Source organism: Mesocricetus auratus, unplaced genomic scaffold (assembly GCF_017639785.1).
Source record: "Mesocricetus auratus isolate SY011 unplaced genomic scaffold, BCM_Maur_2.0 Super-Scaffold_100003, whole genome shotgun sequence".
Lineage (NCBI taxonomy): Eukaryota > Metazoa > Chordata > Mammalia > Rodentia > Cricetidae > Mesocricetus > Mesocricetus auratus.
Window position 1 is genome coordinate 8,028,557 of NW_024429188.1, and position 144,179 is coordinate 8,172,735.

Consider the following 144,179-nt stretch of genomic DNA (forward strand, 5'->3'; position numbering starts at 1 on the left):
GGCTAAGGAAAAGAACAGGCCAGTGCCATCCTTTCCAGGTTCTTTTAGGTTGCATTATTTTCTGGGTTCCTTTAAGTTACAGGTACTTAATCCAAGACTGCCTGTGGTAAGTTATAATGTAGCTTTTCATATCCACGTTGCCTGACTGGTAGACCTCTTTTTTTTTTCGAGACAGGGTTTCTCTGTAGCTTTGGAGGCTGTCCTGGAACTCACTTTGTAGACCAGGCTGGTCACAGAGATCCACCTGCCTCTGCCTCCCAAGTGCTGGGATTAAAGGCTTGTGCCACCAACGCCCGGCCTGGTGGACCTCTTTAAAAAAGGGAAATGCACAATCTGGGCATGGGGGTGTATGCCTTTAAATTCAACACTCTAGAGTCAGAAGCAGGCAGATCTCTGTGAGTTTGAGGCCAGCTGGTCTACAAAGTGAGTTCCAGAACAGCCTCAAAAAAGAAAAAAGGAAATTCACTCTGCTATCATGCTTGCCTCCCTATCTAGAGTGAGAAATGTAATATGTACTGACAGATTATAAATTTGAGAAAAGTGGCCAAAGGGGATGTTTAAAGGGGAATACTGAAAGTTCAACCCACAAAAGAACCAAGATTTTCTTGCCTCATATAATCATTATATTATCCTACAACTTGATCCCTTTTAGGAGGGAAAGTACTTAATAAGTTTTTCTTGTCGTCTACCTCCATTAGCAGGCACACCCAAAATAATTTTGGGTACATGCTTCCAAGCAGTTGATTATCCCAAGTCTATCTTTGGAGGGTCGCAGATTGTTAAAGGCAAACTCCTCGGTCATCTTGATATTCCTTGACCTTGGGTGCAGACTGCCACTCATCCATGACCTTATAAAGTTTAAAAGTATCAAGGGGTGACCCTTCAACATCAAATGTTTTGTCTCACATAGGACTCTAATTATGTATGTATGTGTGTTCTCTCTCTTATTAATCTCACTTTCCCGTGCATGACCCAACAGATGATAAGACAAATCTATAGAGTTTGTAATAAAGATAGGTGCTTTGAGTCCACCAGTTATCAAAGGACTCAGCTGCAAGCCTTCTATCCAGTGTAAACCAATGGGTTTCAGGTTTATAAAGGGACAATACCTTTTTTTGTACACCAACATTTATCTCATAATAGAAAGATGTGTATGATTTTAAAAAGACAGCTAATGCAGTGCTTGTGCATGGAGAGGGTAGAAAGGACCCTCTGTCTAACAATTTCTCAATAGTGACTTCAGCATCATAGCTTTGGCAGAGATTTCTTGGTTGAGTCTCTTTTTTTTTGAGACAGGGTTTCAAACAACTCACTCTGTAGATCAGGCTGGCCTTGATCTCACAGAGATTCACCTGCCTCTGCCTCCCAAGCTCTGGAACTAAAGGCATGCGCCACCACCGCCCAGCCTTAGTTGAGACTTGATGAATGCTGTAAACAATTATACTTTGCTATAGCTTTGCTGCTTCTGTGTGTCTGTTACATACTCTCATCAAAAACCAACAGAAGCAGGTGGATCTCTGAGATCAAGGCCAGCATGGTCCACATAGTGAAATCCAAAATAGCCAGGGTTATATAGAGAGAGACCCTGTCTCAACAATTATAAGACAAAAAGCATAGTTATAGTATATGATTCTATGAACTGTATAAAGAGTTTTTTTATTTCTCTAAGGTTTACAAAGACTTATAGTTCAATAGTATATACACAAGTAATATTAATTTATTACATTAGCCTATGTATGTGGTTTGGATTTAACTTCTCATATTAAGCCTATTTGCTAAACAATTTCGATCTTCATAAGATCAGCTGCGGCTTGTTGATTGCAAATGTTCATTCATAGAAGAAGAGGGTAAGGAGGACCATTGGATTTTCACTTGAGTATAAGCCTTCTCCTCTAAGCCACACACACAGCCTCATGGTTTGGGGTAGGAGCCAGAGGATACAGACTGGGAAAAAGTAGAAAGAGGGCAGCTCTGCCTATGTGGCTATGGGGAAATCATCGTACATACTGGATGAAGACTTTCCAGTGTGGCTGCTTTTAGGTCATCCTTGCTCCTGTCAGGGGCCCCTGCCCATGTTCTGTAAGGGTCTCACATGGAGAGGATAGACGTGTCTTAGTTCCCTCCACAGGGAGAAAATTCCCACAAGAAATGATAAATTTATCTGTTAATGTTTTTATGCCTCATGGTAATAAATAAGAAAGAAACCCAGTAAATAAAGAAAATGTTAGCAGGATGCAAAACTGTAAGCAGTTTTTGTCAAGAATGTGGGTACAAAGATTAAGATGTCTGGATGTTTCCAGAATGGAAAAAGAAAAGTAGAGAGTTATAAAGGTCTGAGTAAGTTATTTAAGGTATGTAAAGGACGAGACTTAGAGATGATGCTTATGACTATGCTCGTCCCTGTAGGGAGAGACTACCTGCAGCTTTAGCCACGGTGTGGCCACAGGTACGTGAGGGACAGGGGAATAAACAGAGAGAAAGGCCGCCTGGCTCTCTCTCTTGGATCCTGGCCACACCTCTGGAGGGGTACTCCCAAACTACCACACCCAATGCCCCAAATTCAACTGGAAGAAGCCAGATCAGTCACCACTCCAATCCTATAATGTCAGTAAGGGTTACCTCTTCAGAGGCGGGACATGGAAAATTGACTAGGGTGTTTAGGGTAAAAGTACCCCAAAGAAAACCAACCAATTTCTTTCTTGAATAAAAGCCAAAAATGTCCTTGGTACTGTTAGCATCCCCATCTTGCCAGAAGCCAAAGATGCCAAAATTGTTTTGAGGACTCCGATTATTAATCTGGTTCGTAAACTCCTATGGGTTACTTTTTCAGAAGGAAAAATAGTAAAATGGTAGTAAAGGCCTGTTAAGACAAAACTCCTTCTGGTCAAGAGAATAGAATTTCTGGCCAGGATAAAAACCTCACATTTCAGTTGAGCAATATCAATGGCTTGGTTAAGGGACCACATTAAGCCAGGTTTAAGCTATCCTTTATCACAACAATAATTTACTGTTACTAGAGACTTCAAACAATCAACATATGCTAGCAATATGTTATATTAAAGAGGGGAACAAGCCAGGCGGTGGTGGCGCACGCCTTTAATCCCAGTACTTGGGAGGCAGAGGCAGGTGGATCTCTGTGAGTTCAAGGCCAGCCTGGTCTACAAAGTGAGTTCCAGGACAGCCTCCAAAGCCACAGAGAACCCCTGTCTCGAACCCCTCCCCACAAAAAAAGAGAGGAATAGTGAGAAACACTTCTTTAAAAAGAATCAAAGGTACTTAGCCTGGCAAGGACTCATATTTCTCGAGCCTTCTCCTTTCTCTTTGTGCCAATTAGCCAGTCACATCAGTTTGTGAAGTCAAAAACCCACCAATGGGATCTGATGCAGTTACCAGCTACTTGAGGGAGAAAACACAGGAGCCCTGTTGGCCCGTGCGTTGGTAGCCCCATTTGGATTTAGGCTCACTCTTTTTTTTTAAAAGATTTATTTATTTATTACATACACAGTGTTCTGCCTACCTGCCAGAATAGGGCACCAGATTGAATTGTAGATGGTTGTGAGCCACCATGTGGTTGCTGAGAATTGAACTCAGGACCCCTGGAAGAGCAATCACTCAGTGCTCTTAACCTCTGAGCCATCGCTCCAGCTCCCAAGGCTCACTCTTTTTGAAAAGAGAATTGCCTTACAAAAGTCATTTCGCTTTGTGTGCCCCTTTGTGCAGCACTGAGACAATTCGTTGTTTATGAGAATACAAATCCAAATGCGTGTAGAACAGTGTGCATGAGAGCCGGTCGGCCAAAAGGGTAGATTACCATCTGCCAGTCTCCCCACTCCCCAACTCCCCTCCCCCGCCCCCATTCCCGGTTGTCAAATTCTACTCTGTGAAAATGGATCTGGTTCTTTAAAGTATTTTTCGCTTTGTCAGGTGGCACTGAAGCCTTACCAGTAGAGGGCAGCAGAGAGAAAGGTGAGGAAGGAGTTTGCTTTTGTGTGTGTGCCCTTTTAGCAGATGCCTGCAGCGCGGCTTCTCCAGTGTCCGGCTAAACCGGGAAGCTTCACATTGCCAGTATAGAAACGAGTGCACCAACCGTCGTGAGCTCAGTGCAGGAGGGGAAGGAGGCTAGGAGGGAGGGAAGAAACAGGGTATTATCACCTCCCCACCCACAAAAAAAGGCTGTGGGCAGGGGTAATTTCACATTGCACGTTTAGAAGCTAGACTGAGTTTAGGCGCTAACCCTCCTGAGTTCAAGTGAGGACAGGAGGGAGGGGAGGAGGGAGAGGGAAGGGGAAGGAGTGGGGTGGTACTTTCACCAAAAGGGGGCTAAGCGGTCTGCAGAGATGGCTCAAAAGTTGAGAGCACTTGCTACTCTTGCAGAAGACCTGAGTTCTGTTCCAAGCACACAACCGTGCATAACTCCAGTTCTAGGGGGATCCAAAACCCTCTTCTGAACTCCATGTGTACCTGGTGCACATACATACATGCGAACAAAACATTCATACACAGAAACAAACAAATCTAAAAGTAGCTTTTATAAGAAAAGGCTGGAGATGTTATCTCAGTGCTAGAGTATGTGCAAAGAATGCCATGGTCCCAACCCCAGCACTGGAAAGAAGGGAAAGGAGAGTGGAGGAAGAGAGGGAAGAAAAAGAAACTGACTAGGGTCCCAGCATCCCTGTGCACCCCTTTCTGATGCATGGTTACCAACAGCACCTAGTAGCCAACTGCATGCGATTTGTCTCTGGATCAGAGCGTGCACAGCCTCTCCGTTTCCCAGCGCTCGCACTGCATGGCTAACAGCACCAGTTGCCAGCAACTTTCCCTGGCACAGCAGTGTTGAGGCAGAAAGCCTCCAGTTAGACTCCTTCTGCTATGGTTTGAATGTCTTCCAAAAATTCACATGTTGGGGACTTGGTCCCCACCCAGGGTACTGGTGGTATTGTGAGGTTGTGGGATATTCCACAGGGAGCCAATTCATATAGTAGAATATGCCTATTGAGAGCCTGTGGTTCAGCACACTGGCTTCTCTTCCAGAGGACCCTGGTTCAATCCCCAACACGAACGTGGTAGCTTACAACTGTAATTCCGGTACCAAGAGATCCAACCCCCTTTTCTGGTCTCCTTGGGTACCAGGCATCCACAATGGTACACAGACACACATTCAGGCAAAATATCCATACACAGAAAGAAAAATAAGATGTGGACTTTTTAGTCCAGCACTCTGCAGGCAAAGGCCTTCAGAACTTTATCTACTCAAGGCCAGTCTGCCCTACATAATGAGTTCCAGGACTGCTAGGGCTACACTGTGAGAACCTGTCTCAAAAACAAAACAAACAAAAAGAGGTGGGTAGGAAACCCTAAGGTTAATTGATGGGGTACCATTGGAAGGGCTTGGGGAAGCTTAGTCTCTTTCTTCCTTCTTATGTAGCAATATATTGGCTTGCTACCACGTAGACTTGCCATAGGTCAGGATCACCGTGAGTGACAAGCTAAAGAGGAGTCCTCACTGGAGTCTGTCTTATGCTGTTTAGACTGTCACCTTCAAAAATGTGAGCTAAATAAGCCTTTAGAAAATGTTTATTTACTCTCTCTCTCTCTCTCTCTCTCTCTGTGTGTGTGTGTGTGTGTGTGTGTGTGTGTGTGTGTGTGTGTGCCTGTATGTATGTGTACCACACGTGTGCAGGTGCCTTTGGAGCCAGAAGGTGTCAGTTCCTGTAGAACTGGAGTCACAAGCTGCCTGGTGTGGTTGCTAGAAACAGAACCTATATCCTCTGCATGAGCAGAAGGTACTCAGGACTGCTGAGACCTGTGTTAGCCTCCCTCAGGTAGTTCATTAGAGTAGCAAAACAACTGACTAATAAACCTCCCATGAATTGCTTTCTTTAACATCCTAGAGAGTGGCTTTCTGGCAAGTTTCAAAAAGCAGATTTCCAACAAGTTCTACCATTTGATGAATCATAGCCATGTTGTCTCCAACAAAGACTGGGTCTCAGTCATAAGTAGAAGCGGCAAAAGTCTGTGTGGAAGTTTCCCTTGAGTGTTGTTATTTCAACTGTGTTTGTACTTTTCAGTGCTTTCCAGAATATATGTCATATATTTTCAAACAGGGTCTCACTATGTAGCCCATGATGGCTTGGAATTCAGTATGTAGCCCAAGCTGGTCTTGAACTCAGAGATCTGTCTGTTTCTGCTTCATGAGTGCTGGAATTAAAGGTAACTGCCAGCACTCCCGGCTATGACATTTAGCAATAATAGTGCAACGTCCTTTTCTTCCTATTCTGTCTTCTGGATCATTTTCCTGTGTTTTCCCCTATTGGTGGTTTTATTTTTCTGCTTCTTTGCTTGTCTGACAATTTTCATTTGCATTATAGTTTATCTTTTATAATTACTAATAATTATTTGTTTTGCTGAAAATGGAACCTATGAACTTTTAAATTTTTTTATTACAAATAGTTATTTACCTGCGTGTGTGCATGCATGAATTCACGTGTGTCTGCCAAGTCTCTCTTCCCCGCCATGTAGGTCCCAGAGATCAAACTTGAGTCATCGGGATTGGCCAGGCACCGTATCTGCTGAGCCACCTCACCAGCCTGGGCATACTAGGCAAATCCTCTGCTGCTGAACCTCGTCCCGAGCCACGTGTCTATAACTGTTGTTGGATGGAATCTACCTTTTTAGTGGCGAATTTGTCATATTTAAATTTTTGCCTTTTTTTCTGGGACCCTGATTCACACATTGGGAGCTTGATTTCAACCAGGCTAATGAAGATTATTCTTCTTGAGTTTGACACCTAGTCCTTGTGAGATTTCCTCACATGTGAGTGCTCACCAAAATCCAACTGGAGACGTGAAAGTCACCCACCCACTGGAAGTCTCCATGGCTTTCTTTGTCTGTGTAAAAGTTAGCTCTGTGTTAGTCTGCATTGCCCTGTGAGTACTACCTGCCATTATCTCCAAATCCAAACTGTGTCTTCTAAACTCAGGGGGACAGCCAAGTACCAATTCATTTTGAGTATTAGTCAGAAATCTCCTAAGGAACAGAACTAGGAGGGAGCGAGGAGAGAGGAAGAGAGAGGAAGAGGGAGAGAGGGGGGGAGGAGGGAGAGAGGGAGAGAGAGAGGAGAGTATGATCCATTATCTACACAATTACTCAATCCTAAAAGGGAACTTATTAGATTGTCTGGCATGATCTAATGGACAGTCCCATATTGTCAATCTCAGAGTGGAAAAAACTCAGTAGCTACTCAGTCCAGGAAACTGGAAGCCTTAGAACGAGTGGGACCAATGATGCAGTTTGAGTCTTAAAGCTGAGGGCTTACTGGGTACCCGGGTGGTGGCGCACGCCTTTAATCCCAGCACTGGGGAGCCAGAGGCAGGAGGATCTCTGTGAGTTCAAGATCAGCCTGGTCTACAAGAGCTAGATCCAGGACAGCCTCCAAAGATGTAGAGAAACCCTGCCTCAAAAAAAAAAAGAAGCCAAATTAAAAAAAAAAGCTGACGGCTTGCCACCCCACTCTCCCCCCACCCCACCCCCGCAGGGTTCGCTACTGCCAATTCTTCTTTTCAAGGCTGAGCCATCTGAGCCTGCTGTCTATGGGAGGAGGGATGGAAGCAGCAGCAAAAATAAAATGGTCCCATTCAAGCAAGGTCAAGGGCATGTATGTGCATGCTTCCCCTCGTACTTTTTCAAAAAGTTTCCTTTTGTTCTTTGACAGTATCTGAAATGTATACAGTGCATTCTGATTACTCTCACTCTCCACTTTCTCATCTCCTGCCTACCATTGCCAACCCCCCTCAGTGAGTTCCCTTTCTGACATTCATTTCTCTCTTTAAAAGGATTGTGACCTGAGCCGGGCGTTGGTGGCACATGCCTTTAATCCCAGCACTCGGGAGGCAGAGGCAGGCGGATCTCTGTGAGTTCGAGACCAGCCTGGACTACCAAGCGAGTTCCAGGACAGCCTCCAAAGCCACAGAGAAACCCTGTCTCGAAAAAAGAAAAAAAAAAAAAAAGGATTGTGACCTGTTTAGTATAACTGGGGTCGTCTGTGGGACCACGGGTGTGGAACTATGTCCGTTGGAGTCTGGTGGTCTTTCCAGTAGGTACACAACAGAAGACAATGACAACCCCCTGCAAGAAACTGTCAGCTGTGACCTCAGGCCTCGCTATAGATCAGCTGACCTCCAACTTAGAGCAATCCTCCTGCCTCCACCTTCTCAGTACTAGGATTACAGGGTGTGCCGCTATGCCTGCCTCCTTTCCACTATGCTTTGGATGGTGCTGTCCACATTTAGGGCAGGTCTTCCTGACTGCATGACAATTACTTCTCGGGAGACACCCAGAAGGATACTTTACCAATTTTCAAGGTGTCTCTCACTGCAGTAAGGTTGACAGCCAGGATTAATCATCGCAGCCTCCCTGCAGCACTTGTGGGAACTCTCTAGACAATTATGATTCATCCACTTAGTTTTCTTCTCGGAGGTAGCATGATAGCACCCTTCCTGCGGCTCCACATCTGGAAGCGTTTGTTTCACAGATATCACCTGTTTGTTTTTTTTTCTTATTAAGGCAATAGAATAATATGATCTCTGTTACTTCATCATGCACGGAAACGAAATTTCCCCTTCTAATCTGCATCCTGAGCTCCTGTCTTCTGGAACACAATATTCACATAAAGCCCCTGTGTCACAACATCTCTGAAGGTAGGGGTCACTTTGCTGTTCCGATGGAAACATAGGTGGCTCTTTTTTGACAATACTGCAGCTCCCTCAAACCATGACCATTTTTCTCTCCCATCAGTGATTCTAAAGACACAAGTCCTTCTGGCACTTCATGGATGACCCCCTCCCAAGACCATGCTCTCTCCCTCCTAGGGAAATCCCACAGCTCTGACTCTTCTTTTTTATCATTTTTTATTTTAATTTTAAATAGCTTGTTTTACATGTCAATCCCAGTTCCCTCTCCCTCCCCTCTTCCCGCACTCCCCTTCCCCCCCCAGCCTCCCACCCTATTGCCAAATCCTTCCACATAGGGGATATCTAGAGTCTGTCATTTTACTCTGGGTAGGGTCCAGGCACTCCCCTAAGAGTCCAGGCTGAGAGAGCATCTCTCTTTGTGCTATGGGCACACGATGACTGTTTGTATTCCAGGGATAAACACTGATCCACAGCTCAGGGCCCCATAGGTTGCCCAGACCTTCTCACTGACACTCACATTTGGGGGGTCCAGATCAGTCCCATGCTGGCCTCCCCACTGTCGGTCTGGGGTCCAAGAGCTCTCCCCTGTTCAGATCAGCTGTCTCTGCTGGTTTTGCCAGCCCATTCTTTGCCAATTTGCTCATCACTCCTCTCTCTCTGTCACTGGGTTCCTTGGGTTCAGTTCAGTGATTAATTGTGTGTTTGCCTCTGCTTCCATCAGTCACAGGATGAAGGCTCCCGGATGGTTATAGACATCAAGTTCTGACTCTTCTTTATTACTCCCGCCCTCCAGGCTCCTTCTCATTCCCCTTCAGTTTTTGAGGACTTTATTCATGAGTCACTACCACACTATGCCTCACTTGTCCAGGCTTTTTGTTTTATACACGTGTGCGTGTGTGGACATGTTTTTGTGGATACATGTGCATGTGTGTGGTACATGTGCACATACGCACACATGGAAAAAAAAACCAGAGGTTAATATCAGGTGTTTTCCTTGATTACTCTCTATCTCCGCTCCCACCCCCAAGACAGGGTTTCTCTGTGCATCTCTAGCTGTCCTAGAACTTGCTCTGTAGACCAGGCTGGCCTTGAGCTCACAGAGATCCACCAGCCTCTGCTTCCCAGGTGCATGGATTAAAGTGCGCACCACCAGGCTCGGCTCCATCTTAATTTTTGAGATAGGATCTCTCACTGGAACTGGAACTCACTGATCGACTATGCTGACTGACCAATCAACCCCACAGATCCTCCTATTGGTATCTCTCAACCCCCAGCACTGGGCTCTTGGAGGCCCTGCTCAGTTTTGTTTTGGGGTTTTTGTTTTGTTTTGAGACCAGGTTTCTCTGTGTGACAGCCCTGGCTGTCCTGCTCAGTTTTTCTGTGAGTGCTGGGGATCCAAACTCAGGCCCTTACGCTTCTGCAGGAGGTACTTTACCAAGGGCCATCATGCTCAGGGTTTGATTATGGACTCAAAATCCACTTTCTAATCGTCTGGCCTCTCTGCTTATATTGTATTACTCTACATCTGCCACCAACTACCTCTGTTATATTGTAGGCTTTGTGGTTAACAATATTGTCAATCCCTCAATTTAATTCATTGACAGTTACACCTCCACTCCGCCTAGCTTAGCTCACCTTTCTTTTATTAATGATAGTTCTTGAGACAAATAGAAGGAATACATGCATGTAAATACAGACAGATGCCTCTTAACATATAGTGAGATTGCATTCTAGTAAACTCAGAATCAGTTGAAAATATCATAGATGAAGAGGCATTTAATATACTTCAGCTACTAAATGACACAGCTTAGTATAATAGTGTGCTTAGAGCATTGGCTATTTCCCCTCATGACTGGAAGCTACAGTTAACTGGCTGATAATACCGAGCATGAGAAAGATCATACTGCATATTGCTAACCCAGAAAAAGGCCAAAATTTAAAATCCCAAATAAAGTTCAAGTGAGTGTGTATTACTTTCACACCATAGTAAAGTAGAAAAATAGTAAATTAGACCTTCATAATTTTGACACACACACATACACATAAAGAGAGAGAGAATGGGAGAAAGAGTATAAGGAATTGGCTACCATAATTAATGGGGAGAAAGCTCCGAGATCTACAGATGGAGTCAACAAGCTGGAAACTTAAGTTTGAAGGCCTATGACCCAAGAGAATCACTGATGTAAGGCCCAGACACAGAATGGCAGGCTCGAGTTCTAGGAAGAGCTAATGTTTCAGTGTGAGTGCAAAGGCAGGGGGAAATCAATACCCCAATTCAAGAGCAGTCATGTACGTGTTCTGTACTTTGGAAGAGTCAGTCTGTTTATTCTAGTAGGGCCTTCAACTCGCTGATCAAATGAGGCCCACCTACTAGGAATAGCGACCTCCTTCATTTAGACTACTCATTTAACTGTTAGTCTCATCTCAACATTCTATCATCATAACACTAAAAAGAATGTTTGACCAAATATTTGGGCATCCTATGGCCCAATCCAGTTAACACAGAAAATTCATCATCACACACCTGTCCATTAGCAACTCAACAGCCATACACATCCTTAAACCATATGTAATCTTCAAATGAAGATAATAAGAATTGGGTGTGGCTCCACCTCATCCCCCCCAAAGGTAACAGCTTAGACAGAAAGCCATTAAGAGAACTCTTAAAAACTGTGACAAGGATGCTGATGTGTAGCTCTCCATAATTGATGGCTTCTGGAATGGGTGCAGGTGTGGAAGGACTCAGTTACATTTAAGGGGCTGGTCACTGGGAATTTGACCATGGGCAACACAAATTGGATTGTTTTCCTTTTTTTCTCTTTTCTGGAATGGGGGAAGTTTCAAAGGGGAGAATACCTGGGAGGATTGGGAAGTGAGTGTGCTTGGGGGCATGATGTGACACTCCCAAATAATCAATAAAATATTATGGAATAAAGAACTGGGTGTGGTTGCACACACCTGTAAAAATACCACTGGGGGACCAAAGAAGAATGAATAGTTTGAAATCAGTCTGTGCTGCATAATAAGGCCATAAGCCCTACCCTCCAAAATAAAGAGGACAAAAAAGGACAAGGACACTAACAACCTAACCACCTGCAATGGCTAACATTGGTTATCAACTTGACACACCTGTGCAAAGGGACCCTCTATCACATTGGCCTGTGGGTATGCCTGTGGGCATTCTCTTGCTTGCTAATGATGTAGGAGGCCCTAGGTCACTGTGGGCAATGCCATCCCTAGACAGGGCTGTATAAGAACGGTAGCTGAAGCCGGGCGTTGGTGGCGCACGCCTTTAATCCCAGCACTCAGGAGGCAGAGGCAGGCGGATCTCTGTGAGTTTGAGGCCGGGTTGGACCGATAGCCTCCAAAACAATACAGAGAAACCCTGTCTTGTAACCCCCCCCCAAAAAAGAACAGTAGCTGAATGTGAGTAAAGGAGCAAGTCATAAACAGGGCTCCTCCACAGCCTCCCCTTCAGTCCTTTCCTCCGGGTTCCTGCTTGAACTCTTGCCTTGGCTTCTGTTCCCTCGCCGTGCTGCTTTTGGTCAGTGTTTGCTCGTGTAACTGTTCTATTACAAACACTTGCCCTCTCCCTAGAAGAAAAGGAAAAGTTCTCAAATGGTTCCTCTTCTTTTTAACAAAAAATAGTTTTATTACATTTTATGTGCATGAATGTTTTGCATGCATGCATACATGTCTGTGCACCGTGTGTCCGATGAAGTCATGGGAGGGTGTCAGATCTCCTGGAACTGGAGTTACAGACAGTTATGAACTACCATGTGGGCACTGGGAATTGACCCTGGGTCCCCTGGAAGAGCAACCTGTTCTCTTAATTTCTGAGCCATCTCTCCAGTCCCTGTTTCCTCTTCTTAATATCCTATAACAAGTACTGACATAAAATGAAATCAGATAATGGCAAGGAAAGAAAACAAAGATACCCGATTCATAGATATACTCTTTTTTTTAAGATTTTATTTATTTATTACATATACACCAGATTGAATTGTAGATGGTTGTCAGCCACCATGTGGTTGCTGGGAATTGAACTCAAGACCTCTGGAACAGCAGTCAGTGCTCTTAACCTCTGAGCCATCTCTCCAGCCCCCATAACACAATGAAGGGGAAATATGATTAAAAGCCTTGTTTCTGTAACTAAACTCCTAGTTATATGTAGTGTTGTAGAATATTAGTTTAACATGTGTTACTTTCATTTATTCTGTGGAATATTTATTTAATGATGCAAAGTTGTGTTGCATTCTTTTATATTGCACTTGTTTAACTCTGGAAAGCTGTGTTACTTTGCATGTTTAAAACACCTGATTGATTAATTGGTCTAATAAAGAGCTGATGGCCAATAGCGAGGCAGGAAAAAAGAATAGGAGGAGAAATCTAGGCTTGAGAAAAGGAGAGGAGGAGGACGCCAGTCTCACAGTTACGGAGTAAGAAGGAAACAAAGATACATAGAATAAAAAAAGATAAAAAGCCCAGAGGCAAAATGTAGTTAAAGAGAAACACGGTAATTTAAGTTAAAAAAAAAAACTGGCTAGAAACAAGCCAAGCTAAGGCTAGGCAAACATAAGTAAGAATAAGTCTCAGTGTATTTATTTGGGAGCTGGGTGACGGGCCCCCAAAGAGTAAACACACACACACACACACACACACACACACACACACACACACACACACACACACAAAAACTACAATGCAGTACTTACTCATAACTATCATCTTTCTTCTACTCATTCTTTCAACTGTTCCCAGTTCTTTACCTAGAGCCATTCAAACCTTCATTTCTGAAGCATGTGGGCCATGGGTAGTCCTGTCTGGATTAAGCTGTCATAGTTTTCCATTGACCTTAGTCACAAGTCATGTAAATACTTACAGATGCTCTAAGCCTTAGAGTCAAAGGGATCCCCTGTGTTTCAGAATACTCTTCCTTACCTCCCTTTAGTGGTCAGGACCAACCACTCCAGCCCACACTATAATTTCTTTCCTTGTCTATTGGCTCAGGCACAAGGAGCCCTAAGTGACTGGGTGCCGTTCTTCACTGCTAGGGCAAAGGAATCACCATTCTGTCTCTAGAATTCATTCCTCTAAAAGAAAGACTTCTAGGCAGCAAGAATGGGAAGCACCTTATGACTCAGGCAAGCCAACAGGTGGAATTAGCCATTTATACCTGGAAATTTATATTAGAACTGACTGGTTTTGTGTGCTTGTTTAGCTTTTGATATTTTCGTATGTACTTATGATGCACTCTGATTATGTTCTCTCAGTCCTCTCTTATCTTCCTCCCATTCCTATTATTCCCCTCCCCATCTCTACCAGTCCCTTTCCCAGATTCATGTCTTTGGGTTTTGTTTAACGACTCCTTTAGTTTAACCAGGGCCATTTGTGTGGCCATTGGATGGAAACTATCTATTAGAGCCTGATGGGATCACCAAGGGGTAAACAGCTGAATGTAATGCCCACCCCTGCCACTGAATCTATCAGCATATAGATCAGCAGTGGGAGGTAAGATTCCCCAGAGCCTCTCCTCCACCCATGCCTGCAGTCATGTGCAGTTGCTGTCAGACTGTGATTGCAATAGCTGGGGCCTGCCCAGAACACGCCATTTCATAGCACTTCTCCACATCTTCTGGAACTCACTTTGTAGCCCAGACTGGCCTTGAACTCACAGAGATCCACTTACCTCTGCCTCCTGAGTGCTGGGATTAAAGACGTGCACTGCCATCCCCCACCCCCTGACGAGTAGTACACATTCTTAACCATTGAGCCAGGCATGGATTTCTGCCTATGGATTGAATTTCAAGTCCAATTCATAGCAGTAGTGCCACTATTGCTCATGTCAGAGTACCTTGCCTGGCAGGTTGATATTGGTGTGTATGACTCATAGCTGGGCAAGACTATTTTGCTACCTTGTCTCCCCCGACAACTTGCATAGCACTTTATGGCACTATGAAAGCCAACTGGTAATGAGGAAGCTTCCAGATTAGTGGAACCAACTATTTTGAAGATGTTTTAGGACTTTAGTGATCTTTTTAAAATAAATTTTTATTTAAATTAGAAACAATCTTATTTTACATATCAATCCCAGTTCCCTCTCCCTCCCATCCTCCCATATGCCCTCACCTAATTCCCCATTCCATCCCCCATCTACTCCCCAGGGAGGGTGAGGCCTTCCATGGGGTAATCATCAAAGTTGTGACATCATTTGAGGAAGGGCTTAGGCCCTCCCCATGTGTCTAGGCTGAGAGAGTATCCCTCCATAGGGAATGGGCTCCTAAAGTTCCTTCATACACTAGGGATAAATACTGGTTCCACTGCCAGAGGCCCCATAGACTGCCCAGACCTCCTAACGTTCAGGGGGCCTGATTTGGTCGTATGCTGGTTCCCCAGCTGTCAGTCTGGAGTCCAGGAGCTCCCACTTGCTCAGGTCAGCTGTTTTTGTGGGTTTCTCCAGTATGGTCTTGACCCCTTTATACAACTGAATTCCAGGAGTTCAGCTCAGTGTTTAGCTGTGGGTGTCTGCTCCTGCTTCCATCAGCTACTGGATGAAGACTCTAGGATGGCATATAAGACAGTCATCAATCTCATTATCAGGGAAGGGAGTTTAAAGTAGCCCCACCACTATTGCTTAGAGTCTTAGTTGGAGTCATCCTTGTGGATCTCTGGACATTTCCCTAGTGTCAGGTTTCTCTTTAAACCTATAATGACTCCCTCTATTAAGGTATCTCTTTTCTTGCTCTCCTCTATTCTTCCCCGACTCAATCTTCCTGATCTCTCATGTTCTCTTGAACATAAGATACTAACAACAGAAAAACAATAGAAAAGATGTTTGTTTACTCTTATACTTTTGAGAGGGGATTTCACATAGATCAGGTTGGCCTCAAACTTTCTATGTAGCTGAGGCTGACCTCGAACTCCTAATCCTCCTGTCTTCACCTCCCAACTGCTGGAATTACAGATGTGTGCAACCACACCTGACCTCTTCAACAAAAATCTAAGCACTACAAGAAAAATAGTTAAGGCTGGTTAGAGAATTCTCAGAAGAAACACAAAAGACCAATAGTTTTTGGGGTACTCAGAATCCTTAGCCATCAGCCGGGCGTTGGTGGCGCACGCCTTTAATCCCAGCACTCAGGAGGCAGAGGCAGGTGGATCTCTGTGAGTTCGAGGCCAGCCTGGTCTACAGAGCGAGTTCTAGGACAGCCTCCAAAGCTACAGAGAAACCCTGTCTTGAAAAACCAAAAAAAAAAAAAAAAAAAGAATCCTTAGCCATCAGAAAAATGCAAATTAAAACTACTTTGAGATTGTGTCTCGCCCCCATCAGAATGGCTGTCATCAAGAAAACAAATACTAGTGAGGATATAGGGATAGAAGACCCCACAAATACACCGTTGGCTGGCAAACTGGTCCAGCTATCATGGAAACCAGCATGGAAGCCTCGCAAAAAGCTAAAAATAGAAATTCTGTATGACCCAGCTATAGCACTTCTGGGCTTGTACCCGAAGGCTTTATATTCTACAGAAATGCTTGCATGCCCATGTCTACCACTACTCTTTTCATGGTATGTATACACAATGGACTTTTTTGAGGCAGGGTATCTTGTAGCTCAGATTGGCCAGAAACTTACTATGTCGATATGTAGCTAAGGATGACCATGAACTTTTGATCCATCCACCTCTATCTCTCAAGTTCTGGGCTTACAGGCATGTGTCATCACTCCTGGTTTCATGTGGTGGTGGGGTTCAAACCCAGAGCTTCATGCATGATAGGTAAGAACTTTATCAACTGAGTCCACAAGAGAATTTTATTGAACCATAAAGAAAAATGAAATTTGGAGGAAAACAGATGGGAAAGATTATATTAAGTGAGGTAATTCAGGCTCAGAAAGACAAACACCACATGTTCTCTCTTATATGTAGATCCTAGCTTCTGGCTTTTATATGCGCATTTATGTAGGAGTGGGTGTGAATAGATCCCAGAAAACTATAAAGGAGCCCATGGGAGGAGAAAATATTCTTTTAGAGGGAGTAGTGGAACACATGTGCTATGATCGTGGAAAGGAGGATACTGGTACTGGGGGGGTTCATGCCAGGGGGAGCGGGTAGAGAAGTGGGGGAGGGGCAACCAAAACTAATGCTATATGAAATGGCCATAAGGAAATCTCATACTTGATAAGCTAATCAAGAAATACATTCTTTAAAGACCTTGAGCAGAAGTACTGTACCCTGTATGGATGGGTACAGCAACTCTCAAAAGTTATAGGTTATTTAACAAAAACCTCAGTGCCAAAGGTGGGCTACTTCTTTTTTTTTTTTTTTTTTTTTTTGGTTTTTCGAGACAGGGTTTCTCTGTGGCTTTGGAGGCTGTCCTGGAACTAGCTCTGTAGACTAGTCTGGTCTCGAACTCACAGAGATGCGCCTGCCTCTGCCTCCCAAGTGCTGGGATTAAAGGCGTGCGCCACCAACGCCCGGCTAAAGGTGGGCTACTTCTTATGAGTTGTTATGAAGGTTTCTGAGGCCCCCAAAACAACATAAGTAATTGCCATTGTTGTTGGTTGCCCACCAGAACTAGATAGTAAGGCCCTGTTGCTCGAGACAGGACACTGGGCACAGCTGCAAGTGTCTTCCCTGCTGATTAACCCGCAGTGCCAGAAGATGCTACACAGACTGCTGAGTGAGAATTCTCAGGCAAGAGGAGGCCATTGATGTAATAGCACCAAGTGTGTGACAAGCTTTCTCTCTGGGTTTGATATTGTCTTCACAGGAAAGAACTCCTGTCTAGTACTATAAACCTGGTCAAAAGCCTGTGGCTTGGAGGTTCATAGGTCCTAATGGGGAAGCTACTGCTGCTACTTGCTAAGTGGACAATGATGGCCCTATCAGTTGCCTTCTAAATAACTGTTTGTTGCTTGATCTGCTACTTTGTCCCATTGGACTTCCTCTTGGGGGAGGGGGTGAGTAGGCGCAGAATCAAAGGCAGACCTCCAGAGACATGCAGGATGTAGCAAGCTCAGTTTCTTTCAGGAAGTGAAAGCCTTATATACTGCCACCCACACAGAGGAAGGGGAAGCTGCCATCAAGGTCTTTTTGTGGCGCCTGGAGACTGGTTCTGGTCACCTTGTCTCATGGCATGCCAGCTGTTGCTGGAGGCTCCATTGGCAGACCTAGGTTGGGTCAGTTTGGGAAAGTTACTACTGCATGCTCAGTTAGCTGGTTTAGCCCAGCATAGGCCCACAAAGGCCTGTTGGCCCCCGGGTCCTTTGTGCCTAGGCAAATATCCCCCACAACTGTTTATGCCTATAGCAGTGATGCTGTCAGCTTTATCAGGGAAGCTTCAGTAGGGACCGCAGAGAGTCATAACTAGTCAAAGTACTGAGAATAAATGGCTGTTGGATACCCAACTATCAATGGGATATCATTCTTTCTAAGGCTCAGGGAACATTAAAGAAGGAACAGTGTTCTGGCTAATTTTATGTCAACTTGACATAACCTAGAGCCATTTGTGAAAAGTGACTCTCGATTGAGAAAATGCCTCCATAAGATTGGCCTGTAGGCAAGCCTGAAGTGAAGCATTTATCTAATTATTTTTTTTAAAGATTTATTTATTTATTATGTATACAGTGTTCTGTCTGCATGTATCCCTGAAGGCCAGAAGAGGGACCGGATCTCATTATGAATGGTTGTGAGCCATCATGTGGTTGATGGGCATTGAACTCAGGACCTCTGGAAGAGCAACCAGTGCTCTTAATCTCTGAGGCAGCATCTCTCCAGTCCCCTATCTAATTATTCTTTATCAATAAAAACTTGGGAGTCAGATATCAGGTAAGAACCTGAATGATCAGAGAAGCAGTAGAAAAGTGACTAGTGACCTCCTCTCTTTCTCCTCTATCCAAAAGGGCCAAGAATCTTTTTTGAGGGGAAGGGTTCCTCTGTGGCTTTGGAGGCTGTCCTGGAACTAGCTCTTGTAGACCAATCTGGTCTCTAACTCACAGAGATCTGCCTGCCTCTGCCTCCCGAATGCCAGGATTAAAGGTGTGCGTCACCACGGCCGGGCAGGGTCAAGACTCTTTCTAAGCCTTACCATACAACTTCCTGTGTCTCTCTATAAGTCCTCAGTCCCCCAAAACCTCTCTGTCTAGTTTTGGTCGACTAGTAACTATCTCTACTGTCTAATTCAAAATGATCTTTATTGGCAGTCTCAAAAGTGTCAGAGTGCTATCAAAATATCCCCCAATATTGTAGGGCATATTTTTCTTTTTAAAAATTTCTGTTTGGGGCTGGAGAGATGGGTCAGAGTTTAAGAGAGCTGACTGTTCTTCCAGAGGTCCTGAGTTCAATTCCTGGCAACCACATGGTGGCTCACAACCACCTCGAATGAGATCTGGTGCCCTCTGCTGGCATGCAGGCAGAAGATTGTATACATAATAAATAAATAAAATATTTTTAAAAATTGTTTGTTGTTTTGTTTTGCTTTTTTTTTTCTGAGGCAGGGTTTCTCTGTGTAACCCTTGCTGTCTTGGAACTCACTATGTAGACCAGACTGTCTTCAAAGTCATAGAGATCTGCTTGTGTTTGTCTTCTCTGCTGGGATTAAGGGCATGAGCCACCACTGCCTAGCAGCATTTTGTTAATTTTAGTAATTGATATGGAAGGGCCTAGGCCATTGTAGGTGGTGTCATCCCTGGGCTGGTGGTTCTGGGTTCTATAAGAAAGCAGGCTGAGCAAGCCATGGAAGCAAGCCAGTAAGCAAAACCCCTCCATGGCCTCTGCATCAGATCCTACCTCCAGGATCCTGCCCTGTTTGAGTTCATGTCCTGACTTCCCTCAGTGACAGATTCTAGTGTGGAAGCATTGGCTAAAACAAATGCTTTTCTTCCCAAATTGTTTTTGGTCATGGTGTTTTATCCCAGCAATAGAAATGGTAACTAAGACACACAGAAAGAATGTGAGAACTGGAGAAACAGGGAGAGAAATGTGAATTTATGATTTCCAGGCAAGATATGGCTGTTGAACCCACAGCAACTATGGATTATCTGTACAAGATCTGCATAATATTGGGCCAGTCGGGCTGGAGAGATGGCTCAGAGGTTAAGAGCACTGGCTGCTCTTCCAGAGGTTCTGAGTTCAATTCCCAGTAACCACATGGTGGCTTACAACCATCTGTAACAAGATCTGGTGCCCTCTTCTGGCCTGCAGGCAGAACACTGAATACTTATTAATAATAAATAAATAAAATTTTAAAAGATTGAGCTAATTAACACCCTGTCACAGAAGGGGATGGCATCCCACTCCTTCTCCAAGGCTTTATATGTAGTTAATGGTTGATAGGATCTGAGGGGCAAGTGAAATTATCTCGGTACTTTCCACTTGCCACCAAAGAGGATACTGAGAATGGCTGGAATCTTTTGAAACCTCAAAGCTTGCCCCCAGTGACACATCTCCTCCAACAAGGCCACATCTCTCAATCCTTCCCAAACAGTTCCACCAGCTAGGGACCAAGTATTGAATATATGAACCTGGAAGGCCATTCTCGTTCAAACCACCACAGTTAGCATCTGTGGTCTTTCAGAACTTGTGGAGCATCAGTATGAACCTTTCTAGCTTTTAAAAACTCCATTGTAAAATAAGCTGATCATGGTACTGGCATAAAAACAGATATATCCATCAGTAGACTAGAACTGAAGCCTCACATATAATTTCACACACCTACAGACACCTGATCTTTGATAAAACAAAAAAATCAGCTTCTTCAAAACAACAAAAATCGGTGCCAGTGAGACTGTATAGCTGCATGTAGAAGAATGAAAGTAGATCACTATCACTCTGCACCAAACCCAACTCCAAATGGGTCAAGGATCTAAGCATGAGACCAGATACACTGACCCTGGTAGAAGAGAAAGTAGGGAATAGGCTTTATATGTAGTTAATAGTTGATAGGATCTGAAGGGCAGGTGAAATGTCTCAGCACTGGAAACGGCTTTCTGAACAGAACACCATAGCATAGGCATTAAGATCAACAACTAATAAATAGGACATCCTGATGCTGAAACGCTTCTGTATGGCAAAGAATACCATCATTTGGCGCAAAGAAGCATATATATGTGTGTATGTGTGTGTGTGTGCATGTATGTATACATATATATCCAAAGAACTATATACAGTATAGATGCTATATGTACCATATACATGACTCCACATCTTGGTACAGATCTACTTGTTTATCTATGTTCATTATTGCTCTACTCACAATAGCTAGAAACTTAAAATAGTCTAGATGTTTAACTGAAGAATGGATAATGGAAATGTAGTATATTTCCAAAATATAACATATAGCTGTTAACAAAAACGAAACTATGAAATTCTCAGGTAAATGGATGGCGCTAGAAGCAATCATTCTGAACGAGATTGCCCAGAACCAAAAAGAAAAATATCCTATGTCTGTTCTTATATGCGGATGTTAACTTTATGCTTTAGATTTTTGTTTCATTTAGAATATCCACTGAGCTTAGGTAGTGTCTAAGGTTTCTATTGCTATAATAAAACACCATGAACAAAATCACCTTCGGCAGGAAAATGTTTATTTCAGATTACAGTTCCCTATTATAGTCTATCACTGAAAGAAGTCAGAACAGGAACTCAAGCAGGAGGCAGAACCTGGAGGCACTAGTTGATACAGAGAGCGTGGAGAGGTGCTGCTTACTGGCTTTCTCGCCATGGCTTGCTCAGCTTGCTTTCATATAATCCAGAACCACCAGCCCGAGGGATGGCACCACCCACCATGGGCTGGGTCCTCCCTTATTGATCATTAATTGAGAAAATGCATCACAGGCTTTTAAAGAGACTGGAATTTTAGGGAGAGTTTGGGTATTTTAAAGAGACTGAACTTTGAGCTAGGTGATGGCGGTGCATGCTTCTAATGCCTGCACTGGGAAGGCAGAGACTGGCGGATCTTTCTAAGTTTGAGGCCAGCTTGGTCTACAGATCAAATACTAGGGCATCCAAGGCTACACAGAGAAATTCTGTCTGGAGTCCCCTCCCTAAAAACAGTGACTGAACTTTAAAGGTGTCTGAAGTTATGAAGATTGGGGATTTTAAAGTTTAGGATATGCTTTATATTGTACTATTGAGGAAAGGTTATAGTTTAATAGTGATGTGTTTGTGTGTCAAATTGATAGGGGGGGTCAATGGTGCTATCTGGTTTTATGTCAACTTGATACAAGCTTGAGTCATTTTGGAAGAGGGAAACTTGATTAAGAGATGGAAGAGACTCAAGCTAGCATAGTTGTTTTCTCTGGCCATGTGATAACCCTAGCCATGATATAGCAGGGAGGCCCCTCACAAGATATTAAACAGATGGTGGTCTCATGCTCTTGGACTTCCTACCTTCTAAAATCATAAGCCAAATAAGCTATTCTTTGTAAATTACCCACCCCCTGATAGCTTGTTACAGTAGTAGAAAATGGAGCAAGCCAGTCATAATACTATGAAATGCTCTCGTTTGCCTTTGAGGTTTTTAACTTGGATTAAGGACTCCCAAAACAATCTTCACATTTAGTTCTGCAAAGAGCTACTTAAAAATCAATTTGGCAATTCAGTGTCAGATATTGTAACAAAACAGTAAATATTTTGTTCATGATAAAGAGTTTCAAAGAAGGAATCTGAACCCCAGCTCAAAGGGGAAAAGATAGTTAAAATAGTATTATTTAACTTAGTTGGTATTTATATAATAAATGACAATTTTAATTACTCATAATCTGTTTATTTACAGTCTACCTCTTGAATGCTTCTAAATAAACCATAATTCAAACTGAAAAAGAATCAATTTGACAGCACTCGGGAGGCAGATGCAGGCGGATCTCTGTGAGTTCAAGCTCAGCCTGGGCTACATAATGAGTTCCAGGAGAGGCTCCAAAGCTACACAGAGAAACCCTGTCTCAAAAACAATCAATTTGGGGGTGGGAGGGCTGAAGAGATGGTTTATCAGTTAAAAGTGCTTTCTGCTCATCTAGAGCAGTGGTTCTCAATGTTCCTAATGTGTGACCCTTTAATACAGTTCCTCATGTGGTCCCCCAACCACAAAATTATTTTTTGTTGCTGTTTCACAACTGTAATTTTGCTACTGTTATGAATCACAGTGTAAATATCTATGTTTTCTGATGGTCTTAGGTGACCCCTGTGAAAGGGTCATTCGACTCCAAAGGGGCCGCAACCCACAGGTTGAGAACCACTGTTCTAAGGGATCTGAGTTCAGGTCCCAGCACCTGCATCAGACAGCTCACAGCTGCCTCTGACCCCAGCTTCATGACATCTGATGCTGCGATGGTTGATCTTAATATCAATTTGTCACAAATTAGAATCACTTGATTGGGGGAGTCAATTAGGGAATTGTTTTAATTGATGGTGGGAAGACCGGTTCTAAATGTGGGTGGCAACTTCTGGTGTCAGCCCAGATATTTTTAAAGGGAGCACAACAAGAAGGAAAGTTATTCGCCTTTTTCTTACTTGGATTTCCCTCTTGTTACCAAATTGATTTACCGTGTTATTCCTACTGTTTCCTTTGCTGATATCACAAACAGTACTTTCGGGTTTCCATCATTGACCAGCACCTCTCCAGGAAACTTCCAGGCTTTTGATGCTACACTGGGACTGCTGAGGCCCCCAGTGAAGGGACTAAACAATGAACAGGTTCTGAGCTACTTATGTGTGAGTCAGCTATTTGATCCTGAAGTAGGCTAATTTAATTATATATGCATAGTATTATATATAAAACATTCTATGTAAATCTGTCCGTGCTGTTACTTCTGTCTCTGTAGAAAACCCTGACTAATACAGATGCCCTCTTCTGGCCTCCTCAGGCACCCACACACATGTGGCATATACTCATGCAGACACACACAGAGATAAAAGTAAAATAAATATTTTATTTACAAAGGTCATTGGCCACACATGTGTTGGTCACAGTCATTAAATCAGCACAGAAATGTGATTAATATACCTGAGAACAGTAATGAGATGTCAAATTCAAGGAGAATCTAAAAAATGTGGATATCTACAGTTAAGGAATCTGGTACTTAACCATATAAAGCGCTTAAGATAAAAATGAAAACTTAAAAATGCCAAGGACCTTATAACACAGGAAAAGGAACCAGAAAGAGTTCAGGGAATTCATAGCATGGCTGAAAACAAACCAGCACAGAGAATTCACACTCTTGAAGTATGTGATGTTACACATTTGGAAAGAAGAGCCCTGCAAAGGTTCCGAAGAGCCATCTCCAGGATGTAGATCACAGATCTAGACTATATCCTAGAAACCGCATACCCTGAAACTCAGAGAATTCCAGCATTCCAAGGTATTTATAGCCCTAAGACAGAGAAAAAGAAAACATCTCAATGAACTCACATTCTCTGACACAGGCTTCCCAACACTTCAGCACCTCATCTCATGGGTCAGCAACCCCCAAATAGCTCCTTGAAAACATAAACCCAAAATGTTCAAGATCCTCATACCACTGGGAAGTGGAACATCAAATAGTTTGAAGACTTCATAGTCCCTCCAATGGTCCAGAAATGTGATGGATGCCAATAGTCCCAGCTGAGACCAGGATGCTCAAGGCCAGCCCAGGAACAGAGTGAGACCCTGTGTCTTTAAAAAAAGAAATGGAGCCAGGCGGTGGTGCTTTAATTCCAGCACTCTGGGGGTGGAGGCAAGCACTGTGAGTTCGAGGCCAGCCTGATCTATAGAGTGAGTTTCAGGACTGCTAAAGCTACACAGAGAAATCCTGTCTCAAAAAAAGAAAAAAAAATAAAAAAGAGAGATGGTTAGATGACTCACAAGAAAGGTAATTGTCACTAAACCTCATCCATTGGGCCCACATGGTTGAGAGAGAAAACCAGCTCCCATGTGTTGTCCTCTGACCTTCACACACACGCTGAGGTACACGTAAATCTACACACATTAAACAAAATGTTAAAAAGACCAGAAGTCTTACATCTTCCTCTTCAGATCCAGCCTTCTGTCCTCCAAGAATGATAGTCTAGATGGTTTCTGTGACATGGTTCCTGTTTTCCCCTTCTAGCCAGAGAGCAGGCTTTCTCCAGACTTCCCCAAGCCTTGTGAATGCCTAGTGGTGTGTGCATGGCATATAACCCTGCAAAGCAGTAGGAAGTCCCTATAGTGGTTTGAATGAGAGCGTTTCCCCACGTGCTCAGATATTTGAGCACTTGGTCCCCAGGAGATGACACTGTTTGGAGAAGTTTAGGAGGTGAGGCCTTGTTGGAGAAATACATCACCAGAGACAGACTTTGTAAGTTGAAAGCCTCATGCTCTCCGGTTCACTCTCTTTGCTTCAATCTTGGGGTTGAGATTTGAGCCCTTAAGCTTCCTGTTCTTGTCACCATGACTACTACTTGCTGCCATGCCCCTACCATAATAGACCCTTATTCCTCTGGGACCACAGCCCAAATAAACTCTTCCTTCTATAAGTTGCCTTGGCCATGGGGTTTTGTATTTTTATATTAATTTATTTTATATGTATGTTTTATCTGCATGTATGTTATTGTGGCTTTTTTCTGTTTTTTTTTCTTTTGGTTTTTTAGAGACAGGGTTTCTCTGTATTGTTTTGGAGGCTGTCCTGGAACTCGCTCTTTAGACCAGGCTGGCCTCGAACTCAGAGAGATCTGCCTCCCAAGTGCTGGAATTAAAGGCATGCGCCACCAACTCCCAGCTTGCCTGCGTGTATGTATACACATGACATATGTGCATCATGCCTTGTAGTGAAGGTTACTATTTGACCCAATCTGTACCAGATAGCTTTAAAGTAGCTTCAGAAACCCAGAACTTCTCACTACCGTCACTGTTTCAACAAGAATCTCTTCACTCGGGGTGATGGGTGGTGGTGGTGGTGGTGGTGGCGCACGCCTTTAACCCCAGCACTCAGGAGGCAGAGGCAGGTGGATTTCTGTGAGTTCGAGGACAGCCTGCTCTACAGAGTGAGTTCCAGGACAGCCAGGGCTGTTACACACAGAAACCCTGTCTCAAAAAAACTAAAAAACAACAACAAAAGAATCTCTTAGCTAGATTGTTCCACTAGACACCAAAAAGTTGCACTCTCCTGCTTTTCCCTCCCTCACTGGCAATTCTCAGTACAAGGGTGAGAAGACTAATTCTAAATATAAAGCAAACCATGGTACTTCTCAAATCCTGGTAGAACCGCATCTCACATGCTGAGAATAAAAACCTCGTGAAAGTGATAACTTTTGTGATTTTCTAGTCATATTTGTTTGTAAGTGCATAAAGAAGTTCTAGTTGGGCTGGAGTGATGGCTTAATGGTTAAGAGCACCAGCTCTTCTTCCAGAGGACCTGGGTTCAATTCCCAGTACCCATGTGGCAGCTCACAACTGCCTATAACTCCAGTTCCAGGGGATCTGGCACCCTCACACAGACGTACATGCAGGCAAAACAGGAATGCACATAAAAACAAATCTTTAAAAAAAGAAGTAGTCCAGGTTAGATATACCAATAAACTAAAGAGGGTGGTTGAAGAAAACTCGCACTCTGTGAGATGGCTTCTAGAGTAATGCTTTGAATACAGAGTGCTTATCATTTTGTGTTGTTTTTCCTACTTCTGTGATAAGACATCATAACCAAGGCAGCTTATAGAGGGCAGGATTTATTTGGGCTTATGGTTCCAGAGGAATAAGGGTTTGTCTTGGTGGGTAGCAAGGTAGTGAGCTGCAGGCTGGAGCAGGGTACTGAGGGCTCACATCTTGAATCACAAGAAGGAAGCAAAGAAAGGAAATTTGAAATGGCCCTTGGCTTTGAAACCTTAAAACCTATCCCTGGTGTCATACCTCCCCCAACAAGGACACACCTCTTAAATCTACTGAAACAATGTCTCCAACTGGAGATTGAGTTTCCAAGCATCAGAGTTTATAAAGGACATTATCATTCAAAGCACCACATAGCCTTTAGTCCAGCAGTTCTCAACCTATGGGTTGCAACCCCTTTGGGTGTCAAATGACTCTTTCACAGGGGTCAAATATCAGATATCTTGCATACCAGATATTTACATTATGATTCATGACCACCATAGCAGAATTCAGTTATGAAGTAGTAATAAAAATAATTTTATGGTTGGGGGTCACCACAACATGAGGAACTATATTAAAGGGTCATAGCGTTAGGAAAGTTGAGAACCACTGCTGAAGTTGTTCATACTTTTGCTCCCTGAATTCAGGAGGCAGAAGGCTGATCATTTTGAGTTCAAGGCCAACTTGGTTTACACAGTGACTTCTAGGCCAGTCAGGGCTATGTAAGCGAGATCAGATCTCAAACAAACAAAAACATTAATTTGAGGGTGCAGGAGATGGTTCAGTTGATACAGTACTTACCATGAGAGCACGAGGACCCGAGTTCAATCCCCAGCACCAGATAAAAAGCCAGTTGCAATGGTGCATACACATCTGTAATCCCAGTACTGGGGAAGCAGAGACAGGAGGATCCCTGGGGCTTGTTGATCGGCTATTCTAGCAAACCCCAGGTTTTTTTTTTTTTTTTGGTTTTTTCGAGACAGGGTTTCTCTGTATTGTTTCGAAGGCTATCGGTCCAGCCCGGCCTCGAACTCACAGAGATCCGCCTGCCTCTGCCTCCCGAGTACTGGGATTAAAGGTGTGTGCCACCACCGCCTGGCCGCAAACCTCAGGTTTAATAAGGGGTTTTGTTTCGAAGAAATAAGATGTCAGGGCTGATGAGGTGGCTCACATGGTAAAGGCACTTGCAGCCAATCCTAAAGCCTGAGTTTGATTCTGGAAACACATGATGGGAAGAGGAAATCAAGAACCTAAAAGTTACTTCTAGCCCCCAGAGCATGCCCACACACATATACATTCACATACAAAAGAAGTAAATAAATGCTAACAATAATATAAATTCAACAAACAAGGTGGGGAGTGATTGAAGAACACACCCATTGTTGATCTGACGTCTACTTGCAATGTGCAAAGACACACACACACACACACACACATGCTTGGAAGATCTCACAACTAGCCTAGTCTTCCAATAGTTTTGCCATGGATAGCATCTGACATGTTAGTTCTTATGATAAGCAGTTGTCTAGGTTACTTTTCTGAACTGAAAGAGACTTTGGCTGAGGACATTTACTCTTCACATGGTCCTGAAGATGACTGAGGAAAAGACTTGGCATCTCTGCCCTTATTATTGCATCTGTCTCCTTTCTTGCCTTAACCCTTGCGTTGGATTCTGCTCTGGTCTCTATATACACATGCCAACTATTTAAGAAATAATTTGCCCAGAATTATAATATAGAGTTCACTAGCCCTTCCAAGGCATTCTTCATGAAAAATTGTTGCTTTCTCCTTTACAGCCCTGATACTGTGAACTACCCAAAGTAACTCCATTTTGTCTTAGTTTTAGCCAACTCCCCCAATGGCCTGCAAACCCAGCCTCTCCAGTCCCGCCATCCCCCCATCCTCCCAAGCTAACCACATCCTGTTAAGCAGAACATTCTCATTCTGCAGCTTTGTGCTACGGGTCCATTATTCTACAGTGTAAAACAAACTGCTTGAATCAGCTGAACTAAAACTTTTGAAAACACTCCCCCCACCCTCCACCCCCCATGGTAGCCTGCCTTTGGTATGATGTAATTGAGGTTTTTAGTTTATAAATCCTACCCTGCCTCCCTCGGGGTCAATAGTCTTTTCTGGTGTGAGCCTGCTTTCCACCTCTGGGAAATAAAGGACTCTTAATGTGACCTTCATTGAGTGGCATTCTTCCCTGTGTGTTGCGTGGGTACAGCGACTGAACACTACCGTCTAAGACTGGTGTGAACAGCTCTAAGGAAACCGGATTATCACCTTCATCTTAGCTGGTTTCTATCAATAGACTGTAGGCCTGAGATCTCAATACCTTATTTATATCACATTATCAAGGCAGTCATGAAGGATTAAGATCTTATTAATGTTAACAAGCCAGTCTTTAAGCACTGCCCCCTCAGCTAATTCACTACCCAACAAATTGCCCTGCTTAGTCAATGGTTGCAACTCTGACTATATATTCAACTCAGCTGGAGAGCTTTTAAGCAACCTCTTACTCAGGCCTCCATACAGAGCAGTCATATTAGGGCCTCTGGGGTGGGAGCCAGGCATCAGTAGTTTTGAAACTCCCCGGGTGATCCCAACGTGGGCCAGAGTTGAGAATGAGAATCGCTGATAACTTTAAAGCACTCTCAGCTGGCTCTGACTGCCTCTTTCCCATTCCCTTTGTCCACCCTCACCTTCAAGCTCTCTTCCTCTCCTTCTCGCTTGCCTGCCTTCCGGTTCCTCGCCTCTGTTGTCTGATAATGTACAGTCTGTAAGCCTGGGGTTCTGTCATCTTCGGGCAAGTCATACACTCTCGGGTTCTTGGTTTCTTCTCCAATCCAGTCATAACACTTGTGTTCACAGGAAATAAGGGAAGTCCCTTGGCTGCTGAAGAACATGCACGTGTAAGAAATATCTATGCCCTGAGTACCAATATACGATACATTGAGGGATTAAGAAGTCATCTGCAGAAGGTGCCACATACAGTTAACATGGGCCTAAAGTTTCAATGCAGGCAAACAAAACTGCATTGCGACTAAAAGCAACTAAAAAACATTTCTGTATACATTCATGTAAAATGAAAGGGCAAAACATCTACAGGGATTATAAACTCCATGCTCAGGATGAATGTAACTATGGAGAGGTAGGGGTGGGGTACACGATGTACCTAGGAAGTAGAACAAATATATCTTTAATTCTTTATTTTAAAAATTAGTCTTAGCCGGGCATTGGTGGCGCACGCCTTTAATCCCAGCACTTGGGAGGCAGAGGCAGGCGGATCTCTGTGTGTTCGAGGCCAGGCTGGACCGACAGCCTCCAAAACAGAGAAACCCTGTCTCGTAAAATCAAAAAAAAAATTAGTCTTAGTGTGTGTTTGTGCTTTCAGACCAGTGTGAACTTCGGTGTGAGACCTTGCCTCCAAAGCAAAACTTCATTGACTGTTATAGTCTTTGTGTGATATTTTTTTGTGATTGTTATCATATTTCTCTAATCATATGATTAAGTTTGAAAAAGTGTTAAGAAATTGAATGAATGATTAAATGAATGAAGTTTCAACAAATTTCATAAAAATTAGTTTTTGTGTGTGTATGTGTGTATATGTGTTTCTTGTGCTTTCTGTTGTTGTTTTTTTCTGGGCTCTTTCTTTTTCTGTTTTCTGTGTTGACTAGTTTTTTTAATAATTTATTTAACTTTGTTTTATGTGCATTGGTGTGAAAGTAGTAGATCCCCTGGAACTGGAGTTACAGTTGTGAGCTGCTATGTGGATGCTGGGGATTGAACCCGGGTCCTCCGGAAGAGCAGCCAGTTTTCTTAACTACTGAGACACCTCTCCAGCCCTGTGTTGACCAGTTTTATGTCAACTTGACACAAGCTAAAGTTATCTGAAAGGAGGGAACCTCAATTGAGAAAATGTTTCCATAAGCTCTGGCTGTAAGACATTTTCTAAATTAGTGATTAATGGGGAAGGCCCAGCCCATTATGGGTAATTCCACTCCTGGACTGATGGTCCTGGGTTCTATAAGAAGCAGGCTGAGAAAGCCATGAGGAACAAACAAGTAAGCTGCACCCCCTCCATGACCTCTGCATCAGCTCCTGCCTCCAGGTTCCTGCCCTGCCTGAGGTCCTGTTCTGACTTCCTTTGGTGATGAACAGCGATGCTGAGGTGTAAGCTAAATAAACCCTTCCTTCCCCAACTTGCTTTTTGGTCATGGTGTTTTGTCACAGCAATAGAAAACCTGACTGAGCGGAGTGGAGATGTTTACCTTTAATCCCAGCACTCGGGAGGCAGAGGCAGGAGGATATCTGTGAATTTGAGATCAGCCTGGTCTACAGAGTCAGTTCCAGGACAGCCTCCAAAGCTACACAGAGAAGAAATCCTGTCTCAAAAAAAGCAACAATAAAAAACAAACGAAGAAACCTAAACTAAGACATTTCCTAAAGAGAGAGAGAGAGAAAGAAGGCATGGAGTTGGATGCATGGGGAAGTGGCAAGGATCTAGGAGGAGGTGAGGGAGGGGAAACCATGATCAAAATATACTGTATGAAAAAAAATGACCCAATTAAAAAATGGGCTCAGGATCTGAACAGAAAGTTCTCAGAAGATGAAATGAAAATGCCTGAGAAATGCCAGGCGTTGGTGGCGCACACCTTTAATCCCAGCACCCGGGAGGCAGAGGCAGGCGGATCTCTGTGAGTTCGAGACCAACCTGGTCTACAGAGCGAGTGCCAGGATAGGTTCCAAAGCTACACAGAGAAATCCTGTTTTGAAAAACCAAAAAAAATGCCTGAGAAATATCTCAAAAAATGTTATTCCTGGTCCTTCACAATTTGGGCAATGTCAATCAAAACAGCGTTCTTCCTAGCCCAGTCAGAACTGCAAAGATCAATGGAACAAATGATGAAGAGAATGGAAGGAAAGGGGGGCTTTCATTCACTGTTCGTGGGATTAAGAACTGGTGCAGCCACTGTGGAAATTAGTGTGGAGATTCCTAAAAGCAACTAGAAATAGATCTACAATATGATCCAGCTACATCCCTCATTGACCTATGCCCAAAGGACTTGACATCCTGCTCCATAGACACTTGCCCAGGCTTCTTCATTGTCACCCTATTCACAATAGCCGGGAAATGGGAACAGCTTAAATGTCCTTCTACAGATGAGGGGATAACGGAAATGTGGTGCATGTACACTACGGAATAGTATGCAGCTATGAAGAAAAATGAAATCGTGAATTTTGCAAGTAAATGGGTAGAACTAGAAAAGATCATATTGAATGAGGTAACTCAGACTCAGAAAGACAAATATCACATGTTCTCTCTCATCTGAGGTTCCCAGCTCCATGTCTTCAATGTGAGTACATATCCTGGAGTAACTGCAGAAGCCAGGGAAGAGACGATGGAAGGAGTGCAATGGAGAGGAGAATAGGGTATGAGTGATTTGAAGGGGGAAGTGGGAAAAATGGAGGAGGGCTTTAATTAGACAGGGGAGAGGAAGATGAGTTAGAAGGAGGAGAAAGCAAAGTAAAGTAACAACTATGCCTGAAAAGGTGTAAGGCATCATATTATTATCTAGCTACCTATAATTACATACGATACATAGGAATCTGTATATGCATATACTTACATAGTTTAAATAAAATAAGTTTTCCCATCTGGGCTGACAATGAACCATAGACTACCTGACAAAAACCCTAAGACCAGTCATGAGAAGCCCTCTTTCAAGTTGTTGGTCAGTATTGTCTAAGAGACTTGCAAACATTATAAACTTGGCATGATAACCTAAGGATACCATAGTGGCTCACACACCTTGGCAGTAACCAACAGCTCACTAATTGGATCTAAGGCCCACTACACAGGAGGGCACTGGAATACTAGCCAGCTACCCAGGGCTAGTAAAATCATACGTGTTGGAGGTGTACCAATGACTGTGATTTTATTAAACCAGAGCAATTCCTGACTACATTTTAAATACTAATCCTTATACCTACAGATAAGTGCATTTCTCACTCCTCATCAAAGTAACTTCTCTTTGCAACAGATGGAAACCATTGTAGAAAACCACAAGTGATCAAAATTTGGCAAGCAAAGCATGTGTGCTTCCTAGTCCCAACTGATATGTCTGTCTATAACATTCATCCTGTACCTAAGGCTGATATGGATCCTGGGCCTCTGCAAAAGCAGCAATACACACTTAACTGCATAGCCATTTCTCCAGCCCCCTTGGAAGCATTTTGTGGACTTTTGGACATTTTTGCATTCATGTACACAATAGTGTGTTGTGTTGGATGTTTAAACACCAATTTGATGATGTTTTACCATGTATTATTGCTTTTATCTATATGTTACCAGCACTCATTCAAAAACAAAAGCATAACAGTTTATTGCTCTACTTGGTGGTGTGTACCTGGGAGAATAAAGCCTAAAAATGAGGCAGACTAAAGTCTCATGCAACAGCCAACTTTATTCAGAGCATCAGACAATTTATAGTCTGAGGGTTAAGGGAAATCACACGAGTAAAGTGTCCAGTCTCAAGGATAAGCCACACGTACTAACAAACTGCACATGGCGGACAAGCTGCACATGGCAAAAACATGTTTTTCCATAGAGGAAGGTAAACAAATAACAACAGCCAGTGTAATGATTAATCCAAAGTGAACTGACTCCTGTCTGCTGCAACTGGGACATGCACGAAAGCATAATCCAAGTACAAATTCTGTGTCTTTGAAGGAACTGAGGCCACAAGACTCTTGTCTTGGTTTCTTGGAGTTTTCTCACAAGCAATAGGAATTCCCTTTACACCATTACATTCTTGGACTGTGTTCTGACAATAGCTATGGTAGATCATTCTCTGGACTGTATGAAGTTCAAAAAGGGACATTTTTTACTGTCTTCTGTAAGATTTATTTAGAAATTTACAAAGCTCCATAGTTTAGCAGTATGTATACAGGTAATATTTATTACATTTTCCTATATGTACCTTGGACTCAGCTTTGTTTTATTAAAGTGGTGTTAAATATACTATCCTCTAAGTGAAACAATTGCCACCTTCCTAAGGCCACCTGTGCTTGCTTACACATCATCACAGCTGGGTTTGTTAGTGGTTGACAACACTAAGGAGGCTGGATGTTTTTCCAAAATGAAAGAAGACTGAAAAACAAGCTGTAAAGATCTGAGCAATTACATAAAGGTATATAAAAGATGAGGCTGTATGCATGCATACAGTACTGAAATTTCTGAAGTCAAAGTAAAATAAATTGAAGTCAAACTTCTTAAAATGCATCTCTAATCGGTTTATTTAAAAGAGTTGAAGGGTGGGGGGCGAAGAGATGGCTTGGTAGTTAAGAGCACATGCTTCTCTTCCAGATGGACTCAGGTTTGATTCCCAGGCCCCACATGACAGATCACAACTGTCTTAGACTCCAGTTCCAGGAGATCCAATGCACGAACACGGGGCACACACATGCATGCAGGCAAAACACACATACACGTAAAATAAGCATAAATATTTTTTTACAAAGTGTTTGGGTTTGTCCCAACTCTACTATTACACAGTAGCTCAAAGTACCAGATGGGGCCTGGCAGGTAGAGTTCAAGGCCAGCCTAATCTACAGAGCGAGTTCCAGAACAGCCAGGGCTGTTACACAGAGAAATCCTGTCTCAAAAAACAAACAATGCATCAGATGGGTGTAAGTGATTTTCTAGGTGCACATTAACCATACTTAAAGGCCTACAGTGATGTTTCCCTCTTGCCCTCCAAGGTCACTTAGGTCCCAGGGGACAGTGGAACAGCTCTCCAACTCTCTGGTAACTGTAGAGAGCCACTGTTCTCTTCTTCAACCATGGCGACCGCCTGTACTCAGAAAAGTACAGGCTTCAGGGCCAGGCTGCCTGAGTGTGAAGTCTCGATTGTTCTGACTCATGTTGCTACACTGGAATGCTCTGTTGGTGCTTCAGGGTACCAGTAAAGGAGGCACTGTCACCCTCAGCAACCTGAGGAGTTCTAGAATCTCGTAGAAGCAGGCCAAGTCAGGACTTGTGGCTTCAATTCTGAAAATTGTTTACAACTAGTTGATTTATGAAGCAGAGTTAGAAATTTTACTAATGATATTTTAATATAGGCTTATGTATGAGGGTTAGGAAAAAAAGAGGTACTCAGTAGAAAGTAAAACATACCCAAATGTGAATACAAGCTCTCAAGGAAGAGGTGCAGCCCATTGCTTTACTATTAGAAAGTATATTATAAAACATATTATATAAAATATATATATAACATAAAGTATATATAGTATATAATAATATACTTTATAATACTTTGTATTGTATATGCTATATATGTACCATATACTATTGTAAAAACGTATTATATGTGTGTGTGTGTATGATTTCAGTAGCATTTTGAAGTTACTTTCTTATCACTGAGTGGTTCCTGAAGATGCATTTGATAAACTCACAATCTATAAGGTAAAAAGTCTAGCCATACAGACATATGAAGCTTCATAGGATATATTTACTGAAAATAGTTTTGTTTGAAAATCTCAGACTATGTTTGAGGAAAGGAATGAATGGTCTGCCCAAGGTCATAAACATTTGGGCCTTAAACCTGGATCATTGCTATTTTAACATAAACTATCTATCAAAGGAGTATAATTGTATGTTGATAGCCTTTTACAGTCAATGCTACTGACTGCTGCAATTCTTGCTTCTCAGCTGGCAAGAGGCTTTAATTTGATTCTGGAATGTCGGGATCCTTTCTCTTGCACATCCCCATAATTTCCTTTCTATTTATTTTTACTTTATTTATGTGTATGGTGTGTGTACCACATGTGTGCGGGTGCCAAAGGAAACCAGAAAAAGGCTTCAAATCTCCTGGATCTGGAGTTATAGATGGTTGGTCATGAGCTGCCTAATGTGGGTGCTTGGATCCAAACCCAGCAAGTGGTCTTGGACACTGAATGATCTCTTTAGCTTCCAGTTCCCTGACTTTCTATCTTGTGTTAGCTAGACTTTCCAATAAAGACTTTGTTTGCACTACCCATTTTATAGAGTTATGGTCAGAGTTAATACATTCACTTTGGAACCTCTCATGTGGCATATGAGTCAAATAGTGTGACCGGGGCTAAAGATCCTAGTATATTATGATAGGGGCACAATAATAGAGGCACAAAGATAGGGGTACTGCAATAGCCTATAATTACACATTTGTACATCATTATATAAGAAGAAATCTACACACACAGGCACACATGTACACAAGTACGCACACATGCACGCACACACACACACACACACTGTATAATGGTTAGTTTGGGTTAGCTTTCAATCTAGATGTCATGCAAACAACTGGCTAGGGTGGAATGCAAGACTCAGTGGCCATCCTGAACACACTTGATCTCATGTGCTCTTAGTACTTGCAAATAAGACGCGTTATTTTTGACTGGGGGAAGGCAGTGGTGGCGCACACTTTTAATCCCAGCACTTGGGAGGCAGCAGCAGGAAGATTTCTGTGCGTTTGAGGCCAGCCTGGTCTACAGAGTGAGTTCCTGTCTTGAACACTCCCTCTCAAAAAGAGAAAAAGAAAGAATGAAAGAAAAACATAAAATAGTGGAAACATTGGGTAGACAGGAAGGTAAGGGAAATTGTTACGGGCCTTAGACATTATCTGGTGACAATCCTTGGCTTTTGGATTGGTGGAAGCTAGTGGTCTGCTAAGAATATGTTATATGGTTGTGAGCTAGTATGTGCTTGCTGGGAACTGAACTCAGGTCCTCTGGAAGAGCAAGCAGTACTCTTAACCTCTGTGCCATCTCTCCAGCCCCCAAACCTAGGGACTTTCTAAGGGACTACGAGTAGCTCAAGATAATTTGAGTCTGTTCTACAACATTTTAACTCCCCATAGTCACAAAGTTAAGTCATTTGGCCTTGTGGAATTTTTAACACTGATACGGCTTTTGCCCCACCCACACTACCCGTCATCCTTTTTCTTTTGGAACTTCAGTTCCCATTACTGACAGGCCACTGTCTATGGCCCAAGAACTTTGTAGACATGGTCTGCTCAGATGGGGACATTTCAGAGTGAAGTAATTGAGGCTGGATGAACAATCAAGACTTACTACAGAAATTGCCTCTACAAAAACGTAGACTGTAGGGCTGGGGAGATAGCTTAGCAGTTAAGAGCACTTGCTGCTCTTCCAGAGGACACTTGGTTTCTAATGTTCACATTGGGCAGCTCACAGCTACCTGTACCTACAGCTTCAGGGAATCAGACTCCATCTTCTGGCCACCCCAAGCATTCTTATACACATGTCATACATCCACACAGACACATACACATAAACAAAATCTTTAGAAAAATCGCATGTAGGTTGGAACATTTGTCTATCGTTCATTCTCACCCCTGGAGAGTGTCTCCCTCTGCAATGGTCTCTTTAGTCATTGCCCACTGTTATCCTTGAGAGTATCTCACTTTACCTCATAATAAACCCTACTTCTACACTACATTCTGTGTGCCTCATATGAGTTTTTTTTTCCTTATGGAGCTCACATGAAGCAGGGAACCGAGGGGAGACTAAATAAAGATTCCAGTGACATCTTAGTGTGTCTCCACCTGGTTGAGATTGGACCTAAAACATGTTATCATGTTACCAAAACCTCCCAAATGTATTTCTTCTTCTTCTTCTTCTTCTTCTTCTTCTTCTTCTTCTTCTTCTTCTTCTTCTTCTTCTTCTTCTTCTTCTTCTTCTTCTTCTTCTTCTTCTTTGGTTTTTCGAGACAGGGTTTCTCTGTATTGTTTTGGAAGCTGTCCTGGAACTTGCTCTGTAGACTACTCTGTAGACCAGGCTGGCCTCAAACTCACAGAGACCTGCCTGCCTCTGCCTCCCGAGAGCAGATTAAAGGCATGAACCACCAACGCCTGGCCAAAACCTCCCAAATTTCTAACTGTGTTCATCTCCTTGGAAAGAAGGGTCTTCTGAGGAAACAACTTCCACAAACCACAAACCTTTGAAAAAGTCACAACAAAGGGGACCTTAGATATCAGTTTAAACAAGTAGATAAAGTAAAAGTGTTCTGTGGGCTCCTCCCTCACCAAAAAACTACTTTTTAGTCTATGCAGCCTTTTGTTTCTGAATTATCTTTTTATTTCTTTGCTTATTTTGTGTGCCTGTGTATGTGGGTGGGTGCACACATTTGACAACATACATATGGATATCGAAGACAAGGAGTGGGAATTGGTTCTATTCTTCCACCATATAGACCCCAGGGATCAAACTCATGTTTGTCAGGCTTGGCAATAAATATCTTTATCTGAGCCATCTTGATGCCCCGGTTTCCTTATACAACTAATTAGAACTCCAGATCAGGCTGGGCTTGGTGATACTTGCCTTTAATTCCTCCACTTGGGAAGCAGAGGCAGGCAGAACTCTATGTGTGTGAGACTAGCCTGGTCTACATAGTGAGTTCCAGGCCAGGAAGGACTAAATAAGAGCCTGCGTTTGGCACAAAAAAAAAAGGCAAAACAAACTCTGGATCACCATTCTACTTCACCTATGTAATGACTTTGTTGGACCTAAAGTGTTTTCCACTGTCACTTCACCCTCAGATGGCCCTGTAGCACTATTTGGTCCCCCTCGACCATTGGTCTGCCTGATACCAAGAGTAGAGACTCTAAACCTTCCTAGTGCTGTGACCCTTTAATATGAATTGTAATATAAATATCTGTGTTTTCTGATGGTCTTAGGTGACCCCTGTGAAAGGGTTGTTCAACCCCCAAAGGGGTCATGACCCATAGATGAAGAACCACTGACCTAAAGCCTTCTATGCCTCGTTCCTACCATAAGTGGTCAGATGAACTAGATATCCATTTCCTAAATGATTGTAGGGCCTTCGTTCTTAAAGTGGGATTGCTGTCTAAGCAGTTAGATATTAACAGGCCTGAGGGTCATCTAGGATGGACCTTCCTCTCATCATAAGCATCTTGTAAAACCAGGAATTGAAAGTGCAAGACTAATTACTGGTTGAAAGAACGGGATTCTAGGGGCTGCGGAGACGGCTCAGCACTTAAAGAGAGCATACTGCTCTTGCAGAGGATATGAGTTCAGCTCCCAGCACCAACATCTCTCAACTGCTTGTAACTTCAACTTCAGGGGAATATGACATCTCTGGCTTCTGCAGTCATCAGCATTTGCATACGTACATGCATGTGTACACACACACAGAGTGAGAATTAAAAACTAACAATAAAAATATATCTTTTGCCAGGTGTGTTGGTGTATTCCTTTAGTCCTGGCACTGGGGAGGCACAGGCAGGCAGATCTCTACTAGTTCAAGACCTGCCTGGTCTACAGAGTGAGTTCCAGGACAGCCAAGGCTACACAGAGAAACCCTGTCTTGAAAAGCCTATTGTTCTATCTATCTTTTTATAAATACTTTATTTAGTATTATTTATGCGCATTGGTGTAAGGATACCCAGATCCCCTGGAATTGGAGTTACAGACAGCTGTGAGCTGCCATGTGGGTGCTGGGAATAGAACTCAGGTCCTCTGGAAGAGCAGCCAGTGCTCTTAACCACTAAGCCATCTCTCTAGCCCCTATCTACCTTTTTAAATGATGGATCTGAGTTTAATTCTAGGAACCCACATGGCCAAAGGAGACACCAACTCCTTAAAGTTGTTATCTGTCTTCCATATACATGCCTACCCTCATGCACATATGCATGATGTGCGCACATACATAAATAAATGTAATTTTTAAAAAGAATAGGATCTGAGTCACATTTCACATTGTGTGGTGACATGGCATTCTAAAGAGTCTAGAAAGTCATAAAGTCAGTATTTAATTGTGACTTCCTAGTGACAAAAAAAAGCCAGAGGGATACCATTGTTCCCTCCCTAAATTAACCCAAAGGGGCCTGTCAATCACTTGGCAGGAAAACACTCCTCAGAAAAGCTGTGAGTTCTGAAGACTTTGGAAACAATATAAAACCTGTCTAAAAATGTGAGTCAGTACCACAGTATCTCTGGAAGATGTCCCCTCACCCCTCATTCCTCTGCAATTGTCTGATTGGCCATTGCCTACTCTCATCCTTGAGACTGCCACACCTTACCTTGCAATAAATTCTACCTATGGTCTACACTAAGAAGGAGCTGAGGAGCAGGTGAGATGGTTCAGCAGATAAAGCACTTACCACACAAGCCTGGTACCTTGAGTTCAGTTTCCAGAGTCCCAAAGTGAAGAGAGGACCAGCTCTATAAAAAGTGTCCTCGGAACTTTACATGTGTGATGCAGTACGTGTGCCCCCCCATCATGTCCACACATGATAATACATGTTTTATTGAGATAAAGGGTGCCTTTGAAGCCTTGCACCCCACATGCAGGGGCCCCACTTCTGAGTGCTGTTCAAATCACAAGAGCAGGGGTTTCAGAGGCAGCTATGACCCCTCCCAGGCAGACTCCTCTTCCCCCAGTCTTTTATTCTGGTTTGAGTCTCTCCTAATTGTACCCTGGGCTGGAACCAAGTGGAAGATACTACTCCCTCATCCTCCCTGGGGCTGCTGGGGTGTGGAGGGCCCTAAATAAGGATAGTATACTAGAAGCCATCTTAATATTCTTACTGTACTCTTAGAGACTAACACTTAGTTATTATTTTCTGTGCCTGCTTATCTTCCTGTACAGCACATTTTCAAGGCCTGCAGTCCAGGCTCTCCCACCCTTCTGTCTCCTGGCCTGCAGTTCAGACTCCCCCAGCTGCAGACTTGTGTCCTTGGAACACACCCTGCCAAGGAGAACTTCTGCTCCCCCCCCCCTTCTGCTACCCGCCTTACTTAAGCCCTGTTGGTACTTTCAATAAACAAGACTTGATCATGATACTGTCTTGTCTCTGTCTCTTGTCCCCCCCATTCTCACTCCCTTCCCTAGGGTCCCCGTTGACTGACTGACCCTGAGGGCCTGGGCACTGGGACTGTGTGAGAAACTACCTCGCCAGAGCTGGAGAACTGGAAGGCCCAGAGGAGGCCACGCCCCAGCATCTGCCTCTGACCACAAACAGGTGGAGTATTCCACTTTGCCTCACCTCTGTTAGCAGGAGGGCTGGGGAGGAGTTCCAGGGGAAGAATGGCTTTGCATTGAGTGCCGCAGATTCCCTCCCACTGACTTCCGCCTCCTGTTTGAGGCATCTGTCACTCCTTATACTGGTGCCAGCTACTTTCTCCTTCCTTGACTTTATTCCGACCTGTTTTCCCCCTGCTTTTCTTTGGGCTCTTCATATCTTTTTTTTCTTCTTCCCCACTTTCTCCCTTGCTTTTTTCCTCACCTCCTTACGTCCGGGATATGGTTGTCACCCTCCCACTCCTTATTGCTCTAAAAAACCAAAACAGAGAATAAAACAAAAATAAAAACCCAGCTGGTCCTATAGCAACCTCACTGAGTGTGCAGACGACTCCCAGCTTTGCGGACAGCCTACCTGGATGGCTATGGAAAGCATGCAAGGATTCCTCCATGGTCGTAAAGGGCAGGTGGATTATAGGTAGAATGTATACTGTATACTGATTGGGACATTTACTGAGTCCACCAGAAGATGCAGGCTTATTGCACTAGCATTCATACACATCTATTCACTGAGCAAACAATGCCATTCTCTTAGGCACCGAGCTATGTGTTATTGCTTAATATGGATACAAAGGTCAAACTACATCTTTAGCCTTCCAGGAGGGTAGGTGCTGGCTCAGTGACAGGCATATGGCGTTGTGGGTGCCTGAGAAGGAGTAGCTCACTATACTGGGAGTCATTTGTCGGGTAGAACTGTTAGATTTGACAATAAAAAATACAAGGTACACACAGATTTGTACCATATGTTTATCTGGTAATGCTACAGAAAGAAAAGTGGGTTACGTTTTGTCAGAGCCTGAAAAGGATAAAGGAAAGCTAAATGACAGGAAAGAGTTAAGCAGGCATGTAGCCTTGACTGAGGAGAAAATATATTACATTGTCTCTTGAAATTTTACTTTGGAATTTTATTTGCTCTTTATGTCAAGAACCATATCCAAGCTGCCTTGAGAAATAGAAAAGTAGACAGTATCCAAATAACTGCCTTGACTTTTCTGTTTCTGCTTCTATAAACATGATTGCTTGTTTTTTTTTAAATCAAGTAAGTGGGCTAGACAGATGGCCCAATTATTAAGAGCACTGGTTGCTTTCCCAGAGGTTCCAGGGTTGATTCCTAGCACTCGCATGGTGGCTCTCAACCATCTGTAACTCCAGTCCTAGGAGATCTAACACCATCTTATGGCCTTTATGGTCACTGCATGCATGCGGTATACAGGCCTACATGCAGGCAGAAAACCATACATATGAAGTAAAAATAAAGTTTAATTTGAAAAAATGAAAATTGGGAAAAGTAAATTTTCTGCTGGAGATTCATAACCACACAGAGTAAAGTTCAAAGCCCACTAATCAGAAAAATGCCCAAAAGTGATGCTGTGTTGCCAATAAAAACTGTATGAGGCACATGTCTTTACTCCCAGCTCTTGGGAGACAGAGGCAGGATGACTCTGTGAGTTTGAGACCAGCCTGATCTACAAAGTGAGTTCTAGGACAGCTTCGGCTGTTGTTCAGAGAAATCCTGTCTTGAAAGTACAAAAGCAACAACAACAACAACAACAAAAACCCAAAGCAAAGCAATAGCAAAAACAAAACAAAACCTGGATGAGACGACAAAGGATTGGAGTACTATTATTTGAAGCACTAGCTCAAGTGCTATTGACCATAAAGCTGAGGTCTCCATCTTTCCAAGTGCAGTTTGGTGATCTCCTTCTGTGACAGTCACACCACTGAAAGAAGGTATAAAGTTTTGCATTATTACGAAAAAAGTGTAGTGTCATACTGGTTGAAGTTATACAGCCCACATCCATCAGATGATGGAGAACCTTAAAAGTGAGGGGGAGACTCCAGGTCAGCCAGGGATACAAGGTGAGATCCTCTCTCAAAATAAAACCAGGGGGATTGCCAAAGTTATAATTAAGCAAAGATAATTATAAACTGAATTTTAGGAACAGGCTTTTGTTGGTTTGCTTCTTGAAGCATCTTTTTCAGTTTCAGGAAGTCCCATTTATTAATTGTTGATCTCACTGTCTGTACTAGTGGTGTTATGTTCAGGAAGCTGTCTCCTGTACCAATTCGTTCAAGGGTACCACCCACTTTCTCTTCTAAGAGGTTCAGTGTGGATGGATTTATGTTGAGGTCTTTGATCCACTTGGACTTAAGTTTTGTGCATGGCTATAGACATGGATCTATCCGCATTCTTCTACTATGCCAGCATCCAGTTATGCCAGCACCATTTGTTGAAGATCCTGAAGCATCTTTTTAAGAGGGACAACAGTGGAATCTGACCAGTTGAAATAGGATGTGCAAGAGTGTTTGGACGATGGTTATAGGAGAGGAGAAAGGAAGTGCCAAATCTAAGACTCATTTGGGATTGGGAAGTATCACAGTGGTAGAGCACTTGCCTAGCATGCAAAAGGCCCTGGGCTCAATTTCCAGTACCGTCAAAATAAAACAAAGAACCCAAGACATGCTTAGGAATTATATTAATGGGACTTGGCAATTGATTAAATGAAACACTGTAACAGGCCTTTTCTTTTTCTTTTTCTTTTTGTTTTTTTTTTGTTTTTGTTTTTGTTTTTTTTTGAAACAGGATTTCTCTGTGAAACAGTCCTAGCTGTCCTGGAACAAACTCTGTAGACCAGGCTGGTCTTGAACTCACAGAGATCTACCTGCTTCTGCCTCCCAAGTGCTGGGACTAAAGGCATGTGACACCACTCTTTTTTTTCCTCAATATATGTATTTATTTAAATTAGAAACATGAATGCTTCACATGTCAGTCCCAGTTCCTTCTCCCACCTCTTCTCCCTTGTCCTTCCACCAGCCCCCCAGCCCCCCACCCAATCCCCACATCATTCCCGAGAGAGGATGAGGCCCTCCTTGGGGGAATCTCCAGAGTCTGTCATTTCATCCAGGGCAGGACCTAGGCCCTTCCCCATGTATCCAGGCTGAGAGAGCATACCTCTTTGTGGAATGGGCTCCCAATGTTCATTTGTATGCCATGGAAAACACTGATTTACTACCCAAGGCCCCAGAGATTTCTGAGGCCTCCTCACTGACACTACATTCATGAAGTCTGGATCAGTCCCCTGTTGACCTCTCAGCCATCAGTCTGGGGTTCAAGAGCTCCCCATTGTCCAGTCAGATGTCTTTGTGGGTTTCACCAGCACGGTCTTGACCCCTTTGCTCATCACTCCTCCATCTCTGTCACTGGGTTCCAAGGGTTCAGTTCAGTGTTTAGCTGACCATCACTCTTTTTGTTTTGTTTGGGGGGGCTTTTTCTTTTAAGCCACCAACCAGCTCCCAAATCATGACACGAAGACTTATTACCTATGAATGCTCAGCCAAGCTTAGGCTCGTTTCTGGCTACTTTTTTTCTTTAACTTAAATTAACTTGTTTCTCTATATCTACCTTTTACCTAAGGACTTTTAACCTTTCTTTCTCTATGTCTTACTTTCCTGCTTCCTCCAGTGTCTGTCTGTCTGTCAGCTGCCTGGTTTTCCATCCTGGGCACATCCCTCTCTCCCTTGTTCTCTTCATTCTTCTCTCCTATTTATTCTCTCTGCCAAGAAGCCCTTTCTCTACCTAGCTATTAGCCATTCAGCTTTTTATTAGACCAACCAGGGGCCTTAGACAGACAATGTGAAACAAATGCTACACACCTTTACATAATGAAACACACATCCTTATATCATTAAACAAGTGCAGCATAAACAAATGTACCACATCTTTCCATAAAGTAATTCCTACAACAGTAAAGCATGCCTGGATTCTAGGGCTGACTTGATTGTCTGGGAAGATGGTATTGCTACCAACGGAGATAAAGAAGGTTTAGGGAGCAATGACTTAGTTTACTTTAGTACCAAGTGTTGCAGGCATTTGGTATGTGGGGGCAGTAAATAGTTGGCTATGTGACTCTGAAGTTCAGTGAAGCCAGTAGGGTGAAGGTAGAGTTCTGGGGAAGTATTTAAAAGTAAAAAGTGGATGAGATCCTCAAAGAGAGAACAAGAAAAAAAAAAACTAGGGACGAGTCACAAGAAGGAAGTGAGAGAATTCTAAAGAGGCAAGAGAGGAAGGCATCACAGAAAACAGATGGGATTTTCTAGGAGGACAGGGCGATCAGCCATGTCAATGCAGTAAGAAAGCTCTGATTACATAAAGGATGGTAAATGACCTTCAGTGTTTAGGATGTAGCTCCCATATAGAACTGGCACTCAGCATGTACAAGGCTCTCGGTTCCATCCCAGCACCAAAAGGAAAAGGAAAGGAGCTATTGACATTGTGATCCCAGGAAAGCATCACACAGGCTCCTTCAACCACCACTCCCATTTATTCAGTGGCAAACATTCTGTTAGCGTGTATCCTAAACACACATTCTCCCAGAGCTCAGCAGAGGTTCTCACATCTCACTCCTGCCAAGTGCAAACCATTCATTTCAACTGTGCCTCGTGTCACCTGGAAATTACAGGCCACATTTGGATGCTCCCCGCATTCATCACTTGGGGAGCCTTTCTCTTTGCCAGTGTCACCTTAGCAGCAGACAAAACCAGTGTAACTTTGTTTTGCAGAGGTAACTGCAGCCATTCACAAGGCTTAAATAGGCCACCGTGTGGTCTTCATCTCCCAGAGGTGAGGACTATCAATTTTTCCTTTTTCTCCTAGTAGCACTAATACACACTGAGGATTGCGACATAGTGATGGATTTTCTTTTAGATTCTACTGTTGTTCTTGCCATGTAACCTTTGGCCTTTTAGTCCTTATTTTCTTTTTCAGTAGATTTGTATATTTATTATGTACACAGTGTTCTGTCTGCATGTATGGCTGCATGCCAGAGAGGGCCCCAGATTTCATTACAGATGGCTGTGAGCCACCATGTAGTTGCTGGGAATTGAACCTGGGTCCTCTGGAAGAGCAACCAGTGCTCTTAACCACTGAGCCATCTCTCCAGCCTAGTCTACATGGTGAATTACAGGAACGCATAGTGAAATCCTGTAGAAAGACAGGGAGAAAGAAAGGAAGGAAGAAAATCAGATTTTTAGAAGTCGTGTGTGTGGGAGGTATGCCTTTGTGTGTGATGTATGCATGTGTATGTGTGTGTGGGGGTGTATATACACATGTAGAGACCAGAGAGAATGTCAAGTATCCTCTAAGGAAAGGTTTCTCACTGGACCCAGAGCTTACACCTGATTTTTTACATGGGTGCTAGGTATCCAAACTCAGGTCCTAATGTTTGCATAGTATCTTAGCATTTCTATTGTTGTGAAGAGACACTATGACCACAGCAACTCTTATAAAGGAAAACATTTAATTGAGGGTGGCTTACAGTTCAGAGGTTCAGTCCATTATCAGCATGGCGGGAAGCTTGGTGTCATGAAGGCAGACATGGTACTAGAGAAGGAGCTGCGAGTTCTATATCTAGATTGGCAGGCAGAGAGAATGACACTGGGCTTTCCTTTCTTTCTTTCCTTCCTTCCTTTCTTTCTTTCTTCTTTCTTTCTTTCTTTTTTTCTTTCTTTCTCTCTCTCTCTCTCTTTCTTTCTTTCTTTCTTTCTTTCTTTCTTTCTTTCTTTCTTTCTTTCTTTCTTTCTTTCTTTCTTTCTACTCTCCTCAGCTGAGTATTCTGGAATCTGTAGTTGGGCTATTTGTAGCTGTTTGTAGAGTATTTGCTTAACGGGTACAGGGCCTTGGGGTTTGCTTCCATCACTGAAAAAAAACATCTGGTTCTCTGCCCTTTTCGTTGTCTGTCCTGTAATCTCATCTTTCTCCAAATGAACTGTGTCCTCCTGAGAAGTCTGGACCTGTTATTCTTCTGTGTATCCGCAGTACCCGGTAGAACCTGGCACATAGGAATCGGTTTCACTTAGACTTTGAAAAGTTTTACTGAGAAAGGGGCTCAGTTTCTATCTTCGCCCTGTCTTCCTCTGGTGGAGCTGGCTGCATGCCAAATGGTCAGCTACAGAGTGGGGTGAATGGGGTGGATATCATGCAGGTGCCACTAGGTTCTTTCTACAAATAAATGTTCCCTAGTCTGAGTCCTCCACTTTTCCCTTTCCAAGGTCCCTGCTCAGCAGGCCACGTCCCTCCCCTCCCCCCCTATGGTGCGCGGCCGCTGCTCCCCGCCCCAGTAGGCGTCTCTGTGTCGGCCAATCAGCGAGCGCATGTGCAAAAGGGACTAAGTAAAAGCCCTCCTCTGGTGGCGAGATTGGTGCAAGATGGCTGCGGCGTGTCGGAGCGTGAAGGTAGACTGCTCTGCGCCTCTAACGCTTTTTTTTTTTCACCCAGGCTAGGACAGCGCTGGCAGGAACTAAAGAGGAGAGATCGGTGCCTGGAGGAAAAGGGTCCTGCTTATCCGGGTCTGGTTTTGTGGTGGTTGGGCTCAATAGGTGAACATCAACGTCCAACTGCATATGTGTGTGAGGGGTCACAGAGAAACCCGCGCGGGATGAGACACGCCCCCCCTTCCCCGCGGTGGCAGCGGTGCGGAGAGGAAGCATATTGGGGTCCCTGACTGCCCCTGCGTCTTCGCAGAATTCAGGGACGGGCAGGTGAAAGGGTGGGGGTGGTTTGAACAGGAGCAGTTCATTTCACGTGTACCTCTTCACAGGGCCTGGTCGCAGTAATAACTGGAGGAGCCTCGGGCCTTGGCCTGGCTACGGCCGAAAGACTGGTGGGACAAGGGGCCACAGCTGTGCTTCTAGACCTACCTAATTCGGGGGGTGAGGCCCAAGCCAAGAAGTTAGGAGAGAGCTGCTTGTTTGCCCCAGCCAACGTGAGTCAAGACTACCAGAGTGTGCTTGAGGAAACTTGGAGGGGGGAGGGTTCTCCCTTAGAGTGCTGTCTGGGGTTGGTCAGATGGCTTAGCCAGTAAAAGCGCTTGCTGCCCACCATAACAACCTGAGTTTGATCCCCAGGACCCACATGGTATAAGGAAAGAACTGACCCTGACCTCCACACATGTGCTCTAATGCAAACATGCCTGCACATACATACAAATAAATGTAAGGGTGGTGAGTCCCTCTCCCTTTTGACCCGAGTCCCTGATCACATGATATCACCTGCAGTAAGAACTCTAAGGCTGGGCCTCAGCATAATGGGCATGAGGACCGGACACACCAGGATTTCCTGGAGGAGATAGGAACATTTGGAAATGCCTATCTTGCCCAGTGATTTTATATTTACAGAGTTTACAGAGTTGAAAAACCTTACCTCAGCAAGGAAGGGATTAAAAAAAAAAGATAGTTCATGTTCCTGTGAGTAATTCTCAAAACAGGGTGGTATTGGAATATAGCTCAGTGGTAGAGTTGTTGCCTAGCATGTGGGAGACCCTCAGTTAGTCAATACTGCAAAAGGGAAAAAGCAAAACAAGGTTGTATAGTGCCCTAATCCATAATAGCTGAGAATTACCGGGGGCTTATCACTCCAAAGAGAGAATAGATTTGAAAAATGCTTTGCAATACTTTTCCATAGTACCTACCATTTTCCCTTTCTCTCGTTTTAGCACAACTCTCTCTTGGCCTTCTTTTGCTCACACAATTCTGTTCCTACTCAGCTCTGTTCCCATTCAAGGACTGGCCTTGCCCTCCTCTCTAAGGTCAGTGCTGTGTGTATGCCAGAAAATGAATACCTTTCCTTCATTTCTCCCTTTCAAGGTGACCTCTGAGAATGATGTTCAAGCAGCTTTGACTTTAGCAAAAGAAAAGTTTGGCCGTGTAGATGTGGCTGTCAACTGTGCAGGTATTGCAGTGGCAATTAAGACATACAACCACAAGAAGAACCAGGCCCATACCTTGGAGGACTTCCAGCGGGTTCTCAATGTAAGGCCTTGGCAGATCTCCAGGGGTAGGAATAAGAAATGCCTGGCTGTGGGCATTCAGCTTTTAAGCAAACAAAAGGCCTTACATCCTCTATCATGGTTCTACCCACCCTCTAGGTGAATCTCTTAGGCACTTTCAATGTCATCCGCCTGGTTGCTGGTGAGATGAGCCAGAATGAACCAGACCAGGGAGGCCAACGTGGAGTTATTATTAACACTGCCAGTGTGGCTGCCTTTGAGGGTCAGGTATGTGGACAGGGGCAAAGTTCTTTTTTTTTGTTCTTTTTTTTTTGAGAAAGAGTTTCCCTGTGGCTTTGGAGGCTGTCCTAGAACTTACTCTGTAGACCAGGCTGGCCTCGAACTCACAGGGATCTGCCTATCCCTGCCCCGAGTGCCGGAACTAAAGGTGTGCGCCACCAACGGCCAGCAAGAGGGAGTGCTAAGTTCTTGTGGGGGCTCTCCCACCTATGATCTCCTTCCTTTTTCCAGGTTGGACAAGCTGCATACTCTGCATCCAAAGGGGGTATAGTGGGTATGACACTGCCCATTGCTCGAGATCTGGCTCCCCTAGGCATCCGTGTGATGACAATTGCTCCAGGTAAACACTTCTTTCTCTTTTTTTGCCATACTTAGAATTGGGTGGGATCTGTAGGCAAATGAGAGAAGATACCCACTACCTATATATCAGCAGCTTATCACTAGAGCGAGGAAGCAGCAGGTAACTATGAAAACGAGACTGATCTTTGACCTGGTGCTCTTGTCCAGGTCTGTTTGCCACCCCATTGCTTACCACCCTTCCAGAGAAAGTACGGAACTTCTTGGCCAGCCAGGTGCCCTTCCCCAGCCGACTAGGTGACCCTGCTGAATACGCTCATATGGTCCAGACCATAATTGAGAACCCATTCTTGAATGGAGAGGTCATCCGCCTTGATGGGGCCATTCGAATGCAGCCTTAAAGGTGACGGCGGAAAACCACCAGCTTCTTTCCAGCTTGAAGGAAACCTAACAGCCATTTTGTAACTCTGCTCCAGTCACCCTCTGTGCCTAATAAATTCTCAAACGTACAGGATGTGAGCAGTCTTGTGTACAAGGGGAACTAAGGTGGGGAAGAAAGTGAAGGCTCTGAAGTGGATACCCAAGAGCCCCAGCCTGGAGTGGGAAAGGTGGAATCTCACACTTGTATCCTGTCACAACACATGGTCATTGTAGTGAATAACTTTATTACCTAGGGTAGAAAGTGGAGGCTGAGTTTAGTTCCTCCCACTGAGGAGAGACTAGAGATAGGGGTGTGCAGCATTTTCTTTTCGACTCCTAACCACCTGTGAGATTGACAGGCGAGAAGGGAGGTGACCACCCTGAGCTCAGCGGCTGCTGGTGTTGAACTGTAGGTAATACTGGGCAGTAGGCTGGTTGGTGTAGATGACTGAATTCAGATAATTTTGCCTGTGAAAATCAAAGAGCACAGGTGATGTGCTTTCCCTGCTCCTGGACCTTGCCATTCCTCCCCACCTACGCCCTGCCTTCCTCCCCATTGCTACCCTCTAGAACTCACTGGGCTTGTTGCTCCCTAGCCAACTCCTGGTTGAAGGAGCCCAGCCCCCTTCGAAATTCTGCACACAATTCTCTCTCCTGCTCCTCCAGCTCCAGCATTGCTTCAGCCAAGCGTCTGTTTTGGCATCCCCACTCAGCTTCCACGGACTTTTCAGCTCGGTGCTGTTCCTTTTTCTCTTGTCGTTGTGTCTCTTGAGTTTTCCTGATAGCGGCTCGCTGCTCTGGAGTCATGCCCTTCCAGCAATAGGGCAGGACCCGGTGAGGAGCTTGGGGGCGCTGGGCAGCCTGAGGATTTTCGGTCAGTAAATCACTAGTGATTTGCTTCTTGATCTCCTTGATGTTGGCCTCCTGTTGCTGCTGCTGTTCACGGCGCTGCTTCAGGGCCTGCTTAGCTGCCTGGTGGGGTCCCCAAATGTAAGCATTTGGGGGCCCAACCTTAAGAAACTTACTAGTAATCTCAGAGAGAACTGAGAGATATAACATGGATTTTTAATGACTCTAACGGTATGATGGAGGGGTATAGAATGGCCTGGGAATTTCTCTGCACTTAGTCTGAGAGGTCAGGGATGAAAGGTCAATACCTATTCTTAAGTTAGTTACACTGTATCTGGAGGTAGGGAGAGAGGTGACTTATGCTTTAATAGGACCTTAGGTGGGAGGGGAGTCCTTGAGTAGATGAGAATGCTTGTACTGGTTAGAAATGGGGTGTGAGGAGGAAGTTGTGGTTAAGGTTCCCCGGGACTTGGTTTAGGCATCGGGGTGGGCTTAGTGCACTGGATAGTTCAGGACATACCTGGGCCTTGTTAGCATTGGCCATAGCAGTCCTCATGGCTGCTCGACAGGACTCCTCCAGCCTGGCCAGTTCAGCAGCTCGAGTGTCCGCGGCTAGGCGCAGCTGGTCACTAAGCAAAGCTACACAGAGAAATATTGCCAGGACATTGTACTTGCCTCTTCTAGTCCCCAGTCCCAGTTCACTCATTAGCTATTTGTTTGACATACTTTATATTTGTGTATGCAGATTTGAGTGTCAAAGTTACAGTGATATGGAAGGAGTTACTTTTTTGGGGTCAGGGGTAGCCAAAGCACAACAACGTGGGTAACAATATAGTTCTGCTGTGTTTGAGTTATATGGCCTTAAGTAATTTCATCTCTAAGCCCCAGTCTAAAGGTTATTTGTTGGGTTCTAAGGATACTACAGAATTAGCTCCTGCCTCAGAGAACTCCTTGCCTAGTCCAGTGTGGTGGTCTGTGCCTAATTCCAGCACTTGGGAGACAGAGGCAGGAGGATCAGAACTTCAAGGTCATCCTTGGCTATACAGCAAGTTCAAAGCCAGTGTGTGTCCTGTGAGACCCTGTCTCAACACCCCCCACACCAAAAAAACCCTCCCTCTTTGGTGGAGACAGATCAAATATGACAACAACCTGGTAAGGCCAATGGCAGAGATGCACATAAGCCTATCAAAGGTTTTGAGTGTTAAGGAAATAGCTCAGTGGTAGGAATATGTGCTTAGCATATATGAAGCCCTGGATTTCATCCCCAGTACCAAAACAACAACGAGAAATGTAAAAGTTGAAGTACAAAGATGAAGAGGAAATTTCGTGGCAGCCATGGCCATAGCATAAGCAAAGCTACTAAATTTTCCCCAACTCTAGCCATACACTGGTCCCGCTGTTCCCAGACCCTGTCAGACACTGGTGGTTGAAAGTTGAAGTGTGTGTAGAAAGGCATGGCCCTTTCTCTAATGGAAAAGAAAGCCATGGCTACAGACTGTATCCTAATAGTAGTTGCTATTCTATGTGATGTGAATTACAATGCCTATTTTATCCTGGGACCCCAGCATTCAGGAGGCTGAGGTCAAGCCCACCCTAGACTTCATATACATAGTGAGAGCCTGTCTCATGAAATAAGTAAAAGACAAACTCAGTTACAGAGAGGAACATTCATTTGCACAAAGCAGAAAGTCATTGTAAAATGCTTCCTCCGGGTAAGTGCCAAGAAATCATGAATAGTGGCTATGGTGTCAGTTGCTGAAGGAAGTCAGGGAACTTAGGGCTTGTACAGACTAACCTTTCTGCCTCGGCCAGCCCCAGGTCAGGTGAGCTTCCTGGTAGGCTACTTACCCATACGCACCTCCTCTTCTCTGGCTGCCTGCTGCTCCTGTAGTTGTTTCTCCAGGTTGTATCTGAGCTGTTCCTGCTGCATTCGCAGGCATGAGGCCCTCTCTAGGTCCTCTCCAAGGAAGTACTGCATGCTGGATGGGCCAAGGCACGTGCTTCTTTCAAAATAAGGGGCTGGAAACTCATGGAGGTGGGCTGGATCCCAGAAGTCAAATTCGTGTCCATTCTTGAATTGCTGCCTTTGCTCCCGAAAATCTTGTACTTTCTTGGACAAGCGACCTGCCCGTTCTGTCTCTTCCTTCTCTAGCATCTGTGCTACCATATCATATTGCCCATACTTGGCACCTAGGAGTGATTGACATAGACATGAAGACATCCCAGAACACAGCCCAGTCAACCTGACCTCTATTCCTCATCTGGCTTGTCTTATAACTCCAGAGCCTCAAGCTCTATTTAGAGGCATAATTGCCCAACTTTAGTCCCATCTCTCTGATTTATACCTTTGTTTTGCCCCAGCCTTGAGTGTTTACCATAAGCCATTTCTTTGCTTTGCTCTATTGCTTCCCGAAGCTTCCGTTCTTCCATCTGGTAGTTCAGGGCGTCCACATCCACCTGGATCTCAAAGAAAGGAGCTAAATTAGAGTAGGGTCTCAGCGTGGTACATTGAATACTCTAACAGATGCTGTCTAGAAACTACCCCCTTCAAGATCTCCCTGTAGCTCTTCAGGATCCACTGGATAAACTTCTAACCCCTGAACAAAGCCTGTAAACACCTCTGTGGTCTAGCTACTGCTTTTGCCTTTATCTCTTTGTACCCCCTTTTCCGGTCCCCTCTCACGCTTGCCTTCCAGTTCTTTCCACATCTTAAACTGTTTCGAACCCACAGCCTTTGCTCTGTTTCCTCCCCTTGGAAAATCCTTCCTTCTTTATCCAAACTTCAGTTTACCCTTCAAGGCTTACTCAGGAAAGTTCTACCCCATACTCTAGGACTCATTGTCCACATTGTATTGTCATTGGTCTCTATTATCTCCTCCCAGGCTGTGAATTGTTTTAGGGTAGAAGTTAGACCTTGGTTATCATTGTATTCCCCACTGTCCAACATAGTGCTTGGTACAGAGCAGGTCCTAGGGAAATTCTTGCAACCAGGATCTCAGTCAGACCACTCAAACTTCAGTTTGTTTGTGGTCAGGTAGTATCCTTTGATTTTTTTAAATTTGACATCTCAGTGCTTTATTTGGTTTCATTTTACAGAGGAGGACAAGATAGGTTATGTACCATAAAGCCACATATATAATAGCATACCTGACTTTGAACACAAGTATGGTGTCTTTTCTAGATCATTAGGCTGCATCCACCCATTCAGCAGTCCTTTTTTAATTAAAGCAATCAATATTTTCTCTTTCATTATGATTCATTTAAAACATTTTAAAATAGTACAAAAGGGCATACAGTTTAGTGAAGAATAAACATCCCTTTAGTCTCTGTCCCTCAGCTTGGTTCATAGTTGTGAAGGTTAATATTGTCAACACGGTCTAGTAAGACGGTTCAATGGGTAAAGTTCAAGCCTGAGAGAGTTTGCTACCAGAGAGTCACATGGTGGAAGGAAAGGGCTGACCCTCACAAGCTCTCTTTGGACCTCCACATTCGTGCTGTAGCGTGCATAGCACCACATGCCCCATCCCAAATAAATAAAAATACATAAGATATTGTCAGCTTGGTAGCATCTAGAATCATTTAGGAGAGAAACCTTTGGACATGCGTATGAGGAAGTTTCGAGATTGGATTATTTTAAGTGAGGGAACCTGACATAACGTGGGCAGTACCACATCACAGACTAGGGTCCTGGACTGAATATAAAGGAGAAAGTGAACTGGATTCTTCTTCCTAACTGTAGGTGCAAAGTGACTAGCCATTTCCTGCTCCTTCCCCCTAATAATGGACTATATACTCAAACTGAGCCAAAACCAAACCCGTCCTTCCTTGTGTTTGTCATAGTAACAGGAAAAAATAGCTAATATATCATATTTAGCCTTGCAGCAACCCCTTAAGAACCAGCTACAGTCCAAGAGCTGACCAGAGAGCCAGCTGTTACCCCATCACCTGTCCCTGCACAATCCTGACTTCCTAAGCCTGCCCGGGCATATGAGGGTTGGTTCTCCAGCTCCTTCCTTTCTAGTTCTAGGGCCTTCTTGAATCCAGAGGGTTATAATACACTGCTACATTCCTTTCTAGACATAAGAGGGAGTTAACTTCAGTCTCATAAAGTGGTTTCCATTACCCACTCACCCCCATGACTCGGTTCCGCACATTGAAGAATCGGCATTGTCGTTCCTTTTCTCGAATTCTTCTAGCCTCAATGGCTGCTATCTCCTTGGGATCTGGTGAGAGGTCTAACTTGTACATCTGGACCAATGAAAGGTGGAATGGACCGTTAATGCTGGCACTGTCCTTCCCTATACTGTATCTCCAGTTCTTTCTCCCTTGTAACATCTTACATGCTACCATCCCAATTTTACTTTCTGATGTTCCATACCCATGTCCTCAATCTCTACTGTGATCACACTAAGTCAAGCTTCAGTCTAATGCCAGACAATGTTCTCAGAATCCTTGAGGGTCTATTACTCCAATGCTATCCTCTCTGCCCTGGCAAGTTTGACCATTGCACTCCTTAGCTTAAAGCCTTTATAAGCAGGCCCAGGTGCAGAGAATAAGAGACTGCACAACACTTAGCTCCAAATGGGACATCTATATCATATCCCCTCCTCCCAAGGCACAAAACCCATTGCAAAAGGGATGGAAAGACTGTAAGAGTCAGAGGTGGTGGATGAATACAGGGAAATGGTGTCTCTGGACATAAGCAGAGGCATTTGTTTGTATGAATTCATGGGAGTTTTGACAACAGTATGCACAAGCCCTGGACAAGCTCAAGTCAGACCAAATCCCAGCATTCAGAAAGGAAGTGGGCACCAAGACTCACCCCTAGTGAGGGAGCTGTTGGGAATTGATAGCTGCTGGAAGAAGTGTTCTTTAAGAGTGTTTAAAGTTTTCTTTAAGAGTGTTGAGCCCGCCGGGCGTTGGTGGCGCACGCCTTTAATCCCAGCACTCGGGAGGCAGAGGCAGGCGGGTCTCTGTGAGTTTGAGACCAGCCTGGTCTACAGAGCGAGTTCCAGGACAGCTTCCAAAGCCACAGAGAAACCCTGTCTCAAAAAACCAAAAAAAAAAAAAAAAAAAAAAAAAAGAGTGTTGAGCCCACTCTTATTTTTGTTTGCTTGTTTTTCAAGACAGGGTTTCTCTGTGTAGCCCTGGCTGTCCTGGAACTCTCTCTGGTAGATCAGGCTGGCCTTAAACTCAGATTTGCCTGCCTCTGCCTCCTGATTATTGGTATTAAAGGTGTATACCACCCAGGCAGATCTCTGAAAGTTCAAAGCTAGCCTGGTTTACAAATTGAGTTCCAGGACAGTCAGGGTGGTTACACAAAGAAACCTTGTCTGTAAAAACAAAACAAAACAAAAAAACCCCACATTCAGTATCCAATAATATATGGTCAGCACAAATTGGACTTGATAGGTGAAAAAAATAAAGAGCACATAAAGTTGGGTGGGCAGGGAAAGGTGGCTCGATCTGGGAAGAGTTGGAAGGGGGTGAATATGATCAAAACATTGTACAACATCCCCAAAGATCTAATAAAATCTTTGTAAGCAGCTTTAAAACAAGTGTCGAAAAGATAATGTAAAATAAGCCGGGCATTGGTGGCGCACGCCTTTATCCAAGCACTCTTGAGGCAGAGGCAGGTGGATCTCTGTGAGTTCGAGACCAGCCTGGTCTACAAGAGCTAGTTCCAGGACAGCCTCCAAAACAATACAGAGAAACCCTGTCTCGAAAAACCAAAAGATGAAGAAGGAGGGGGAGGAGGAAGAGGAGGAGGAGGGGGGAAGAAGAGGAGGAATGTAAAGAGCTGGAGGATGGGGAGGGGTACTGTGTGATGCCGTCTTTTAGACTTGACAGGGCCATGCACTCATGAATTCACAGCAGCTGTGAATGAGACCTGTACAAAATCAACTAATGAACCTTCCAGCATGGATGGGTGAGGAGCTCATGAGGCTCCATCCCTAGTTGAAGTGCTATTAGAAGTTGATGCCTGCTGAGGAAGAGTCAATTTTTTTTGCAGGTCCATTCCATGCAAATGTAGGAAGTACTATTGGGGAGTTACAAAAAAAAAAACAGGGGGATATGATGGGGGTTTAAAGGAAAGAGAGGTTGGAGTGGGGATGGATATGCTCCACATTCATTGACACATCTATGAAAGTATAAAAGAATTTTTAAAAAGGCCACACGTGGTGGCACATGCCTTTAATCCCAGCATTTGTGAGGTAGAGGTAGGTGAATCTCTGTTTGAGGCCAGTCTGGTCTCCATAGTGAGTTTCAGGACAGCCAGGGCAATGTAAAGAGACTGTCTCCCCCACAAAAAAAAAAGAATAAAAATATTAAAACCAGCCAAACAGCAACTAAAAACCCCATGTAAAACAAATATCGCCCTATTCTAAATTCATAAAGATATTCTCTCTTATTATTCTACAATTCCTAAAGTTTTGCCTTTATCATTTGTTTTTAATACATTTGAAACTGCATTTTGTATATATTTAGAAATAGGGATACAGTTTAATTTTCTCCCAAGTTCCATCTCACCTTTAAAAATAGTAAACATTTAAAAATTATATGAGATTGTGGCCTTTGATTATTTTATTTCTTCTTGTTGACTGTGGTTGTTTTCCTAACAGCTTCATTTTTGGCTTCCATATCAGATTCTATCAACTGAACTTTCTCATGTTCCCAGACTCGTTAGTATTCTTCCCAGCCTTTAGACATTATTTAAAAACAGTTACGGGGCCGGGCGTTGGTGGCACACGCCTTTAATCCCAGCACTCGGGAGGCAGAGGAAGGCAGATCTCTGTGAGTTCGAGGCCAGCCTGGTCTACAAAGTGAGTTCCAGGACAGCCTCCAAAACCACAGAGAAACCCTGTCTCAAAAAACCAAAAACCAAAAACAAAAACAAAAAACAAACAAAAAACAGTTACGGGAATAGGACTGGACAGATGGCTAACACTTCCCCATCTTCCAGAGTACCAGAGTTCTCTCAGTACCCATCAGGTGTTTTACAACCACCTGTAGCTCTGGCTCCAAGGGATCTGATGCCCTGTGTGTGCGGCATACATTCATAAATAAAAATGAATCTTTAAATAGTTACAAATCTGGGTGGTCGTGGCACATGCCTCTGATTCTAGTACTCAGGAGGCAGAGACAGATGGATCTCTGAGTTAGAGGCCAGCTTGGTCTACAGAGTGAGTTTCAGGGCAGCCAGAGCTACACAGAGAAACCCTGTCTGGAAAAACAAAAGTTACAGGAATAGCTGTGGAGACAACCTTCTGAAAATGGCACTAACCTTAGCCTATAAGTTCAAAGTGTTGCCATACTATAAGACCACTAAAGGGAAGACTCAGTAGACACTCTGGGTTGCTAAGAGCACCACTTAGTAATAAGCAGGTATAAGGTTATAGAAGGTGGATGAAAGGATGAAGACTGAAAATGAGCAATGAATGGATAAGGGTAGGGTATTAGGAAGAGAGAGAAGGGAAACAGAGAAGCCAACGAGGAAGGTAGACAACGGAGAGGAGAGTGAAGAGAAAGATGGGGATAAAGGGATGGCATCAGATATATGATGCGGTGGGAATGGGATCGGGGAGAAACGTGGTAAGGAGACAGGGGAAAAGGACAAAGCCGGAGGACTGGCTTAAGGACTTGGACCCCCGGTGTTCACACAGACACCTTTCTCAGTACAGAATTCCAATTTTGAAGCTCCTAAATGGATTGGATTCAAGTTGGCTCTAGGATTTACAATGGTAGTCTTTGAATTCTGCTTTGAGAAATAAGAGAGAAGCAGGTGATGGAGGCAGTGTCTCAGAACACAACTCTTCCCCAACTTGTATCTCCGTTGTCTAGGAGTCTAGGAGTATCCTCATGCTCCTTCACACTCCAATCTCACCTCACTTAAGTCCTCCCTAAGATCCGTCCTTCTAGTACAAACTGCCCACCCCTCCGAGGGTGCCTTCTAATTCCCGACTGAGCCCTTTGCTGGAGCCCCTAGACGGGCCAGAGTACAAACCGCCGCAAAGCCCCCGCCTCCTACTAGTCCTGAGCGACAGGGAGGGCATAACCTTGCTGTGACTTCTGACTTGTCTCAGCAAGCGTGGGCTCAGGCCCCGCCGGCCCTCGGACTCTCTCCCAAAGCGATTGGAGACCTTCTGGGGACTAACGCTTCCCTAGCTCAGTCCGCTACAGCTTCGACTGTTGCGAAGCAACAACAAAGAGGGGCGTGGTCCAAACACCCACGCACGAGCCGGGCGGCACACGCGCTAGTTCAGGCGGAAGTGACTGCCCTCTGGCTCCGGAACCCGGAAATCCTGATTGGCTTGCCCTTATTATCGCGAGGTTTACTGTACACCCGGCTTGCACCGCGGTATTTCCCGCGCGGGCTAACCTCGGTTCTCAGGAGTAATCTGCGGCCTCGCCTACGGTAGCGCCGCTGCTATGGGGTTCTTGAAGCTGATTGAGATCGAGAACTTTAAATCGTACAAGGGTCGACAGATTATCGGACCATTTCAGAGGTTCACCGCCATCATTGGACCCAATGGCTCTGGTGAGATTAAATCCGGCTGCGGCCCTGCTGGCGTCGCGATCCGGTCCCCCGTCCATCTCCAGAATAGTACAACCCACCCCAAGCAACCTGAGACCTTTGAACCCTAAAATGTTCCTTGCTCCTCTTGGGGGGATTCGATTTGAACTCTCTCCCCCTTCTGCCATACACTTAATTCGAGCCCCTTCCCAAATGTCAGATGGCCGAGTTTTGTGCAGACCCCTCTGGCCGGAATGGTATGGGCGGGACTGTGCGTTGCCTCGCCCACAACCCCTCCCGCCAAAACAGGCTTTCCTGGAACTTGCTGACAGTTGTTTGGCCGGTGGCTCCTTTCCGGTCTGTATTGTACCACGTTCCTGGCCTTAAGTTCGACACATCTGGGAAATTTTGGGAATGTTGTCTCTGTCTTGGCGTTTCGTCCCAAGTAGTATACTTTCTGCTTTAGCCAGTCCCCCTACGCACTCGCGCCTCTCTGGAACGCTCCAGTTTCTTTTCCCCTCTCCAGCTGTGGCACTTTTGGAATTTGGCACTCCTCCCAGCAGAGTGGGATTCCGTTTCTCGCCCCTTACACCCCTAATAGATATTGCCTCGATTTGCCCCTTTCCTACCAGGAAGCGGTAATGAGCCTGAATTTGTTTGCTTGCTAATTTGTTGTTTCCGGTTTTATCAGTTAAGTTTATGCGGAAAATAAGCCAAGTCCGTGATCCTAGGAAACTTATTTAGAGGAGAAAGAAGATAAAGTACAAAATATAATATTTAGGCCGTTATAAATGCTCTGTAAAAAAAAAAGGGATTAAAGTTGACAGCTTAAATTGACTTTGGTAGTAGGTAAGCCTACTTTTCCAGATTTAAGCCTGCTATGGCAATATCTTAATATCCTAAAACAATATCTTAATATTACTAATTCTGTATTATATAATAAACACAGAAATACATTATCAGCTAATATCATAATATTTTATAGCTCATGAGTTCCTCTCACCTATCCCTGGAAATATCAGTTGGGAATCCAGAGATGTTCCAGTTTACTCATTTTCTAGGCTGGTAGGCAAACCTTGCCTTAATACAGTAGCTCATAGCGAATACCTTCACTGGACTCTTGTGTGTGTTTTGTTCTCTGCTTGGAGCAACGTTTCCCAACACTGGCACTTCAGCAACACACTTCCCTGTGGGGTTGGTCCTGTGCACTGTTGAATGTTTAGCTCTATTCCTGGCTTCTACCCTCTAAATGACAGCACCTCCACTCTCCAGAAATGACCTTCAAAAATATCACCAGACAACACCAGGGTCCCGATGTAGCAGTGATGGTGACAGGTTACTTCCTTCCCCAACATAGTTTAAGAACCACTGGCACCAGGTGGTGGTGACACAGGGAAGGCAGAGGCAGACGGATCTCTGTGAGCTTGAGGCCAGCCTGGTCTACAGAGTGAGTTCCAGGACGGCTAGGATTGTTACACAGAGAAACCCTGTCTCTAATAAAACAAAACAAACAGGCAAAAATCAAACAAACAAAAAAACTCCACGAACCTAAAGGGTTAATGCTTTCAGTTCCACGAAGTTTCTTGGGGTCTTCTTGTACCACTTGTTGAAATTCAGTCCCCTCAGCATTGTTAGAATTATAATCCAGCTGTGTTTTTAGTTTTTTGGGGTTTTTTGTTTGTTTGTTTTTTCGAGACAGGGTTTCTCTGTGGCTTTGGAGGTTGTCCTGAACTTGTTCTGTAGACCAGGCTGGTCTCAAACTCACAGAGATCCACCTGCCTCTGTCTCTCGAGTGCTGGGATTAAAGGCGTGCGCCACCACCACCCGGCGAATCCAGCTGTTTTTAAAAGGCCCTTTACCCTCTCTATTATTTTTTTTGAGACCAGATCGTACGGCTTCAAATTCCTTTTGCCTCCACCTCCCCAAGTGTTGGGTGTGCTCTGCCACATCTTTCTTCTGCATGGCTTTCAAAGTTTGGCTCTGGGAAGCATCCCTTGACCCTTGGTTCCCACTTTATAGATTGTTCTTTTTCTCTGACTGGTCTTCCTCCCTCCTTCCCCTCTCCCCCTCCCCCTTTCTTTTTGGTGTTTTTTTTTTCTTTTTGGTGTTTTGAGACAGCGTTTCTCTTTGTAGCTTTGGAAGCTGTCCTGGAATTCGTTCGGTAGACCAGGCTAGCCTCGGACTTACAGAGAGCCACCTACCTCTGCCTCCTGAGTACGGGGTTAAAGGCGTGTGCCAGCACAGACTTTATTTTCTTTCACAAATTTATAGTACCTGTGTTTGTATCTTCATCAGTACTGTGTGAGTGTCCTCAAGAAGTCATTTCTTGAGATGTTTTGTTAGTGAGTGTTAGTGTTCACACAGCACATTAGAAAAATGTTTACGATACTGAAGAATTGTGAGTACAAGGCTTGTGGTTGTAGGGTGTTAGCCTTGAAAAATCAAGGAAGCTCAAAGGTTGGAAATTGGTGCTTGAAAGATGAATTCCAGTTTATGTTATGTGCTAGTTCTGCTGCAACTGGCAATGCGTTGAATCTAGACTGTATAACAGTACATCTGTTCTTCCATCCATCCATGGCAGGGTTTCTCTGTGTAACAGCCCTGGCTGTCCTGGAACTGATCTGTAGACCAGGCTGGCCTTGAACTCACAAGGATCCACCTGTTTCTGCCTTTTAAGTGCTGGGATTGAAGGTGTGTACCCCCACCCCCTGCAGATCTGCTGATTGTTGAACACCAAGGTGATCTTGGTTTTTTATTGTTCATTTGTTGAGATAGGATCTCATTTCAGACTGGTCTCAAACTCTTATTTAGTTCAAGGATGGCCTTCTTATCTTCCTGCCTCCATCTCCAGAGTGCTGGAATTATAGGTATCCACTTCCACCTGGTGTAATACTGTGTTTGGGTTTGAACTGAAGGTCTTATACATGCTAGATAAGCACACACTCAGCTGGGTCACATCCCCAGCCTCACAAGATTTTTTAAAGGGGTTTAACAAACAATAACAGAATGAAGGACAATGAGCAAGGATCTTGTAGCTGGATGTTGTAAGGGAGACTGTTTTATCACCTTGTCAGTTGAAGTAAAGAACTTACTGACACATTTAACTTGAGGAATGACTAGGTTTCTTCCTCTGTAAAGTAGAGGAAATGTCTATTTCCTAAGACTTTTTTGGATAAGCTAAATTGGATAATTAATGTGAGCATGAATCACAAAGTTGCATGAATCATGTGATCTAGTATTTTTAAGAAAACATCTGATTCTGCATTGGTATTTTAACCAAGTATTAAAAAGAGTTCAGGATGCTGTCAGACGAAAGAGAAGGTTGTGGAGATGGCCCAGTCTGTAAAGTGCTTGCCATACAAGCATGAGGACCTGAGTTTGGGTTCTTAGAACCCACTTAGAAAGCTGGGTGTGAGCCGGGTGGTGGTGGTAGTGGTGTCACATGCCTTTAATCCCAGCACTTGGGCGGCTGGGAGGCAGAGGCAGAGGCAGGTGGATCCCTGTGAATTTGAGACCAGCCTGGTCTACAAAAACAAAAAAAGCAAGCAAGCAGTGTGTGGTGGTATATATACACATAATCCAGAACTGGGGAGGTGGAGACAGGAGGATACCTGGGACTTGCTAATATAGCTCAGTTAGTGAGCTTCTAGGCCAAGAGAGATCCTGTTTCAAAAAAAAAAAAAGTTCAATCAACAGTTATTTTAAAAAAAAGACACCCGGCCGGACGTTGGTGGCGCACGCCTTTAATCCCAGCACTCAGGAGGCAGAGGCAGGCGGATCTCTGTGAGTTCGAGACCAGCCTGGACTACCAAGCGAGTTCCAGGACAGCCTCCAAAGCCACAGAGAAACCCTGTCTCGAAAAACCAAAAAAAAAAAAAAAAAAAAAAAAAGACACCCACTATCAACCTCTGGCCTCCACATACTTGCACATACACACAAATTGGATATTTGAAAGAAGCTCCATATAAAAATATAATTATATAGTGATATAATTTTGGTAACGTAAATTTTTAAAACCCGGTATTTGCTAGGCGTGATGGCACACGCCCATAGTCTCAGCACTTGTGTGGTTACGGCAAGAAGATTGCTATGAGTCCCAGGTCAACCTGGGCTACATAGTGAGGACCAGGGTTGCATAGCAGGACCTTGTGTCAAAAAAATCAAAAACTTAGTACTGGTTTTGCTACCTAACTTTGTTTTAGTAAGTTTCTCTCCTTTTCCCTTGTTTGAGCAAGAGACTGGACTGAGTGATTTCAAGAAGTACAAAAAGTTTTCCCGCTGGGCGTTGGTGGCGCACGCCTTTAAACCCAGCAGTCGGGAGGCAGAGGCAGGTGGATGTCTGTGAGTTCGAGACCAGCCTGGACTACCAAGTGAGTTCCAGGACAGCCTCCAAAGCCACAGAGAAACCCTGTCTCGAAAAACCAAAATAAAAAATTTTCCCAGTATGTGGTTCAGTGGTACGTATCTGAGCAGACTCAGAAACATGCCAAGTTTCCTTTTTAATGTTTTCACTTAACTTTTAAAATGACATTTTATGTGTATTTGTATCAGAGGCTGATGCTAGTGTCTTTTTTTGATAACTCCACCTTATTTATTTCTGTATTTCAAGACAGGGTTTCTCTGTGTAACAGTCCTGTCTGTCCTGGAACTGTCTCTGTAGACCAGGCTAGCCTTGAACTCAGAGGACTGCCTGTCTCTGCCCCCTGAGTGCTGGGACTAACAGTGTGCTCCACCAACACCTATCAGCTCCATCTTATTTATTGAGACGGTATCTCTTATTGGCCTGGAGCTCAGCAACTGGGCTCTATTGCCTGGCAAGCAAGCCCAAAGTATCTTGTCTCTGTTTTCTCAATGCTAGGTTATGGGTCTACTCCATCACACCCAGCTTTTTAAGTGGATGTCCAAACTCAGATCCTTATGCTTGTGTGGCAAGCTTGGTGCATGTGTGGAGGTCAGAGGACAGTTCTACAGGAGTCAGTTCTCTCTTTTCTCTATGGGGATCAAACTCAGGTTATCTGGCTTGGTGGCAAGTGCCTTAACCTGCAGAACCATCTCACCAGCCTGTTCATACATAGGTTTTCTTATACTTTCCAAGTATTGTATTATGAACATGGATAAACATATATGTGCTAGCAGGATATGGTGGTGTAGGACTTTAATCCCAGTACTCAGGAGGCAGAGGCAGGTGGATCTCTGAGTTTTAGGACAGCCTGCTCTATATATACAAAGTGTCTCTCCTCTCTCCTCTCTCTCTCTCTCTCTCTCTCTCTCTCTCTCTCTCTCTCTCTCTCCCTCCCTCTCCCTCTCCCTCCCTCCCTCTCCCTCTCTCCCTCCCTCCCTCTCCCTCCCTGTCTCCCTGTCTCCCTCTCCTCCCCACTAAAAACATTTGAAAATAAATTGTCTTCAAGTGCTTCAGCATTCATATAAAATCATTATCCTGTTTTACTGTTTCATTACTACAACAAAGGAAATTGTCTTTGTGTCATCATTTATCCAGTTTTTCTTTAAGCTTCAAGTGTCATTAGTTGCTCAGTTTATCTAATATATATTCAAGCTTCCCTAATTGCTTCCCACTATGTCCATGTTTCTTCTTTGGAAAGAGTCCAATCATAGTTCATCTCTCAAGTTGCGTGTGATTCTAGCATGTGGGAGGCTGAAGCAAGAAGCTTGTGATTGTGAAGCCAGCCTGGACTATGTAGATATTTTTTCTTAAAATAAAACAAAGCAGAGTAAAAGATTAGCCTATACTAACATCCATATTCTATTTGCATATATTTCAGTAATATCCTTTATTCTAGAATGGTTCTCAGCCTTCCATTTTAGATATTGCCTTTATTTAGTAATGGGGACGAACCAGGGCCTTGTGTGTGCTAGTAAAGCCCTACCTCTTAGTTATACTCCTGATACAGATAGGTGTTTGTTTGTTTGTTTGTTTTTTGAAGTTTTTCTGTAGCTTTGACCAGGCTGATCTCGAACTCAAAAGAGATCCACCTGTCCCTGCCACCACCACCACCCCCAGTGCTGGGATCAAAGTCGCACAACACCACCACCCAGCTAACTTAATCACTTTTTTTGTTTTATTTTCAGACAGGGTTTCTCTGTGGTTTTGGAGGCCATCCTGGAACTAGCTCTTGTAGACCAGGCTGGCCTTGAACTCACAGAGATCTGCCTGCCTCTGCCTCTCAAGTGCTGGGATTAAAGGCGTGTGATGACCTCCCGGCTAACCACTTTTAAGTGTACAGTTTAACAGTGTTAAGTATATTCACATTTCTTGTGAAACAAATCTCTAGAGTTCTTATGTCTTGCCTCTTGGTCCAGCTTGCTTGTATTTTTGGTTGCTTGAGGTCAAGCTCCTGAGTTTACAGGGTAAAAGTAATATCTGTGTTATCATATTAAAGGTTATAGAGCAATCCATTCTATGAATACTTGTTTCTTTATATGGGGTTTTAGTTTCTGGCTACTATAAGTAATAACTGCAAAAGAACTTTTTCCTAAGTCATTGACCCAGTTTTCTGACAACAGAGTTTATTTTCTGATTTCTATTAGTCTGACATTAGAAAATAGAATAGAAAAGAGCACATTTCTATTCTCAAATGTCCTTTATTCCTTTCTCCTTCCCATCTTTCTAATGTTCTCTCTTCTGCTCTGTTCCATTCTCCCTTAGGTAAGTCAAATCTCATGGATGCCATTAGCTTTGTGCTTGGTGAAAAAACCAGCAACTTGCGGGTAAAGACTCTGCGGGACCTGATACATGGAGCTCCTGTGGGCAAACCAGCTGCTAACCGAGCCTTTGTGAGCATGGTCTACTCTGAGGAGGGAGCTGAGGACCGCACCTTTGCCCGTGTCATTGTAGGTGGGTACGGCTGCTCAGAGTCCAAGGAAGCAGATAGACTCTTTGCTAGGATTGGAGGACTGCCTGACCCTCGCTAACTCATTCATTGTCTTGTAGGGGGCTCTTCTGAGTACAAGATCAACAACAAAGTTGTTCAGCTACATGAATACAGTGAAGAGTTAGAGAAGTTGGGCATTCTCATCAAAGCTCGTAACTTCCTTGTCTTCCAGGTGGGTTATTTAAAAAAAAAACCAAAAAAAAAACAGGGTCTCACCACGTAATCTTGGCTGCCCTGGAACTCACTATGTAGACCAAGCTGACTTCAAATTCACAAAGATCCACCTGCCTCTGCTTCTGAATGATAGGATTAAAGGCATGCACTACCATGCTCAGCAAATTACTTTCATTTTTTATCCTTAATTTTTTTTAATTGGAGGTTTTATGCAATGCATTTGCATTGTTTCCACATTCCCTCTTTCCCCTCCAACTCCTGTGTCTCCCTAACCACCTCCTCTGGAATTTATGACCTCATGGATAGATAGGTAGGTAGGTAGGTAGATAGATAGATTTTCTTAAAAGATATTTATTTTATATGAATGGGTGTTTTGTTTGTATGTATGTATGTATGTGTGTGTACCACATGTGTGGTGTGCCTGGTGCCCACAGTACAGAAGGCAGCATCAGACTCCCTGGAATTGGAGTTACAGATGGTTGTGAGCCATCATGCAGGTGATGGAAAGTAAATCAGAGTCCTCTGCAAGAACAGCAAATACTCTTAACCACTGAGCCATTATTCTAGCCCCTATATTTGTTTTATTTATTTACATACACACCTCTACTGAGTCTGGTTAGTATTTGCCCTTATTTGTATGGTTTTAGGGCTGAGGTCTTGTTCCTGTGGGGATGGGGTGGGCAGTGGGGGCAAATGGTTCTCCCTCTCTTAGCAACTATCAGAGTTTGAAAGTTTCCTCTATCCATATTGGTATGTCCATTGGTGTTCTTCATAGGTCTTGTGGTAACAGCCATATGTTAAGAGTTCTTGGGAGCACCATCTTTGTCCTGTCAGGAAGAAACTATTATAGACCCTCAGGCTTCTATAATCTTTCTGCCCCCAGCTTCTGAGATGTGCCCTGAACCACAGATGTAGGGGCTGTGTTATAGATGATGCAGGGCTGGGCACACTATGGTTACTTCTTTTCTGCATTTTGATCAGTTGTGGATCTCTCTAATTATCTCTGTTGGAAAACGAAAAGAAGCTTCTTTGATGACATGTAAAACTTGTACCTACCTGTGGGTATATGGAGGAGTATTTAGAAGCCAGCTGGAAACTATTACTTTAGTAATGTGATAGTAGTGACAACAGTTGGTTCTTTTCTGTGCCCTCCCCCTTTTTTTTGTTTTTTCGGGACAGTGTTTCTCTTGCAGTAGCTATGGAGCTAGTCTTGAAACTTGCTCTGTAGATCAGGCTGGCCTCGAACTCACAGAGATCATCAGCCTGCCTCTGCCTCCCGAGTGCTGGGGTCAAAGGCGTATACCACCAGCACTCAGTTCTTTTTCTTTTTTTTAAAGACAGGGTCTTACTATGTAGCCCTGGCTGGCCTCCTGGGTCCAGGGATTAAAGGCATGTGCCACCATGCCTAGACTGTGGGCATTTAAAAATTAGCTTTATTTATATGTGTGAGTATTTTGCTTGCATGTCATGGAAACCAGAAGAGTATGTTGGATCCCCTGGGAGTAGAGTTACAGTTGGTTATTCGCTGTTTGTTGCCGTTCCTATCCCAGCTAGGCCTGCTTTATGTCCATCTCTGTGTGTTTCCCCTAGACATGTAGCACATTCTTTAGTGGGCTTTCTAATTCCATTCTGGCCTCTTTCAGTTTCCTCCTCAGCTGGGTTAGTCTAATAAGGACACAAGTCTTTTTTCTCTGTCTTTCTGTAAAGCAATTCAGTGATTCCTTCTTGTCTTAAGATGGTTGTTCTTAAATTGTAGTACCTAGACCAGCGGTAGGAGCTCCACTTGGGAATGTTACAAATACACACTGTTACAAATGCACACTCTTAGGCTCCATTCTAGAGAGACGAGCTAAAGAGACTCTGAGCACGGTTTGTGCTATACCAAGCTTGAGGTTATTGTGAAGCTAGGGAAAGTTTTAGAACAGTTGACTTAGGATGAGAAAACAAATAACCAAGCCTGTTGTTCAGAAAACCTATCATTTGATTCTTTCCTACCTTAGTAGCCTTGTCTTCCAGTAGTCTTTTCCTCAGTTTTGTACTCTAACCCAATTAAACCACTTGTTCAGATTCATTTGGTGTTTTGGCATGCATGCCTTTGCTTGTTCATTTTCCTGTATGCCGAATTGTGGGATAACCTTTTCGGGAGGCATGGGAGGTGGTGTTTGAGGTACTAGGTATTAAACTCAGTGTCTCTCATGTGCTATCCCCAGCCTGCTCTCCTCTTTTCTTGGTTAGTTTTCCCATATATTCCAAAGTCAGCATAGATGTCCCCCATGTAAGGCCTTCCCAAATAGAATTTCCTAGCTAAATTTTTTGCCTCTCAAGCTTGAATTTTCTGGGCTGCTTTAGTCATTGCATACAATATACCACTGTGTTACCTTCTGTTTGTCTCTTTGTGTTCAGAGGCAGAGAATGTGTCATTAGAGCCCAGTATGACTGACGTGGTGGCCCAGGCCCATACTCCCACCTAAAGCAAGACAATTTTACATTTAAGGTTTGCCTGGGCTACAGAGAAAGTTCAAACCCAGCCTAGACAATTTAGTGAGTCCCTGTCTCACAATAAGAGAAGTAAACAAAGGCAGGGAATATAGCCAGGGGAGGAGTACATATTGACCTTTAATCCTCAGTACTTACTCTGTTCCCTTCAAATGTGGCACAGGTTGGGCTGAGGAGGGCTGATAAACTTTTGAAGTGGGCAGGGTGAATTGAGCTAGCAGAGGTCTAAATGGGGCAGTGTGTTTTGACCTTTATCAGGGTGCAGTGGAGTCTATTGCCATGAAGAACCCCAAGGAGAGAACAGCTCTGTTTGAAGAAATTAGTCGCTCTGGGGAATTAGCACAAGAGTATGACAAGCGAAAGAAGGAAATGGTGAAGGCTGAAGAGGACACACAGTTTAATTACCATCGCAAGAAGAATATTGCAGCTGAACGCAAGGAGGCCAAACAAGAGAAAGAAGAGGTTGGTGGCCTGGCTGCCTCTTAGATCCAAGAGACTGAAATAAAGGCAGTGCCTTACTGATACAGCCCTGTCCCCCTTTCTGTTTGCATAGGCGGACCGCTACCAGCGCCTGAAGGATGAGGTGGTGCGAGCTCAGGTACAGTTGCAGCTCTTTAAGCTTTACCATAATGAAGTGGAGATTGAGAAGCTTAACAAGGAGCTGGCTTCTAAGAACAAGGAGATTGAGAAGGACAAGAAGCGGATGGACAAGGTAGAGGATGAGCTGAAGGAGAAGAAGAAAGAGCTGGGCAAAATGATGCGGGAACAGCAGCAGATTGAGAAGGAGATCAAGTAAGAGACACTTCTGGGCCTGTAACTTAGGGGAAACTAGGCAGCTGTGCTATTCTCTTGGGATCCTCCGAGCTCAGAATCTACTATTGATACTAGTTTGTTTTTCTTCCCCTTGACCAGTCATGTTTCTTGACTTTCAGTTAATACAATAGAATATTAAGAACTCAGGTGCTAAGAACTGGGCAGTAAGGTAGCTCAGCCTTGACATAACTCACTGGCTAAAGATGCTTGAGGCCAAGCCTAGTGGACCCATATGATGGAGGAGAGAACTGAGTCCCACAAATTGTCTTCTGATCTCTGCGTGTGGGCACACATGTGCCCACATATACACTAACTAGTGTGTGTGATACAAAGAATTAAAAAAAGAATAAAATTGACAGGTTAGCAGGTAAGAGGAAACAGTGGAAAGTACAGGTGTTAGATGACCAAGGGGGCCATCCTAGAAGAGTAACACTCCCTAGAAGCTTAAACGACAGGGGTGTGAAGTGATTTGATCAGAATGAGGCAGTTCAGTAAACATAGGGTATTTGTGGAAGTTTTTAATGAGAGACCTGTCTTACTGTTGACTTCAACCTGATGGGACAGTGTTTTGACATTTACCAAGGTTCAGTGAAATCTGGACCCTAAAGAGTTGCAAGGGTTGATGCAGGGGTATTTTGTCTTTTGGGGGTGACCAGAATACCAGGATGATGGTTGTAATTTAAGAAAAGTGGCGAATGAGAGAAAGACACCATGCAATAGAGTTCAAGCAGAGGGGCTTTTTATTAGGGAAAGGGATCATAAAAAGGGGAAAGGGAAGCAGGGAGACCAGCCTCAGGAGACAGGAGCAACAGGAGAGAGGAGAAAGGAAAGAGGGGGAGAGAGGGAACAGATAGAAAGATGTAGGGACAGAAAGAAAGAAGGCTGGGAGGTAGGCAGGGCCCTTTTAAAAGGAAACATAGTGAATAGGCACAGGTAGTGTTCTTAGTGGCTGCAGCTGAGGGTGTATCCTGTCAGAACTCCAAGGACAGGTCAGTACAGATGCCTGAATACTAACAATGGTAGGTTCCAAGAAGTACTCAAACTGCACCCTCCTGGGTTTTTCTTTTTGTTGTTGTTTTGTTTGTTTTGAGGATCTGGAAGGCATTAGGCCCTTGTTTTTTAAGGTATTTCCATGAGGTTGGCTGGGAATACATAGGTCCCTTTTGGGATCAAAAGTCTGGGAGCCTCCCATCTGCAGGGCTAACTGTCTCTTTTCCCTCTGGTAAAAGGGAAAAGGACTCAGAGTTGAATCAGAAGCGGCCCCAGTACATCAAAGCCAAAGAGAATACCTCCCACAAAATCAAGAAGCTTGAAGCAGCCAAGAAGTCTCTGCAGAATGCTCAGAAGCATTACAAGAAACGTAAAGGTGACATGGATGAGCTGGAGAAGGAGATGTTGTCAGTGGAGAAGGCCCGACAGGAGTTTGAAGAACGAATGGAGGAGGAGAGTCAGAGTCAGGGCAGAGACTTGACCCTGGAGGAGAATCAGGTAAGTCTTGAAAGGCTTACTGGTAAAAAGATCAGTGACTTAAACGTATGCTGACTTAGTAACCTCTCCTCTTTTCCTGTTCTTAATTAACACAGGTAAAGAAATACCACCGACTGAAAGAAGAAGCTAGCAAGAGAGCAGCCACTTTGGCTCAGGAGCTGGAGAAATTTAATAGAGACCAGAAAGCTGACCAGGACCGTCTAGATCTGGAAGAGCGGAAGAAAGTAGAGACAGAGGTAGGCAAAAATAGTGGATGAGGTGTGGGGGTGTTGCTCAGTGGCAGTGTGTGCTCAGCATATTTACCCTGAATTTAGTTCCCAGCATCAACAAGCAAAAAGATCAGGGGTGATAATCCCTAAATAAGAAAATAATGATAGTCTTAATAACAACAGAAGTTTATATCTGTCGGGCAGCTACTGTGTGATAAACACTATGTTTTATGTATATTCACTTATTTAAGTTCTTCCTTTATGGTTGCCTTTAGGGGATAGTTATCCTCACTTTCCAAACAAGAAAACTATCACAGTGGTGAAGCAATCTTCTTAATAATAACAGTAATCCCATAATTACTTAGCTGCAGGCTTAGGATATGAACCTAGGAAGGCTGACTCTAAAGCTCACACTGTTACCAAATACACTTCACTTACTGCTACTGTAGTATCAGTAATAAAGATAGAAAGTTCTTATGTTATCCTAAGAGCCTATAATGTTCTAGGCATTCAGCTAAACACTTATTTTAAATATTTAAAGGAACATTGTTGGTATTAGTATTAATGCATACCCTGTTTTATTTTTATTTTTTTGGTTTTTACGAGACAGGGTTTCTCTGTATTGTTTCGGAGGCTATCGGTCCAGCCCGGCCTCGAACTCACAGAGATCCGCCTGCCTCTGCCTCCCGAGTGCTGGGATTAAAGGCATGCGCCACCACCACCCGGCGCATACCCTGTTTTAAGTACTTAATATTCTGTGAAGTGGGAATTACCTATATCTTACAGATGAGACAGCAAGATCAGAGAGGACAGTGAAGCTTTACTTGGCTTAGGTTTGAGCCTTAGATTGGTGAGGAAACTTGGGCTGGATACAATACTTTTGAGAGTTGTTTTTTTTTCCCCCCAAGACGGGGGTTTCTCTGTGTAACTTTGTAGATCAGGTTGGCCTTGAACCCACAGAGATCCGCCTGCCTCTGCCACTCAAGTGCTGGGATTAAAGGTGTGCGCCACTACCTCCCAGCTCCTTTGAGAGATTTTAGAGCTCCTGGAAGCCCCATCTATCAGTAGACTGGACTTTGTATGTGTTTCTGCTTTCTTTTTAATTTATAAATTTATTTTATATCTTGACCAAAGTTCCTCCTCTTCTTTCTCCCATTCCCTCCCCCACCTCCTCCCTCCCTCTCTCCCAACCCACTCCTCTATTTCTGTTCAGAAAGTGGCAGTCCTCCCATGGATATTAACAAAACATGGCATATCATGTTGCACCTCCCCATATATTAAGACTGGCCAAAGTGACCCAGTATGAGGAGTAGAGTCCCAAAAGCCAGTCAGAGTCAGAGACAGCCCCTGCTCCCACTGTTAGGAGTGCTGCAATTACATAAGCTACAAAACTGTGGCATATATGTAGAGGGCTTAGGTCTGTCCCATACAGTCTCCCTGGTTATTGGTTCACGCATACTCTGTGAGCTCCTGTGAGCCCAGGTTAGTTGATTCTGTGGATTTTCTTGTGATGTCCTTGACTCCTGATTTTTTAATAGGCCTCCTGCATTAGTGACAGATCGTGTTGGATTGTTGGAATTTGGGATGAGTGGGGTCAGTAGGGGTGTAAGCCAATACCACATGGGCTTGGGTTAGCTGGCTCACCCTCTAATAATGAAATGTATTTATTGCCCAGGCCAAGATCAAGCAGAAGCTTCGGGAGATTGAAGAGAATCAGAAACGGATTGAGAAGCTAGAGGAATATATCACCACTAGCAAGTATGTGGCCCTGCAGTCCTCTCTTCTCCCTCCACATCTCAAGTGTTTATCCTGCTCCTCTTTAGGCAGGTCTACCAGAGTCCTCCAGTCACAGATAGTATCTCACCAGACAGGCTAACTCTTGTGTTTTCTTACTTTGCAGGCAGTCCCTAGAGGAGCAGAAGAAGCTGGAGGGAGAATTGACAGAGGAAGTGGAGATGGCCAAGCGTCGTATTGATGAGATCAATAAGGAGCTGAACCAGGTGATGGAGCAGTTGGGGGATGCGCGCATTGACCGGCAGGAGAGCAGTCGCCAGCAGCGAAAGGCAGAAATAATGGAAAGCATCAAGCGTCTCTACCCTGGTTCTGTGGTAAGACTGGAGGGGGCTCTTTCTGAGCATGTATTCAGTCTCACTGTCAACTTTCTCAGTCACCCTATGCTGTGTGACAGGCTTTCTATGGAAAGGCAGGATGCACACATATCTACTCACTTCAGAAAGGGAACCCACAGCAGAACTAAGTAATGGTTGCACTAAAGCCCAACATGCTGAACTAATGAGTTTTTACTGGGATTACTAACAGGAGTATGAGTGAGGGGTAATTTAAAAGAGAGGAATGACTCAAAAAAAGCAGCCATGTCACCAAAATGCCCACTCCAATGGCAGGTGACAACTCACAAAAGTGACAACCCTGGAGCTCTTGGCACAGCTTTCAGACAGCTCAACAGTTAAAAATCTCTTCTTTCTTCAGCTGTCTGTCAGGGACTCCTCCTGCAGCAGCTGTCTACTTCTGTAAAGCTGAGCAAGGCCTTCTAGAAACTTGACATGTTTCCACTTTCCCAGACACGAAACTAAAGTGTCTCCGAATCTCATGAGGCTCCTGCTCCCTTCTGGAGGGAGTGCCAGTGTAGAGCAGACTGCTGTAGAACACTCTGTGAAGACAGGGTAACTAGTCCTACTTTTATATCTGGGAAAATGGGAACTCAGCTGAAATGTCCTAACCCAAACAAACATAACTTGGATGGGTGAGATGGTTTAGAGTTAAGACCATTGTCCACTCTTCCTGAGTTCGGTTTCCAGCAGCCATGTGATGATACACAATCTCTGTGACTTTAGTTTTAGGGAATCCGGCACCCTCTTCAGACACACATATATGTAGACAAAACACATACATGTAAGATAAATTAAGACATAAAGAAAAGTATAGCTTATGAGAGAACTGCTGTTCATGTTCAGTGTTTTTGTTTGTTTGTTTTTTTTTTCTTTTTTGGTTTTTGGTTTTTCGAGATAGGGTTTCTCTGTAGCTTTGGAGCTTGCCTGTTCTGGAACTCACTGTGTAGACCAGGCTGGCCTTGAACTCACAGAGATCTGATTGCCTCAGCCTTCTGAGTGCTAAGATTAAAGACATGTGCCACCACTGCCCTGCTGTTCATGCTCAGTTTATCCTGACTTTTCTTTTCAATTAAATTTATTTACTGGTAGCTAGAGAGGTGGCTCAATGATTAAGAGCAGTTGCTGCTTGCCGGGCGTTGGTGGCCTATGCCTTTAATACCAGCGCTCAGGAGGTAGAGGCAGGCAGATCTCTGAGAGTTCGAGACCAGCCTGGTCTACAAGAGCTAGTTCCAGGACAGCCTCCAAAGCCACAGAGAAACCCTATCTAACTACAGCTTCAGGCGATCCATTACCTCTGGTCTTTGAGGGTATGTACACATGCATGCAAACACATAACTACAAATATTAAAAATAAAGTTAGTGTGTGTGTTAGTGAGTACATGTGACATGACAAGCGTGGATCCAACTTGTTCGAGACAGGGTTTCATGTTGGGTTTTACCTTTCTTTTTTTTTTTTTTAAAGATTTGTATGTTATGTTTCGTCTTCATGTACTATGTACATCACATGCATATCTGGTGCCTGCAATGTTCAGAAATCATCAGTCCCCTGGAACTAGAGTTGTGGATGGTTGTGAGCCTCCACATTGGTGGTGCTCTTAACCATTGAGACATCTCTGAAGCATCATGGTTGTTTTTCTGCTGTCTATGCCAGGGTAGCTGGCCCACAAGCATCCTGGAATTCTCCTGCCTCCATTTACCATATCCCCATAGAAACCATTAGGATTGTGGATAGTGTGCTACCATATCTATTTTATGTGGATATGTCAGATATGACTGCCTAAAGCTGTCCCAGTGACTTTGGAGCCAGAGTAGACTTTTCCTATATTTATGGGGTCTGCTGTGTGAGATGGGATTAAAGCAAAGTGCTCTTCTGCTCTCACACAGCCAATAAACGCAGCACTTCAATTACCAGATGTGTGTATGCAGGAGTTTCCCGCACACCAAAAGTTCTCCAGTAGACTCTAGCTGTGTGTCTTATAATCCAATTCTGACACTACTGGAGGTAGCATCAGATAAGATACCATAGGTTAAGGGCTCAATCCCATAAAATGGCCTTTCACTTCAGTTTGCAACTGCAAGCCTAGACTGTGACTTGTGGTTCTGACCATATGACTGAAAATTAAGTTTCCACAACCTACTCCATTCTGTCTGTGCATGTATGAAGATCAGAGGACAATTTGCAGGAATCAGTTCTCTCCTATAATGTGTGTTCCAGGAATTGAACTCATGTCATCAGGCAATTGCCCTCACCTGCTGAGCCTCCTTTTGAGTTATCTAGAAGCTCCCTGAATCAATCAGTCAATTGATTAATTTTGAGACAAGGTCTCTATATACTTCTGGCTGGCTTGGAATTCATTATGTGGACCAAGCTGTTCTTGAACTCAAAAGAATCTGCCTGCCTCTGCCTCCTGAGTTCTGGGAGTAAAGGCATGAATAGCCACACTCAGCATGAACATAAAACATTCAATGTTTTTGGTTGTTTGTGTTTTCTCTTTATATTTCATTTTAATTGTGGAGGTGTCTGTGTCTTGTGTTTCCATTTGTAGGTATATACTTGTGAATGAGGGTGCCCAAGGAGGCCAAAAGAGGGTGTCAGATACTTTGGAGCTGGATTTGCAGGTGGTTGTGAACCATCTGACATGACTACTTGGAACTGAGTTCAGGCTCTCTGCAAGAGCAGCAAGCACTCTTTAACAGCTGATTCATTTCTCCACTCTTGAGCTTTTGAGTTTGGGGGGATGTTGATTTATAATCATAATAGATTAAATCATTGGCTATTGGTGATCGACTCAACTTTTAGACATCTTTTCCTCTTAGGTATGGGACAGGGGACTAGAAGGCCCGATCTAATCCTGCCTTGGTCTCTATTCTATAATAACTAGCTCTCACAGGAAAGTTATGTAGTAGTAGTAGTCAGTGATCAGTCAACTCATTATGACTTTAGGTTTTGAAACTGTATCAGGAACCTCAGTCTATGGCTAAAAGCATATGCCATAATATCATAGTTCTCCCTTGGACTTTGAACACAAATATTTTACATCAAAACAACCATAAGGTCAAAAGATACACTGGTGGGTCTGGAAAGATGGCTCAGAGGTTAAGAGCACTGGCTGTTCTTCTAGAGAACCCTGGTTCAATTCCCAGCACCCTGCTAAAAATAATGAGACCTTGTTTTAAAAACAGAAAAATTAACTTGTGTATCATTCAAAAATGTCTTCTAGGGTGAGGCTGTTAAAGCTTGTGGCCTTTCAGTTGATCTTATCTGAATTCAAAAGCAGTCTTAGGAAACCTGTAGCTTCACCTTTTAAATGTCCGATATAATTGATGCTAGAGACAATGTGATTTCTTTGAGCTGCTTCTGAGGTGTTAATTGGGTCTTCCATCATGTAGCATGTTTATTCAGTCCCTAATCCTCCTTTAACCAAACTTCTGTCTTTGGAAGGAACATTAAAATTGATCACTGTACTGGTCTAAATTGCTTCTGGCTATACAAGTCTAACAAGTGCCTCCTCCCAATCCATTCCCATTTTATTGGTATTATACAGGTGCAAAAAGAGAGGACTGACTTCACAAATAAGCAGCATAGATGCATTCATTGTTCCTTATACAGATTATTATCTTATCTTTCTTTGTGAACTAGTAATTGGGATTCCTAAGCCTTATGTTTTCCCTTCTTTACTCAGTATGGCCGCCTCATTGACCTCTGCCAGCCTACACAAAAGAAGTATCAGATTGCTGTGACTAAGGTTTTAGGAAAGAACATGGATGCTATTATTGTAGATTCAGAGAAGACAGGTCGGGATTGTATTCAGTATATCAAGGAGCAACGTGGAGAGCCTGAGACCTTCTTGCCACTTGACTACCTGGAGGTATGGCTTGTGTGGTGGCGGTTAAGTTAAGGCAGTGTTGAGGGACACCTCCCCTTGGCTTTATATTAATAAGATTCTTCACACAGGTAAAACCTACAGATGAGAAACTCCGGGAGCTGAAGGGGGCCAAGCTAGTGATTGATGTTATTCGATATGAACCACCTCACATCAAAAAAGCTCTGCAGTATGCTTGTGGCAATGCCCTTGTTTGTGACAATGTGGAGGATGCCCGACGCATTGCCTTTGGAGGTCACCAACGCCACAAGGTATGACCCTCTTTTCCCAGGTTGGAGCTGGACAGGTACAGTACTGGAGATTCCTATTTTCACCATCTCCTCCATCTCTTCTCTCTCCTGTGTGTAGACAGTGGCACTGGATGGAACCCTTTTCCAGAAGTCAGGAGTTATCTCTGGCGGAGCCAGTGATCTCAAGGCAAAGGCACGGCGCTGGGATGAGAAAGCAGTAGACAAACTGAAAGAAAAGAAAGAGCGCTTGACAGAGGAGCTGAAAGTAAGTGACAAGTAACAGTGATCCTTCAGAGTAGGCTTCCTAAGCTCAGCTTGGCCACTTAACACATGACCCTTTTTTCTTGTCCTCTAGGAGCAGATGAAGGCGAAACGAAAAGAGGCAGAACTACGTCAGGTGCAGTCTCAGGCCCATGGGCTACAAATGAGACTCAAGTACTCACAGAGTGACTTAGAGCAGACCAAGACAAGGCATCTTGCCCTGAACCTCCAGGTAAGGCCTGGTCTTCATCCCTGTTCTCCAAGGCCATCCTAGGTTGCACTGAGGATGGGGAATTATCCAATTTCCTTCCATTCTGTGCAAGATAGAATGGCAGAGTCAGACACTGGGATGGGGTAGGAACATCCAGATCTTCTGTCAGCTGTATTTATTCCATTAGGTAACTTATTTACCTTCTTTGTCAATTTTCTCATCTTCATCTACCAAATGGAAATTACTGTCTATTTTATATGGTTAGTGCAAAGGTAGAATGAGTTAATATCTATAAAGTTCTTAGAACGGTAGGCACTCAGTAGATGTTAGGTACTATTATTAATGCAGTTCATTCAATGAATATTGGAACTTCTAAAAGTCAGTTGAGCTGAGTGGTGGTGGCACATGCCTTTAATTCCAGCACTCAGGAGGCTGAGGTAGGCAGATCTCTGTGAGCCCAAAGCCAGCCTGGACTGCAGAGTAAGTTCCAGGACAGGCACTAAAGCTACAGCGAAGCCTTGTCTAGAAAAACAAACAAACAAAAAAGTCAATTGAGAGTGAGCAACAGGGCCATTATAGTAGCATACATATGCCTATGGTCCCAGTACACTGGAGGCTGATGTGGAAGAATAGAGAATTCAGGGCCACTCTGAGCTATGTAGTGGGATCACATCTCAAGGGAAACAGACAAAAACAGTAAGAAGAATTTCAGTATCTGTTGGTTGGGGTATATTAGCATGTTCTTTGGTAATTCTATATTTTCCCAGTTTACCCAAGCTAGAGGTATTACATAATACCTAGATTCATCTTCTTCTGAAAAGCAGTCCAACTTGTAAACTATATTTGACCCAGGGGTTATCTATATGGGATTGTGTACCTACAACTAATGATATTTACGGTGCACCCAGCCTTATGGAGTAAAGGTTTTAGAACTTGACTGGGGTATTGGTGCTAAGTCGGGCTTTCTTGCTGACCATGGGGCTGGTACTGGCAAGGAAGTTCTTTTCCTCCACAGATTCTAGTCTCTTTCTTTCAACCTGTTTTTCTGTAGGAGAAGTCTAAGCTGGAGAGTGAGCTAGCCAACTTCGGGCCGCGCATTAATGATATCAAGAGAATCATCCAGAGCCGAGAAAGGGAAATGAAAGACTTGAAGGAGAAGATGAACCAGGTTGGTAGCAGATGGACTATGCCAGGCCAGCATGTTTATCAGGAAAAGACTAGGTTTAGAAGTAGGACTTCAGCTAATAATGCCTCTGCCCTCCCCGACTTTTCCCTCAGGTGGAAGATGAGGTGTTTGAAGAGTTTTGTCGGGAGATTGGTGTGCGCAACATCCGAGAATTTGAGGAAGAAAAGGTGAAGCGGCAGAATGAAATTGCCAAGAAGCGGTGAGTGAATGATTGTGGGATGCATGCCTGCAGCCTGACATCCTCGGGAGTCATGTGTGTCCTAGGGCAGTGACCAATTCTTAGAAGCGTGCAAACTTATTGTAGGGGGGCCAGAAAGAACAGCGAAATCAGGTAGATAACATGCCAGGATAGTGGGTAAAGTGCCAGCTTTAAATCTGGTTTACCCGGATTAAAATCATTACCTTGGACAATAGTTTTTATAAAATAAGACAATAGTGCCTATCTTGTGGCATTGGGGGAGGATTAGATGAAATGATCTTCTTTTAGATTTATTTTATGCATTTTATTTTGTATACAGTGTTCTGCCCGCTTGTATGCCTGCAGGCCAGAAGAGGGCACCAGATCTTGTTACAGATGGTTGTGAGCCATTATGTGGTTGCTGGGAATTGAACTCAGGACTTTTGGAAGAGCAGCCAGCGCTCTTTATCCTCCTAGCCATCTCTCCAGCCCCTAGATGAATAATCTTTGTGAATCATTCAGTATAATAAGTAGCACCTACAAAGAACAATAAATATTATCTTTTTTTTTTTTTTTTTGCTATTATCCTTGAGTATTGGAGGCTAATGGAAAGAAGTTCCATGCTGGAGAAGTAACTAAAAAAGAAGCAAGACCCCCTCTCCCTCGTTTTATTGTATATTCTATTCTATCTCATCTTATATTGTATTTACCTTAGGTTTTTTAAGGTGCAATCTCCCCCTTGCAGTGCAGGCCTCCTTATTTTAGTTCATTTGTGGCATGTGTGCATTCATTCATTCAATACTTTTTTTGGTTTTGGTCTTTTGAGATAGTCTTGCTTGGAACCCTGGTTGCTCTAGTACTTACTATGTAGCCCTGACTGGCTTAGAACTCAACAATCCTCCTGCCTCAATCTCCCCAATGCTGGAATCATAGGCATGTGCCATTATGCCTCACTTTAATAAGCCTTTTGAACATCTACTTTGTACTGAATTTTCTTGTGCTAGATATTGGAGGAGGTAAGGGAAATGTAGGTTAGGCAGATGAACATGATAATAGTCACCACTGAAGGAGGTCACACCCTGGAGGACCCTGGGTCTCAGTTAAGAGTTCATCTAGAGGCAGATATCTAGTAGTATATGCCTGTAATCCCAGCTTCTCAGGATTCCAAGCTCAAAACCAGCCTTGAATACAGTAAAAAAGAAAAGAGTGCTGAAAGTGTTATTCAGTGGTAGAGCACTTGCCTTTAGAATAGCATGTCTGAGGCCCCAGGGTTCAGCCCTTAGCACCACCGTTTCTATAGTAAATATTCGTTGCTTTCCTACTGCAAGCTAGGTTCAAAGGATATAAAATAGAATCTCAGTGAACTTACAGAGTTCTTGGGGGAAAAGTAGATGATGAACTTCAGGACAGAATGGTTGGTCAATAAAGCTAAAAATTTCACAAAGACAAATAAGAAACCTAGTAAAAAGTGGCAAAGAAAGAAGGATTTGAATCTCTGCAAATTGTAGGCATTGTTTGATTTCTTCATCAGAGAAATGCCAGTTAAAATAACATAGTAGTAGTATTTGCTGAAGATGCCTTCTTTAGTATACGGAGGTACACATACATACTTACTTGCTCTGTGGGTGTATGTTCCAGAGAATCTTACTACAAGATCAGAAAGGGACACGTTTGAGGCTTGTTCATTTGGGCATAATGTGTATTATTGAGTTGTTAGGGGCAATATAGATGGCTACCTTTGGGATATACATAGACTTGAAGTATTGTAGAGCAGTTCAAACAAGAATAGATCTATAGGCAGTAACATGGACAATTTACAAATCTGTTATGGATTGGAAAAATGAATGATGCATTTGTGTAAATTTTAAAACAGTGATGTTTTGTAAGGATGTGAATTTTAAGACTTGTTTACTTGTTTTTATTTGTGTGTGTGTGTGTGTGAGAGAGAGAGAGAGAGAGAGAGAGAGAGAGAGAGAGAGAGAGAGAGAGAGAGAGAGAATATGCCATGCATGTGCTAGCACTTGCAAAAGCCAGAAGATGGTGTCAGATTCCCTGGAATTGGCATTATAGGATTATAGGTGGTTGTGGGCCACTTGGTTTGTTTTCTGGGAACGGAACCCAGGTCCTCTGGAAGAACAAAGTGCTTATAACCACTGAGCTGTCTCCCTAGCCCAGGATATATATCACTTTGAGACATGTATTCACAGTAAGGGGAGATAACGTAGAAACCAAAGGGTGAATAAAGGAGATAAGGAAAGGGTCTTGCTTAGAGAGTAATGATAAATCTGGTTATCAACTGTGACATTTGACTAGTGCAGCTCATCTGAAATTGTAAAAGGAAAGAACCAACAATATGTTGCAGAAACTTAGAACCTGCCCTGAGCTATCAGGAAAGGCATTAAAAGAACAAGAAGTGGTGAATTAGAGATCTGAGGAGTGAGTAGGATTTAGCCAGCCAAGCAGGGACAAAAAGGAGTTCCAGCCAGTAAGAACAGCATGCTTAGAGATGTGACAGAACATGCCTTGTTCTGAATACTAAATAGTTTTGAATGCCTGGAACATAAAAACCGGGTCAGGAGGAAGGCAGGGGAGGTGGAAAGGTCAGTAGGGGCCAGATCACCAAGGGCTTTATGAGTCATACTTAGGAGATTGGCCTAAAAATTACATACCTCAAAATTGTAGAGTTAATTACATTCCTTTTGGATTATAGTGACTAATAGGTTTAAGCTGCTAGCATGACGTCTGGCAGCATCTATCACAACTATATTGAGAATTGGTGGGGCAGTTGGAACCTAGCCCTGCTTGGCTGCTAGTGTCTATAAGCTGTTAAAGTACTTTGAGTTTCTGAAGAGGTAAGGGAAAGGACAACAGCAAAACAGCAGGGACTCAGGGTTTTCTTCCTCTTCTTACACTACCAAAGCTCTGCCCCTTAGGAGCTTCTAAAATCTTGGGGCAGAGCTCAGGATGCTAGAAAGACTCAAAAACTTTGAGTAAAAATGAGCTATTACAGCCAATATTCCTCACATTGATGATGGCTAAAATCTACTGAGTGGTTACTTTATGCATATTAACTCAATAACAGATGAGGAATATGCAATATAGAGAACATAACTGAGATTGCACTACATCCAGGTGGAAGAATTGGGATACTAGCTTTATAAGCCCACTACATTATACTACAGTGATGGCATACAGGAAAGAGCATGGATTCTGGTGTTAGACTTGGATTCCAGTCTCATATGTGATATTTGCTTAGCTGTTAGCTCTGTGGCCTTGGACAAAGTTTTTTTTTAACCTCTTAGCCCAATTTCCCTGTATAAAGTAAGGGTATTTAGGCCTAGTTATGGGAGTTGTTGAGTACGGAAATAGAGATAATCTAAACTCATAACTGATGGTTTTAGATGAACCTTGTTTTTTCTTTTTATGTGTCCTAGTAAATTGAGAAGGTGCTGGAGTCTCCAGTGTTTAAAGGGGGGATAGATGGAATTTGGCTTAGATTCCTCTGTCTTATACTAGAGTTCCAGCTTCAGAGCACAGTTTGTGCATGTGAATAGGCAAGCCATGGTGACTGAGACTCGACGGTAACTCAGAGGCCCTGAGCTAAGTCTAGTTCCTCTTTCTTTTTACAGCTTGGAATTTGAGAATCAGAAGACTCGCTTGGGCATCCAATTGGATTTTGAAAAGAACCAGCTGAAGGAAGACCAGGACAAAGTGCACATGTGGGAGCAGACAGTGAAAAAGGATGAAAATGAGATAGAAAAGCTTAAGAAGGTAAGGAAAGAGAAGTCAAAAGACAGGGGAAAATTGGAATAGATATGATGCACGCAAGTATAATACCTGTAATTTATACATTTTTCACTTAATAAAAACCACCAAGACCTTAATAGGGGAGAAGTGAGTATGTGACATAAACATCCCAAAAGACTGAAATAGCTCATAAACATAGTTTTTTTTCCAGGAATCAGAGAAATACAAATTAAAGCAGCATTGGGTATACTTTAGTTCCTATCACTTTAAAATTTACGAGTTTATGTCTATGTGAATACATGAGCGCAGGTGCCCATGGAGGCTCAAGGCCTCCGATACCTTAGAACTGGAATTACAAGCAGTTGTGAGCTGTCTAATGTGGAAGGCTGGGAATTAAACTTGGGTCTTCTCTAACAGCAGTATGCCCTCTTAACTGCTGAGCCACGTCTCTCCTGTCCCACATTATCTAAGTTTTATTTTACATTGCATGTATATGTCCGTCTCTATGTGGTTATGTGTACATGTGTGTCAGGGCATGCACATGTGTGTGTTGGTACCCTCAGAGGTCTGAGATGTTGGATCCCTTTGGAGCTGGAGTTACAAGATAGTGTTTTGAACTGTCTGATGTTGATGCTGAGAACTGAACTCAGGTCTTTTGAAGAGCAGTACACCCCTTTAACCACTGAGTCATCTCTCTAGATAGTGTTTGGAAGTGTCTGATGTTGATGCTGAGAATTGAACTCAGGTCTTTTGAAGAGCAGTACACCCCTTTAACCACTGAGTCATCTCTCTGGCCTCACACAATCCAAAAATTGAAACAAATCCATAACACTTCTCATTACCTCATGGCACAGGAGACCAGTATTCTAGTTCCAGGACAACCAGGGCTATGTAGAGAGGCCTTGTCTCAAAAACATTGTGTGTGTGTGTATTTATAGTGCCTAACCAAAAGCTAAGACAAACATTAACCAACTAAATACTGGAAGAATCAATAACATTTGTATTTTTTGTTTGGTTTTTCAAACCAGGGTTTCTCTGTAGCTTTGGAAGCTGTCTTGGAACTCAATCTGTAGACCAGGCTAGCCTCCAACTCACAGAGATTGACCTGCTTCTGCTGGGATTAAAGGAATGTGCCACCACTGCCTGGCAAAAATTTGATTTTTGAAAACGGTAACTTGTACTTTTAATAGATGTTAGAGAAAAATGATTTAGAGAAGGTCAGCAATTGTCTCAGCCTTTAATCTCTTAGAACTCTATCCTAAAAACCTCAAGGGACTGGCTTGACTGATTATTTTCATATTTGTGATCAGCATATGGTCTCACCAGCCAGCTGAGTGAGCCATAGGGTATTTTCATTATTTCATACACCCAGTATTTGATAAAAACAAGAAATTGGATCAGTATAGGTTAAATGCCTGGCTGACAACCAAATCTAATCTCTTAATACTCATTTTTTCTTTAGCTCTTCTACTTTGTCAACATAAGCTTTTATGCATTTTCCTTAGCAGCTCTACTGATTCTGTTTCACCTTGCCTTTGAGTTGTTCTGTGTTTATGTTGCCCCCAGTCACTCGTTTGTAGTGGCTGTAGGTGAACAGCATTTCATCATCTGCTCACTTCATCCTGAGGTGTATAATACCCTCAACAGCTTTCTCAGGCTTAGCCTGAAACAAGCTGGTGGGGTGGGGGAGGGTGGGTAAGGATCCCTGGGAGCGCACAAAGGTGAGGAGCCGGAGGCAGCAGTGAAAGAATGGGCAGGCAAGTACCATTAGAGGCATAGCTCCAAGTGTCCCGACCCTAAATTCTGATTCGCCACATAAACTCAGTGCAACAGCTGATGTTTTAGTGACACACAGCCATCTCATGGTATGACTATGCTAGTGTCTGCTGTAGTCATGCTGTTTGGCATGCCTGTCTTGCTGTGCTTTGTGTGGTGGCTTTTCTTACATTCTTTTCTCTTTAAATTACTGTGAAACCCTTGTTCCGTATAGCGTTCCTTCCTGAGGTGATTTGGTTCTCTTGGTTTGAACATATCATTTGACTTTTGTATCTGCCTTATATTTGTTCCTTGTGTATTTTCTTCATTAACTCTTAGTGGTCTAGAATAGTGTTACTTGAATCTTTCATGCACTTGCAGATTAGGTAGTAAAATAATGGGACAGGACTAAATTTACATCTGGATGCTCCAAGATAGTGGAATTATGTGACTTTTTACTTTATTTTGAATAGGTTAGCAGAAAGATACCAGAATAGTATGCCTTCCTTTGCTGCTCACAGGAGATTGTAGGAATCCCTGGCCCCCAGCAGAAGAATGCCAGTCTCTTGTATAAAATGGTGCATTGTTTGTCTGCAAGATATGCACATCCTCTTGAATGCTTTAAATCATCTTTGTATTATATCTAATGCAGTTTAAGTAGTTGTTATACTTTATGATTTAGTGAATGACAAAAATAACTTAATAGTCAATACATTTTGAAAAAGACAAACAACAAGAACAACAACAAAAGAGTCTCACCATTTATCCCTGGGTGGTTGAAACTCTATGTAGATCAGGCTGACCTCAAACTCAGAGATCCAATTGCCTCTGCCTCCTGAGTGGGGCACTAAAGATGTGCGCCTCCACACCTAGTATAGTACAACTTTTGGCCAAATATTGATGTTCCATTGAACACATGTGGATACAAAAATCTGTGTATATAGAAGGCTGACTGTCAAAGAATTCCAATCAGCCGGGTCGTGGTGGTACATGCCTTTAGTCCCAGCACTTGGGAGGCAGAGACAGGCAGATCTCTGTGAGTTCAAGAACAGCCTGGTCTATAAGAGCTAGTTCCAGGACAGCCTCCAAAGCTACATAGGGAAATCCTGAAAAAGAACTCTGATCCATGAAAATTTATCAGTTATTATGTTGCCATAGTTTGCTTTAGCATTCTATGTGTTTATTATTTTTATAACTTATTTGAGAATTAAATTGCAGATGTACTTTCTTTTCCTTTTCTTCTTTTTTTGTGGCAAGGTCTCATGTAGCCTATGCTGACCCCAAACTCAATACCTAACCTCCACATGCTGAAATTATAGGCATGTAGCATCACACAGCTTTTTTTTTTAGATTAAAGAGGGGAGGCAGGGAGGAAGGATTTTCTTTGAAAAAATTAGAATGTGGGCTGGGGAGATAGCCTCCTAGCATTTAAGAATGTATATTGCTCTCACTTGACCCAGGATCAGTTTTCACTGCCCACATCAGGTGGTTTACAACTAACTAACCAGCTCTAGGTGGGTCTGATGCCCTCTTCTGACCTTTGAGGATACCTATATACACGTGACACACAATCACACATACAAGTAAAAATTTTGTTGAAAAGATTTTGAACCAGAATATTTAAAGTAAGACTGCAATTCTTGTTTTGTTGACCACTCTCAATCCTAGTCTCTTTCTAGAGGTAATCCCAGGTTAGTGTCTATTCAGAAAATAAACTGTATTGCCTATGTAAGTTTAAATATACAAATGTTGAGGTCTGGGGAGATTATCCATTTGTTAAAGAGTTGGCTAGACAAGTTCAGACCCCCAGCACTAACATAAAAAGCTGAGTATGATGATGCACTCTTGTCGACCCAGTGCTGGGGAGGCAGAGACAAGAGGATCAATCCCTTGACCTGGTTCACTGAGAGACTTTGTGTTAAAAAATAAGGTGGAAGGGCTTGAGAGATGGCTTGACAGTTAAGAGTGTATACTGGCCAGGCAGTGGTGGTGCATGTCTTTGATCCCAGCACTCAGGAGGCAGAGGCAGGTGGATTTCTGAGTTTGAGGCCAGCCGAGGCTACAAAGAGAAACCTTTTCTCAAAACAAAATAAAAAAAAGTTTTTACTGTTCTTTTAGAGGTCCTGAGTTTGGTTCCCAGCACCTGGGTTACATGACTCCCAGTTGTCTGTAACTTCAGCTCCAAGGCAGCCAATGACTTTGGCCTCCTCGATTGAGTACCTACACTCACATGAGCATACTCAACACGCATAAACATAATTAAAAAGAAAACGAACCTTAAAAAATATATTATGGATGACACTTGATATAAAATTATGGCATATACATGCATATGAGTGAGTATGTACACACACCCCCTCACATACCTAAAAGAAAAATAAATACAGATATCATGCTGTATGTGACAAGCGTTTTGATTTGGAAAAATTCTTTAAAAATAAAACATTGAACTGGTCGATGGTGGCACGTGTCTTTAATCCCAGCACTTGGGTGGCAGAGTCAGGTGGATGGATCTCTGAGTTTGAGACCAGCCTGGTCTACAGAGTGACTTCCAGGACAGCCAGGCCTGTCTCAAACCAAAAACAAGAAAAAACCATTGATTTTAACCCTAAAATTGTTGGTAAAGTGAGGAAATACGGTAGAATATTTACATCCTTGTAGTTGGGGAAAGCAAGCAGATGATTTAGGGAGGGAGAAAAGAATCTGAGGGGTTGTGTGAAAGCAGAGGTCATTGACACACAACTCCAGTGAACTGTCTTTTGGAAAGGTGGGCGCAAAAGGAGAAGGTCCCAAGCTGAATCTCTGCTTCTTGCTTTATTTCCCTGCTGGGACCAGGAGGAGCAAAGACACATGAAGATAATAGATGAGACCATGGCTCAGCTACAAGACCTTAAGAATCAGCACCTTGCCAAAAAGTCAGAAGTGAATGACAAGAACCATGAGATGGAAGAGATTCGCAAGAAGCTTGGGGGTGCCAACAAGTGAGTGGATTCCAGCTTGGGATGGGTGGAAGTAGGTGAAGCAGGCAGCTTTCCAGATTGGGTTCTTACCATAGCTACTTGGACCTTTTTAGAGAAATGACTCATTTACAGAAGGAGGTGACAGCAATTGAGACCAAGCTTGAACAGAAGCGCAGTGACCGCCACAACCTGCTACAGGCCTGTAAGATGCAGGACATCAAATTGCCACTGTCAAAGGGCACCATGGATGATATTAGTCAGGAAGAAGTGAGTATTGTGGTGGATGGTGGGAGTGGCCTGTGGACAACTAACTGGTGACGGGAGATGAAAAATGGCCGTGAAAGACAAGGCAAAAGATAGGACCCTGGGCAGAGCTATGAGGGATGGGAAGATGGAGGCAAAAGAGTGTGACGAGGTGACAGTAGCGAAGGCAGGCTTTGTTATGAGAGGAGCTGCGAGCTAGTGAGTGGTCAGGAAGACAGTGGAGCGATTCACTAGTTAATCTTTAGGACTTGAGCTTTTAGCTCTGTCGAATACTCAACATTGGTAGGAGCGAGGAACATGAGTTAAGAGCAGAGAAAGATGGGGAACTGAAGGCCTGAGACTTGACTTTGCTGCAGTGAGGGAAGTTGGCCAGAAGAGGGTTGGGTAGGGGACATCAGCAATGCAGAGGTAAGGAAGTTTAGGTGGAGGGGAAGGAGCTACGTCGTCAGAGGAGCCAAGGCATTTAATCGATAGGAAGTGAAAGATGGCAGTAAGGAGTAGGGAATTGTAACCGAGGGACTCTTCTCAGACAGCCTTTCAGTGTAATTCAGTAAAATATTTTCAACACTAGTATTTCAGATGCTGGTAGACCATGATATAACCATTCCTAATTCTAAGTATAGCTCTGCTAGCTGGGCATTGTCCTCACATTAGAAATGCAAAAACTTGATGAGAGGTAGAGCGCAGTTTTCAACTTGGATCTTCCTGTTGGTGTCTGCCTCAGTGCCATCTAGCAAGGTGCTTCCTCAAAGACATTGAAAGCTTCAAAGGAACCCCTAACCTCTAGAGGGATACAAATGACCAGTCTGCTCCATCTGCCTCTCCCTCCACCTCAACATTACAGGGGAGCTCCCAGGGAGAGGAGTCAGTGAGTGGTTCCCAGAGAACATCCAGCATCTATGCTCGAGAGGCCCTCATCGAGATTGACTACGGTGACCTCTGTGAGGATCTGAAGGTAAGAACCCTGGGTCTGGGAGGCATTGGCATCTTCTTAGCCTGTTTGGGGCATATGAAGTCTGTGGCTGAAAGGGAGAGAGCTGGCTAGGGAAGGATAACTGAGTTGGGAGCCTCTTGCCCCCTCAGTTGCCCATATCCCTATTTGTATGTATGTATGCATGTATACGTGTATGTATGTACTAACCTAAGCCCAGGTACACACAGAGTTTAAAAAGAACCTGTGCCGTAAGCATGTAGGTCTTAGTTGCTTCTCAGGGCTCTGCCCTGGGTACTGCCCTCCCTTACTGTTGGGATTATTTCTTCGCTGTCCTCACCTCAGCTGGCATCTCTACATTTGGTCCCACGGCTTACCTCAAACTCCAGCTTTCTTCCCCAGATCTTCCCCTTTGGTGTCTCTCACTAAGCTTGTTTTTATCCCCCCCCCCCCCGACTCTGCGTGATTGACTAATTACCGAGTTCTATCAGTTTTGCCTCCTAACTACGTTGACTCTTCTGTCTGGCTTGCTGGCTGTTGCTGCGTCATCTCTCAAGTGCAGAGCACTTCACACAGCTTCCTATGGGAACTAATCTCTACACTGTTTCCTGCTTTGTAGTCCAGTCCTCATTATTATGTCCAGGGGAATGTGAGTTTTGAAAGTGTATATGGAATTTCAAATATTCTTAGAAGGAAAAGGGTATGATGAATAGCAGGCACCAGTCACCTGTCTTCAGCAGTCGTAGCATATGGTCAATCTTGATTTTATAACCCCCAGCATGGGACTATTCTAAAGCACATTTGCAGCATTGTTATGTCCGTTATTACCTCAGCGTGTATCTGTGGAATGTGAGGGCTCTTAAGAAAACACACTATACTATCATACACAATAAAATAGCATGACTTTTTCTCTCTCTAATATTCAGTAAATGTTTTTGCATTGTCCGTGTCCAAGCCAGGATTGAAGTGTGTTGTCATTTGCTTTTCTATTGCTGGGATAAAGTACTAATCAAAAACAAAGCAGAGAGGAAAGGATTTGTTCAGGTTTGTCCTAGTTCCAGTCTGTCTTAGAGTTTCTATTGCTGTGAAGAGGCACCCTGACCATGGCAACTCTTCTAAAGAAAACGTCTACTTGAGGGTGGCTCAGTTACACTTCAGAGGTTCAGTCCCTTATCATCATGATAGGGAGCACGACAGCATGCAGGCAGCCGTGGTGCTGGAGAAGTAGCTGAGAGTCTTGTATCGTGCAGGCAACAGGGAGCCCATTGAGACACTGGACAGTATCCTGAGCATAGGAAACCTCAGAGCCCACCCCCACAGTGACACACTTCCTTTAACAAAGCCATACGTACTCCAGCAGAGCCACACCTCCTAATAGTGCCACTCCCTATGAGATTATGGGGGCCAGTTACATTCAAACTACCACACAGTCCATCATGGAAGGAATCGAAAGAAGAGCAGGGACTGGAGGCAGGAACTAAAGCAGAGGCCCTGGAGGAGTGCTGCTTACTGGCTTGTTCTTCATGGCTTGCTCAGCCTGCTCCTTACACAACCCAGCACCGCTTGCCCAGGGGGACACCACATTAGACTTGCCTACAGGTAATCTAATGGAGGCATTTTTTCAATTGAGGTTCTTCTTCCAAGATAACTCTGGATGGCATCAAGTTGGCAAAAGACTAACCAGGATGAAATGCAGTCTGCATATTAAGATTGGTCTCTGCTAATCTATAACTTTTCCTCTGGCTGTCTCTCAGTATTCCTCCCTTCCCCCCGTACTTATTTGTGGAAGAAACCATGGCATTGATCTTATAGGATCTCCTGCACTCTGTATTATGTTGGCGGATTATATTTCTATGGTATTATTTAGTTATGGTCTTCATTCCCCATATTTCCTATAAACTGGTAAATAAATGTAGCGTTTGAATTTGAGTTCTTGGTTGTGGCAGTGAGAATGTAGTATATGTGGTAGTGTAGAACTGTAACTTTCTGCATTTCGTCAGTAGATATTTGCTGTCATGACACAGTTCCTTGCACATGCTCACTTGCTCTCGGACTAGTTCTAGGAACCCCCCTCCACACTCAAGTCTAGCATTTAGTGCTCTAGCATTAAACATTCTCTTGCATACCTTATTTATTATTCATTTATTGAGACAGGATCTCACTATATAACCCTAGGTGTCCTGCAACTCTCTATGTTGGCCAGTCTAGCCTTGAACTCAGAGATCCTCTGCCTCCCAGGTGCTAGAATTAAAGGTAGGTGTCATCACACCTGGCTTCTTAATACTTTAAATTATCTATAGCTTGGTTGTAATGCCTAGTGCAATGTAAATAGTTGCTATACTGGATTTAGGGAATGTCAAGAAAAAAAGTCACACATTAAGTAAGAATCACAATTTTTTAAGATATATTTACTTTTTTGTGCTTGTATAAGTGTGTACCATGTGCATGCCCACTGCCTGTGGAAGGTCACAAGAGGTCATTGAATCCCTTCAGACTGGAGTTACAGACAATTGTGAGCCACCATGTGGGTGCTGGGAACAAAATCCAGGTCCTCTCCAAGAGCAACAAGAGCTCTTAACTGCTGGGCCATCTCTCCAGCCCCTACAGACAGAATTTTTTTTCAGTCCTTTTTTTTTTTAGGTTGAAACCCCAGACCTGATTGTATGAGAAACATTGGTACTAGAGGAACCAGTAAAATAAGGAACAAATGCAATTGCCCAAATGTATTTAATCTGTGGCAAACTTTGTTTCTTTTTACTTACTATATTATGAGATGGTCTCATCTTTTGCACAGGCAGACCTCAAACTCCTGGAGTCAAACAGTTTTTCTACCTCAGTCTCTTGACTGGCTGGATCTGAAATTCCAAAGGCCAGAGAGGGCTAGGGCTATTACTCAGCGATAGAGTGCTTACCAGTTGCACAGTGCCCTTGGTTCAGTCCCTAGTAGACCAAAGAAAAGAGCAAAAGAGACACTGGTACAGACTGAGAAACCAGTCAGCTCATCAAAATGTGTGCATCTAACTTGAACCTGTTGCAGAGAAACAAGATAATGGGAAAAGCAGCTTGATTTTCTCCTTTCATCATCAGTTCACATAGTTATGAATTGCTTCCTTGGTATTCTCAGCACTTGTCCACCAAGTTGCTTTCTGTCATTGTGGGTTTATGATTTCAAGTACATATGGTGTGTTCAATCTGTTGTGTTTAATCTTGGTACCATCTTTACCCAGTGGGAACGCATTCAGGTTGACTTCTTCATTTTTTTTTTCTTTTTCTTTTTTTTTCTCTTCAAGACAGGGTTTCTTTGTATTGTTTTGGAGGCTGTCCTGGAACTCACTCTGTAGACCAGGCCAGTCTCGAACTCACAGATCCCCCTGCCTCTGCCTCCCGAGTGCTGGGATTAAAGGCGTGCGCTACCACCGCCCAGCTCACTTCTGCTTCATTTTGACATTGCCCTTTGTAGTCATTGTTCATCTCCCTTAGTTCCTAATATGTCTAGGCTCATCCTCTATATTTCTTTTTTTTTGGGGGGGTGGTTCCAGGCAGAGTTTTCCTGTGACTTTGGAGGCTGACCTGGAACTAGCTCTGTAGACAAGACTGGTCTCGAACTCACAGAGATCTGCCTGCCTCTGCCTCCCAAGTGCTGGAACTAAAGGCGTGCGCCACCATCATGTGGCTATATTTCTTACCCTAGACCAGGAATGAGCCATTTCCCTGAGAAGCTCTTGATTCTTTTATTCAGTGGGAAATGCTACTATTTAGTAACTACCATCTGAACACCGGAGTGCTTAAGGCAGTTGACTGCTTAATGTTTCTATAACTCTTAAGTAGATTTGAAGGAAAAATATAATTATTACAGAGTTCATATTGATATTAATTAAAATTGAAAATTTTAGTTTAACATCATTGCCTTAGGTTTATGCCTGTAATTCTCACTGAATGCTCCCCCTTTTAAAATTGTGCCTATGTATGTATATGATATGTGTGTGAGTACCGCAGCATGGGTGTAAAGTCAAAGTACAACTTTATGGAGTCCATTCTCTCCTTCCACCATGTAAATCCCAGGGACCAAACTTAGGTTATCAGTCTGAGCCAACTTACTCACCCAATTTTTATCATATTTGCTTTTTCTTATCTCACTTCTCTCCCTGGCTTTCACTCTAAACTACATGCACACATGGTTCTTCTTTTTCTTTCTTTTTTCCTGAACCCTGTGGAGAAAGTACAGACAGTAAGATAGTTCAACTCTAGATGTAGGTGTGAGGGCACACCCCTGTAATTCCAGCACTCAGGATACCGGGGGAGTGTGTTTTATGTTGTGTTTCACCTTGGGGTACTCCTACCAGGATTTGTCCATTATTAACTAATGGTGCTGAGTTTAATCCCATAGTTACAAGTGTCAGTTGCCAGGTTCCTCATTGCTAAGCATATACTTTTGTCTTTTTCGTTAATTAGCAAGGAATCTTTAGACTGGTGCTTTGTCATCTTATGAGCATCTTCCCCAATAAATTTTTTTACCTAACATTTCTCATATTTCTATTTAGTTTTGTTTTCTAACTGCAGGATCATATGATTTTAAAATCAAAAAGCTTCTATTTCTATCCCCTTCTCTTCATAAGTAGGTTACTTTTTAATTAGTTTTATATTGCCCTTTTGCAAATATGTTTGTATGCGATTGCATTCATATTCTCACTTTCTTTAGGTAATAGTAAACTATTACGTACTTTTAATTTTCACTTAAAAACCTATTCTACAGACTATTTCTCAGCAGTTTGGAGAGATCTTGAAACAGGATTTTATTTTCTTTTTTTCCATAAATTGTTTGTTGTTCAACATGGCTGTGACTTTCCAGTGTAGGTTTTTTCCATTATGGCATTTTCTAACAAGATTTGTTCTTGTTTTCCCCCTTTCTCCCCATCTTTCCTCCCTGCCTTGTGCCCTCCCACCCTCAGCAGCCTCCTTTCCACTTTCTTAATCCTTTCTGTGATCTCCTTTCTAGTGTTATAGTGTACAGCTACTCAGTCTCAAGATCCCTTATTTGTACACATGCAAACATTAAAGATTTGCAATATTTGTCCTTCTGAAACTGGGGCATCTCACTTAGTATAATACTTTCCCCTTCCATCCTTCTTCCTGAAAATTTCATTATTTCATTTTTCTTAACAGCTGAGTAAAACTGTTGTTGCTACATCCCGTATTTTCATTATGCATTTTTCTGTTGATTCGACATCTAATCTGGTCCCATTCCCCTGCACTTTTGAATAGTGTGGCAGTAAACATGAATATGCAAGTATCTCTGGCAGGTTCTAGAGTCCTTTGGATATATGCCCAAGACTAATGTAGCTAAGTCATATGTTAGTGCTATTTTTTGTTTATTTATTTATTTGGAATGGGGTATTTTAAAACAGTCTCTCTATGTAATCCCGGCTTTCCTGGAGCTCAAAATGTAGACCAGGCTGGCCTCAAACTCAGAGATCCTCCGCTCTGCCTTCCATGTGCTGGAATTAAAAGTATATCCCACCATGCCCGGCTATCTTTAATTTTTTGAGGGACCATATTGATTTTCTTAATGGCAATATTTACACTCCTAGTAGTGAGTAAGGCCTGCTCTTTCCTCACAGCTTCACCAGCACTTATTGATCATAAGCATTCTGACTGGGGGTGACATGGAGTCTCAAAGTGGTTTTAATTTGCATTTTCCTGCTGGCTATCAGTAGTAAGCACTTCCTATATGTAGTTGCATGTATTTATTGTGTATGCATATGCTGGCACCTGGCAGACATGTGGCGGTCGGAGGACAGCCTCCTGGAGTCACTTCTTTCCTTTCACCTGCGGGTTCTGCAGTTGGGCAGCAAGTACCCTATCCACTGCGCCATCTTGCTGGACCTTTGAAGTATTTACTGACCATTTGTGCTTCTTCTTTTAAGAACTATCCATTCATTTCATTAACCCTTTTATTGATTGGCAATTTCATGGCTTGGGTGTTTTACTTTTTGTAATTCTTTATATATTCTAGATATCAGTCCCCTATCTGAGGCCTAACTGGTAGAGATTTTCTCCCACTGTTTGTTCTGCTGATGGTTTCTCTTGCTATGCTGAATGGTTTTTTTTTTTTTTTTTTTTTTAGTTTCATGTTCCATTTATCGGTTCTTGGGACTATTTTCTGTACTATTTCAGTCCTTTTCAGAAAGTTCTTATTTATGCCTGTAACTTTAGGTGTATTTTTTGTTTGTTTGTTTTTCCAGACGAGGTTTCTCTGTGTAACAGTCCTGGCTGTCCTGGAACTCACAGAGATCCACCTACCTCTGCATCCTAAGTACTGGGATTAAAGGGATGCGCCACCACCGCCAAGCTAGGAGGCTTTATAGCTTCCTGTAACACTTTCAGATTTGGAGGTTTTATGGCTTTTGTTTAGGGTAAAAGATGTTTTCCAGTATATAGTCTTCATGCTTTTGTCAAAAATTAGGTGGCCATAACTGTTTATTTCTGGGTCTTTTGTGTTACTCTTTTGGTCGACACATTTGTTTTTGTGCTGCCACTGGGTTAATTCTTAGAAAAGGTCATGCAGTGTATTTGATCATATTCACCCCTCTCTTCAGTCTTCTCAGATCCCGTCCTCCTTCCCTACCCACCTACCTTGGTGCCACCTTCTTCTTCCTATCAAGTCAGTGCTGCCTCTATATTCTTGGATCTGTGGCCTTTTACTATAATATGATCAGCCTACTAGGGGCCACACCCTTGGAGAACTGACTGTCCCCTCTCCCAGTAGCTATCAACTGCCAAGAGCTCCTTAGCTAGGTAATAAGTAATCCCTTAAGTAAGGTATTATAATACCTCCAGCTTTCTACTTAGGATCGTTTTGGCTGTATGTGGTCTTTTGTGTCTTTTTAAATTAATTTTTAGATTTTTTTGTAGCTCTGTGAAGAATGCCATTGGAATTTTGATGGGAATTGCATTGAATTTTAGGTTACTTTTGGTAATAAAAGCCATTTCACAACATATTCTGCTAGTCCAGGAGCATGGAAAGTCTTTCTGTCATTTGATATCTTCTTTAATTTGTGTTTTAAGTGCCTTAAAGTTTTCATTGTATTTGTCTTTACATCATTATTCCTAGGTGCTTTATTTTGGAGGAAAGCTATTGTGCATGGGGTGTTTTTCCTAGTTTCTCTCTCAGGAAGTTTGTTGTTGGTATATATGAGAGCTTCTAATTTTTATATGTTGATTTTGTATCTTGCTACTTTACTAAAAGTGTTTATTAAATATAAGAGTTTTCTGGTACAGTGTATACAGTCAAGAACAGAATTGTGTCTGTGAATATGAGAAATTTCACTTTGTTTACAATTTTTATCCTTTTTAGGGCTTTTTCTCCTTATGGTTCTAGCAAAACTTTCAGCACAGTATTGGACAAGAATGTAGAGAGTTGACTTCTTGTCTCATTCTAAAATTTAGAGGAAATGTTTTCAGTTTTTCACTGTTATAATGTTGGTCATAGGTTTGTCATGTATAACATTTATCGTTTTGAGGTCCATTTTTCCTAATTTCTCCAGGACTTTTATCTTGAAAGCATGATGAATTGTGTTAAATACCTTGTCTATCTGCGAAGAGATGATCATGTATTTCTGTCCTTAAGATTATTTGTATGGAGAGCTAGAAGGATGGTTCAGCAATTAATATTGCATACTGTTCTTGCATAGGACTGAAGTTTGGTCTCCAGCACCTATGTTGAGTGACTCACAAGCTTGTAATGCCAGCTGTAGGGAGATCTGACACTTGGCTTCCCTGGGTACCTGTGCTCACATGCATATGCACACAGGCACACACAGCAGCTGTGGTTCTTCTGCATAAGATCAAGGTAGTCAGCATTCTCGCATGGTCAGCTAGAGATGATGATACAACAGTTAAGAGCATGCATCGCTCTTGCTGAGGACCTGATTTTGATTCCTAGCACCCATTTCAGGCAGCTCGACCCCATGTAATGCCAGCTCCAGGGAATCCGACACCTCTGTCCTCCACTGGGTACCGGCATTCATGTGTACAAACCCATACACAGGATCATACACATAATTAAAAAATAAAATCACATTCCAGCATGAAAGGCTCAAGAGTCCCCATATCTAGCTGAAGGACTATTAATGGTTGATAAAGTCTGAAGGAGAGTTAGTTTTCTTTTAGGAAACATAAATTTGAAAGGTGGACCGTGTTCCAGTGGATGACCTCACACTCAGTAAACATACTGGACTCAGTGGGATTTGGTGTTTTTTTTTTTTTTTAAGTTTCATTTTTTTGAGAGAGAGAGAAAGAACATGGAGTTGGCTGGGTAGGAAGAAAATGAACAAAATCTACTGTATGAAAATTTTAAATAAGTTTATAAAAAACAGGAAATTGAGGGCTGAAGGAGTAGAGGTTGATCTAGGACAGTGTTCTCAAGCTTGCTAATGCTGTGACCCTTCAATACAGCTTCTCATGTTGTGCTGACCCCAACCATAACGTTATTTTCATTGCTTTAGCTACTGTTATGAATCATACGTAAATATCTGTGTTTTCTGATAATCTTAGGTGAACCGTGTGAAAGTGTGGTTCAACTCCCAAAGGGGTCATGACCCACAGGTTGAAGAAGGGGAAGAATGGGGGTGAATGTGATCAAACTACATTGTATGCAATTTCACACATGTACACAATGCACACACCCTCTCCCATCTCTACTGCCCGTCTACCCACCCTACTTCAGTACAGGTCTCTTTCTCGTGTTCATGCCTACCTATTTCGTGACTTGCTGATTAACTGGGGCTGTCCAAATGAATAGATTTGGAGCTACCAGGTGGAGTTTGGTGGTCTCAGCACTGGGTACATAACTGGAGAAAATGATTTCACCTCTGTCAGAAACTCAATAAGCAATAAGGGTCACGGCCCCATGAGTAACAAAGCTCCTTTCTCTTCCATCACTGATATTGACAAGGGCTGTCTTGTATGGCTCTACGCAGGTAGCCATAGTTGTTGTGAGTTGATGGTTGTATATGCTGAACTAGCCTTGCATCCTTGGGATGAATCCTACTTATGTCTTTAATTTGTAAGTATTTTTCTGAAAATTTCTGTGTCAGTGTTCATTGATGACATTGAGTCTAGAGTTTTCCTTCGTCATTATCTTTACCTGACTTTGGCATTAGGGTAATACTGGCTGACTTCAAAGAATGAAATTGGTAATGTTCCTTCCCTTTCTGTTTTGTGGAACAGTTTCAATAGGTATTGATATTAGATTTTCCTTTAAAGTTTGCCAGGTGTGGTGGCATATGACTTGAATCTCAGCACTTGGGAGGCAGAGGCTATTGTATCTTTGTGAGTTTGAGAACAGCCAGGATTATTACATAGTGAGACCCTGTCCCCCCGCCCAAAAAAATAATAATATAGTTTGCTAGAACTTAGTGTTGAGTCCATCTGATCCTGGGCTTTTCTCTGTGGACTTTTAATTACTGTGTCTGTTTCATTGCTCATTATGAATCATGTACATTTAGAAATTAACCACTCATTTAGATTTTTTGTCTTTTTTTCATTTAGATTTTATAGCTTATTAGAATATAAGTTCTGGAGCTAGAAACATGACTTAAAAGTTAAGAGCACTTACTATACTTGCAGTAGATCCAAGTTCAGTTCCTAGCACCCACATGATGGCTCACAGCTATCTGTAACTTTAGTTCTGGGAGAGTTAACACTGTCTTCTAGCCTCTAGGGATACCAGGGCTCTTCTCTATTTCCAAAAGGGTTTCCTAAAATGTAAATATATTCATGTCCTTTTCACTCTTTAAATCACATTGACCTCCCTTGAGATAAAAATGTATGTTTGTATGGCCTTTTATAATCTTTCCTTTGCTTGTCTGTCTAGCTTCTTCTCTTCCTTCGTGCCTCCCCAGCATCTAATGTGAGTGCACAAGCATGATCATGTATGCACACACATTGTTAGCACTACCATATTGATTCTTTAAAGGAGGTGGCTTCTAAAGTTGATTATTCTTGAATTGCTTTTAATTCAGTGAGGAACCTTCTCTCCAACTTCTGACTATGGATTAAAAAAACAAACAAAAAAAGTCTACTCTTTCTTTCATCTTCTACTGTTCTTCCTGTAGGCTTTAACTTACATTCACGCCCAGACGCTTTCCTTGACCGCAGAGTCTGAATCAGGTTCCCTTCTTGTGTGCTGACTCAACACTGCTTGTCAATGTCTTTACATTCATCCTGCACTATTCTGACTGTTTACTTAGCTGTGTTTCTGTTAGCTCCTTGAATTCTCTGAATACAGGAACAGCTCTTGGTGGATATTCAGTTAAAGTAGTTATTAACTAAAAGTAGCAGCGAGGCACAAATTCAAACATGCATTTACAGTAACTATAAGGGGCCCCAAATCAAAATTGAGTGGAATTTGCTCACATACAATGGTTTAAGAGGAAAGCGTGAGTTGCCTTAGTTATTGTGGAGCTGTAAGTGGAGGCCAGAGCAGTCTGTGAGGAGCTTTAGGCCACCCTGGAATGGTGCTGCCTTGTGGATTGGGCTAAGCCAGAGAGGGCCACTAGCAGATGTTCCTCCAGAGACAAATAGGTTAGGAGGACCTGGAGGAAGAACTAAGGTGATAAAGCCACATTCACCCAGAATTTCCCATGACTGTTGGGGCAGTTACTTTAAGCTACATTTTGTGAAAGCTACCAAGCTGGAGAAGAACTTGCCTTCTGCATAAGAGCAGATCCCCAAGTTCCATTCACCTCTCAGGTGGTCTGGACTTGGAGTCAGGTGTTCCTTACTGTTGCTGGGTGTGGGGTTACAGGATGCACAGGCGGAGGAGGAAATCAAGCAGGAGATGAACACACTACAGCAAAAGCTGAATGAGCAGCAGAGTGTACTTCAGCGCATTGCTGCCCCCAACATGAAGGCCATGGAAAAGCTGGAGAGTGTCCGAGACAAGTTCCAGGAAACCTCAGATGGTAAGACTGGCCTTTCTGGCTTTAGATGAGAGCACAAGACTGAAGGTATGGTAATGGTGGGCTGGTATATCACACCAGCTCCTGGGTTTTGTTTTGTTTGGCTTTGGGTTTTCAAGATGGGATTTCTCTGTATTGCCCTGGCTGTCCTGGAACTAGCTATGTAGACCAGGCTGGCCTCAAACTCACAGGAGATCCATCTGCCTCTGTCTCCCAAGTGCAGGAATTAAAGGTGTGTGTCACCACCGCCCGGCCTATCACACCAGCTCCTGATTTTTCATACTTAAAATTGCTAGGCACCCAAAATAGTGGGGGTTAGCTACTTGCTTTCTGGGGCACAAATGATGATGCCAAGATAGCTGGTAGTGCTCATGGAGGAGTCCGTGTTTGTATGGCTCTAGGACTAGACTGTGCAGTAGCCAACTCACTGGATACTGACCCTTATGGGGCTCTCTTCAGGCATTTCTCTCCCTCTGTAGGTTGTCACTAGAATTTTCATTTTAGGTCATTCTTGGCAGGGTGTGGTTCTTAACCCTAACAGAACCCAGGGCACTAAGAGATCATCACCTGCTCTTTTTTTTTTCTGACAGAGTTTGAGGCAGCACGCAAACGAGCAAAGAAGGCCAAGCAAGCGTTTGAACAGATTAAGAAGGAGCGATTTGACCGATTCAATGCTTGTTTTGAATCTGTGGCTACCAACATTGATGAGATCTATAAGGCTTTGTCCCGAAACAGCAGTGCCCAGGTAGACTGGAGCCCCTTGAGCAACCAGCTCTTACCTACCATTCTTTCTCAATTGCTCTTCCCGTCACCATTCCCACCCACACATCCAGGTCCTCACCCCCTCTGTCTTCCCCTAGGCATTCCTGGGCCCCGAGAATCCCGAAGAGCCCTATTTGGATGGCATCAACTACAATTGTGTAGCTCCTGGCAAACGCTTCCGGCCTATGGACAACTTGTCAGGCGGGGAGAAGACAGTTGCAGCTCTGGCCTTGCTTTTTGCCATCCACAGGTGAGGCTCTGCCCCATAGGGCAGTTGCTAGAGAGACAGAGCTGAGGCAACCAAAGGCTCTGGGGCCCAAGGATATGCAGAGATCTGCATAGGTGAAGGTGTCTTGGTATCTGTATTATATCGTGTTTCCCTACCTATCTGCTTATAGCACATCTGCCTTGGTTTTTGTGGAATTGTCTTCCCCATCTACCTCAGCCTGTCCTCCTGGTTCCTGCGTGTTCTTAGTTCTATTTCTTGGCTTTTCCTCACATGGTTGCTGGCTAATAAGCTCTTTCTGTATGTGTCTAGCTTGACATACCTCTTCATTCTCCCTTTCCTCTGGGAAGTCCTTTGACCTCTGGCGTACCTTGACATTTCCCCATTCCAAGCTAGCAGTGCTTAATTAAATATGACCTCCTACAACTTAGCATTTGATTGTCGAGAGCTTGGGGACAGGTAAGTCGGTTGTGTTCTCTGGCCTAAGGAGCTCACAGACTAGAGGAGCCAGACACGGAAATAGACAGTAGTGTGGTGGTGTGCATACACAGAGGAGGGACACCTAACCCTCAGCGTGTGGATGGGCAGGGAAGGTTTTTAAGGGGAAGCGATGGGCGGGGGAATGAATAGCGTTTGGGGGCAGGAGAGTTGTTAAGAACCATGTTGGCTCACGACCATCCATAACTTTCTTTCAGGGGGTCCAACGCCCTCTTGGATCTTCGTAGGCATCTGGCATGGGCATAGTTACACATATACACACTCAAGAAAAGTACTCATGCACATAAAATAATTTTTAAAAGAAAAGTTAGCTAAGGAACCTGCTACATGTATGGAGGCAAGGAGGCATATCAGAACATGATATATGTTGGGATATAGTTTACCTACAGGTAGCTTGCTTATTGAAGACATCTCCCCAGCCAACCTGGAATGGAAGTTCCTGAGAAGCCCTGTTTTTTGTGGTCCTAGGGGGATAGCGGCACAGAGCCAGATACCAAGGAGGGAATTCAGGGGCCTAGAGCACTGTAATTTTGAGACTTGGGTAATTTGGTCTCTGAGCACAGTGTTCTGGCTGTGGGACTGTCCCACTGTTGTTGCTGCCGTCTTTCTTAGTACTAACTCACCTATTCATTCCCTCCCAGCTATAAGCCAGCCCCCTTCTTCGTCCTGGATGAAATCGATGCTGCCTTGGATAACACCAACATTGGCAAAGTGAGTGCAAGACAGCTAAGGTCTGGGAGGGAAGCCCCCAAGTTGGGGCTGGGTTTCAGAGGGCAAGTCCTGACTGTGGCAACCAATATCCTCTTCTTAGTCTCTCCTACTCCCTACCTCCACCTACTTACTTTGACTGGAAAATGGGAGAGTTAGGTCTTGAGTCTTGTAAATATCCCCCCCTCAGGTGGCAAATTACATCAAGGAGCAGTCAACTTGCAACTTCCAGGCCATTGTCATCTCTCTCAAGGAGGAATTCTACACCAAGGCTGAGAGCCTCATTGGAGTCTATCCTGAGGTAGGGTGAACTGGGCTCAGGAGTCAGTCATCTTCCTGCCCGGCTCCCCAAGGCAGGAGTGGAAGGGTGGGGGAGTATAGGGAACTGGGTCCTGAGCAGCCATGTGGGCTTGTTAGAACCCTGCCCTGAATGCTTAGCCAGCCCATCCTGGCAGAGGCAGCCAGGCAATGGAGACAGGAGGAAAGCGTAGAGGTAGGTAAAGAAAGAAGACATTGGGATTTAACGCTTTCTCTCATATCTAGAAAACCATTGCCTGGCATTTGAGCAAATACATAGGGAGGCAGTTTTTCAGCCCCTGGTCCTGGTCTGTATACCTTTCTTAATTCTCTCCTGACATTTCCCCCCTCCTTCAGCAAGGGGACTGTGTGATCAGCAAAGTCCTGACCTTCGACCTCACCAAGTACCCAGATGCCAACCCCAACCCCAATGAACAATAGCAGGAATTCTGCCCTCTTGTCTGGATCCCGGAACTGCCCTTCTGTTCATCTCCTGAATCTCTCTCATCACCCATTATCTTGGATTCTCTGGGCACCATACCGCCTATGTATCTGTACATGTGTGATTGCCTGTGTGCATATAGATGTGTTTGCAAAATAAATATTGGACACCTGTTTTGAAGGAGTATAATCTGAATTTTATTTCAAGGGAGCACAGGATGACAGCACACCAGATGGGAAAAGTACCCAGGGCCTCATAGGAGTTTTAGGCAGTCACTAAACTGCCCTCATTCACTCTTGTGTACTCATTCATGTATTCATCTGACACATAATGAACACCCTTGATTTCTCTGGGTCTATGTTCAAAACACTGAGTTGAATAAGGGATTTCCGTCCCTTTGTTTTGTTTTCAAGACAGAGTTTCTCTGTGTAACAGCTCTGGCTGCCCTGGAACTTCTGTAACCAGGCTGGCTTCCAACTCACAGATCCACCTGCCTCTGCCTCCCAAGTGCTGGGATTGCAGGTGTGTGCCAACACCACCCACTTTAGGGACCATCTCTTAATGGTAAGAGTTAGTCAGATATCACAAGTACCTTGACAAGAGGCTCATCACTTCCGTGCTTTGTTGAAAAGCTCACATTTGAGCCAGCTTTGACAAATTGATAAGATTTAGTCAGGGACTAAGAGTAGAGGATGCTCAGAGGAGAGACAGTTACAGGTCTGCTTCCGCTTCTTAACACTTACTAATTATTGCTGGGCAAATTGTTTGACCTTTCTTTGCACTGGTTTCCTCATTTGTAAGATGAGGCTAACATTTACCTACCTCATAGGATTTAATGATGTCAGGCTCTCACTAAAAACCTTATCCATGTGTGGAACACCGCTATATACCAGCCCCTCTGAATAAAAGTCTTGTTATTCATGGGCCTGGAAGGGCTTTTTGACCCTTGTAAGGCACAGTAGAAACTGCCACCTTGTAACTGGGCATTAGTGGTACACACCTTTAATACCAGAACTTGGGAGGCAGAGGCAGGCAGATTTCTGTGAGTTCAAGGCCAGCCTGGTCTACAGAGCGAGTTCCAGGACAGGTTCCAAGGCAATACAGAGAAACCCTGTCTCAAAAAAACAAAGGGGAAAAAAGAAACTGCCACCTTTGGAAGGTGCTGGATGCTTTGGTTACCAAGAAAGGGACAGGGCTTGAATAGGATTTTTCTAATTAATAGAGAGCCTCAGGAAGTCAGTAGTTTCAGTCATGCATAAACTGTGCTTGGGCCCCAAGCTGGGTTGTTAGGAACTAAGCCTAGTAGGCCATTTGTGATCCTAACTTGTTAAGATCTGGTTGGAAACTAACCTCATTAGCTATAGTGACTATGCTGACGTACAGTCCTGTGTACATCACAAAGGTCATTATATTTGTTTTATCCTAAATCTCTATTGCTTTTTTTGTTTGCTTTTGAAAATTGAGTCAAACTGGATGTTGTGGCATGTGCCCCCTTTTTCTCCCCAAGATTTATTTGTATGTGTAGTGTGTGTGTAACACAGGTGTACATCAGATCCCCTGAAGCTGGAGTTACAGGCAGTTAGTGAGCTGTCCAACATGAATTCTGAGAACTGAACTCTGGAAGAGCAGTAAGTGCTCTTAACCACTGACCCCAGTGACATAGGCCTTTAATCCCAGCACTTGGAAATCTGAGGCAAGGGGATTCAAAGGTAATCTATGTCTGTCTCAAAGGGTTACAGTTAAATTGGGACTGGTTGCTCAGTGGTATTATTCACTGTGGGAGGCAGTGACTCCACCATAGTTTCACCCAGAAGTTCTAATTACACAGGGAGGGCATGAATCCATTCTCTTTAAGAAATTATACTGTGGGTTGATACGATCCTTTGGTTGGTAAAGGCACCTGTTGCCAAGTCTGACATCCTGAATTGGATCCCTGGGACCCACATGGTGAAAGGTAAGACCCAGCCCATGCAAGTTCTCTGACCTCCAGTTATGCCCATACAAGCATACAAAAAAACCATGAAATCACAGGTTTAATGTGATAATTGTGTTTTCTAATACATATTAAAAGGCATGGCTGCCGGGCAGTGGTGGTGCACGCCTTTAATCCCAGCACTCGGGAGGCAGAGGCAGGTGGATCTCTGTGAGTTCGAGGCCGGGCTGGACCAACAGCCTCCAAAACAATACAGAGAAACCCTGTCTCGTAAAAACCAAAAAAAAAAAAAAAAAGGCATGGCTAAACAAGCTTATGTTTAACCAAAGACATACACCATCATTGGCCCATGTGCCATCATTTGACAAATGCTGGCAGTTTGGGGACCAGGCTCATTTCTAATCCCAGCTATAGAAACTTGGATAAGTTACTTATGAACCTCAGTTTCTTTTTTTCTTTTTGAGTATCCCAGGCTGTCCTGGAACTCACTCTATATAAACCAGGCTGACATTGAACTCATAGAAATCTACCTGCCTCTGCCTCCTGAGTGTTGGGATTAATGGCATATGCTACCACCGCCTGGCTCAACACAGATTCTTAAAGATAGCAGTTGTTATTTTCTGTGCCTTAAAGACAAAAAAACTGACCCTCCCCCACAAGGGGTTAAATGCCCCACATAATACTGAACCCAGGCTTGTTTTTCTTTAACTCATTACAGTGCTTTTCCATTGCAGAGGGGTTAGCAGCCTTAGCTATATACATCAGAATCACTTGTGACATCCACCGCCCCCCCTTAAAGATAAAAGCAATATATATATGTAAAAATTAAAATAGTACAGAAGGGCTCGTAATGAAAAATAGCAGTTACCTTCTACACCCCCACATTCCAAAGGATGTGGAGCTTTTCAAAAATAAATTGCTCTGGTCCCACCTCTGGAAATATGATTCAGTAGGTGTGGATAATAACCCAGATAACTAACCCTCTGTTATGGGATAGAGAGGATTACATGTGATGCCTTAGACTATGGCCCTGGCACACTGGAACACAACTTCAGAGGAGCTTCAAAGTCCTCAGGATCAGGGAGGGAGATTCGAATGGATTAGTGATAGAGCCTAGACTCCCACTTAGAGCTCCTTGCTTCTTGCTCGCCGCTTTCTGATGTGCACCATGGGGTGTTTCTAAGGAAGCTGAACCCAAGGAGAATCCCCATGCCTTAGAAGGAGCTAGGTTGGCCCGATTACCTAAGGAGTTGAGTGCTTTTAGCACGAGTATCTTCCTTTAATCAGACATTTCATTCCAGAAATCTTAGTATTGCATACCCAGAATATACAGATGAGTCAAATATTTATCCCGCCACTGAGTAGTTAAGTCACTAGTTGGAAGCCAATTCATAAGCACCCTGGGGTAATCAGCTCTGTCAGAAGCATGGGAAGGATGTTAAAAGAGATTCAAAGAAGACATTTTCCAGCCCAGGAGGTGATGCCTGAGCTAACACTTGAATGGAATTCACTAGTTCAAGAAGAAGGAAATTCCAGGCAGTGACAACTGTGTATGAAGAGCTGGAGGCCAGAAACAGCAATTAAGGAACACTGAAGCATAAGGATTGCAGGGGCGGGAAGAGCAGCGAGAAATGCTAAAGGTAATCAGGAACCAAACGATGAAATGTTTAATGCTAATTTTTATCTTACGTGTATGAGTGTTTTACCTGCCTATGCACCATTACATGCCCACAGAAACCAGAAGGCCTTGGACTCCATAGAGTTATGAGCCAACATGTGGGTGTTGGGGATCAAACCTGGGTCCTCTAGACAGACAGACAGTGCTCTTAATTGCTTTGCCATCTGACTAGAATTTGGGCTAGGGGACATTATATTTCCCGTCTTTGCTGGACCCAAGAAGCAGGCCATCCATGGGTTCCAACTTAGGAACCATAGCTTGAAGACTGTGGGGTGGGGGAGCTATGAAACCAGCTTTAAGCAGAAGACACTCCAGAGCCAAAGAGACAAGACAGCCTGGATGGGAATGAGTTGGGTTAGATGTTCACGTTTTGTGCACCTATGGCTGCAGCTTCCTTTTCAGCCAGCATCTTATGAATGGTTTCTTACTTTGTCTCAAGCAAATAGACCAAACCACATGTCAGACTTGGAGAGAGCTTGTTTATTGGCATATTCCCTGCAGAAAGCCCAGTGCCTGCTACAAAAGTCACCTGGTAGGAACTTAAGTGAATGAATGCATGATGAGTGCATTTTTGAAGAAGAGGATGGAGATTAGGAACTATGAAAAGATTGGACTGTCTACTATAGGCAAGGACAGTGGAAATGGATTGAATGTGGTGAGATAGGAACTAAGATGCTAAGCTGAGGGGCTTAGCAGCTAAGAGCACTGGCTGCTCTTCCAGGGGGTGAGGGTTTGATTCTCAGTACCTACATATCACTGGAAGCTAATTCCAGTTTCTGACCTCTGAGCAGCAGGCGTGCATGTGGTGCCCAGACTAACATGGAGGCAAAACAGCCAGGCACATGAAGTCTCAAGGGCATGTACTTTGTTGACTTGAGTATTGGTGTGGTTGGTGACTGAGGATATATACAAATAGCCATATTCCTACTCCATACCAGTTGTCTTTTCCTCATCTATCTCTGAGTCAGAATCTTTTAGCTTCCTCAGCACCTGGAACTCATCTCTCAAGCATTCTGTGTACTGCATAATTCTCCTGCATCCCCCAGTCACTGATTCACCCATCCAGTTCAGTAAATTTTGGCTGAGCACCTTCTGTGTGCATTGAGACTCCTCTAAGCCACGACCCCAACTCCCTTTTTCCTCCCTTAAAGTATTTTTGATCCCCCCCACACACACTCAGGTAAGCTATATCCTTTATCTAATAGCATATGAACAGATACGCGGTATACCAAACTTATACAAGAACTTAAAGACTGAATTCCTAAGGCCCATGGAGAGAAATTAATTTTCTAACGATCCTACTACTAGGAAGTATTGGAGCCATAAATAGAGCCCAGGTTCTGATCAGGACAGGTAGAAATGGTAAGGAAGGTAGGACTCGGGTTGAGCTTTGAAAGTTGGTGTATAAGTAGGGCAAACAATGCTTGCCAATTATACTACCACCAAAAAATTTTGCCTTGCTCCTTCTAAGGGGTTTCTCCAAGGTAAGTTGCCACATTGTGTACCATGTGACTTCACAGGCCTAACTACAGATGACTAGACTGGGATAGTATCAAAAACAAGGAAGCAAATTTCTGGGCTGGTTAACAGCCTACTAAGTGGACTGGAGTAAGGATTCCATCTTATGTGGGTGGTGTATCTAATGGCATATATGCGTAAAGTAGTTATTTGAGGGAAGTTGAATCCGCTATTCAAAATAAGGGAACAATTAGAATTCACTGAGGCCGGAAACTACACAGCAACAGCAAAACTGTAGAAATCATAAATCATAGGGCTGGGGAGATGACTCAGCACTTAAGAGCACTAGCAGCTCTTGAAAAGAATTGAGGTTTCGTTCCCAGTACCCAGATGGCAGCCTGTAACTCTAGTTCTAGGGGATCGGATGCCCTCTTCTGGTCTCTGTGGGCACCAGACATACACATGGTGCACATATATACACGCAGGCACTCACATACATACCATAAAAAAATCTTCAGGAATTGTAAGTTTTGAGATATTTATATCATGAGTTCATAGGGCTGGGCCAAAGGTACCAGAAACCATAAAACAACAGTAGCCATGCTGTAGCAGGAGTCACATGACAAAGTGATGATGTAAAACCCATGAAGCAGCAGAAGGCCTGAATGGGTGAGGTATACAAGACCCACGAGACAGCGGAAGTGACGAGACTGCAAGAGGAACCACCTGGTAGCTTGAACCATGCTGTACAAAGCAGTGGGGATGGATGGGAGCAGCAGGGCACTGACAAGTGGGGGTTAAAAGAACGAACGGATCAATAGAAGCCAAAGTCCCAAGAGCCACCAAACACCAGGAGCAGAAAGTAGCCCTAGAAGTGGCGAGGCAGTGAAAACCAAGGGCTACAGACAGGGGAGCAGAAAGAAGTTAGTCAGTAGCAGTAGGAGGAGTATAAATACAGCCAGAAAGTAGTTGAGTCACCATTTTGGGAGGCACTAGAGAAAGGAGCAACAGATGCGTCGACTGAGGGGGTGACAAGATAAGCCAGGCTCTAGAGCTGCTTTGGAGCAAAAGCCATTTTTCAAGTTTGCCTGTGAAGCCCTGCCTGTCTCGTTTCCCTGCGGATGCTTTAAACGTCCATCATTAATGCAAAGAGTGTCTGTGTTTCCTGTAACCTAAGAGGTTAACACGTGTAATTTAGATGTGTGAAGACCAGGGAAGTTCCTCCTGGTGAGTTTGATGCAAGACCCAGAGGTGAGAATTGAGACTTTCTCTCATGCCCTCATTTTCTCATGTACTTTTCACTCATTCCCTGGTTGATTCCTTTTTCTCATTTGTCTAATTCATTTTGTTACTTATTAGTCTGTGCATCGATATGAACCTTTACTCGTTCAATTTTTCCAATCACTTGCTCTACAAGCATCTATTGAATTCCTTTCGGCATATCAGGCCCTTAACTAGAGTTTTCCAGCCTCCAGAAATTCAGAGTTTAAGTAGTGACTCAGAGAAGTGCACTAAATGTAGCAGATGATATAGCAGAAGTCTAGATGGGGCAGGGTGAGCTTAGAGAAAGCACTGGGTGGTTCTCCCTGGAGTCTGGTGGGTTGGAGGAATTGCTCAGTAACACCTTTATAGAAGAGGGTGTCCTTCAACTGAGTCTGGAAAGAAAGGTTAGTGCTTGCTGTCTGGGAAGGAATGGAAGAACATTATGAAGAGTTCCTAAACAGAGAATGTGTAAGTATACATGGATTTCGGGGAGCAGTTCCTATTTGTCTATGCCATGGTAAAACTGGTAGAAGCCATGCAATCAAGCTTAGCTTTGATCTTATGAAAATGGAGAAGCTGCAGGAGGGTCTGAAACAAGAAAGGGAAAGACATTAGGAATCTTAGCAGCAGCTATTGGTAAGAATATTGGGGGTGACTGATACGTTTAATCCCAGTACTTGTGAGGCAGAGGCAGGCAGATTTCTATGAGTTCAAGGCCAGCCTGGTCTATAGAGTGAGTTCCAGGGCTACACAGAGAAACCCTGTCTCAAAAAACCAAAAGAAGAAGAGGAGGAAGAAGAGAAAGAAAAAGAAGATTGGTGGCATAAAGCACTGACCTAAATAATATATGTGAATAAAGTGGACTTGAGTGGTGTCATTAGAATCATCAGGACTCATGGGAACCCTTGAGGTATGAAAAAGTTGTCCTGCTTCAGGCCAAGATGATGTTTCTTCTTCTTCTTCTTCTTCTTCTTCTTCTTCTTCTTTCTTCTTCTTCTTCTTCTTCTTCTTCTTCTTCTTCTTCTTCTTCTTCTTCTTCTTGCTGCTGCTTCTGCTTCTTCTTCTGCTTCTTCTTCTTCTTCTGCTTCTTCTTCTGCTTCTTCTTCTTCTTCTTCTGCTTCTTCTTCTTCTTCTTCTTCTTCTTCTTCTGCTTCTTCTGCTTCTTCTTCTTCTGCTTCTTCTTCTTCTTCTTCTCCTCCTCCTCCTCTTCCTCCTCCTCCTCTTCCTCATCCTCCTCCTTCTTTTGCATAAGGTAGAATTTCAGTTAAGAGTTTAAGAATAGAGCCGGGCAGTGGTGGCGCACGCCTTTAATCCCAGCACTCGGGAGACAGAGGCAGGCGGATCTCTGTGAGTTCGAGGCCAGGCTGGACTGACAGCCTCCAAAACAATACAGAGAAACCCTGTCTCGTAAAAACCAAAAAAAAAAAAAAGAGTTTAAGAATAGGGGCTGGAGAGATGGCTCAGCAGTTAAGAGCACTGACTGCTCTTCCAGAGGATCTGGGATCAATTCCCAGCACCCACATGGCAACTCACAACTGTAACTCCAAGATCTGACACTCACACAGGCGTACAGATGTACAGGCAGGCATAAAACCAATGCACCCCTGGATGAAATGACAGTTACTGGAGCTCCACCATGGAGGGCCTCACCCTCCCCGGGGATGGGAATGGAGATTGGGTGGGGGAATGAGGGACCTGGTGGGAAGGGAGGGGGAGGAGGGGAGGGAGAGGGAGCTGGGATTGACATGTGAAACAAGATTGTTTCTAACCTAAATAAAAAATAATAACTAAACAAAACCAAATGCGCATAAAAAAGTTTAAGAATATGGATGATTTTGCCGGGCGGTGGTGGTGCACGCCTTTAATCCCAGCACTCGGGAGGCAGAGGCAGGCGGATCTCTGTGAGTTCCAGGCCAGGCTGGACCGACAGCCTCCAAAACAATACAGAGAAACCCTGTCTCGTAAAAACCAAAAAAAAAAAAAAAAAAAAAAAGAATATGGATGATTTTAACTAGTGAAAATGAGGAAGGGCTTTCTGAGCTTGGGAAATAAGTATGAAGATAGCAGTAAAAACAGTTTGACTGGAGCAGGGGCTGCATTTAAGACAGACTGAAAAGTTTTCCAAACTATTACATGAAGTCTGGAGGGACAATGGGGGGGCAGAGAGGGCTCATGGGTAGGAGTATCCTTTGTGCTTTCAAACTGGTTGGTTTTGGGGGGAGGTCTTTTGAGACAGGATTTCTCTGTGTCCTGGCTATCCCGGCACTCTCTCTGTAGACCAGGCTGGCCTTGAACTCACAGATATCCGCCTGCCCCTGCCTCCCAAGTGCTGGGGAGTTAAGAGCACTGAATGCTCTTCCAGAGGACATGGGTTCAATTCCCAGTACCCACATGGTGACTCACAGCTGTCTGTAACTCCAAAATCTGAAACCCTCACACAGACATGCATGCAGGCAAAACACTAATGCATGTAAAATAAAAATAAATTAATTTAAAAAAGAAACCCTGTCTCAAAACAACAACAAGAAAAAGAAAAGTCAGTAAAGAAGGTCTTATTTTGGAAAGCAAGAGTCTACTGCCCCATCCACTCTCACTTCTGGAACCTAATTTCAGTTATTTTTTTCTGATTGCTAACTCCATACCTAACTAATGTATTGTGAGGAAAATTTTAAAGCAATATTTTAATTTTAATTCATATGTACTTGTGTGTCTCTGAGTGTACAAATATGTGCGTGTAGATAGTCATGGAGGCCAGAAGAGGACATTGGATCCCCTGGAGCTACAGTTACAGGTGGATGTGAGCTGTCTGGGTTCTGGAAACCAAACTCAGGTCCTCTGCAAGAGTAGTAAGAGCTCTTAACCACTGAGCCATCTCTCCAGAACCTTGTGTGGACTTTTTTTTTTTTTTTTTTTGGTTTTTCGAGACAGGGTTTCTCTGTATTGTTTTGGAGGTTGTCCTGGAACTTGCTCTGTAGACCAGGCTGGCCTCGAACTCACAGAGATCTGCCTGCCTCTGCCTCCTGAGTGCTGGGATTAAAGGCATGCGCCACCACCGCCCGGCTTGTGTGGACATTTTTAACAATCGATTTCAGACAATACATGTTGGTGTTCTTTGACAAATGAGAGTTTAGATCATTCACATCAAGATCAATTTTTAACTTTTTTATTTCTAGTATAATTTCATTTCACTGTTGGATAGCATTCTGAATTTAAGTAACGTTTTGTTTCTCTATGAACTAGAGACAGTATTTCCCTTCCTATTGCTTGTTTGTGTTGATGGTGCTTTTGAGACAGGGTCTCTTATTACCCAGGTTGGCTTTGAGTACACTATATAGTTGGCACTGGCCTTGAACCCCTGATTCTCCCATGTGCCATCATACCTGGCTTGTGGCAATATTTCTCGACCAGAGCTTTGTTAAATAAGAAAATTTCTCTCCTTTAACACCATCCTCATTGACCTTCCAACTTCTGTAATATGGTTATTTATCTATTGAGACTTAAATTTTCATAAATTATTTATGATACATACCACAACCCATGTGTGGCCAGAGGACAATTGCAGGATTCAGTTCTCTCCTTCCATATGGATTCTAGGGATTGTATTCAAGTCTTCAGGCTTTGAGTCAAGAGCCTTTATCTGTTCAGCCATCTTGAAGGCCCTCTATTTTATTGTTGTATCTGTGTGTGTGTGTGTGTTTTACTTTGTTTTGAGACAGTGTGTCAAACTTGCTTTTTAACTGAGAATGACTTGAGATGCTCACTTTTCCTGCTCTATGGCATGGCTGCCGCCACCACCACATCTTGTCTTCTCATTGTTGAAACTGGTCTAGCAGAGTGATGGTAGCAGAGGAAATTCTGCTCTGTAATCATGATTGCTATTTATGCTTTTTGGTGTTTTGTCTATAATATGATTCTAGAAATTAAAGAGCAAAATATACAGCTGTTGATGTGACTAAATAGTCTTTCTTTTAAAACCAACCAATGTATTTTATTACATTTTTGCTTTGTAGCAAGTTTTCTTTTTCTTGGCTTCTTGGCTTCTAATTTTTCTTCTTTCATCTCATTGCTTTATCACATATTCCCTTCTTTTTCTTTTCAAAATCTCAACTGCATTAAGAATTACACATTTTTTAAAAATCCCACCAAGTCAGATTTTTGTTTCCATCCCCCCCCCCCCCCCGCAGACCTTTCTTTCTAGGAACCTTCATTCCTTTTTCAAGCGTGGATTGTCATTTGGGAATTTCTCTTTACTGCTTTCTATGGTTTTGTCTACCATTTATTAGATCTTAGGGTTTTGGTTTTGTTTGCTTGTTTTTCCCCATTGTTTTGATCACATTCTCAAACAGCTTTCTCAGAAAGGTTGTATAGAAAATAGAATTCTTCTGTTTTATTATCATTGTTATTTTTAATTGAATTAGAATTGCATTACTTTTCCTCCTCCCTTTAGTCCCTCTTGACTACCCTCCATTGAACCTGTCCCATGCCTCCACTCAAGTTGATAGCCTCTTTTCTTCACTATTATTATTTTTATATGCATATGCACAAAATATTTAAATAGAATTTCCTGAGTTCATTTTTATTGTTTGTCTGGACATGGTTTGAAGGCTTATCCCTCTACCATTAAGCCATACCATTCTGATTTCTCTGTGTTTATTAGCTGAACTCCTGCCTTTAATGGTCTCAGGCTCTGGATCTGAATTGTAGGAATCTCATCCTTGAGATCAGGTGTGTCTAGTAAATCTCTACTTTTCCTGTTCTTCGTGGAATTCCTGGTTTCACAGTGACAGGGATTTTTTTCCACAGATTTATTTTGTTTAGAGAGGCTACTATTGTACACATTTTAATCCTTTACCAAAGCCCATACAAATTTTCCCCAAAGGAAAGACATTAATAGTGAGAAGCATTAAAAATAAAAGTAAAAAGGTGCTGGAGAAGTGTGGTCTACAAAGTCAGATTGCTGGAACTTGGACATGCAGCAATGGTAACCATGTGGTTTAGGACTCTCGGCTACCTCTGCAGTACCATGTCTGCCTGCACAGCGTTATGCTCCTTGTCACAATGATAATGGACTCTGAAACTGTAAGCAAGCCATCCCAATTAGATGTTTTCCTTTATAAGAGTTGCTGTGAGCTGGGCATTGGTGGCGCATGCCTTTAATCCCAGCACTTGGGAGGCAGAGGCAGGCAGATCTCTGTGAGTTCGAGGCCAGCCTGGTCTACCAGCGAGTTCCAGGACAGGCTCCAAAACAATACAGAGAAACCCTGTCTCGAAAAACAAAAACAAAAACAAAAACAAAAACAAAAACAAAAACAAAAAAAAAGAGTTGCTGTGGTCATGGTGTCTCTTCACAGCAACAGAAACCCTGTTATAATACCTAACTAAGACACCTTCCTACATTAACATCTCCATTGATTTTGCCATTGTTCCAGTTTGTTTTATGCAGCCATTTCTAAGACTGTTTCACAGCAGACTTCCTGGTGTTCTGGTTCTTAAGGGTTTTCCACCCCCTCTTGTTCCTCATGATATTCCCAGAGCCATAGATGCAGGAGCTGTGTTGGAGTTGGGCTGGGCTCCCCGTGGACTATTGGTCTCTGCATTGTGTCCAGTTGTGGCTTTCTGTGATGGTCTCCATTTGCTGTGGAGAGAGGCTTCTTTGATGAGGGGTGGTGGCTACACTTATCTGTGGGTTCAAGGATAAGATTCAGAATGTAGTAAGGGATTATGGTGGTCTAACAAATGGTGGTAGTAGATTCTTTTCTAGGCAACGTGACCACATTAGCCTGGAGAATCTGGCTCGGTTTCCAGTAGCAGGCATGGTTTCTTTCCTGTTGAGTGGTACTTAAGTCCAGTTAGATAGCAGTTGATTGCTACTGATATGTGAGTACCACTTCTTATTGGAAAAGTCTCACTTTACATATCTGAAAATGCCTTTGTCGTGATACTTGGCTACAAAGTTTGAGATTTCATATACTTTTCCCAGGCAAGATTGAAGGCGCTGTTCCATTATGTGGAGGGTGAGGGAGGGAGACATCTCTCAATATGTTGCCAAGGGTGATTTTGGATTTCTGAGCCCAAGTGACTCTCCTACTTCAGACTCCCAAACTTTGGGAGTACAAGTGTATGTCCCCATACCCAGCTCTCCCCACTGTCTTCGAATAACCCAGTGTTTCAGTTGTTTTTTGTTTGGTTTTGTTTTTTGGTTTTTCGAAACAGGACCCTTCTGTGTAGTTCTGGCTCTCCTGGAACTCACTCTGTAGACGAGGCTGTCCTCAAACTCAGAGATCCACCTACCTCTGCCTCCCAAGTGTTGGGATTAAAGGTGTGCACCACCACTGCTCAGCTCTAATACCCTGTCTTGATGGTGTCTGATTAGTAGTGAGTCTGACTGCTTTAAACATTACAGTTTATATCACTTTTTCTCCTTTTCTTTCAGAACCCCAAGGACAAAGTGTTTTCATTTTTTCCAAGTCTATTTTCTGTCTGTTTCCCAAATTAGGAAGCATCTGAGTTTCTGTCTTTACGTTAATTCCTTATTCTGTCTCCTCCATTTTGCTATTATCATATCCATTGAAGATTTTATTTGGAGCTTTATATTTTTCAGATCTGAAGTTTCCATAATTTTCCTTCATATGTTTTTATTCCTTTGCTAACAGCTGCTAATTAAAAATATATCACATTGTTTAGTGTATGTGTGTGTGTGTATGTGTGTGTGTGTGTGTGTGTATTCTTCCACAATGTGGGCCTTTGGAATCAAACTCAGGTCATTAGGCTTGGCATCATGTGCCTTTACCTGCTGAACCATCTCAAGTAACTCACTTTCTAATTTTTGATTTGTTTTAAGACTATTCCTAATTGTTGAGGTATTTTTATGGTGACTCCTTGTCTTTGGAAAATGTTCAGATGAGTTTAGCATCTCTGCCTTCTTGGTGTTAGTGGCTATTGTTTTGTTTTGTTTTTCTCATTCAAGCTGAGGTGTTCCTGGTTCTTGGTGTGGTGAGTGATTGTCATTTGAGACCTGGGTATCTCAGCTACTATGTTATGAGTTGCTGAATCTTATTTCAGTATTCTGTTTTAGCTTCCATTGGCAGACACTGTTATTAGTGTGGAAGAAGAAACCCCACCTTGTTAATTTAGTGGGTATAGAAAGATTCAGGGTCTCTATTCAGCCTCCATTGGATACTTCTTCCAGAGGTTCCTCATTGCTAGGTGGGAATGGGCGGTCTCACTGTCCCACCCCAGTGGGAAGAGCAGAGTAACACATTATCCAGTGAGAGTGAAAATCTGAACTCCCTGTTGGCCTTTGTTAGTGTAGTGGGAGTAGGACCACAATTTTCTTTTGTGGTGTCTGGTTAAAGTAGAGCAATTATTATCTGATAGATGGTGCTCTGGACTTTAGTCTGAAATGTCTGAGGTGAAAGATCCCTACCACTGTGTACTCATTTGCTAACAAGTTCTCTAGCAGTTACTCTGCTTATTTTGGAATATTTCTTTCATTTGTAGTCTTTTCTCAAAGAAAACCTTGTGATCTGTGATATTTTCTGATATTTCTTTAATGTAGTAATGGACTCTTAGCCTTAATCAGAGAAGACTCTCTGTGGTGATTTAAATGAGAATGGTCCCCATAGCCTCATAGGGAGGGGCACTATTAGGAGGTGTGACCTTGTTAGAATAGGTGTGGCCTTGTTGGGACAAGTGTGTTACTGTGGGTGGGTTTTGAGGTTTCAGATGCTCAAGCCAGGCCCAGTGTCTACTCTCTCTTCCTGCTGCTTGCCAATCTGGATATAGAGCTCTCAGTTGTCTCTCCAGCATCATGTCTGTCAGCTTGATACCATGTATCCTACCATGACAATAATGGACTAAACCTCTGAAATGTAAACCAGCCCCAATTAGATGTTTTCCTTTTATAAGAGTTGCCATTGTCAGCCGGGTGTTGGTGGCGCACGCCTTTAATCCCAGCACTCGGGAGGCAGAGGCAGGTGGATCTCTGTGAGTTCGAGGCCAGCCTGGTCTACAGAGAGAGTTCCAGGACATCCTCCAAAACGTACAGAGAAACCTCCTTGTCTTGGAAAAAAAAAACAACAACAAAAAAAAGAGTTGCCATTGTCATGGTGTCTCTTCACAACAATAGAAACCCTAATTAAGACAGAACCTGGTACCAGGGACTGGGGTATTGTTGGGATTGGCTTCATCATGTTTTGTTTGGAGGAATGTGGAACACTTTGGGAGTTTGAACTAAAAAGCAGTTGAATGTTTTAAGTGGGGCTTAATGAGCCATACTAGTAGGAGCATGGAAGACAGTGGTGCTGAGGGTGATTTGAACTGTGTGGTCTTGGCTCAAGAAGTTTCAGAGGAGAAGAATGTTTATATGTGGCATAGTATGATTTGTGAAGCCTGTGGTTGCTTTCTGTTCTCATCCAAAAAAATCTGCCTGTGGCTAAAGTGAAGAGTTGGATTAATAGCCTCGGCAGAGGACATTTCAAAATAGTCCAGCATTGACTGTGTCATTTGGTTATTAGTGGCCAGTCTTTGTGCAGCTCTATAATGAAAAGGAGCAAGCTGTTCAATGTGAGGAGAAAAGGGGCACCAGGAAGTTAAATGTAACTAAATCCTGTGTTCAAATGGATAAAAAGATTAAATAAATAAAAGCCTGATGATAGATGAAATAAAGGGTCTTGCCCTGAGGTCAAGACCCCACCCCAGCTAAGCTTCCAACTTGTGAAAAGGAATTTTATAAAAGCTTAAGGCTAGGTATGGTGGCACACATCTTTAATCCTAGCACTGGGGAGGGAGAGGCAGGCAGATTTCAAGAATTCAAGGCCGGCCTAGTCTGTAGAGAAAGTTCCAGGACAGCCAAGCTTAGACAATGAAGGAAACCGTAGAAAACAGAAAGCTGATGAAATGTATTTGGACATGGGAGCCATGTTCCAGCCTCAGCAAACAGAAGAACTTGGCAGCTTTGGCCATGTGATTCTGAGTTTAAGTCAAGGATAGAAGAAGAAAGGACTATGGAATCTCCCTCTGCAACTAAGGAAGACTGCTGAGGCATGTGTCAGGGGTGTCCTGCATGAAGGCCTTGGAGAGGCCATTGTATAAAGCTGTACAGGTGAAGCCTGGATTGCCTTGGAGACCCCAGGATGTTAGAGATGCCAGAGTCATGGGAGACCTGCCAAGGGGAGCTGTTAACAGGGAGTAGAACCAGCTCAAGAGAGGGAGAAGTGTGTTGCAGTCAGCAAAGATGAGAGGAGTTGGAGATCTGAAGTGTTTTGACATCAGACATGGAGATGCAGAGTCTGGAGTTTGCCCAGCTGGTTTTTGGTCTTGCTTTGGTCCAATGTTTCTTCACTATGCTCCCTTTCCTCCCTTTTGGAGTGGTAATATCTATTCTGAGCCTTTATATGTAATACCTATATATATTGTTGAGAGTGTGCTAGACCATGGGGACTTTTGAAGATGAACTGAATGCATTTGCAATATGATATGGCTACAAACCTATGGGGCTCAGGATGTGAAATGTGGTGATTTGAATGAAAATGGCCCCCATAGGCACATAGGGAGTGGCACTATTAGGAAATGTGAAGTAGGTGTGGCTTTGTTGGAGTAAGTATATACACTGGGGGGGTTGTTTTGTGCTCTCAGATACTCAAGCCAGATCCAGTGTCTTTTCCTTCTACTTGCAGATCGAGTTGTAGAACTCCTAGCTGCCTCTCCAGCACCATGCTTCTCATCGTGACCATAATGGACTGAATCTCTGAACTGTAAGTGAGCCACCACAATTAAATGTCTTCTTTATAACAGTTGCTGTGGTCATGGTGTCTCTCCACAGCAATAGAAACTCTAAGACACTCTTTCCAGTGAACCATGGTGGGTGCAGAGATTATATCACCATTTCTAAAGCTCAGGGAGTCTTGTGAAGGAGGGGATAGGAGAAATGTAAGTAAGAGCCAGAAAATAAAAAGAAGAGCTATAAAATGCCAATTTTTGTCTGGGCAAGGTACAGCCATTGCAATGACAAACTCCCAGTCACTGAAATGTCTTCACTGATTGCAGAAAAATGGACCTATCAACAGTCAGGCATGGGTGGAGGAGGAACTCGAGAGGGCCTCAGCCTACACTGATGGACTATTTCCTACAGATAGATTCAGGGAAATCATTGTCTTCACTTGTATACCCACTAATAATCCCATCAGACTCCAATGGATAGTTTCAATGCAAAGGCCACATAGGTGGTCCTGGTTAAAATGAGTTACAAAAGCCAAACCAAAAGTCATGAATCTGGGAAAGGGACTAAAATGGGTTGGAGGGGGTATTGAGAGGGATGAAAGGGAGGAGAGAGAGAGAGAGAGAGAGAGAGAGAGAGAGAGAGAGAGAGAGAGAGAGAGAGAGAGAGAGAGAGAGAGAGAAAGTGTAATGGTCAAAATGAACCAGAAAGTTTCCAACTTCTCTCTCAGAGGTACCAGCTTTACACATGTTCTAGGCTATGGCTTCATCCATCACGCTTTGTCAATCACCACCTGTCTTAGAGTTTCTATTGCTGTGAAGAGACACCATGACCATGGCAACATTTAATTGAGGTGGCTCTTACAGTTTCAGAGAGTCAGTCCATTATCATGGTGTGGAGCATGGTGGTGTGCAGTGAAATCCAGTGCTGGAGGAACAGCTCAGAGTCCTACATCCTGAAGGTAACGGGAAGTAGACTGAAGTCAACTGAGACACTGTGTGGTATTCTGAGTTTAGGAAACCTCAAAGCCCACCCCCACAGTGACACACTTCCTCCAACAAGACCATACCCACTCCAACAAAGCCACACCTCTTAATTGTGCCACTCCTTGTGGGATTATTCAGGCAACTACATTTAAACTACCACACCAATTCTCCATTTGATCCCTATCTTCCAGAAGTTTCTTGAAATCTGTTTTGTTGACAGATGTGCTCTTAGATTCTTCCTCATAGTAGTGTAGTATAAAGGTGTTTTATACCTTTATAAGTCCTTTACTATCATTTTAGCAGGATCTCAGAAGAGAGTAGAGATAAACACATGGTAAGTCTCTCATCTTGGCCTGGAAATCTACTAGTCTATCTTTGTTTTCCTTTTTTTCTGATAGTTATCTTTACATCTCCAAATAATGCACAGGTTCTCTTTCTTTTCTTTCTTTTTATTTTTTTTATTTTTTGGTTTTTCGAGACAGAGTTTCTCTGTATTGTTTTGGAAGCTGTCCTGGAACTCACTCTTGTAGTCCAGGCTGGCCTCAAACTCACAGAGATCTGCCTGCCTCTGCCTCCCGAGTGCTGGGATTAAAGGCATGTGTCACCAACACCCAGCTCAGGTTTTCTATTTATCAACTTAATCAATTTTAGTCATCATCTATTGGCTTCCTACTATGTGTATCACCCAACTGCCCTCCTCAATATAGCCATGTCTGATTATATATATACTTCTAATCTCTGTACCTCTTAGACATAGGTGTCATTTGGCTGGCCTGGGGTGGGGATTGCCTCTATAGACCAGGCTGGCCTTGAAGTCATAGAGATCCATCTGCCTCTGCCTCCCAAGTGTTGTAATTAAAGATATGCACCAACACACCTGGCTTCTATTTTATTTTTTATTAACAAGATTGATAAAACTTATATTATATTTGTGACCATAATAAACCCATCCATGCTTCGTTGATTGATATTAAATAGTTAATAAACTATTCATGCTATTTACATAATTTTGTGTTTGGGTGCATATTTTGTGTTTGGGTGTACTTACATGTGGAGGCCGTAAGATAGCCTTGGATGCTGTTTCTCAGATACCATCCCCTTTTTTTTTCAAGAGAAGGTCTCTCCCCAGCCTGGAACTCAGCAAACAGGCTAGGCCTACTAGCAGCTTGCCCCAGGGATCCATCAGTTTCTACTTTCCAAGCAGTGGGATTACAAATGAACACACCACCAAGCCTAGCCCATTACTGACTAAGCAATCTTCTCAGCCCACATTTCTTATATAGTCCCCAACCCTTGGAATGCCTTTTTTGAGACAGGGTTTCTCTGTGTAACAGCTCTGGCTGTCATGGAACTTGCCGGTCTCTGCCTCCTGAGTGCTAGGATTAAAGGTGTATGCACCACTGCCTGGCCCCTTGGAGTTCCTAATTGCTTTCTTTGGTTTCCATTGTCTGATTTTAGAGCCTTATTAAGTTATTCCAAATTCCCAAGGAAAACATAAGAATCATTTGAAGCCCCTCCCCCTTTTCTGTAGAAAATATTCCTCCTGGGGCCTTTCTTCTTTCCGCTCCTGTGTGGACGGTTGCTCTATAGCACAGCTACACAGCTGCCATCCTGGGATATCTCTCCATTGCCCTTCTAGGTTGGACAAAATGTTTCCTGGACCCCATAGCTTCCTCTTTCTCAGTTTATGCCTTTATAGTGGATATTGTGGTTATTCTCCAGCATTCATTACATCCAAAAGTAGAGACAGGTGGATCCCTGAGGCTAGTTGCTAGCCCACTTTATAACAACTATTGAATTTGGATTGACCCCAGCACCAGATCTAGGTATTGGTTTCCATACCAATATTGACCTGAGTAATTTCATCCTCCAGTCACAGTGATGATTGGTTCAGAGATGATCCAGTCAACAAACCCTGAATATTATGTTTATAAATTTGACTCTGGTGCCAGCAACACAGAGGAGCCAGGAATATACAAAGTAAGGTAATAATAGACTGGAAAATGTATTTGTAGGTAAAACTTGACAGAGGATTAATCAGCAGGCAAATAAAGCCAGGTGGAACATCCTGTAATCCCAGCACTCTGGAGGCTGAAGTAGGGTGATCTCCATGAGTTCAAGGCCAGCCTGGGTTACAAAGTGAGGGCTTGTGTCTAAACAGATGCAAAAATAAATTAAAACAAAGAAAATGAAAAAGAAGGTTGTCAACTAAGCAGATATATGGACACAGGATTTGGATAGCAATGTATACAACAGGAAATTTGAAGTTGTTGAGATTTTTAACTCTGCTAATAATTAGAGAAATGAAAATGAAAATAGCAGTGAGAAGTTACTCCAGCGGTGGTAGCAGTATGGATGTTCTCCATAGTCTCATGTGCTGATGAAGATGTGTAGAAAAGATAGCTGTGGGTGGACCAAGGACTGACTCAGTTATTCTAGAGAGTCGTTTGGTTGTCCCTTGTGGAGACATTGTATGACCTAGCAGTCCAAGTCCTGGGCATATATTCGGAGACATTGTCACATGAGTCCTAAGGACTGAGCTTAGTCCTAATGGGACTAGATAAGCAAACTATAGAGTTTCCATAGGATGGAGAGGTATAAGACAAAAATAGTCCCCCAATCTTAGTATTGAAAGAAAAAAGAAACAGATTGAGATTTATACCATGATATCATTTGTGTAAGTGTATATTACACCGTGTATTTCCATAGGTATGCATATATCCCAAATAAACCTGAGAAAGAAGGAGTAGTTAAGCTGCTAGAGAGACTCACCAACACGAACAAGAAAATGAGAATGACAGGGAAAGTAACATGAGAAAAGGAGGGCAGCCTTCACTGCAGTGATGGATGTGTCATGACTTGACGGATGTGATTAAGGAGACTGAAGTCCACAGCAGCAGACACGGGGATGGGGAGTTCATTTGCTCTGGTGTGAGATGCTAACATCACACACACCGTGAGAAGCAGTGCCAAGGGCTGCTTTCTTCCCAGGCTAGTCCTGCAGTTAGGACCTTAGCTGTGATTCCTCCTGCTGGGCCTTTCTAATTCCTATCCTATTGTCTCAGCCGGATTCTTCAGACTTGCATCATGATGCTAATGTCAAAACAAGTCCTTTTTTCCTCCTTAACTTTACTGAATTCTGTTTCTGGTGTTCATATCCAAGATTCCCGACTGATCCAAGAATACTGTATTTTATTGGAGGCATCTTGAAGTAATGTTTGTTTTGTTTTTAAAGACAAGGTTTCTGTGTGAGTTTGAGACTAGCCTGGTCTACAAGAGCTAGTTCCAGGACAACCTCCAAAACAATATAGAGAAACCCTGTCTTGAAAAAAAAGACAAAGGAAAAAAATGACAGAGTTTCTCTATATTGTTTTGGAGGCTGTCCTGGAACTTGCTCTGTAGACCAGGCTGGCCTCGAATTTAATTCCAGCACTCGGGAGGCAGAGGCAGGCGGATCTCTGTGAGTTCGAGGCCGGGTTGGACCGATAGCCTCCAAAACAATACAGAGAAACCCTGTCTCGTTAAAAAAAAGAAAGGTGAATTTGGAGATCTTTGAGCATCTGGAAATGTAGTTGTTACATTTACCTTCACATTTCAGTTATAATTTGGCTGTAGAATTCTGTGTTAGAAATAATTTTCTTTGACTTTTGAAAGTATTACTTTTTAAAACACAGTTGCTGATTAAAAGTCATACGGTAATATTATTTTCATACTTTTGATTGTGACCAGTTTTAGGAGCTTAAAGACTTTAAAAATCTATTACTGTTTTTTTAAATGTCACAATAATGGGTTCACATGCATGCTTTCCTTCATCTATTTTTCTGGTCACCTGCTGTATGGATGGACCGTCTTTGTCTGAAGACTCAAGTTCCTCTATGCTGAGAAACCGCAGGTTTTTCTTAGGTAATTTTCTCCTTCCCTGTTCTTTGTAGAACTCCTGCTGCTTGGCTGATGAATATCCTCTGTCTGTTCTCTCTCCCTTGCTTTTCAAGCCCAAAATATTTCTAATTGATACATAACCATTGTACACATTTTTGTATAGAAATTCTTGGTATATAGTGTGCTGAAACACTACTTGTGCATTTATCATTTCTTTGTGTTAGGAACATTCAAAATCTCTTACTGGCAAATTGTAAAGATACAACCAAATGCTGTTATCCATAGTTTCCCTATTGTCTATAGAACACCGGAAGTTATCCCTGCTACTCTCCCGAATCCTCGTATATCTTCATTCATCCTTTTAACATACTCCCCCACTTTCCAGCCTCCATTAACCCAGAGGTGCTTTATACAGAGAACACTTTCATTATTTTGAACATAGGTACAACACCTTCTGTGTATATGTGTGTGTTTAACAGAACTTACTAGAGTCTTGATAATCAATAGAAGATGATAGTCAAGAAAAAGAATACATTTTTAGACAGGATTTCTTTGCGTAGCCCTGCTTGTCCCAGAACTTGTTCTGTAGACTAGGTTGGCATCAAACTCAGAGATCTGCCTGCCTCTACCTTCTGAGTGCTGCAATTAAAGGCATGTGCCATTATGCATAGTGGAAAAAAGAAATTTATGCCAGATGGTACCTTTATCACCCCCTAAAAGAATTCCCCTCGGCCTATCTGTGGGAGACTGCGTGCACTCCTAGGCAAGGGTCAGATGATCTCTTACTATTGCATGCAGTCCAGAGCTCAGTGTCAGAGAAGGGGCCGTTTTTTCCATTTCCCATTCCTAGATCAACCATATTTCCAGCTCCAGCATAACACTCCGCATACGTATTTTCTTTCTGGAATATCCTGACACCTATCTTAAAGTGGTCCACGGCCCACACAAGGTGATCATTAGCACGGTTTACAGAGTGAGTTGTTCTTAAATTTTTATACCAGTAATATTTTAGCGGAATCAACAATTAAGTCTCACTCCTTCTAGCAGGAGTTGATGGTGATTTCAACCTGCAGGGCTTCTCGTGTGGCCCCTCTGAGTAAAGGTCTGGGCGAAACTGTGCACGTACCTCCTGCTCAGGGAATAGGAGCCGGTCAGCCCTGCATGGGACATCTGTATCACATCCTATCCTCCCATCACTGGGACTGAGGGAGTGGAAAGACCGGAAGAGTCAGAAGCAGTGGATGCGGACAAGCAAACAGTACCCTCTGGACATCACAGGGTGTATGAATTTACAACAGCTGAGACAGCGTGCATTCAAATCTCAGCATGGAAAAGGGAGGTGTACGATAAGACCCACCCCCAGCGATGTGTTGCTGCCAATTGATAGCTGCTGAGAAAGGGAGAGTCAGTTTTCTTTAGGAATGTTGCCCATTGTTTGGAGGTGGTGACACAGACCTTGAATCCCAGCACTTGGGAGGCAGGGGCAGGCAGATCTCTGTGAGGTCAAGGCCAGTCTGGTCTACACAGTCAATTCCAGGACAGCCAGGGCTGTCACACAGAGAAACCCTGTATTGAAAAATTAAAAAAAAATGTTGGCTATGCTCCAGAAAGGTCACACATTTGAGACAGACAAGGCAACAAAATTGGACTTGATACGTGGAAACAAAACAAAAGCAAAAGCAAAAAAGGGAGGTAGGGAAAGGCTAGATCTGTGAGGAGTTGGGGAAGAATGAATGTAATCAAAACACATTTCATAAAATTATCCAAGAACTAATAAAAAAGATTGTGAAAATGTTCAGCTGATTGTGGTGGTGCTTGATGGTAGGATTTGCTGAAGGAGGCAGAGGCAGGAGGAGGATCCCAAGTTTGAAGCCAGCCTGGGCTACACATTAAAAAGAAAGGAAGGAGGAAAGAAAATATTCAAAGATAATTTAAAAGAAATTTGTTTTACCATATGTCCTAGTCATTGTTTTCTTTTATTTTTTGTTTACTGTGAAGACACACCATGACCAAGGCAACTCTTTTTTCCCCAATATATATGTTTTTATTTAAATTAGAAATGTGAATAGTTCACATGTCAGTCCCAGCTCCCTCTCCTAACCCTCCTCCCTTGTCCCTCCACCAGCCCCCTAGTCCCCCACCCCATCCCCACATCATTCCCCAGGAAGGGTGAGACCCTCCTTGGGGGGGGTCTCTAAAGTCTGTCATTTCATCCTGGGCAGGACCTAAGCCCTTCCCCATGTGTCCAGGCTGAGAGAGCATCCCTCTATTTGGAATGAAGGAAAACATGTAATTGGGGTTTGCTTACAGTTCAGAGGTTTAGTCCATGATCATCATGGAGGGACATGGCAGTGGGCAGGCAGACATGGTGCTGGGGAAGAAGCTGAGAGTCCTACATCTTGATCTGAGGGTGGGGGAGGGGACATGGGACAGAAACTGGGCCTGAAGTGGCCTTTTGAAACCTCAAAGCTCACACCCAGTGACACACCTCCTCCAACAACGTCACACCTCCTACTCCTTCCAAACAGTTCATCAAACAGGGACTAGGCATGAAAATATATGAGTTTATACGATCATTCTTTTTCAAATCACCACAACCATGTATGAGGAAAGACAGTCATAACCATAAAGCTAAGATGGTCTTATTCATAAATGTAAACTTATACACATGAAATAAAAATTTGTCCGGGGTATCCAGTGTCCTCTCCTAGCCATCTCAGGCGCTGCATGCATGTGGTATACAGACATACAGGCGGGCAAAATACCCATGCCTGGTTTTGTGCAGCTCTGTATCAATTCCAGAAATTCATACATGCTAAGCAGAGCTTGCCCACCTGAACTACATGCCCAGCCTACACGCCAGAAAGCATTTTAAATCAAATTTGAATTGTCATTTCATAGAGAAGGGAAGATACCTGCCAGGGCTCCTGGACTAATATTGTATATGGACTGTCTAACCACAGTCAACTCTTGAAACTGCTACACAGAACCACACTGATTTGCACTGGCCACTTTTCCCTGTGACTCACAGGTGACCCCCTTAGATAACTCAGTCTAAGATTCCTTCCACGATGAATCGACATCCATTGTTCTGGGGACATAGAAATAGTCCAACTTTTAGGTTTTTAAAAAATATTTATTTATTATTATGTATACAGTGTTCTGCCTTCATGTATCCCTGTAGGCCAGAAGGGGGCACCAGATCTCATTACAGACGGTTGTGAGCCACCATGTGGGTGCTGGGAATTGAACTCAGGACCTCTAGAAGAGCAACCAATGCTCTTAACCACTGAGCCATCTCTCCAGCCCCAACTTTTAGTTTTTAAATGTTTTTATTCATTACAAACCCTACATTCTATGTTTCTTTTCTCTTTTTTTATTATTTTATTTTTCACATTCCAATCCTAGTTCCCCCTCCTTTCCTCCTGCTCTTCCCACAATATGTTTCTCTCTCTCTTTTTTTTTAAATCAAAGTAATCGAATGCTTTTTTTGTTGTTTTTGGGATTTTTTGGAGTGTTTTGGGTTTTTGTTTAAGATTTGCTACTTTTGAGGGGGGTGCTGGAGGAGGGGAGGGAGAAGGAACTGGGATTGACATGTAAAACAAGCTATTTAAAATTAAAATAATAAAAAAAGATTTTCTACTTTCCTTTTACATGTATGGGTGTTTGTGCCTGCATATATGTCTGTACCCCACATGTATGCAGTGCCTGTCATGACCAGAAAAGGGCATTGGATTCCTGAAACACATAGGGTTTATTATTATTATTATTATTATTATTATTATTATTATTATTATCATCATCATCGTCATCATCATCTTTGTTTTTTTTTTTTTTTTTTGGTTTTTCGAGACAGGGTTTTTCTGTGGCTTTGGAGGCTGTCCTGGAACTCGCTTGGTAGTCCAGGCTGGTCTCGAACTCACAGAGATTCGCCTGCCTCTGTCTCCCGAGTGCTGGGATTAAAGGCGTGCGCCACCAACGCCCGGCTCATCTTTGTTTTTTTGAGATAGGGTCTCACTATGTGTCTCTGGCTGTCCTGAAACTCACTCTGTAGACCAGGCTGGCCTTGAATTTACAGAGATCCACCTGCCTCTGCCTCCCAAGTGCTGGGATTAAAGGTGTGTGCCACAACAGACAGCTGCCCATTGTTTTTGTTAGTTTTAAGGTTTATTTATATTTTATATGTATGAGTATTTTGCATGTATGTATGTATGTATGTATGTATGTATGTATGTATGTATGTGTAACATTTATGTGTCTGGTGCTCTGGAGGCCAGAAGAGGGTGCTGGATCCCTGGGAGCTGGAACTCCAGAAACTTACGAAACTACTGTGTGGTTGCTGGGAACTGAACACAGGTCCTCTATGAGAACATCAAGTGTTCTTAACTGCTGAGTCATCTTTCCAGACAATACACATACTTTACAAAAGCAACGTAGTGCTAAAAGGTACGAAATAAAATCGAACACAGTGGAAGTCCCATTCACTTCCACTGCTGGTCTAGCAGTAACTATTTTCAACATGTTACTTCATTTGGCCATTTTTCTGTCACTTACAATGCCCAATCCCATCCTTCCTACCAGCTGCCACTCAGACACTGAAGAGCTAGATACTTTATTAGCTTCCTTTGCAGCTAAAAGTAGCTATACGACTTGCCTAAGACCAACAAGTTATTTTCTCGGGGTTTTCTGCAAAACCATTGATTTCCTGCACAAAGAAACAGAATAATCATCTATGTGATTGATTCTGTCCCCTTCCTTATGATTTGAATATAGTCATGTGGCCTAGACACATGACAGCCATCTTGGAACCATGAAGAGATGAGCCTGAGCATGTTGACATCATAAAAATGTTAGAAGGACTTCATTTCCTGGTCATGACACACTTAAAGTTCATTGGGAAAATAAATAAAGCTGTATGTGTGTAAGCCACTGTCAGTCAAGATTTTTGTTACTTGAAACTGAAAGAACTTTTTATATTTATTTTTTATTATTTTTTAACTATGTGTGGGGGGTGTTGGTATGTGCACCTGCAGAGGCCAGAGTGTTGAATCCCCTGGAGCTGGAGTTACAGGTGGTTGTGAACCACCTGATGTGGGCACTGGTGCTGGGAATTGAACTTGAGAAATGAAAGAACAGGACATGCTCTTAACTCTGAGCCAACTCTCCAGCTCTGGAAAGACTTTTAACTAATGATTCTCTGTGATTCTTCATAATGTGTTTATAACTATCTGAGCAATTTGAAGCAACATTAGTTGATATATGTCAATAAAGTAAAAACATACACACAGACACACAGACACACACACACACACAGACACACACACACACACAGATACCCACACACTTCATTTAAAACATTGTGTTGATTTGGAGCCCAGTGCAGGTGGCAGAGGTCTGTCAGGTCCACCAGTAGAGCTCCCTTTTAGGTGACTCAGTAGGGACCTACACAATCTATTAGCGGACCTTTCAGTATAGCTAGTGGAGGCCTTTGCTTGAGTGTAGGTACTGAGTTCTTGTCATGTCTACCCAGGGCCATGAGAGTACGATAAAGGGAAAGTCAAGAGCTTCAACAAGTATCTATGGTCCAGCGCTTTAACCATGCGGCAACCCCATCCCACTACATCAAGTACTTTAAATTATCCTGCTTGGGACTTGACATCTTCCACTGTCAGGGAACCCTGTTGTCCTGTTGGATGTGGCAGGGTCGATCATTTCTCTCCTTATGGGTCCTTACCCAAGTATGGATGAAGCCCATACCTTTCCCTGCGCTGGTTCTCAGTTGCTACTCTTCCAACCCACCTTCTGCTTGCCACAACACTGTTGACACTTCTACCCCATTGATGGGAACTTTAGAGTTGTGGTTTCTATCCTTGATCTACACTTGTTTGTAGCCAAAAAGTCTGAGGCGTGATCTTCTATCCTGGATTCCCCTACTTTTGTTTTCTGAAGTCTTGGAGATTAGATCAGTTAAACTCATCACATCTTAAGTTTTATTTTTATATTATGTGTATGAATATTTTTGTCTCCATGTATGTAAGTGTACAGCATGCATGTCTGGTGCCTATGAAGGCCAGAAGAGGGTGTCTGATCTCCTGAAACTGGAGTTACAGACAGTTGTGAGTCACCACGTGGGTGCTGGGAGTTGAGCATGAATCCTTTGGAAGAACAGCAAGTCTCTTTTTAGGGACCCCTCTCCCTTTTAGATATTTCTAGACGGCTCTCACTTTGTAGCTCTGTATGTCCTGGAACTCAATATATAAATCAGGTTGAGCTTGAACTCACAAGAGATCCACCTGCCTCTGCCTCCAGAGTGCTGGGTTTAAAATAGTAAAGGAGTGTACCACTGTGCCCAATATCTCTTCTTCTTCTTCTTCTTCTTCTTCTTCTTCTTCTTCTTCTTCTTCTTCTTCTTCTTCTTCTTCTTCTTCTTCTTCTTCTTCTTCTTCTTCTTCTTCTTCTTCCTCCTCCTCCTCCTCCTTTTGAGACAGTATCTCACTAAATTGTCTAGACTGGCTTTAAACTCTCAACCTCTCTGTCTCATCCTCCTAGAGTTTTAACTGCCCACAATTTATCTGTATATACCAAATATGTAGACCTACATTTATGAACCATGAGCAAGAAAAAATATGTGTTTGGAGATCTTATAGATTTGAATTTAAATTCCACATCTGACACCCTTATATCTGTGAACCTCAGTTCTTATCTGTGTAACATACACAATGTCTCAGGCAGCATATAGTCCCAGGTGGGATAATAGTTTCTGCCTAATAGAAGTTTGGGGGAAATTTTCATAGATATTGCATATAAAGCATCCAACACCAGTCTTGTCAGACAGCAGGTGTCAAAAATAGGAGCGATCATTTCTTAATGGGGGTGAGTGGGAAATAAGATTGGAAAGAATTGAATCAGGTTTTCAGAGGACCTGGAATGCCAGGTCTTATTCTTGTGACACTGAGGAACCTTGGCAGGCTTGTCAGCAGGGGAGTGAATTGATCCTAAAGAATCTGTGGCATTGTTCCCTTAGTCTGGTCTGGGAAAGAAACAAGAAGCTCTTGGCCCAGCAGCTCTTGGGTTAAAATCTTTGCCTGCATCTGAGTTATTTGTAACCCGTTGTCATGGCAACAAGTTTGGCAAGCGAGCCAGTGCTGCAAGCTCCTGACAGTGGGGCGGGGAGGGCAGTGGGAGAAGACAGAAGATTGGGAAAGGGGTTCATCTGTGACCAGTGTCTCACTTTCCTGTGATTTGCCCAAAGCTTTTCAGCTGCAGATGAGGGTGAGCATCGTCTAGGGAGAATCATTGGATGTTGGGGCCTCTCCTCCCCGATCTCCTGATATTTCAGATGTGAAAATAGGCTGAGAGAGGTCCAGCAGCTGGCTCAAGGCCACAAAGCAAGTCAGGGATAGAGGGAGTACAACCCCACCCCTTTTTAAAAGCACTCTGTGCCATGCAACTGAAGCACCTGGAATAAGCCCTTGGAAACAATTTATCCACCCCCCTACACACACACACACACACACACACACACACACACACACACACACACACATGCCCCTGTCGTTTTCATATGGGAAACTAAGACCCAGAGTGGTTTACAACAAACTGGGCATCACACAGCAATCCTGAGACAGAGACTGGTGATCTCTTAGGCATCTATGCTGATTGCCAATACAGAGCCTCCCATGGTAATGTTGGTTCATCTCCCTTGGCCTTTGATGGCCTCCAAAGACACATGTGTTCTGGTCACATATCCCCTTCCCCGTAACCTCTTTTTTTGAATGCAGGGAAGTGTGTATTAGCCACTTTTCTCATTGCTGTGACAAAAGTACAAAAACAACGTAAGATGAGAGGGTTTATTCTGCCTCACAGTATTGTAGCGTCTGTGCTACAACACTTTTTCGGATTCAGGTGAGGGCCTGAGGATTGAAATAAAGACGAGAAACAGCAGGTCATTCTTGCAAGGAGAATGCCGTTTATTGCACCAAGAGGGGAGCATTATATATCAGTTAGCAGGCACGGTGGAAAACTACCAAGATCAGAAGTTCACATTCCCAGGGCCCTCTGGCAATAAGGATAGGCAGATAACAGAAACCTGCATTCAGACAATAAGGATGGGTGGAAAACAGGAACTTGCATTCAAGCCTTATTGGAAGGAGGGGAACAAGAAGTATTTGCTAGATAAACTCCTAGTCACAAGCAAGTCAGCAGATCCCTTTGGGGAAGGGTCCAACAAGTATGAGGGTGCAGTCCCTGATGGCAGGGAAGGCATCGTAGCAAAAGCATGAGGTGGCGGGTTACATTGCATCCACAGTCATGATCCAGGAGAGATGAATACTGATATCCCAGCTGGCTTTCTCCCTTCTCTCTTTTTATTCATTCTGGAACTCCATCCCCTAGGAAGGTATACTCACATTCAGGGTGCAGCTTCCCCTCCACAGTCACTCCTCTCTGGAAAAGCCCTCACACAGAAACCCAGAGGTGTATCTCCTAGGTGATTCCAAATCCAGTCAAATGTGCAATGGAGATTTGCCATCAATGCACCTTCCTGCTTGCAGCAAGGGCGGCAGTGTTGTGTATAAATATCATGCAGCCCGGCTCACTCTGACCCAAGTCACCCACAGGTCTAGGCGCTTCCTGAATCCTGAGTATTCTTTCTTGAGAGGGAGAGAGAGAAAGAGAGAGAGAGAGAGAGAGAGAGAGAGAGAGAGAGAGAGAGAGAGAGAGAGAGAGAGAGAGAGAGAGATTCTTTCTTTTGGGGGGGTTGCATGTGTGCCACAGAGCACACGTGGAGTTCAGAGGACAATTGCTGGACTTGGCTCTCTTCTTCTGTCATATTGGTCAGATCAGCAGGCTTGGTGGTGGCACTTGTATGTGCTGAGCCATCTTGCCAGCCCTTGGCATCCTCTTATGTAATGCAGTCCTCACAATTTGTCTCTGCCTTCTGATTTGGCAAGTGGAAACCCAAAGGACCAGAAAAATACAAGGTGACTGGCCCAAAGTCACACAGTAGGTCTTACCTGAATCCCTCCTCATCCTCCTCTTCTTCCTCTTCCTCCTCCTCCATAAAGGTTTTTCTGCCTGTCCTATTCCACAGTCCTTAGATGTCCTCGGGTGCTTATCTTTATGTTTACAGATGTGCAACATACCCTACTCTCTGTTCTCTGTCTTCTGTGCAGCACAAACTCCTGTCTCCTCATCGATGATCCCAGTAGGTCCAGCTGGTTTCCTCCTGTCCGTCAAATCTACCACCCAACCTCTGCCACTGCCCTGATCTAGTTGTAATGTCCGTCACACAAATGACACTAGTTCTACACCCTAACTTCTAGCCTGCCCATTTTTAGATTAATATACTGTACACTTGCAATGTGAGGACATTGGCACAAAGCCAATACATTCTTTCCTTGTATAATACCTCGTTTGCCACAGGATGAAGTTCTAGCTCCTTCTTTCATAGTTAAGGCCACCCATAATTTTGTCCTCTGTCAAACATCAAGACTCATCATTTGCCTTTTTTGGCCTCGCACAACTGAACTAACAATTTCTTCCTACAGTGTTCCAGGCCTTTTCTATTCGAAGTCTCTTTACAACATTTTTTAAAAAAAAATTAAAGGCCCTTTACACTGACTCCCCCAACCCAGTGAACTCAGCTGTCCAAATGTAGCTTCATGCAGCAGCCTACTTTGATTCCGTAGTGGGACCAGGTTCTATTATTTGGGTTCTCAAGGTCCCACACGCTCCTCTTTGCTCCCTACATAGCATGACTCTAATGTCTGGGGCTGAACAGCCTATCAAATTGAAAGCTCTTTGAGGCAATGACCCTGTTCCTACTAAAGCTCAGGACTTGACTCTTCCCAGGGGAATGGTCAGTGAATAGTCACTGAGTGAATCCGAATATGAAAATGATTTGATTGCCAGTGAAATTTACATTCAGTTTCATGAGTGCCTGCTCCTACTCAAGATAAATAGTGTGGTGTCACCTGGTACCTGACAATTTCTCCACTACTCTAATGGCCTGGTTTATCTGGAAAGAGGTGTGTCCTGGGTCATCTGATCCAGGGTATGATGGCTCAGGAATCCAAATCAACTAATAACCAAAGAGGCCCTGGGCATGTAAAAAGAGGAGCCCTCTGAAATAAGTGCTATTATTTTACCTGCCCCTTCTATTGCTGTGTTAAAACACCATGACTAACAGCAACTTATAGAAGGAAGGGACAGTGTATTTGGGCTTATGGTTTCAGAAAGATAAGAATCATGCATGGCATGACAGCAGAAGCAGGAAGCTGAGAGCTCACACCTGCACACGCAAACATGAAGCAGAGACAAACTGGAAGTGCCACACCCAGTGAAGTACTTCCTCTCGCAAGACTGCACCACCTAAACCTCCCCAACAGCTCCACCAGCTGGAGACCAAGTGTTCAAACACACCAGTACACCATGGTAGCTAAGGAAACATGTACCAATGAAAGCTGGCATCTTACCAGAGGCATATAACTAAGGAACAACATGGCAAAACTAACTCTGACCAACCTGAAGTTACTTTCCACATTGTTCTGGCCTCTCACAACATTCCTTTTGGATAACCTGGGTATATAACAGGTATCTAAATTTTATGATACTCAAAGGAAAACTCATCTGGGCATGAAGGTGCATGCTTGCAATCCTAGCACTTAAGAAATGAAGAGATGGGGGGTCAGGAGTTCAACTCCAGCTTTGGCTACATAGTAAGCTTGAAGGCAGCCTGGATTATATGAGATCTTATTTCAAAAACAATAAAACACTTTAAAGGACTTGAGAGATGGCTCATGAGTTAAGAGTGTACAATTGCTCTTGTAGAGTACTGAAGTTTGATTTCTAGCACCCTCACTGGACAGCTCACAATCACCTGTAACTCCAACTCCAGGGGATCCAACACCCGGCTCACCTCCACTGGCATATGCACACACACACACACACACACACACACACACACACACACACACACACACACACTAATTAATTAATTAATATAATAGATCTGAACCAAAACATTTTAATGTTTCTCTTTTAAGGAATTAGGAGGGGAATGGGATGTAGGGAAACTATGCAAGAGAATAAATAATAAAATAAATAGGGTGAATTAAAGCAGGAGACATGGGCCAGATACATTGCCGAATGATTATAATCCAGCATTTGGCAGAAGGTTGGGGGCATTGGGAATTCGAAGGCAGCCTTCACATCCCAAGTGCTGGGATTAGGATATACATTACCACACCTGGATTTTTTCTGGCTTTCTTTAGATTTGTTTGGCCATGTTTAGGGTTTAATTTTTCTTGTACCTTATTTTGGGAGATAGTATAGAGATTACCATTTAAGAGAAGTTAGGAAAACCAGTGTAGACTTTTTGGAAACAGTAGTATTTGGAATATGTAATGAATGCACAAGAGAAAAATCTTTGATTGGCACAAGAATGTATTCGGTGAAAAACAAGAGCCTTAGCCTTCACCCCCAGTTCCCCAGCTCTACCCTGAGATCTCTAGCCACTGTTAGCACTTCCTTGTGTGGCTGTTATGTAGATAGACTAAGCCTACACAGTCATCCCTCAGTAGCCAATGGGAACTGGTTCCAGGACTCTCCTTGGATACGAAAACCCACAGACATTCAAGTCCCTTATGTAAAATGATGTAGTATTTGCATAATAGCCTACACACATCCTCCCATATACATAAAGTCATCTCTAGATTATAATACCTAATATAATGTAAATGCTATGTAAATAGTTATTACAGACTGTTATTTAGGGAACAATGGCAAGGAAAAAAATTATATGTACAGTACAGATATAGTTTGAAAAAATATTTTCAATCCTTAGTTGAAACTGCAGAAACTGCAGATGTGGGAACCATAGTATGGAGTTCAGTTGCATTCACAGGTTCTGGGAACTAGAATGAGGACACCTGCTTGTGTGCTTAGCCATATATAAGGAGTTCTTTGGTCTTTTTGTCTTTTCTTTTTTGTTGGCATACCTGTTTTTGAACAGGATTTCACTGTGCAACCCTGGCTGGCTCCAGGCTGGTCTCAAATTTACTGCAATCATCCTGTTTCAGCCCCCAGAGTGCTAGGATTACAAGTGTGAGTCACCACACTTAGCTTGTAGGTTCTTAAATTTTTTTAATTAAAATATTACATCATTTCCCCCTTCCATCTCCTTCCAACCCCTCTCATGTCCTCCTCCACTCTCTCTCAAATTCATGGCTTCTTTTTTGTTAATTATTGTTAGTACACATGTATGTAAATACAGCCTGCTGAGTCATTTATTGTTGCTTGTATGTATGTGATTTCAGGGCTGAGCAATTGGTATTGGAAAACCAATTAGGGGCCTCATCCTGGGGAATTCTACATCTTCCTTTTTCATCAGCCGTTAATTGCTTGTATCTCTTAATCTATATTAGGATGCCAACCATTGTTGGCGTTGTTCAGGTTTGGTTTTGATTTTTTCAACCACATTGCTGAGATTTTATGGGTATAAATTCCCTGTGATAGCTAGAAGATACAATGTCACAGCAGAAGTCCTGACCCTCTGGATCGTACAATCTTTCTACCCATCTTTCATGATGTTCCCTGATCCATAGGTGCAGGAGTTGTCTTGTGGATCTTTCTGTCTATTGAAGCTGGGAACCCAACCGTTAGTTGTTCTCTGCATCCTGACCAGTTGTGGTTTTCCTGGAACAGTTTCTTTGTCTTGCAAAAGGAAATTTCCTTGATGAGGGATGAGAGCTACATTTCTCTGTGGGTAAAAGGAAAACTATTTAGAATGCAGTTAGGAATTACCCTGGTCTAGTAAAGTGGTGATAGTCGATTCTTCTCTAAGATTCATGATGTCACTAGCCAGGGGTATTTGGCTGGGTTTTTGTTGTCTAGCAGTTTCCTCTGAGATCAAAACATTGCATTCTGCAGGAAGGCAAATAACTAAAAAGTAGCTTCAAGAACTCCCTGAAACTAACCAGATTCACTAGGTTCCTCCCCACCAGAGTAAACAACAAAAGCTGAGAATCTCAGAGGGAAAACAAGCTGGACTGCACAGAAGACTCTAAGACAAGGTGAGGTTCAAAAAGACTACGTGGAGAAAAACTGCAAAGACTGAGGACAGATTGGCTGCCCAGCAGCCTGGAAGAGGTTTAGACCAACTGAGTCACTTGGAAGGGACATTCCTCAACCTGTTGAGCTACCTGAAGACTGTGCAGTGTGCTTCAGGTTTCCAAGCTTTTGGGAACTGTCATCCTTGCTGGGGTGGGACTTGGTGATGCAGCTGTCTTTGGGTCATTTCTACTCCTGTAAGTAACTTCTCACCTATTATGCTGGCTAGATTTCTGTCAACTTGACACAAGCCAGAGTTACATGAAATGAGGGAACCTCAACTGAGAAAATGCATCCATAAAGATCTGACTGTGTGGCTTTTTCCCAATTAGCAATCAATGGGGGAGGGTCCAGCCCATTGTGGGTGGTGCCATTTCTGGGCCTGTAGTCCTGGGTTCTGTAAGAAAGCAGGTTGAGGGCTGGAGAGATGGCTCAGCCATGAAAGGCCAGGCTCACAACCAAAAATATAAGAAAGCAGGTTGAGCAAGTCATGGGAAGCAAGCTAATAAGCAGCACCCACCATGGGCTCTGCATCAGCTCTTGCCTCAGGGATCCTACCCTCTTTGAGTTCCTGTCCTGACTTGCTGTGATGATGAACTGGGATGTGGAAGTGTAAGCAGAATAAACCCTTTTCTCCCTAATTTGCTTTTTTTTTCAACTTGTTTCATCGCAGCAATAGAAACCTTAACACCTATATTCCTGTAAGTAATCCCAATAAAACTCATTGGTTCACCAAGTTGGACTTTGGTGGTACCCATACTTTGGTCTCCTGGGGAGAGTAGATGACCCAGGAAAAGTTTTGTCACACAGCAGTTTCTAGTACCAGATATGATTTCCCTCCAGTTGTCCAACCACACAACTGTTAGTAACCACCAAGATGTGAGTACAACTATTGCACCTTTAGGGACATCTTGCCATGCTGGTCATTGTTGTGGTTCATAGCTATTAGAGCTGGGTAGGACTGTTTATTACTTTCTTTTCTTGGCTGCTTGCATAGCAACTTCTGGTGCTATGAGAGTTATTCTTCAGAGAAGATGCTATTGGGTCAGACCCTGCTGGATTGTTCCATATCCTTATCCAATGTGTGTGGTTTCTTCAGCAATAGGGAATTACCTTCAACTTCTGGGCAACAACCAAGGGCAAAATTCATAGCCTATATTGTTTTGGACTCCTCTGACCAATAACTCAAAAAGAGTTTTCTCATTCCTGACAATGAACTTGATGTCCATAACCATCCTGGAGCCTTCATCCAGTGACTGATGGGAAGCAGAGGCAAACACACAGTTAAACACTGAACTGAACCCAAGGAACCCAGTGACAGAGAGAGGAGCGATGAGCAAATTGGCAAAAAATGGGCTGGCAAAACCAGCAGAGACAGCTGATCTGAACAGGAGAGAGCTCTTGGACCCCAGACTGACAGCTGGGAGGCCAGCATGGGACTGATCCAGACCCCCTGAGTGTGAGAGTCAGTGAGGAGGCCTGGGAAACCTATGGGGCCCTGGACAGTGGATCAGTGTTCATCCCTGGCATACAAACAGACATCGTGTGTCCATAACACAAAGAGGGATGCTCTCAGCCTGGACTCTTAGGGGAGTGCCTGGACCCTGTCCTGAGTGAAATGACAGACTCTAGATATCCCCTATGTGGAAGTAAGTGGGGATAGGGTGGGAGGCTGGGGAGATGGTGGGGGTGCGGGAGGAGGGGAGGGAGAGGGAACTGGGATTGACATGTAAAACAAGCTATTTAAAATTAAAATAATAATAAAAAAGATGCCACATCCAGTAACAAGAAACCTAAGGGGAAAAAAAGAGTTTTCTCATACCTGGTACTGGGGATTCAGTCTATGGTTCTTAAATAGATTTATTGAGATATAATTCATGAACCATACAAATTACTCTTTACAGTATAGAATATAATGGCTCTTAGCATATTTATACAGCTGTCCAACCATCACTACAATATGTTTTAGGATATTTTCATAAAGCTATCCTATAACCCACAGATATCACCCATCAGTATCCTCATTCATTGACCCGGATGTAACCACTAGTTTACTTTCTGTCTCTATAGGTTTGCCTTTTATTAACATTTCATATAAAATAGAATAATACAGAATATGACCTCCTGTGTCAACTCCTTTCACTTAGCATGTTTCAAAGGTTAATTCATATTGTAACACATAGTAGTACTTTATTCATTTTTAAAATTACATGTAATTGCTGAGGACATAGCTTTTATGTCAGTGGCAGTGTGCTTGCCTGTTGGGTGTAAAGAATTGTGTTCAAGCTCTAGTACTACATGGATGTGTGATATGTGTGTGTATATACAGATGCATATATGTAAGTATACATTTATTTTCAGAGCAGTTTACAAAAATTATTGACTACAGAGTTCAAAGTTCACATATACTCTCACCCTATTCTAGTGTGTATTCCCCAACTCTTTTTTTAAAAGTTAGGGTCTCACTATGTTATCATGGAAGGTCTTTAACTGCCTCCGTCTGCCATGTGCTGCTACTACAGCTGTCAACCGCCATGCCTACCTCATCATATGAGTTTTGAGAATGTATGGCATAAATGTTCTTTGGTTTAATACACAACAATTTTACTGCCTTAAAAATTCTCTGTGCTTGCTGTGTGGTGGTGACTCACACCTTTAATCCCAGCACTTGGGAGGCAGAGGCAGGTGGATCTCTGTGAGTTCGAGACCAGCCTGGTCTACAAGAACCAATTCCAGGACAGCCTCCAAAGCCACAGAGAAACTCTGTCTTGAAAAACAACAAAAAGAAAGAAAGAAAGAAAAGAAGAAAGAAAGGAAGAAAGGAAGGAAGAAAGAAAAGAAAAAAATTGTGTCTTGAAACAAATATAGAGACCCATAGTCAGATAGTGTTTGGAGAGTGAGAGACCTTGGAACACTCAGCCCTAAATGGGATGTCTCCATCATATCCCTTCCCTGAGAGCTCAGGGAACACTGTAGTAGAGGAGGCAGAAAGAATGTAAGAGCCAGAGGGGATGGAGGACACCAGGAGAACAAGATCCTCTGAATCAACTGAGCAAGGCTCATATGAACTCAGAGACTGAGGCAGCATGCACAGGGCTTGCACGGGCCTGCACCAAGTTCTCTGTGTATATGTTATGGTACCGACTGTAGTGTTTTTATGGAACTCCTAAGTGTGTAAACACATGGATCTCTGATTCTTTTGCATTCTTTTGAGCTTTTTATCCCTTCTGTTTGTTTGCCTTGTCAAACTTTGATGTGAGGGTTTTTATTTTATCTTACTGTATTTTATTTTGTTATATTTTTAAATGAATAAGTGAGTGAATGAATGAAAACCTAGCTATAGGGTAAAGGTTAATAACTGAACTGTCATTTATACTTATACCTGCTGGGAAGGAGAAAAAACAGTTTTCTCCAATGGGATGAATAGCATTGTGTATGTCAACCACTCCAGGACAGGCCGCATGTTCAGGAGTAGTTGACCAACATATAACAGATTCCGCAGTTTTTCTGTGTGTTTTTATTTGGTTATAGTTGGTGTTTCATTTTGTCTTTTTTGGGGGTGGTGTTTTTGTTTGTTTGAGTAAGAACTTAAAAGTTGTGTGGGTAGGGAGGGGGAGAGGATGAAGAAGGACTTGGGGAGGAAAAATACGATCAAAATTTGTTTAAAGTTAAAAATTGTTTTAAATAATAATATAATAAAATTCTCTATGCTGTTAGCCTTTTCTCCTCCAACCTTCAATAAACACTAATTTAAAAATTACGATGACGACAATGATGCTGATTTGTGCATGTGTTTAGAGTTCAGAGGACAACTTCTTATAGTTGGTTCTCTCCTTCCATCTTTATATGGTGGATTCCAGGGATCAAAACTCAGGTAACCAGGGTTTCACAGCCGAAAAATTCCTAATCATGAACTTTTTAAGATGAGGTGTTGCTATGTAGCTCAGGCTGGCCTGGAACTTTGCATCCTCCTGCTTCAACCTCTCAAATGTTAGGATTAAGAGCATTGATTACTCTACTTAACCATCACTGATCTTTTTTTTTTGTCACCATAGTTTGTTTTACCTTTTCCGGAATGTCACATAGTTAGAATCACATATTATGTAGTTATCTTAGATTGACCTTCTTCACTTTACAATAAATCTTTAAGGTTTTCTTTTTCAATTTTTATTTTATGTGCATTGGTGTTTTACCATGGTTTTGGGGCCCCTGGAATTGGAGTTACATACAGTTGTGAACTGCCAAGTAGGTTCAGGGAATTGAACCCTGGTCCTCTAGAAGAGCAGTCAGTGCTCTTAACTGCTGAGCCATCTCTCCAGGCCCCCACCTTTAAGATTTATCCATGCCTTTTCATGACTTAGCCAGCCATTTCTTTTTATTGTTGAATTACTATTCTATTGTATGGATTATTATAGTACCTCACCTGCTGAAGTACATTTTTGTTGTTTCCAATTATGGGCAATTATGAAAAAGCTGTTATAAATGTTTATATGCAGATTTTTGTATGGATTTATTTTTAAGCCATTTGGGTGAATACGCAGAAATACAACTATTGGATTATGTGGGAAGATGATGTTTATCTTTGTAAGAAACTCTTAAACTATATCCCGAAATGATTGCTCTGCTTTGCACTCCTATTAGCACTTAATGAATTCCTGTTTTCACATCCTCATCAGCATTTGGTGTTGTCAGTGTTTGGAATGCAATGTTTCTAATAAGTGTGTGTTGGTAATCATTTTACTTTTCAATTTCCTAATGACACATGATGGTGAACATCTTTTAATATCCTTCTATGTATATCTTTGCTGAGGATCTGTTCAGAATTTTTGTCCATTTTAAAGCTGTTTTGCTTCCTTGTTGTCTCTGAAAGGTTCTTGTTGTGAGGTGGCTGTGGTGCACGCTTTTAATCCCAGCCCTTGAGAGGCAGAGGCAGGTGGATCTCTGTGAGTTCGAGGCCAACCAGGTCTACAAAGTGGGTTCCAGGACAGCCAGTGCTACACAGAGAAACCGTGTCTTGAAAAACAAAACAAAACAAAAAGTAAGGTTCTTTGTTTCATGGGGGTGTATTTTTGTGGTGGGGTTCATACTTAGTGGGTGTGGCACCCTAGTTTGGTCCCCAGCACCAAAAAAGTTCATTGTATATTTTGAATACCAGGCCTTCCAGTATTAGATAAGTGTTTTGGAGATATTTTCTCTTCTCCCATTATTTGGCTTATGTTTGCTTTCTCCTAACAGTGCCTTCAGCAGAAAAAAATTTTGTTTTCACAAAACACAATTTATTGATTGTTTTTGTTCATACAGTGTATACTGTTAGATCTAAAAAGTCATTGCTGCTGGGCAGTGGTGGTGCACGCCTAAAATCCCAGCACTCGGCAGGCAGAGGCAGGCGGATCTCTGTGAGTTCCAGGCCATCCTGGTCTACAAGAGCTAGCTCCAGGACAGCCTCCAAAACCAAAAACCAGGACAGTCTCGAAAAACCAAAAACCAAACCAAAACAAACAAACAAAAAAACCAAAAACCTTTGCTAAAGATAAAGTCATGTGTTTTACCTGTTATCTTTTAGGAATTTTATAAATTTGCATTTTATTTTAAGGCTTATGTCTATTTGAGCTACTTTGTGAAGAATGGAAATCTGTCTAGATAAATGTAGATGTCCAGTTACTCCAGACACATTCCTTTAAAAGATCATCTTTTCTCCATTGACTTACCTCGCTCCTTTGTTCAGGTCATTGATTAGATCTGTGCTCACTTCCATGTTTTCTATTCTGTTTTACTGATGTATGCATCAATTCCTTCACCAGTACCCCATTGTCTAGTTTATCATAGCATTACAATAAGCCTTGACGTCAGGCAGCATCACTCCTTATTTTTTTCCTCTTTCAGTATCATTTTGGTTATTTTAAAATCCTTTACCTTTCAAGGGAAGCTTCAGAAACACTTTGTTGATGTCCAACCAATTTTGGGGATTTTGTTGAGATTTTGTTTAGGATTGCATGGGATCTCTAGATCAATGCTTCTCAACCTTCCTAATGCTGGGACACCTTAATACAGTTCCTCATGTTGTGGTGACCGCCAACCATATTTTGTTGTTACTTGGTAACTGTTATTTTGCTACTGTGTTGAAATGTAATATAAATGTCTGATATGCTGAATATCTGATATGTAACCCCAAGGGGTCATGACCCACGGGTTGAGAACTGCTGTTTTAGATTGAGGCAGATAGAGCTGACTTCTTGATATTTCTTCCTATGTGTATGTGTGGAATATCTTTTCAGTTTGTCTTTGATTTCTATAATTGGGGCATTGTATCTTTCCTCATACAGATCTTGTACATATTATTGTTAAGATTTATACCTAAGTTAAGTTTTGGGTGCTAACATGGATAATACCGTGTCTTTTTAAGTTTCAAATCCCAGTTGTTCTTGCTGCTATTTGAAAAAGCAGTTGGCCTTTGTAGCCAACTTTGTTATCTTGCAAGTTTCCTTATTAATTACGAGAGGCTTAAATTTTCAACATAGATAATATCTTCCAGTAGAGAATTTCATTTATTTCTTCTGTCCCAATCTGCATTCCTTTTATTTCCTTTCCTTTATTTCCTTTTCTTATCTTCTTGGTTTATAGTGTGATGCTAAACAGGAGTGATGAAAACAGGCATCCTTGCCTTGTGTGTGTGTTCATGTGCATGTATGTGTGTGGCTGCAAGTGTACGAGTAAGAGGATGCTACAGGTTAAACCCATTGTTATTCCTCGGGAGCTACCCACCTTTTTTTCTTGAGGTGCAGTCTTTCACTGGGGCCTGGGGCTTGACAGTTAGGGTGGGCTGGGTGGCCAGTGAAATCAAGGGACCCTCGTGTCTCCACCTCCCAATACTGGAATTACAAGGACATGCTTTCTACATGGGTGCTGGAGATTGAACTTGTGTTCTCATGCTTGTACGGCAAATACTGTGCTCTCTCTAGTCCACAGCAATGTTCCTTGTAGCAAAAGAATCGTCTGAATTCTGTGTATTTAGTAATTACATCTCTTTAGCCTCACTATGGTAGAATTTTTCACTCTTTGTGTTTCATGGCACTGACATATTTCAAGAGTACAGACTAGTTATTTTAGACTATCCCTCAATTTGAGTTTTTCTAGTAATTTTCATCATTATATTTGGTTTATACATTTTGGTTGGAAGATCATGAGAGTGATGATGTGTCCTTTTTGGTACATAGTATAAGGAGGTATATAATATCTATTTGTTTCACTAATGGTGATCACATGGGTAAAGAATGCCTTCCAGATTTCTCCACAGTAAAGTTACTGTTCTTAATAGTATCTTCTGGAAATATTCATCACACTAACTGTAATTATGTCTTTACTCAGACTTGAACCTGCTAGTTTTCACATTCACCTGAAACAATTATCATTACTGGGATTGTCAAATGCTGATTTTCAAATGCTATCATTCTTTTAATATTGTTTTTTTCTAATGTAGGGGAGAATTATCATTACCCTTGTGTAAGGATATATATATATATATATATATATATATATATGAATATATGTGTGGACATATAGGACTCAGCAAGTTATAACATATTAGTATAATTCTTTTTGTTTTGTTTTTGAGACAGTGTTTCTCTGTGTAGTTCTCACTGACCTGGAACTCACTCTGTAGAGCAGGCTGTCCTCCAACTCACAGAGATTCACCTGCCTCTGCCTCTGAATGCTGGGATTAAAGGTGTGCACCACCACTGCCTGACTCATTCTTTATATTAACATTCAAATGTCCAATATTCAACTAGGAGGAACCATTTTGTATTTGTCAGGCTCCTCCACAGGAAAAAAATCAATAAAACATATAAGGAGTTTTAATGAGACTGACTGACAACATCATTGAGGCTGAAAAGTGGTCATCTTTGAGTAGCAGAGT

The 144,179-nt window shown here is 43.1% G+C and overlaps 3 protein-coding genes across 5 annotated transcripts; 2 read left to right on the forward strand and 1 right to left on the reverse strand.

Annotated features, from left to right (window-relative positions):
- Window positions 1-46,531: 46,531 nt before the first annotated feature.
- On the forward strand, window positions 46,532-49,264 carry Hsd17b10 (hydroxysteroid 17-beta dehydrogenase 10). Its single transcript, XM_005085908.4, has 6 exons — window positions 46,532-46,626; window positions 46,992-47,156; window positions 48,037-48,201; window positions 48,318-48,446; window positions 48,690-48,798; window positions 48,966-49,264. The coding sequence occupies exons 1-6, from the start codon at window positions 46,600-46,602 to the stop codon at window positions 49,154-49,156; spliced, it is 786 nt and encodes a 261-aa protein (XP_005085965.1). The 5' UTR covers window positions 46,532-46,599; the 3' UTR covers window positions 49,157-49,264.
- Window positions 49,265-49,400: 136 nt separating this feature from the next.
- Window positions 49,401-58,234, reverse strand: Ribc1 (RIB43A domain with coiled-coils 1). Of its 3 annotated transcripts, none has more exons than XM_040744010.1 (7): window positions 58,030-58,234; window positions 54,156-54,272; window positions 52,400-52,481; window positions 51,873-52,214; window positions 50,545-50,663; window positions 49,753-50,147; window positions 49,401-49,643 (listed from the first exon to the last, which is right to left on the reverse strand). In XM_040744010.1, exons 2-7 carry the CDS (start codon window positions 54,270-54,272, stop codon window positions 49,562-49,564), a joined length of 1,137 nt encoding a protein of 378 aa, XP_040599944.1. In that variant the 5' UTR covers window positions 58,030-58,234; the 3' UTR covers window positions 49,401-49,561. The 3 variants fall into 3 exon arrangements, with proteins under 3 accessions (XP_040599944.1, XP_005085963.1, XP_021078567.1); XM_005085906.4 differs by having other exon boundaries at window positions 58,082-58,233; XM_021222908.2 differs by lacking the exon at window positions 58,030-58,234 and adding an exon at window positions 54,847-54,972.
- A 140-nt stretch (window positions 58,235-58,374) lies between these two features.
- Window positions 58,375-102,419, forward strand: Smc1a (structural maintenance of chromosomes 1A). The gene is made up of 25 exons (XM_005085905.4): window positions 58,375-58,563; window positions 65,204-65,392; window positions 65,489-65,601; window positions 68,358-68,561; window positions 68,653-68,891; window positions 70,142-70,400; window positions 70,496-70,636; window positions 72,285-72,367; window positions 72,510-72,717; window positions 76,422-76,607; window positions 76,694-76,873; window positions 76,971-77,117; window positions 77,208-77,345; window positions 78,376-78,492; window positions 78,603-78,709; window positions 82,318-82,459; window positions 87,026-87,171; window positions 87,264-87,417; window positions 88,259-88,369; window positions 99,153-99,309; window positions 99,897-100,051; window positions 100,167-100,318; window positions 101,434-101,503; window positions 101,691-101,801; window positions 102,155-102,419. The coding sequence occupies exons 1-25, from the start codon at window positions 58,455-58,457 to the stop codon at window positions 102,236-102,238; spliced, it is 3,702 nt and encodes a 1,233-aa protein (XP_005085962.1). The 5' UTR covers window positions 58,375-58,454; the 3' UTR covers window positions 102,239-102,419.
- Window positions 102,420-144,179: the final 41,760 nt, after the last annotated feature.

Coding starts and splice junctions, on each gene's coding strand:
- Hsd17b10 (XM_005085908.4), top strand. CDS start 46,600: ATGGCTGCGGCGTGTCGGAGCGTGAAG. Junction 48,202..48,317: donor ACTTCCAGCGGGTTCTCAAT/GTAAGGCCTTGG, acceptor CCCACCCTCTAG/GTGAATCTCTTAGGCACTTT. Junction 48,447..48,689: donor TGGCTGCCTTTGAGGGTCAG/GTATGTGGACAG, acceptor TCCTTTTTCCAG/GTTGGACAAGCTGCATACTC.
- Smc1a (XM_005085905.4), top strand. CDS start 58,455: ATGGGGTTCTTGAAGCTGATTGAGATCGAGAACTTTAAATCGTACAAG. Junction 77,118..77,207: donor GCTTGACAGAGGAGCTGAAA/GTAAGTGACAAG, acceptor CTTGTCCTCTAG/GAGCAGATGAAGGCGAAACG. Junction 100,052..100,166: donor CCCGAAACAGCAGTGCCCAG/GTAGACTGGAGC, acceptor GTCTTCCCCTAG/GCATTCCTGGGCCCCGAGAA.
- Ribc1 (XM_040744010.1), bottom strand. CDS start 54,272: ATGTACAAGTTAGACCTCTCACCAGATCCCAAGGAGATAGCAGCCATT. Junction 50,664..51,872: donor AGAAGAGGAGGTGCGTATGG/GTAAGTAGCCTA, acceptor TTCTCTGTGTAG/CTTTGCTTAGTGACCAGCTG. Junction 49,644..49,752: donor GCTAGGGAGCAACAAGCCCA/GTGAGTTCTAGA, acceptor TGATTTTCACAG/GCAAAATTATCTGAATTCAG.